The 107,464-nt window shown below is 37.6% G+C and overlaps 3 protein-coding genes and 4 long non-coding RNA genes across 7 annotated transcripts; 6 read left to right on the forward strand and 1 right to left on the reverse strand.

Annotated features, from left to right (window-relative positions):
* Positions 1 to 16,938: 16,938 nt before the first annotated feature.
* Positions 16,939 to 17,641, forward strand: LOC135434224 (uncharacterized). Its single transcript, XR_010437189.1, has 2 exons — positions 16,939 to 17,270; positions 17,336 to 17,641. It is a non-coding gene; the product is annotated as an uncharacterized LOC135434224 (long non-coding RNA).
* Positions 17,642 to 17,795: 154 nt separating this feature from the next.
* On the forward strand, positions 17,796 to 20,240 carry LOC135434223 (uncharacterized). The gene is made up of 2 exons (XR_010437188.1): positions 17,796 to 19,797; positions 19,870 to 20,240. It is a non-coding gene; the product is annotated as an uncharacterized LOC135434223 (long non-coding RNA).
* A 126-nt stretch (positions 20,241 to 20,366) lies between these two features.
* LOC135434219 (uncharacterized) lies at positions 20,367 to 21,110 on the forward strand. Its single transcript, XR_010437187.1, has 2 exons — positions 20,367 to 20,752; positions 20,811 to 21,110. It is a non-coding gene; the product is annotated as an uncharacterized LOC135434219 (long non-coding RNA).
* A 1,698-nt stretch (positions 21,111 to 22,808) lies between these two features.
* On the forward strand, positions 22,809 to 23,173 carry LOC135434246 (uncharacterized). The gene is made up of 2 exons (XR_010437199.1): positions 22,809 to 22,955; positions 23,012 to 23,173. It is a non-coding gene; the product is annotated as an uncharacterized LOC135434246 (long non-coding RNA).
* A 239-nt stretch (positions 23,174 to 23,412) lies between these two features.
* Positions 23,413 to 85,547, forward strand: rdo (reduced ocelli). The gene is made up of 15 exons (XM_064690724.1): positions 23,413 to 23,830; positions 40,599 to 40,646; positions 49,925 to 49,945; positions 72,809 to 72,941; positions 74,685 to 74,882; positions 76,847 to 76,974; positions 78,048 to 78,191; positions 78,294 to 78,398; positions 78,477 to 78,603; positions 78,691 to 78,887; positions 79,438 to 79,593; positions 80,832 to 80,978; positions 81,134 to 81,296; positions 81,762 to 81,893; positions 83,634 to 85,547. The coding sequence occupies exons 4-15, from the start codon at positions 72,809 to 72,811 to the stop codon at positions 84,260 to 84,262; spliced, it is 2,259 nt and encodes a 752-aa protein (XP_064546794.1). The 5' UTR covers positions 23,413 to 23,830; positions 40,599 to 40,646; positions 49,925 to 49,945; the 3' UTR covers positions 84,263 to 85,547.
* LOC135434211 (eukaryotic translation initiation factor eIF1-like) lies at positions 50,300 to 50,990 on the reverse strand. Its single transcript, XM_064690709.1, has one exon. The coding sequence runs from the start codon at positions 50,775 to 50,777 to the stop codon at positions 50,445 to 50,447; it is 333 nt and encodes a 110-aa protein (XP_064546779.1). The 5' UTR covers positions 50,778 to 50,990; the 3' UTR covers positions 50,300 to 50,444.
* Positions 85,548 to 96,337: 10,790 nt separating the features above from the next.
* On the forward strand, positions 96,338 to 98,675 carry Arr1 (arrestin 1). The gene is made up of 4 exons (XM_064690721.1): positions 96,338 to 96,572; positions 97,289 to 98,096; positions 98,157 to 98,286; positions 98,356 to 98,675. Exons 1-4 carry the CDS (start codon positions 96,464 to 96,466, stop codon positions 98,401 to 98,403), a joined length of 1,095 nt encoding a protein of 364 aa, XP_064546791.1. The 5' UTR covers positions 96,338 to 96,463; the 3' UTR covers positions 98,404 to 98,675.
* The last annotated feature ends 8,789 nt before the right edge of the window (positions 98,676 to 107,464 follow it).

Below are 107,464 nucleotides of genomic sequence, written 5' to 3' on the forward strand. Positions count from 1 at the left end.
TCGTTATAGATTTTAGGAATTAGGCAGCTCAAGTTCAAATAAGTATAAAGACGGAATAGATTTTATAAATTTGGCAGGTAACATTTATTTTAGTGCTCGGAAAACTCGTTTTTTTTTGCCCAAAAATCGACGTTAACTTCCAAAATACTTGTTGAGAAATATTTTCATAAATTTTAAAAACTATAAAAAAATAAAATTCAATATTTGATGAACCGACCACGTGGTATCTTCTAGTCGTGCACTGTTGTCTATAACATTCACAATTGTTTTATTTGGTTTTTTTTCTTACAGCTACCTAAATTGTATACACATACTCTGCATTTTTGTTAGTAACTATAAACATATATCTTACATAGTATAATCCAGTTTTTGTTTTCAAACATTGTAATTTTATTGCAGCTTTGCTAGAACTAAAAACATTTGGTCTTCAGTTAAGTTCTCTCTGTGTTTTACACAAGTTCTTTGTGGGCGTTTTTTCCAAGTTAAATTTGTTGTCAAATTTATTGAGCTGAAATGTTTGGCCCAAAAGGGGTTTGGCATTTGTTTTTGCGCATGTTTCCAGTTCTGACAATTGTAATTTGTATTTAAAAGCCATTTATATTGTAATAAATCCACTTTTGTCTAGGCTCTGCCATTACACAATGCTCTGTTGATCTATTACATTTGCCACTCAAATTACAAAATGCCACATATTATATAGCACAGTAGATGGGATTTTTTATTTTATGGCCTGATTGAATTTGCTCAGCATATAAATTGATTTGAACATTTGCAGCTGAAGGTGTTACGCATTTGTGTTTAAGTCAATTTCAATGTTTGCCTTTCAATTAGAAACGCGTAAATCAAATTCAATATAGCTAAAGGCGCTCAAAGTCACTTAATCATAGCGCATAAATCTTAATATTGTATGCGTTCTCTTATTTTGTCGTTGTCGCGACTCCAAAAAGTCTTAAAGTGTCGACTTTGTCAAGCCAACGGGCAGTAAACAGCAGCAGAGGAAAAAACCTTAGCATTTTTCAAAGCGCGACAGTCTTCGTGTTTTGCTTTACAATACCCTACAGCTTAGTTTAAAGGGTATATTTATTACGAATTTCGGCATGCTGTAGATATTGTTCATATATTAAATGCTTATACCAAAAAGAAAAAATATACTTCTTATGAGAAATGCGTATGGAACTTTTCGGGCAAAGTGGATTTTAGTTTCATACAATATATTTTTTGCTGCTAATTAATTTTATTATTTGTAATTAATTCATTTTAATTTTCTTATATTCAAAAAATTTCTGCAGACCATTTCAAGTTTCAATTATTAAAATGTCTTCTAGACTTGTACATTTTTTTAAACAAATATTCCACTTTGAAGGATATGTTGCTGTAAAATTTATTTATTTTAAACAATTCCTTGATTTTTTTCATTAATTTTTTATCTTTTCTATTGTTTTGTGTTTGTTGGTTTTCCAGCATTTTCCAGCATTTTTATTTGTTTTTCTTCAACATTTCTTTTATGTGCCCTCGCTAAACTGCTGGAAAATAGCAAATTTATGTTAATTTTTTTTCGTTTGGCATTATTGTAAATGATGAGCACAGAAAGGAAATTAAATGCCATAAAAAGTGAAAGTTGACAAAAGAAAAGTCGAGACTGTGCAAATGATATGCAAAAACAAGTAAAATAAAACAAATAAAATCTTGCTTGAGGCCTTTGAAAGTACAGCTAAATACATCCGTCAAATCGGAATGATATAGCTAAAGCTAAAGTCAGCTGCTTAAACAAATTTTTTTTTGCCCTGAAATACTTCCAAGTAATTCAATTTTTTTTGCAAATCTGCCTCGGGTCAGTAAAGCCAAAAGCCTTTATACAAATCTACTTAACGAAGTGATTTACAAGTGACCCAAAGGCGCACACACACAAACGCAGCAACACACACACTTACACACACATCCAATGTAGCGTAATAAGATTTTTACTACATTTTTTTTGTTGGTGTTTGAATCGAGTATTGGTCGCCCACATATCATTTCTCATGCAGTTGTCCAGCAGTCGCATTCACAGTTTTATCTTATTGTGGCACACACACACACACACACACACACACACACTTGGCCTTAGCTTGAAAATCAACATAGTATTTGATAGATGTTCCCACTGTAAAAATGTGACGCATTTACATTATTTCTATTTTATTTTTTACAGCTTTTTTTATGGTTTGGGGCAGGTCTCAAAAAGTTTGTTTGTTTATTTATACTTATTTTCACTATCCGCTGCTACTCGCTCGCTCACTGACTGTCTGTCTGTCAATTTATTTTATATAAATGGTGCCACAAACTCACTTTCCCACCTTCTGCTATCGAACTCTTCAAATTGAATTGAATGAAATGGAACGCAGTTGCCGCAGATAGAGGCGGGCGCGGGCTTTGGATGCTCGCATAAAGGAATTGCATATAAATGGCAAATATTTGTGTAGCGCCTCACATTTTTTTTATATACATTTTTTTTGTGCATGATGAAAGCCAATCATTAAATGCAGCGCAGACCAGGGGCAATCAAATATTAATAAATGACTGGCTGTTTATTCCATTGCGGTTTAAGTGACTGTAAACGAGAGCGATTAATCAGATTATAGCCTTTCATTATCTGTCACATAAGTAATCTGACTTATGGGCTATTTACAATACAGTTTATTGTGCAGCATTATTGTATGATTGGACTTTTCCTGCCCTTTCTGAGGGTACTATACGAACTTGACTACATAATGATACAGGCATTGCCGATTCAAGAAAATACATAGATGTTATTAATTTGATTGTATGTTTCGTCTGTTTAGCTTTAGCTCTTAATTCATATGTAGCATTTTTTTTCTTATTTATTAGATTCAGACTTTATCGATAACTTTTTACATTCGAAAAATACAATTTTATTCAAACAAAAAATTAACAAAAATGTAAGTTTTAAATATTTTCATAAAAATAACTTTGGATAATATTATAGATACAATTTTTATTTATTTAAGTTCAATGGCTGAGAGAGAGCATTTGAAACTTTGATAACTCACAGAAAGCTTATCGTTAATTTGCTGCCTTATTAATCACTTTGACAAATAGCTAGAGAATTTTATTTGACTGCAATAAATTTGGGTTTTCTCATTCACATGACATTGCCTTTAACATTTCGAATCGAAAAAAAATATAAAATTATTATTCCTCGACATTTAAGAAGTGCACGGGGTCGACCCCAAAATTGATTTAACTCTGGTCACACTTATGCTCGCAATGTGTTTGCTCATTTCCGTTTGGCCATTTTTTATTTTTCCGCTGTCTCTCGCCCTGACTTCCTGTTCCTCTTTGGTAAACACACAATTACCTGAGCGTGGCCGTGTCATGATTTGCATTGCACTTGAATTATTTCCGTTTGCGTTGCTTTCACTTGCCACAGCGGGCAAAAAAAGAAAAGGGACAAAAAGGAGGAGAAGGTGGCTGCGAAAGGGGGTAAGGTAACTGCACACATGCATAATTTTATGCTTAGTGCTACGTGGCGCTCGTTTTGTTTGCCTTAAATGCAGTTAGCTCTTTTTTACCCACCATTATGGCCATATCTTCTTTTAGCTGCGAAACGTGCGCCCGCGACTGAAACTATTTGGAGTAAAGACGAGCAAGGTGCAGCGGGCGTTTTGTATGCAGATTACCTGTAGTCAAACTCAGCTGCCTCTAATGAGACTAGCAGCAACTTCTTCGGTGGCAACAAGGCGCCCAGGCACATGTGTGTGTATATGTGTGTGTGTACGTGTGTGCTCCCTTGTTCCACAGCGCACGATTGACTGCACATATTGAGTCAGCTGGTGGGACGGGAGTGTAGCGCGTGCGGGACAGACAAAAGCGCATAAAACTGGATGGCAACGCCTAAGGCAGCATATCATGCGTATTGTATATGCTAAATTTATGCGCAATGAAGAGTAAAAAGCAATAAGCTCTGTTAAGTTGTGCATAAAAGGGAAATTGGCATTGACATGGGGCCAGGGCCCCTTTTTTTCCTGGTTCTGTTGTAGAAAGGGGAACAATAAGTTTATTGAATTGATGGCGGAGATGATCGCTGTAGGTCCAAGTAATCAACTGTCATAAAAGCGCGTACAAGAAAAAACTACAGAGTAAAATTGAACTTAAGTTGAAATGAAAGTTTACTTAGGCTTGTCAAAGTTCATGATAGTTAACAAGCAGTTTAGTTTGTTAAGAGGTTGAGTTGTGTTTTGTTAAAGCATGCCTTGTCAGCAAAATGCTTACATTATGCGCAAAAGTGGCAAGGCCATTTCGATAAGTTGGCAGCACTGCATCAAGAAGATGGCAGGGCCAGTCAAGAACTTTGAAAGTTCATAAGTGAAACGTAAGCTGTGTTTCTGTTTTTACATTTTCTTTAGCTTTCTTACCCTGCTGTGCAGTTCAGCAAAGTGGCAACCCTGTTAACTGAACTGCTTGTCAAATTAATTAAGTGAAAAGCTTGTAGGGAATTTCTACAGATATAAGTAAATTCATGATAAGAGATTATTAGTTCTATTAGCAGAATAACAATTATATAATACAGTACCAAAAAAGGTATAAGAAAAACGGAAATAATATTAAACTGCATGTCAAAGTAAAAGTTAACTTGATCAGCAAGCCAAACACTAGTTAAATTATTAAAATTTGAAGAATATTCCAAGTCACATAAATCGAATACTGATAAAAGCAATGTTGATTTCGTATCGAATTCGTTTTCGGGAACACAACCGATTAACGTAGATTGCGACCGCATGCTAATTGGCAGCCATGTTAAATAAACAGTTGCATTGATGCAACGTGTTGCCTACTTTTGTGCGTTTTGGACTGTCTGCATGTGCATACATATATAATCGCAACCCACCCACGCTGCACGTTGCACACGCAATTTGACGCCTCCTCATGCATTTTCAGTAGGATTCGCGAAAGGGGTGTGGTGTTTGAGTTTTAATTAGTTTTAGTTGCGCCGCGAGCAATCAGCTCAAAAGTCTCAAACGCCGTTTGCATTTGCAATGAGTCGGCGATTGAAGCGTGACCACTAGCGACGACCGCTCGGCAATTTGATTGCGGTTCTTTTGACACTTGGCTGACAAACGCGCGCTCGAGAGCGACTACTCATTAGCTGCACTGCAATCTAATTGCATGATGGCCGCGCTTTAATTAAAATTATTAAAACAAATATGCAAAGTATTCTTTTTGTATTTCGGTTGGCCAAGAAGTTTGGCCTTAATTAAATTCGAACCGCACATAACTATGCGCTTGGCGCCACGACAAAGACGCCCGAAAGTATGCTGCGAGAATGTTTCGTCTATGCATTGCGCTCTGGGGGCCATATGCTCCACACAATATGACGGAATATGCCAGATGTAGTGTGTATGTGTATGTGTATGTGTTCGTTACTCAACAATAAATAATAATAGCCGAGTGCTTTGCCGTAAAGCGCAGTGTAGCACGAAGCAAACAATTTTTAATAAATATATTATTTCTCTATTTTTGGAGCCAGTCCCTAATGCGCACATGAGAGGCGGGTGGGCGAAAGGCCGAGTGGACGCCTCTGTCCATGTTTCAAAGCATTTTACATAGCTTCATTTCGCCTGCCGGCTTTTTTGGCAAGCCCAGCAGCTCAGCCGGTTTAGCCGCAGCCTCCGTGTCTCCCTTTTTTTTAGTTTCAGTTAGACAATCCCCGTCTCTAGGCCCGATGCTCCGTTTGTCTGCTAACAGCCTTGACCCAGAAATGCGGCTGCAGACTTAGCCTTGCGGCCATAACTAGCACAACCAGAGCCCCGGCCATAAATAGCAGCCGTTGATTAGTGCCTGCATGCGAAATTTAATTGACTTTAAAAAATAAATGGAGAGCAGGCTTTGTGAGTGGCTTAGTCGTATTCAAATAACAAAATTGGATGGATAGCTATGCTTTTGCCTTTTGCAAAAAAAAAAGAGTATATTAAAATAATTGGTGTAATAAAATGTATAATATAGATAATATGAGTGCTAAACCTTTTTTCTGGAAACATTAGAAGCTTAGACTAAGGTAGGTTAACATTCGCATCGACGCGTAATCTAGTTTATTTTAGTCTTTACAATAGTCTGTTAGTGTTAGACCCTTGACTCTTCAAGTCGATGTTAAATCCAGATTCCAGATACTTGTAGAATTTGTGAGAAGTGCGCTCAGAAAAGATGACCATATAGTTTAGTTTTTATCGCTTGATTCAATACATAGATGCTGATCTTTTGAAGACTGATTCTTATGCGTCGACAACTTCCAATTATTTTAATACTTAGCAGATAGTCCTCTTAATTCTGGTGATTGTTAGTGGAAAACATGTTAAGACAAATATTTAAAAAATTTGTTCATGTTACGCAGGTTAGCTTCCCTTAATACTCGCCTGAGGCTTACAAGAAAAATGCTTGAAATTAAATCCGTTTCTCGATCTGAACATTGTGCGTGTTCTTGCAATAAATACAAGTGGCTGATGAATATTTATTTTCGCACTCATTGACCGGGCGAGCGGTCGGTCAGTCAGTCAACCCAGGGATATCCAGTGAAAACAATTACCTTGTTGCAGCAGTCACATCTGTGCGTATATGCATATATGCGTGTGCGTGTTTGTGTGTGTGCGTATGTGTGAGTCGCTGTGGCAATTATAAGTTGTTCGTGTCTGTTAATTAAATGTGTCAAGTGAAGGCATTTAATAAGCTTCAGTTATTTACAAAGAAGCGACATGGCGCATACGCAGCGTGGTACCAACTGTGAATCAGGCATATCCGTAAATAAATTAACGCTGGCCTTTAAGTCACTTGATTTTAATGCCCTTCACTTGTGGTAATCGGCAATCGAAGAAAGATCGACGAATGAGTTTATATTTAATTCTTCGATATTTGATTTTCAATATTCTAAGTAAATTTTTTTCCAAATTCATCGATTTTATTGTGACGTAAAGGCTAATCGACAGCACTATTGATAGTTTTATATTTTGATTAAATTCTGAGGCCAGTATCTATTGATAGAGCTATCGATAATTTCAAATTCCCTGATCATCCTTTTATGTTATTAATACGATTTTGACTACGTTTTAAAAATGTTAAAAAAATCAATAGTAATAAAAAAAAGGTTTATCGGCTTAACGACTATTGATAATATTAAAAGTATCGATGCTTAAGCTGACTTGGCATCAGAGTCTTTCTATCTTCCAGCTTATCTCTTACTCCACACGCTTAGTTCATTTCCAGGTCGTCATAGCCGACTTTATCCTTTTTCCGGCTGCACACATAAATGCCTTCAGAAAATATTTTACTTTGGTCGTTTTAAGTATTAATTAATTGAATCACATGCTCAAACGGACAGTGTATACACAATTTTCCGACCTTTTGTTATTTATGCAAGTGCGATATTTCACGCTATACAAAACGATGATATTTGCGCGAACTGTGTGTAAAGTGTCTCTGAAACATAAGAAACAAACAATGCTAATTAGACGGCAACTCAAAGCAGATAATGTGTGTTAATCAGCTCCAAATTGGGTGAGAGAAATCAAGGCGTTTAGTGGTCACGTCGCCCGCTCCACTGCGTTGACAAGCACCTGGATGAGTAGATGAGCTCGATGTAGTTTTGAATCTGTGGGTTCATTTGACGGTTAAGCAAGCGGCATTAATTTGCAAAGTTGTCTACACCCGACTCGCGGTTTCGAGGTGAACACGATGTGGATTGGGGTTGGGTATGGCGTAGGAAAGAGCCAGGCAACAAGAAACCAACGCACATACATGTATGCTCATGCGTGTGGCTAAGAACTAAAGTACTTCTTAACAGTCTTTACTCTACTGAATCCTATTTAGCGGCGTGTCTTTCGCACGGGTCGTTGGTAGAGTTAGTCAAATGTAGCTAAGAGAATAGCTGTAATTGCAATAAATAAATAAATATATTGATAAATATTATTTTATTTTGGCGCTTTTATGCTCTAAACACTTAACTCCATTATACTTTATTTAATATTTTTATTTAGAGAAAATTAAAAAAATATTAAAAGCTGGCAATAGTAGTTCACATCCTTTCGAAAACAACATTAAATAAAAGCATGTTGCAAAAATATTAAAAACATAGTTTTGTTCATGCTTAGTACTTCATTTTTAATATAAGTCGTAAGTTTGTTCATCTTCAGCTAAACCCAATTTAAAAATACTTTGCTCTTATTATACAAATTTTCTTCATTTTACAAATAGTGTTTTTTTCCATAATTAAAGAACATCCGGGCCAAAAACTTGGCTCATTAAATCTTAGCTTCTAATTAAGAACTATTCAATTCTAATAACGAAAACTAATTTCTAAACCTTTGTTCATTGTTTAACTGATTAAAACTCTTGAAGCGCACTTCGCACTTATGCAGCTGTTGCATTCTAAATATTTGCATAAATGTTGCAAAATTAGTTAAATAAGCATTTACCGTTGTTTTAATGTGAGTGCTGCTGCAGCAGTTGTTGCTATTCCTGTTATTGTGGTTGTTGTTGTCGGGTTTCGTTTAGGCAACATTTGTATTACTTTTAATGTTTGCCTCCCACGCGTCCGCAACTATTAACAAAAAGGTAATTTTACCTGCAAATTGACATAGAAGACAACAAGGTAAAAGTTTTCTAGTAGGTTTGCTTTTCGGTGCGACACACACACACCCAAACACACACATGCGCGAATTTATGTAAATGGAAATTGCATTGCATAAGCTGAGCCCCTGCGCTGTCGGCTGTTGTCGGGGGACAACGTTACGTATACGCAACGTGAATATGCAGCAGTAGAAAGCGAAGCGAACCCCGAAAACCATTTTGCACGTAGTATTAGCGCGTTGCTTTCATTATTTGTGCCATCTTTTAGGCAGCGCCATTACGCCAGCTGGCAGCCATATTGCCGCCTAGGCTCAACTCCAGGTCTATGGGGGCCCCATTTCGCTGAGTTCGGCGGGTTTGCTGGCTGGCTGGTTTGTGGTGAGGGCTGACACTTTGCCTTTAGTTTTCGGTATTTTCTTTATAGGTTTCCTGTGCTTTAGCGCCGTTGCAAGCGGAAGATGCTCAAGATGCTTGCCCAGAATGGTTTCTATACACCATTATGTGTGCTAGCCCGAGGCGTTAATTGGAAGGGTTTTGTCTTAGCAAAATAATTGCTATGAGCACATGGGAGACTTCATAAGCATTAAGCACATTAAATATTTTAAAACAAACATGATTCAAATCTTAATGCGGGACATCTTAATTGCATATAAAACGGGTAGAGCAGTTAGATCGGACTTGCTAACTTTGCTTTCTTGGCGTGATTTTTAATTAAAAAATTTAACACTCTTAATCGAGAAAAAAAATGTGTTGTTTGTTTTTTAAATTAGACAGCTTCTAAAAATGTCCAAGGAATTGTATATTCTAAAATTTTAATTTAAATGCATAATTAATTGAGAGGCCTTATCATGACCAAAATTCCCTCACTAAACAAAATGGTTAAATTTTGGCAAACTTATGAAAATAAGAAGCTAAGTAGGTGCATTTATCAGGGACCAGGCCCTTACAAGTCAACAATATTCGAATTTTTGGACTGATCTCAACATTTTATTGAGAAAGAAACACCTTTAGAATGTTTTTTAATGCAAACTTTTTATTTGCACCCATAAAATATTTTAATATTATATTAATTATTAAAACGTTTTAGTTTTAAAGAACCTATTGAAGCTAAGAGTCTAGAAAATGGATCTGTAAGTGTCAACAATTGAAAGGGCGGCGTGGAAAAAAGTTTTTCATGAAGTTCCTAATCCAACAATATAGTTGCGGAAGCCAGTTACTTTAACTTTCCAACGGCAAAGAAATATTTAACAACTCTTTCAGTGGTAGTTGAAGAAAAACCAATTACGAAAGTAATTCATAAAATGCGCTCAGATATGCACTGCTAATTATCAACTCATGAAGAAGATGGTGCACGAGAGGGGCGGGGTGCGGTGGTTGGTTGAGGAAATGGGGGACAGCCACTTAATAAGCTGTCGGCTGGCTGGTGACCAGTTGCAGTTGCAGTTGCAGTTTCGGCTCCCATCCAGCTATAGAGTAGTATGACAACTGTCCATGGCCGGCAGTATCAAATATACAAGTAAATTGCTTCATTTTCGAATTTCTGTCATAGCCGACGTGCTTTGTGCCTCCGTCTCACTGTCTGGCTGTCCGTCTGTCCGTTTGTCCGTCTTTCTGTCTGTCTGTCTGGCTGTTTCCTCTTTTGCTCATATGTTTGGAAATCTATTCGTGCCACGAATTTCATTTTCAACTTGGCAGCTGCAATGTTTGCTTTTGTTGCTGCGACGTGCAACGGCTGCCATGCAACTTATTAAAAATGTCTGCAGCAGCAAGTAGAGTAAAAGAAATGAGCGAAAAGAAAAAAAATAAATGTCGAGAAGAAAATTATTTGCCGCAAAACTTGCAACGAGCGAGTTGACAATGGGATGACAACGAGCAGTTTATACTTGGCCAGCAGCAGGCAGAGTGCAATGTCGTGCTTTATAATTGTTGAGAGAGGGATAGAGAAAGTACGTAGTAAAATTGCTTTGATTTTCCGACATTAAATTTTGCCACACACCAATTTAATTGTCTTGCAACATCATCATTATCATCATCGTTCCACTTGCCATTTGCCACCTGTGTGTGCGCTCTGCAGTTGCTGCTGCTCTATAATTATTTGCCATGGCTTTTGGCCTTTTGCTGTAAGCTGGCTTAAAGTGCACTCAAAAGAAGTTCATTTCGTAATCGAATGCGTTGCACCGTAAATACGATGTTGCGATGAGTCCTTTAGCCCTTTAACTTATTTACTACTGCAGCCTGATGAAAATCGTCCATTCGCCTCACAATTCAATTTACGAACAGTTGGCGTTGGCATACCCTACCAAAAAGTTATTATTGTTATGTTATATAACAACTTAAGCTCAATATTTATGCTAGATAACTATTGAAAGCCGAGTCGGCATGGACTCGTCTGCTTTTGTATAAACGTTTGTCTAGATGCTTTGTCTTTTTGCTGCAGGTAGATATTAGCCGAATCGAAGCACTATGTCATATACCTAGAATAGGGACCATCAGGTTTAAGACTAATGGCATGAAAAGCAACGAGATAAAAAGTATATTTATATATTTATTTATTAGTTTATTATTTATTATATTTTATTTATTATTTATTGTTTATTATTTATTAATTATTATATATTATTTAAAATTTATTATTTATTATTTTTTTTTTTTATTATTTAGAGAGCTTGTATAGAGCTTGCTATATAATAAATTAAAGAAATATTAATTTTATTGTGCTATTAAGATATTAGCATAACCTTATCTAAATCGAATTACTATATCACATAGTTCACAAAAAAGCATGTTGATCGGGATTCCAGTTGTTGTATGAAGTACTTTTTGCTTTGCCACATATCTTGACCAGATCTATCGATTATAATTCCAGTTATTATTCAATTTACATTTCAGACATTAATCTATATAAAATCGTTTCAGTTAAATAACATTGTTATAAATTTTCCTCTTAGCTTTTTAGCCATATTTGAATAATATCTGCTTTCTATATCAACTTGTTCTCAATATCTAACCAAAATTGAGCTATATAAAAAAGTATATCGCACATCTAAGGGCATTCAAGTTTCGACTACTGCACCCCCTTTTTGTCGTACGTTTGATTGTTGAGACCAGTGTTTCGCGCATATGTGCGTGTTTTTTGCGCTATAGTCAGCTCAGAACGTGTCTCTTTCTTTGCCCTGCGTATTCCTTTACAGCACTTATCCTCGTTATGCATTGTTGCAGTCAATTGTTCGTGTCGAGGGCTCTCCTTGGCGTCTGCTGATGAGCCAGCGATAGGGCAGGCAGCCAAGTGGCCAAAAGAGGTTTTTAATGTGGCTACTTGCAGCCGCAGCTAACAGCCGGTTTCAATGTCAGGGTTGCCTACCCAGCTAAGAGGGGAGGGCGTCCAGGTGTGGCGTAGTTTAATGAATGAAAATTATAAGTCTCGAGTAGCTACATGCGGTCTCGGCCGTATCACAGATTTACGCTTAACGACATTTGAACAGGTTATTTATTGACTTTGCGGGCAAGTCGCTCTTCCAGCCTGCTGCCAACGCAAATAACGCAAATTAAAGCATCAAATGCAGACTAAGCTGGCAAGCTTATCAAACGTCTCATGTGTCAATTCAAATATAAAAAAAATTAATAAGAAAACACAATCGAGACTACTCGATAAGTGAATGCGCTGATTAATAAATTTATTTTTTTTTAATATTTTAAAAATATATTTTGGTCTACATTTATATATTTAAGTATATATAGTTGACAAAGTCTGCGTGCTATCGATTATATTTACGATAAATCGATGAACAATAATGGAAATGGAAATTTACATACAAAAGAATCTATCTACAAAGTTTAGTTATCGGAATATCAATGAACGTTCTTATCGACTACCGATTGAGGGGGAAGTACATATGTATATAAAATATTATTTGAGTTGATTGTGGCCTTTCGATAGTTTTAAAGAGTTCGCATTATGTCGACTATCGTCTATTGATAGAGTAGATTAGTAGTGTATACCAAAAAAAGAAAGTTAATAATCTTACAGTTTAAATTATCTACAGGTATTGATTGTGCCTCAAATAATAGATTATCAATATTTTCGATAACAGTAATAATCGCTGGTTGGCGAAAAGATAACTTTTTTCGATTAACTTAGGTGTTTTTGATTATCGAATTTATCGATCAAGGCTGTAAATAGCCCCGCAGTGCAACTACAAGTAAAAGGTCCAAGTCTAATCTAATGATTAAGTTTCTGTGCAATCGAGCAGGCCTTATTTATGGCCTTCCTTGTGCTCCATTTGAAATAGCTCATGTGTAGTAAAAGCGCCATCAAGCAACAACTTAGCCTTCAGAGAAAATAAAATTCCTTGTGAATAACTCGACATTCAAAATAACTACGGAGAAAAACTTTCTGTTAGTTGTAGTACAATGACAATTACTGATGAACTGACAGACAGTTTTGTTGTCGTGCAACTTGTTTAAAACTCACATGCCGCACAACATATGTAGCGCATTAACAATGGGAAGAGCCTGCCTGACAGAAAGATAGAACACATACGCGGCGTCAAACTTGAGCAACATGTCCCGGCGACAGACAGACTTCAGGGAAAGATCTCAACAAGCAACGACCAAGGAGCAGGTGTTCCAACTTATTCATTAAAACAAAAGGAAACAGACTAGCAGACGGACAGGTAGCACCAGCAGGAGAAACCGTGAGGGGCAAGGTAGCACACCAAGACGCTGCCAGTGGCAAGCAGTCAGCTAGAACTTTTGGCTGGGTGCGTTGCTGCCTGTGCTGCTGCTTCTGCTGGTTAAGATTGTGGTCGACACGCAATTGCGGCAATTTCAACTTGAATGCGCCCTCTCCACACAGTCAGCCAGCCAGCCAGCCGATGAGACAGGCGTTGCAACAAGGCGCTTAGAAGCTGCCACAGCCGCAGCACCCCTTAGTCGCCGAGCTGACATCCGCCGCAGTCCATCCTGGCAAGAGTTGAACGCGCCAAGTGCCGCAGCGTCAATTGAAACCGAATCCGGTTTTTGGGGGGGACTCTGTGTTAACTTTCCATGCCCGGTAGCGCTGATTGCTAAGACAACGGCAGACCAATTCGTTCAATGCCAGCTGCCTCTGCCTCTGCCTCCATTCAACATTCAGGTTCTTGCTCTTAAGCCACGCCTCCTCCTTATACTTCTCGTCTCTAACCACTTGCCAGATGGTTTTTTGCATACGATTTGAGTGGCCTCTGCGGGCGATTCCAGTTCGATTTATCATGGCCAAAGTTATGATCGCTTAAGTGCTGGCATTTAGTGGTCCCAGTTTGATGGCAACTCCAATTGGCCGTAATAAATTTTTCCCATGACAACTCTAATTATGGTCGGGTTTTAAATAGTTGGGTTGTTCCCTGGCTTCAGCTAAGCTTTAGATTAATCGAAATCGTTTGCACGTTTAAAAGCTGTGATTATCCAAATATATTCTTTTTAGAATTGAGTCGAGGCCCTAACATATTCTGCTCCTTATCGCACCAACAATTTTTTATAGTAATCAAAAACATTTCGATTGATAATTGTCACCTAAAATTTTCCTTGTATAGAAACATATTTCGAAATATAATTTCCATACATCAACATAAATATGTCATCTTTATCGATGGAAGAAGATTTATAAAGACAACTTGTCCATAAAATGGTTATTTTAATAATCGCACCTCAGATTGTATCTCTACGCAGTATACATAATAAATTGATATCTTTTCTATTTATTGGCAACACATAATTGCTGGCAAATTATCATAATTTTTATAGAGATTGAGCCATCGAATTTTTATGCCAAGAACGTGGTAAACCATACCAAAAACACTCAAATTTATTGTCGTACTTTTTTTTAAATACTCTACGCCAAACAAAATTCTATTTTCATATGCCGCATACGCAATACCGAAAATAAAACCACAAAATTATGAACACAAAACAAAAAAGACAGTTGCCATATACCAGAACGGAAGTTGGCTGCACAGCAGACAGTATAGAAGCTTCGGAACGTAGTTAGAGCTCAAAAAGAGGCCATAAATATTGTTCATTTGTAAATAAATGGTTAAAAAATAGAAGAAAAAAATACAATAATGAAAAGAAACATAAATAGAAAACGCACAGCGTACAGCATATAAAACATTGTCCAGTTGCCAATGTTCATTTCCAGTATGGGCACCCGTCGTACTTGCGCTTCGGCTATTTCCTAGACAAACATGAACATGGGGCCGCACCAGAGTGTGGCCCACCAGTTGGTTGTGTGTTTGTTTTATTACAGTATCATCTTCCGGTCACTTTGTCATTTCTCCACAACATATTTCAAACAGTTACGACGAGACAAGTGGCCGCTGCGCGTGGCCAGACCGAGGCACCCAGGAACTACCCGTACAACACTATAACAAGAACTGGAATTATTAAAAAAAGTAGAAAAAAAAAGAAAGAAACTCGCTTTGCGGAGACCTAGAAACGGATGTGGTATAGACAGAGTCGATAGGTTTTTCTTTTTTCTATTTTTTTTTTTAATTTTTCTGAGCTTGTTTATTTGTTTTTGCACCAAGTGTAGTGTTGTTAAAACTCTGCAGATAGTTCTTAGGATTAATAACAATTTACTAGCTTCAAGAAAAGTTTATAAAAATGTGTAAATATATTATTAATGGGTGTATATTATGCCTTTGCATCATAAGAATTTATCTCAGTTTATGAATAATTTTTAGAAGTAATGAAAATAATAATAAAAGAATAAAAAATCGTATAATGGGCGTTATATTCCATTCACTTATTTTATTATAACTCTGAAATATCATAAATATATCATTAATCATATTAATCATATATAAAAAATATTATTTAATATTTACATATGTTATGTGTTGTATTCATTACCACATATTTTTTTATCAACAAAATTTTGATGACCTTTTTATATAAATTTTAAAGGCTTTACATATTTGGAATTCTTGGAGTTTCCTTCCATATAGGAATTGACTATGCTACAACCAAATCGTATATATTTATTGACCACAATTATTCGCTAATTCACTATACAAATCGTCCCGTTCTAACTTCTAAATTTCGCTCAGTGTATATTGCAATGTGGATTTGCTGAGTGCGCTAAAAAGACAAAGCGCCACAGCGGATCACAAGTGCCACGCCAGCCGCAACGAACTATCGACTAGGCACACACTCTTTCACACACACACTCACACATTGACAAAGTAATCCGAGCTACGAGCAGCGCCCCACAACGTGCAACGCAATGAGGCACACGCTGGCCAGTGGCCGCCACTTAAAAGCAGTGCGTGCGGTTGCACAAACTGGATAGCAGGGGGAGCTCAGACGCCTACGCTAGAGTAACTCTCTACCCCCAGTCCGCCCCTCATCCCAGTAAACCATGGTTAGCGCGGCGTGCTGTGTCGCAACGCGCTTTGAATATGAATTACACAGAGAACGCACACGACTTTGACGCTCTGCAGCAGCAGCAGCAGTAACAGAAGAAGCAGCCGCTAGTCGGGAGCTGGCCATGTCAACGTTTGATGTAGATGCCTCTGCCGATGCGGCGTTGCTTGACGTTCTTGTTGTTGTTGTTGTTGTTGTTGTTGCTGCATTCTGAACTTTGTGACTGATCAAAAATGATGACATTAACATGCATCAAGGTGCATTTTGCGGCTGGTGCTCGTCAGAATACCCTGCACTGCATACTGGAGCGTCATTATGTTGGCGTTCATTATTGGCATTGTGAACGTTTTGGTCGTCGTAGTTGATTGATTGATTAATTGACAAAAGCATTGCCGTTATGTGCCAATTATGTTTATGAAAGTATTCGAATTTGCATATCTAATGCCAGCACACATACATATATGAGTACATGTATGTATAGTGAGTGCATTCATTCAAACTCGAAGCGCATTCATTCAACTGACTCGCGTATGTAGTTCATTGTGTTAGTTATGCAAATGTTGCATTTCCGTTTCGAACAACGGGTCGAATGGGTCCCCAATGCAGCTTAATTATTCATTAATTTCAACTTAAAATTTACAGTGTGCGTGTTGTTGCCATAACGTTACCCTATACTAATGTCTGGGGCAATGAAGGGTATCCTAATATGTAATAGGCACTAGGGGCTTATTTATAGACAATATAATTAATAAGAAATCTTGATGCATACGTAAATCCTAGATAAACATTTTTTATGTTTAGAAAATTACGTAAAAGTTGTATTAAGATCACGATATCATGATTATACATCTAATTTAAAATACTTCTGATCTGTGTACAGAGTATTTTTCCTTACAGCTTAAACAATTTTTGTTGGCGGTTTCCATTTATCGGCTGGTCAGAGACTCCCGCCGGGGTGTGGCTTTGCACATCTGCAGGCTTTTGTCACCATAAATGAAGTGTTGCCCGATTATGAAATAATTATACGCATTGTCTGCACAGGGGCAGCAGGCTTCCCAAGCTTATAAAGCCATTGTGATTCGGTCAATGTGTCTGCAGTGTTTCTATTGAAAGCTGACTTTGGCAGGCTTTTAGTTTGTTTTCATTTAAGCAAACCGTCAGCCATGTAACAGGCTACAAAATGTATTTACTTTATAGTCTCAACACACAACAACACGTACAATAGAACCAACCTGCTTCAATAATCTTCAAAAGTAAGTGTTATTATTTGCAAATATATTTAAGTAGATTGCCATCAATTGCAACTTTAACCTTAAAGATTGCCTTCAAACGGGCAGTCCGCTATGCCTATCATATTTAACCCTGGCTATATTGGACCCCATCCGCCTTGTTGTGATACGGACTGTACCGATGAAAGTGAATGTCCGAATGCCGAGTGCGGGCCATGCCCAGGACCTAGAGCGCCTTGTGGCGGCTGTTCACCATCTGCAGATAACCGACAGGAATGTACAGAAGAAGATTTTGAAGCTGGTAACAATAAATCGGACCCACCATGCCCATCCTCAACTCCAACAAATACAAATTAACCATATTTAGAATAAAATAAATGTAATTTAAGTACAAATCTAACATTGAGTTTTGATTAACAGTAATGCGGAGTTAACAGTAAACTGTTAATTGTATGTTAAGCAACTATGCTGAGAATCTGTTGAAATTGCTAAAAAATGCTGTGATAAAAATTAAAAATGTAAAGAAATCTAGCTACCTTTGCCGCTTAGCTCGAGTATAGAGTATGAGAAATATTTTCTGCAGACTATAAAATTTTTAAGAGACTGGAAAGTTTTTTTGTAGCCTGAACAAAAATCATTAGAAATTGTACATTCTGGAAAATGGTTGGTCCCCGCTGTCAACGTGAAAGCATGAATCCCTTTTACCTCGGTCCATATCCCGAAAAAGCTTGTACTTCGTGTCCATTTGGCATATACTCGGGCTATGCGCAATGCGGCTGGAGCGATCGCTGCAGGGGTATGGCCGAGAGAAGAAAATGCGTGACTGATTTAGATGAAGAGAGCCAGACGGGCAGCAAGTGTTCAAAATAGTTTGAAATTTATAATTGAATTTAAGAAACCTGGCTAGAAAAAAGCAATAAAGCAAAAAATGTCCAGTTGAAATATGATGAAAACTGATTCCGATGCACAAAGTTGGCAAACTCCGAAGAGAATTGATTGATTTTGGATTTCGGTTATAGGATTACAGATTAAATTGAATTCCGAAGCGATTCTCAAGCTAGTGTATGGATATTGCATTGTCTTAGCCGGAGGCAAAAATGAAAAGTTATTTCTTGGTACAAAATAAGAACAAGATTTTAATTGCCGAATGGTTAAAAATTGCTATTTTGTTAAGCAGCAGAAGGCATTTTGTTGATCGATTCTTGATGCAACAATTCTGCTAAGCCATTCTTGATTCCGATTTTTCTGTGTTGAAAAATAGATTCTAGTTGACTCTGAACTCGGCGTCATGTCTTTAAAATGGCAAAAATAAAACAAATCAGTCAAAAAAAGAATCTTAACAAAAGTTTCAGATATGTAGGCGTGTTTGGTGCATTTGTGTTTTAAGTGTTGATAAATTAAGTCCAGCTCAGTGCCTGTTTTTATATACAAAAGACACTTGTTAAGCCATGGAAGCCCTTAAGTCGTGTACAATGGATCAAATGCTGCCAGCGGTGCGCAGTGCAATCCTAGAGGTGCATCAGTCTTTTACACAGGCTCAACGTGAAACTGGGCCTACACTGGATGCGGCATGCATGGACGAGGCTTTGATAGAGATATGCAACAGGTTTCGTTGTCTGCTCAGCGCAGTTGTAGATGTGATGGCACATTTGGGCGGTTAATCAGCAGCGCTTTGACTTGACTTTCAAAACACACGATGCGGAATTTGTTAATAAAATTTCAAGTGTGAAGCAATGCTTGGATGATAGCTCTCCGTGACTGGACCGGAAATAACGAACAAGTCCTGTTTGCTATGGAAACTGCGCACACCTGTGTTGGAGTGATTGGAGCTCTGGCATTGTTAATTACTATGACACACACGACATCTCAGGTGCTGGTTAATGCCGCGACACCATTTTGCGAACTGGTCAATCAAGGCGCTAAGGCCATCGAACGCGTTGCACCCGGTCAGCAGATTCCCTTCATTAATTGTGAGATTATCCATGGTCCCTGTTCCGTCGTCAAGAAAACAGGTCAATGCATTTATAAGATCATGGAGCTCTTTGCTAGCGCCGATGCTCAATCGTCTTAATCCAAAACATCAACCATGGCAGACTATAAATGTGCAACAGTACAGTGGCCATAAGTGGACAAGCTGCGAAAGCCCGAAAGAAAAAGGAAACTATTGATAATTTTCATCGTTTTATACTTGCTCTGTCCGCTAGATTCACTTACTGCCGTTGTACCTCCAAAGTTTATGGCAAAGACTACGGATAAATCCATGAAGTGAAACACATATACAGTCATACAAAATGCAAGTGGAGAGCTATCAAATCAAATCCAGTTCAGTCACAATGTTTTATTAATGGAAATGTTGTACAACAAAGTCGACTTTGGAAAGTGGAACTGGTCTTGCTTTGACAGCTGCGTCGTTTGTTTTGTAGTTGAGCTCATTCCTTCCCAATATTTCGGCTAGTGAACATATATAGAATGATTTAAAAAAATAACAAAAAATCAAAACTGTCTGGAACTGATATTCACATACATTTTTGGCCTAAAAAAATAATATCATGTGAGTAATACTATATATATATATATGTTTTTCTATCTTTATAATATACATTTATTTATTTCCTTCTTTCAGCTGTAGTACAATTTTAGCCAACAAGGACTTCTAGCTGCGAATTTCGGAATTTAAATATGTATATCGTTTGCAAATTTGATCCGTTCTATGTTGGACCCTGCCCTCCTGGATGTCTTGTGCCCGCTGGCGGCGGTGCCAGCTGCCGTCCCTGTGGCGGCTGCTGCGGTAACGGATGCTGCTGAGCTGGGCGATCAGCCTAGTTAGGGTGCTCAATTAAACCTACTGGTGTAATAGCCCTTAATAGCTTCTAAAATGACGCTTATGACCAAGTGGAATTTGCTCTAGCTACGGCTGAAGATATATGTGATTATATTTACCATCTACCTAATGTTCATTTCAAAATTCTCAATAAATAAAAATATTTAAAATTATGTTCACTGTTTTAAAAAGATGCCCTAATTTGAATATTTGGTTAGATTAATCTTGAATACGGACGAAATATTTTTCTTTTCGGATTTTATTTAAGGTTCCTCTTCTAGGTGGATGAGCTCCACATTGTTTTATGTGATCGCAGATATAATCATTATTGTTATTGTGAACATTAATAATATAGCTATTTTTATTGTTATCGTTATGTATATGTTATGTATTTACCAGAATACTCAATTATCCCATTTGTCCAATGATTTGGTTGAAAAGCGCATTCTCTATATCGATATTAAAACTATTGAAACATAGTCGGCAAATCGACTCGGCCAATTGTTTTCTAAAATGTAAGAAAACCTAGTAGGCTTCTATGAAGTTAATTTTCTCTAGAGGCTTTGCCTCTCCCTGGGAAGCTCATTATTTTCTAACAATTCAGGCAGTCAACAACAAAAAATGCAAAAGTAGAAAATTAATCGTATAACACATATCTTCAGCCCAAAATAGAAAAGCAAGCCAAGTAAGTATTCGACTATGAAATATAAAATACATTTTTTGTCAACCAATTGCAAGGGCAGCAGGAATATTTTATTTACCAATAAGGACTCGTTACTGCCAAACAAACATCCGTCAAAATGTATATCGTTTGCAAATTCGATCCATTCTACGTTGGACCTTGCCCACCCGGTGTTCTGGTCCCTGCTGGCCATGGTGCTAACTGCCGCAACTGTTAATCTAGCTGGTTGAGATACATTTACAGTTGCTTTCAACTACGGCTGAGGATATGTGCATCTATTCACAATGCTCAATACTGTTTAAATAAACCAAAAAAAAATTATAAAAATATAAAACTATAAATAAATGTAAATGTAAATCTATTTCCACTTGCGCTCTTCATTTTCAACTGGCCAGAAGCCTGGACATCTTTCTCCAATTACATTTTTAAGGCCGTGGGTAAATACTGTAGATAGCGTTACGTAAAAAGGGAAATGTCTGTCATAGGGAACTCTACTCTGTACTGAATTTTAGGCAACGTATATTGCAATATTAATCGCAAAATAATCTGCAGCATGCATCATTAAATCAAATGCATGAATATAATCTATTCCTAACAACTTTGCCAAGAGTAATTATTTCTAAAAAAAAAATGTACGACTAGTAGGCCTTGAATAAACTAGTTTGCTCTCGTAGTTTCGTCTGGCTCAAGAGAGCTCATTATTTTCAAAATTTTCTGTTCATAAACACCTTAAGGAAATAATAATCACACATATCTTCGGCCTAAAATTAAAAACTCGAGTGAGCAGTCATTTTTCTATAATAATTTATATTTGTATTCAAGACTAATAATCTGCATTTAGTATATATAAATTACCAGGAAGGAGACGCAGCTGTTCAAATAGGATTTAAATATGCTTATTGTTTGCAAATTTGATCCTTTCTATGTTGGACCCTGCCCTCCTGGATGTCTGGCACCAGCGAGCAAAGGCTGTAGTCCATGCTGTGGCCCGTCCTGTGGTCCATGCTGTGGCCCGTCCTGTGGTCCATGCTGTGGCCCGTCCTGTGGCCCGTCCTGTGGCCCGTCCTGTGGTCCTTGCGGTCCTTGTGGTCCGTGTGGTTCTTGCTGTGGGCCCTGCGGACCATGTGGCAGTCCCTGTTGCACTTCTTGCCCATGCGGCTGGTAAATGGCATATATACTTCGGTAAGCTCTACCAAAATATAGAAACATAAGGATCGTTTAAAGAAATATAAGTACTTCACACTTGGTGGCATTACGGCTGAAGATATGTTTGGCTATTGCCTCACACATATTTGGACAATAAAAAACAATAAATAAAATATGTAAAACTATGCATTGTTTATCGCCAAGATTGGATGCTGCAAGGACCCAGCGTTGGTTGTGTTGTCCTAGGTAAGGACTTGAGGCTCTAAACAGCTGTTCGGTTCGAGCTGCCACGGCGCAGGCGCATCTCGAACCGCGCCGCTACTTGAGTTGGGGCGGGGGATAAAAACATCGAATGTAGAGCATTGTGTCAGGTCAAAGGCTGTGGCATCCACCTGCCTGATGCCTGATGCATGATGCTGTTCGCTGGGACTTGGCCAGCTATGTTTTGTTTTGGCTTAGCGCGATTTATGGCGCGCACAAAACACACACACAGAGACACGCACACGGCGGTTATTCCTGTGTGTCGCTCTTCAAGTTAGTCCTTCTGTGTGTTGTCTGTCTCTGTGTGTGTGTGTGTGCACAGGATATTTCACTCTCATTTTGGCAGACGCGCGCGGAATTTATTGCGGCAGGTCGGAATTTTCATTGCTTTGCGTGCTTCACGTGTCGGCAGCCACAAGCTTCCTTACAATGTCTTAGTTTTTGCTGTCCTTATATATTTTTTATTTAAAATTAGACGAACAAAATCCTATAAAATATAAGCAGTTAGTAGTTCCTAGTATCCAAGTCATTTCGGCAACGAAACAATGAAGTAGGTAGACATAATGTTTAATTATTAAAATAATATATATAATAATATCCTATATATATATTAATCATGTGCTTATTTTGTTAACATGTTTGTCAGCATAATGTTGTCATTGTAGCTGCTGTCTTATATATGTTAAAATATAGTTTTAGTTGTTATCCTAAATTTATTCAGTCTACACGTAAATTGGCTGTCCGATAAAAGTTGTCCGTCCAGAAAGTCATGTCAATGTTTGGGACTTAAAGATCCGTGGTGAGATTTTGATAGCCTTTTTATTTTTTTAATTATTTATATTTTCTGTCTAGCAGCAGCATTATGTTTAATGTTTAGTCCTGACTACACTGGGCCCGACCCACCCGTCTACAATGTCTGCTAATGATGCTGTAGTATTCAAAATTCGTCAATATATTTGCCATAATCTTCTGATGGGATAGTGTTTCGCTTAGCTGTGATTAAATGTCTAAAAAGAATCTGCATTCGTTTCCTATTCGTGTTCATTGACTCGTAATGGAGCCAATGATCATAAGCAGCGATAGCCGAAGCAAAAAAACATAGAATAGGCGAAGAACTCGTCTCGGCTCGCCTCGACTCGGCTCGAAGTTGTGCAAACATGTGCGCTTGCAACTTGTTCGAACGTGCTCGAGCTTGCGTGACAGTTCTTAACTTTCATTGCATTCAATCCCGGAGTCAGTATTCGTTTTTCATTCGTTCAGTGCGGATGTCGTTCGTTCAGACGTTGGCTTCGGTTCAGTTTTGAAGTCACGTCTTCGCGAGATTTCGAAGCCTGGCAAATACTCTTGATAAAAAGTTCATCAAAGTGCAGTTCGTGTTCAAGAACTAGACCCAAGTTCAAGTGACACAAGTGTATTCTGAATTAAGAAATTAAGGCATATTTGTGCATAGTTCGTGTTATTGTTGTTGCGTGCTGTCTTGGGTCTGCAAGCCCGCCCGTAACATATTTTTCATTTATTGGCAGCCCGTAACTCATTTGAATATTTTTGCAACAACAGCCAACTAGATTAGAGTGTGTGCGTGTGTGCCATGATTAACAACAGCCTGCCGCAGGAGGCGTGATGTGAACTGACATTTTTCGTAATTTTTCGATTTACATGCCGTTGCACATTTAGGTAGGTTCAACGTAAAATTTTTGAATTTAATAGATATTTAAAATGAAGATGCAGCTACTGTTCTTTAAATAAAATGTGTTGTATACGGTTTACAAGATTAAAATGTAGCTTAAGATATTTAGCCCATTTTCTGTTTGGGAAACTTTGTAAATAAAAAATTATTCAGTCCACTTTACGCTAAAAAGTTTAATAAGTATCAAATATAATAAATTTGTATTGCACTATATTTTTTAATGCAAAACATTTTTAAATTCTTTTAAATCTAAATAAATCTACTATTTTCTACAAACTTTATTGTTAACAGCAAATATAAGTTATTATAAACTTTAATTGAACTCCTCTAAGTCTAGACAACAATGAGAAATGATTAATTACACTTGATTAAATACACATGGTTAATTAAATTTAACTTTTTGTTTTTTCACACATGAAAAGAACTGAATTAACAAAATAAAAAATTTGATCCGTTGTTTAATATGTAGGAATATGTATTTAAATATTTATGCAAAAAAAAGTGAAGTTTCTGATATAAATTGAAACCCAAATTGTGCATATTTTGAATATATTGCACGCTTTGTTTTGAAGCGCATATTTAAAGTCCTATGTTTTAAATACTTTGTCAATGTTGACGCTCAACTTGCTTTTAATTTTCGGACTTAAATTTAGACCTATTCAATTTATAGGTAATTAAGTGTGTCCTAAAATGGTTACCCCAATTAACATGCTAGTTTTAATTAGTTAATATATACATATGCCTTAGCTTTGTTATTTTAAACATTGGCCATGTTGACTCCCAACAAGCTTCCAAAGCTGGGAGCATAACCCAGACGTACTAAATTTAGAGTTAAATAAGAGATAATTACCTGAAAATAGTTGATCCAATCAATACGATAAGCACCTGTCATTTCTCATAATTTCTTCTACCTATATTTTTCTTTGGCTTACATTGAAAAGTACTCATCAATAAACCTTAAGCTCTAATCAATTGACACCTGCGCCAATGTCTCAAGTAAACCGCAAAATCAATAAGCCTATAAAACCTACGGATATATATGTGCATATATCACATGTCGGCTCTTCCGCTTTTAAAGGGCTTCCATTTATAGAACTCGTGATAAACAACCGTCAATTACAGTCAACCGCAAGTAATTCAAAGCCGACAAGTGCTTAAGAACTTGCTACATAAAGTGTGTACAATTTTTGCAAATCGATTCCTAATTCATTTCCTAAAGCACTTCGAAACGCAGCTCATAATTTGCCAACGATTTGGTCCATAAATTAGCGCTTCGAAATTCCTGTACATAAAACAAAATTTTATGGGTTTTGGACTAGCGCGCTGAATGTGGCACATAAATTGTTGACAGTTCCAATAAAGGACATTATATATTACCTATATATTAGCCAACAGGTTGGCCATAATCAACATTAAATTACTTTTGCCATATTATATGGTTAAACTTTTTGGATATTGCAGCTGGTACAGCTTTAAAATTGATATTAAAATTGGCAAACTTGAGAAACTCATTCGTCATGCTCAAGTAAACTGGGGTTAATATGATGAAAGAGCGTGTTTCTGTCAGCATGGTCAGTTAAGCAGCTGAAGCACTTGGCCGAAAGGGTTGCAAAGTAACCCCCTATTTGGGTCACTTGTGGCCGAATGTAATTAAAATATTTGGTTACTCTTTTAGTTTTTTTTGCTTTGACAAAAACCATATAAAGAACGCAGTTATGTTTATCCCTTTTTCTGCCTCAACCGAATTCCATTTGGTTTGGTGTTATGCGGCATCATTATCATCAGCATAAACATTATCAGCAACAGCCCGTCTCATCAGCATTTTCATTGCCCCGCTTTTGCATAATTTTAAACATAAACTCACATTTTGGGGGCGCATAATCCGCAGCCTTGATGACAACTAAAATGGGTAAAAATAAAAACACGGCCATAGAAAACATAGCTCGAAAGTAAGAAAAGTTGTTGCCACGCACACGCAAAGGCTTCTGTGAGTGTATGTGCGTGTGTGTGTGTGCGTTAAATGTTTAAAAAATGAAGCGCTGAAAAGTTTGGCGCCTGTATTACGTATACGCCATGTTGCGCGGGGGATTATGTCTTGGGCTCATATTGTTAATGACATGCAGCTGCTGTTTTACTTGCGGCTGTGTGTGTGTGTGTGTGAGTGCGTGAGTGTGTAAATTTCGCTTGACAAACTTATGAATTTTAAGGTGAATCGCATGTCGTCGGGCTAGGCTTAAGTTCATAACAAATGAAGAGTATGGTTGCGGGCGTGCGTCTGGAGACGGTGTGTGTTTGTCAAAAGGGTTATGCGCATCATAAATCAAATCAAAGTTGACTGCAGCCCTGCTCGTAATCAAAATCATTTTGTGGTTTTCAACATTTGCTCCGTGACGCTTCTCCAAAAGTAATTAATCATTAAAAGTAATTGGTTTTATGTTTTGATTTGACAGTTGAAAAATTGCAGCTGTGACAATTCAATTCCATTTCCTTTTTCATCCATCGTTTATTTCCGTTGTTTTTTTAGCTGCACATACGTTGCATTGCGCTCACTTAAATTGCTAAATATTTTTTTTTGCTCATATTCATATTCATACATATGGCAAATTAAATGAATATTTTGCGTTGTCGAGAAAAAAATTTGCGCAAAATGCTTCGTTTGTGAGTTGCTTGACTGGGAAATTACCTGATAAAAATTGTACAATGCAAAAGCAATTGATTAAATATACAATATTTATATACATATAAAAATAATACAAAAATACACAAATAAATATTTTGAATAAGCTAAATATCAAAGCTTTATTCCGAGCACTTGTTTAAATTGTTTTTGTTAACCTTTTAGGGATTATGATATTTTCTTTTTATTTTTCTTTTGTACAGACAACATAAATTCAATATTCAGAATTTTTGTATTTCGAATGAAAAGCAACAATAACAATAAAATTTAGGATTACGAAAAACTTTTTAGCCAATTTTAATTATTGCAGGGATTACAAACAAATATGAAAAATTGTTCAAAATAATACAATGTAGGTGTATATATGAATATGCACATGAAATCCTCTATAGAAAATCTTCACTATTATTTCACAAAGCCAAATTCAGTTTTCCGCCATAAAAATAATTCGTCAAAGAAAAATAAGTGGCTTGTTAAATTAACGAGTTCGTTATAAAGCAGCTTAATGTTTCCAATAATGTTTTTGTATAAAATTACAGTATAAATTGAAACAAAAAATTTAATTGTTTTAATTTTTAAAAGGAATATTCTGTTATTACATTAAGCAACACTCAAATTGTTATTAATATGAAGCATTATTTTATGTATATTTTCTTTCATACGAGTTTTAACATCAGCTTTATATTTCAATTTAAGATACTATGTTTTTATGCCTTTGAGTGGTTTATTTATAAATTTTTTCAAGCAAATCCAAACGCAGACTGAATTAAGAAATTAAAGTTAAGCCACGGGGCACAACAAACAAAGTTGAGGTCCCAAAGACGCGACAAAAATGTTGTCTGGCTGGCAAAACTTTTCAAAATGTTGACAATAAAAAATTATTAAAAAATGCTTTAAGGTCTTTACACAGGAATTATGCCACAGTGGCCGTCATAAACATGGCTTTGAGTTTATATCGCTTACTCAAATGCGATGGCTGAGAAATGCCGCTGCTCCAACTGGAGACTTTGCGAGACTCTCAGTGCCACTTCAAAGGGAATAAAACGGGAGCTTACTTGAAATAAACAAAAATACAAACAAAAATCACAAACAAATCCCGCAGTCTGTCGAGTCGAGCTCCATTCGTTTTTTTTTGTCCCGTCGGGTCTGGAACTGAGCCACTCGCTGGGCTTGTGGCGCCCGCTTTTGCTCAATAATAAAATTGATGTTATATTTTTCAAGTGGCCGCCGCCAACGCATGAGTTTCTTTTTTTTGCTTTGTTTTGTGTGCTGGCAAAGTTTTTATTTGAGAACGTTTTTGTTTTTGGTTTTTATTGAAGTGTATTTTGCTAGCTAATTAAATGCCATTTGGGACGTCATGAAAGTAATTCATATTAAATATTTATGCAGCATTTAATCAGAGAAACAAATAGACACGCATTCGCACTCACACTCACAGACGAGCACTCATCGCAGATCTGAGTATTCATTTCTGTTTATTTAAACATTAAATGAGCTTACATTTGATTAGCGTCGTGTGTTTATTTTCATATCAATGGAAGCTGACAGCGCTTCTAGCCTACCATTAGCCGTTGCGGAATCTTGTCCTTAATTTTGCGTTCAATGTCAAAAAAAAGCACGTCTGTCCGACTGCCCGCTACCCTGTATATCTGTTTGTTAGGGAAACATTTTGTGAGCTCTAATAATAATTCATCTGCTTGACAACATATTTGAAAATTTATTTACTTAATTTTCAAATTAAAACAATATTTAATCTGGATCACAGCACAAATCAGCACAACCATTTGCACTGTTATTTACAGGGTAAAGAAATAATGCGTTTGGGTCGCATTTTATGTATTTGCTTTTGGCTGAGTGCGCTTATTACATTTGTTGTTGCCTGCCTTTTGCTTTTATGCGGCCGGATGAATTAAAAAATATATATAAGCCCAAACACATATATATATATATCATATATATATATATATGTATATGTATATGTAACAAAAGTCCGCTAAAATCCATTTGAAAAATGCAAAAGGGCGCGCAATTTTCTTGTAAATATGTAGCATAATTTTACATTTATAAATTGATTCGTAATTAAAACCATGATGAAAGCCAGCCAAGTTTAAAAAGCTTTTGCATTGATTAAACCATTTTAAATGTATGATATTAGTAAATAATATGTATGATATAATTTGTATTATAAAAGTATTGGTAGTTACGTTAAAAAAAGAGAAATAACATTACATTTTATTCAGAAAAAATATTTAATGAATTTTTTGCACATAAGCTTGACATTATTTGTTTTATTATTAATTTTAAATACCAATTTAAGTTATTTCCTCGCTGCAGCGAATATCTATATAACATATGTTAGATATTATAAATATGCCTTACCAGTTGCTCAACTTGTCTTAAATCGCATTGCGTCCACATTTAAATGTACCTATTTCGAGTATGAAATTTGCTCTCTAAGTTTTGACCAGCTATTCAAAAAGATCATCCGCCATAGTCTCAATAAAATAAAGATTACCTGGGTATTGCATTTCCGTCAAGAGTTCCCTCATACTTAACACAGAAGCCAATTGCATAAAGGCTGCCATTTACAAGTTCGATACTCGGCAAATCGCCTGAAGGGTGACAAAACCATCCGCTGACAACTGGCAGATGCTTCAGTTTGTTGCCAACTGTCAGCTCGTTGTCCCAATGACAAATGGGCGCATTTGCCTTTTGTCAGACAACACCATAGATACGGCGGAATCGCGCCAAATGGCAGTAAAAATAAAAAGCAAATAAACCGTGCAGGGCATCAAAACAAAAACAAAAACAGAACCCCAAATACAAAGCGGCTTTTATGCCACACACGTTGCATGCCGAGCAGTAGAGAGTGAAAAATCGGGGCACATATTTATTTGTTTCAGAACGCCGCCAAAAATTGTCAACATGGATCAATATCGACTATGACGACAACAAGAACAACTTTTGGCTGCCAGTCGGGTAACATAGTCATCGTCACCGTCATCATATCTGTGATATAGCTTTGGCTGTGATGTGAGCATTAAACGACAGCGTATTGTATCTTAAAGTATCATATTTCTGCACATAAACATAATATGCGCTGTTTTTGTTGCTGCTTTTGTTGTTGTTTTGTGCGGTTGCCATTGAAAATCGTGTGAACAACAACAACAGCTTGAATCGAGCAATAACACAATTTTGCGCTTTCCACTTCATTTGCTTGGTTCAACTGCTCTCAAAATTGGTTTGCCATGAGTTGAACTTTACGTCTTGAAATAACAACGGGCTTAAATGTTTGTGCTAAAGGCTCATAACAATTACAAAGCTGATAAATAAATGATAAATAAGAAATTTAAAGCGCTCTCAGCTAATTGTTATAAATGAATAAACATGTTTTAATTTGATTGCAGACTGAAATTCAATTAATTTACAATTGAAAATGTCTTAAATCAATTCTAATCTTTTTGCCAACTCGGAAACAATTTGTTGTTTTTGTTTTTGCTTTACTCTTCAAAGGGCGAGTTTGCTTCGAGGCTTCCGACACAGTATTAAGTTTCCAGTTTTATCACACATCTCTTTTACCACTCTCTCGCAAAAATCTATATTGCTGAATATTAGATTTCCAGTTTTGGTGCCCTTAAATTCGATTTCTTTATTTTTGAATTCTTGTTAACATTATTCAAGAAGCTGATTCTCCACCTACTTATATCGCAGTCGGTAGATACCCCAGGCCTGGATTCTACATGTTGTAAGCTTGGTTGAATGTATGACTCTGAGAAAATATTTATATATATTTTAAATATATATTCAAAAATAGTCATAATAGCTTCAAATCGAACTGTGTAGATGAGTTGTCCAAAGATTCGTTGTAATTTAAAGTTAATGTAATTATATATAATAATTTGTAAGCTTTGACTAAAGCTAATAACTGAAACTGAAACTAAAGCTTATAACTGAAATATATTTACAATATTAACATTAATTCAATTACAAATTCCAAAAGAATCTCAGTTTTGATATCCAAGCTCAAACACTTGTGTCAATAACAAAAGTTGATTAGAAAAAAATCGGCTGTCCTCGCAAAATTTGTTTGTTTTCTTTTTCGCCGCGCTGACCCGCTGTTGCCTGTCTTTCCATTTTATGTTCCCGCGCGAATGTTTTATCAGCTGCTGTTTGGCACAGTGCATGCGCTGGCTGAAAATAAAATTAAACAAAACAAAAGCCAAGCCCGAAATTTGCATGAGCCCTTGTGGTGCATAAAGTTAATTCCGAAACGTGCAATAAAATCCCACAAAAAAGAAGAGGCCAGCGTATATCCCAACGCGTGCTCCATTGTGAATTAGAGTAGACACATCAAGCATACGCAGCGTGTGCGCGGAGGCAGAGCTTTGACTCTGTCTGGTCGGTCAGACGTGCTGCACTAATTGCATGACAGACAACTTAAAATTTATAAAACTCAATTTGCTAATTGCTATCAAAATAATGAAGTCTACTTGAGACTGCAGAAAGGGGGCTGAGGGGCTGCCGCTGCTGATTGCAACCATCAAGTATCATTCGAGTAATTTAAAGTGCACTCGCCCCGGCCAGAGAGAGGCTCTTCTGCGAGCAGCGGATGCTACTGCTGCTGCTGCTGCTGCAGCTGAAGTTACTGCAGCAATAAAATCAAGCAAGTAGCTGCAGCAACAACAACAATAATATGCTATAAAAACTGGCCAAAACTTTGCTGCACACGACGAGTCATACAAATAAAAGTTCAGCTTGAGCTTATGCAAGCTAAAAGTTCACCCTTTGCCATATACACTTGAGGTGTTTGCCCAGAACTTTGCTCTATGTGCCCCTCACAGCGCCCTTCCCCTTGCCTTACTTAAGTTTGCAGCTTTCGTTGCTTATGTGTATTTTTTTTCCCCCTTAGTTCGCTGCATTGTCCATTTATGTCTTGTTAAGACTTTTATATGCTTAAGTCCATATTTAGTTTCATTCCTCACAAGTTTCCTAAACTGCTTTGCTAACTAATCCCTAATCCGTTTCCTAAAACATGCTAGCTGCAAGTAATACTTTAAACGCTGCACTGCCACCGACGGTCTATTAACCCCATTGTTTGAATAATTCCTAAACTTCTAAATTTTCAATGGAAACTTTTGACGACTTTGTGCCAAATTTGGGAATAGGGATGAAAAAGTTGTGACTTGGTAAAATCAAGGGAGGGTCTTACAAATTTTACTTAAAATATGTGTCATAAAATATATTTTGAATTTATAAATGTACAATAAATATTAAATAAATTTATATTGAGTCAGGAACAACAGTCGCTTTCATACTGCCTGTCAGTTTTAATGATAAGCTTACCATTCAATTTTAAAATATTCTTTTTATCTATTATCAAATTATATATTATCAAATAATTATACTTAAATTCAGAGCGCATAAGAAGTTGGTAATAAAAATTAAATCCTAGAAATTTCAGTTTTTGCTCTAATTTGATCTAAATTCACGAACTCATTAAGTTAAAATATGCACAATGGCAATTTGATTAGGGTAATTTGCTGTTGATCCTGCACGACGCGTTGTCAATGTGACAGGCCCGCACACACACACCCACACACACACACATACCAACACAAACAACAACAACAACAATACAATGGCATTGTTGGAAATGTCTCAACATGCTGGGACATATAATCTTTGCTGTAATTTGTTGATGGCTGTGCGTCGTTTATGCCAAATTAATATGCAGCGGCAAGCCGAAGGCAAATTACGTCAATAAATTAAATGCTGACTGGAATAAAAGCACAATTTTTCGGCATCTCGAAGTTAACAAAGTTGTCTTCTCGAAATTATGAGCAATTTCCCAGGCACAAACCCACAAGAAAATACAAAAAAAAAAAAAAAACAAACAAATATATAAAAACGTTAAAGTTGCACGTTGCGAGCAGAGACTTTGCACTTTGAATAATTGCACGCACGTTTCATAGCATTTTGCGCCTATTTTGGCATAACTGCTATATTTAACTGGCAAATGGTTAGAGATGGCGAGTGCCTGGGAATGATTCGAGAGTGTGCTGGCGTTCTCACCCCTTTGCCCCCCGGCGCGTTACGTGTTTGGTTTCCTTAAAAGCTGGAATCTGTTTATGGCCCACGCAAATGTCTGGGTCGCGTTTTCCACAAGCGTCGCTAATTTTCAGCAAGTGAATTTAATTTGCCGCCCGCCAGGCAATTCAATTCTCTTAGCTTCCTTCTCTTTCTCATTGGGAGCTCTCTCTCTCTCTCTCTCTCTTTTTTTCTCTGTTGCGAGCTGCTAAGTATTTTTTTTTTGGCGCATTTTTGCATTTGGGTGCACGAACGCACCTTTGTGGCCCGATTGGGCGTGTCCTTAATTCTGTGCAAAAGTATTGTTATGCTTTGCACTTAACATATTGAGTATACTCGACTGAAATAAAATCAAGCATATCCATTTTTGAACTAAGTATGTATATTAGCATACATCTGTAACTAAGAGTCAATAAAAAATTGAGAGCAAATTTATTTTCCTAGAGTTTACTCGTATGTGCAAGATGTTAAATGTTAAAAATTAAAATAAATAAAATAACAGCACTTAAATTCTATTTATTTCGAATTATATTTGTGAACAAATTTTATTTTCTTATCTTCCTCTTTTACTTTAAGTTGCTCTTATTCTTAAGATTTTATCTACCAAATGTATAATTTCTGTGCTATTTTTTTAAGCAAGGAATTCGACGAATATTAAAAAGGTTTGGTGCATTAAAAACCAATATACCCTTAGCGATTGAATGAAAAATAGTACTCAGACTGCAGGAAAACTAACAAAAGCAACAGAGAGCAAGCGAGAGTGAGAAAGAGAGAGAGAAAGAGAAAGAGAGAGTGGGTGAGAAATAGAGAAAGAGAGAGCACCGCAATACCACGAAAAGTGGCATCCACAGCGACTGGACCAAGTGGAGCAGGTGCAATATTTGAAGCTGCCACGAGCTGCAAAACCAAACCAAATGTAACGAAACTCAGCTCAAAAGCACAATACATTTCACACAATGCCACCAAATGTACAAGTATGTGTATGACTGTGAGTGTGTGCGTGTGTGTGGTGTGCGTGTGTGTGTGTGCCTGTGTGTGTCTGGTCTTGTGAATTGTTGGTCCTCACAATGCGAACGAAATACAATTTCGGCAAAGTGTAGCGAAAATATTGTGGTAAATACTTTAAATTTAATACAAGTGCCATCCGAGTGCGCACAAGGACACTTCAGCAGGTCCTTTTGGCGCACGGGCATCGGCTGTTTGGCCACTGGCCCGGAAAGTGTTTGGCCAATATTTTCATAATTAATGGCATGTGCATTGAGTGGCATGGCATATCCGACAGCAAGAAAATAATTGCAGTCTGAGGTGCGATGGCATTGTGGTCTGCTTGAATGTAAGGAATTACACGCACACTGTCGAAAGCTGTTTAATTGTGTGCGCCTCCTTGTGCGAAACAAAGGCTTAACCGTAGTTATGTGCAAGGCGATTAAGTCGCTTGGAAGGAGAATTAATGAAGTTAAATTACGCCTTGCTATTGCATTGTCTTCGCTGTCGTCACAGAGAAAGTCAGAAATTATTTTAATTTTCCTTAAATGTGTTGGAGGTCGCAAAGAAAACAACACAAGCATTAATTATATTTAAAATACCATTTAAAGTATTTTAAAGCATTTAAAGCATATTAAAGCTTGCAGTTATATGAAGCGCAACCAAATTCCAAACTCTTCAAGCTACATGTTCTCGTAACTGCAAATTGAATTGTCCATAAGCTTTAATCAGTTGTACTGACTCGTGCTTTTGCTTATAAGAGTTTATAAAATAAGAGATCATCAACATCAAGCCAGGTGCTTTCAAGCTTTTCTGCTGACTTACAAGCTCATTTAACTGGCTACCACGAGTTTTAATGCTAAAAACAGAGTTTTTATTGCGATAAGTACATTAAAGCTTTGGGCAATTACATATAATAATTTGTAAGCTTACTTCAGCCAAAAGCTCACATAGAACGTGTGCAAAATTTAAAGTAAAATCTATTTTAATATTTTGGTATTAATCCTATATAAACTTTTTTAAACATACAAAAACTTCATCTATTAATTTTCAAATTAAAAGAATATCAAACATTAATCTGAATAAATTTATTATTCTCTAATTGCTAATAAAAGTAGCCTAATTAGATGCCATTTCAAAGTTTCAATTAAGCGTAAAATGTGCTATTTTTAATGATAAGCAATCTACCGGACTGAGCCAACTTAAAGATGGCTTTAAATAATTACACTTGAAAATTATTAAAATTTCATAATTGCCTTAAATGGCCGGCAGCGTACAAAACCCAACCTTAACCGGCGCTTACAACAAAAATAACAGTAACCACAGCAACAAAAACAACAACAGCAACGATGACGACAACGACGGCGACGTTGGCAGGCACAGGACGAAGGACATAACGGCCAACGCAGACATCGTTGTCGCTTATCTATGTGCATAAGTTATGCGCCACAGCCTACGGTCGGACGCTCCTCGTTAAAGCGTGTTCAGTGTCACGCTGAGACATGCCCGCAGCGCCAACCCGGCCAATCCTGTCCCTTGAACGCCCTCAATCCTTGACTATGCCCACGGTCAACGTTTGCCGTCAATTTGGAGGAGCATTTCACGTGGCATCGCGTCCAACAGTATAACATTTTGCATAATTTAACTCAACGAACGTTGCGAAATAAAATGTTAACTTGCAAAAGGGAATACATTAACACATCTTTACAATTAAGGACGTCAAGGAGCAACAGCAACATCAGCAGCAGGCAAGCCAGACCAAGTCCCCAATGCACTTACGTGCTTCAAGACGCAGTCGAGTCCTGTGTGCAAATGCCATTCGCCTGAAGCTGTTTCAAGCTGTGCATGGCGCAAAGCCATATAAAATTTAACATACATAGTGGGCGGCGCAAGGGCGGACCAGGATCTGTGCCCGAACCACCCGCATTATGCAGAGTCGATTTAAGTGACCACAAAACGAGCCGGCTGCACTTACGTAGCCAAGCAATGAGCCAAGCACTGAACACAGTGAAAGGACTCTGCCTGACCGCATCACCAACTGCATATATTGTAGATATACGAACCTCTAGATGCAATTTGGTGCATCGTTGCCTGTTGCCAGGGGGGGTGGGGGGGGAGGGGGATACGGGTTTTGGCATTTTTGTTGCCGGCGCACACAGGCGTTAAAAATGCAGCAAGGCATTCTGGCAAAACTCGTCCTTGCTGCTGCCGCTGCTGCTGCTGCTTATGCTCGTTACTCCATAGTTTTTCTCGCATACGCATAGTTAATTTTTTATGTCTAACGAAAATTGGATCCAAGAATTATGAGCAGATTGTTTAAGCTGTTTATACTGTGTTTCAAATTGCAGCACTTTAAGGCGAGGCATTCATAGAAGCCGCATTTTCGATAGGAAAATAAAATGTTCGACCGAAGGAATTTTTAATAAAATTAATTTATGTGTATTGAATTTAATGATAAGTTGGGCAGGGCATGAGCTTGGATTTTATAAAGAGCCTATTAATTTCCACCCAAAAAGAGATCAAAGAACCCTCGAACCACTATATTTTACACTTAATTGATTGGATAATGATGAATGATATAGATATATACTTTACAGCTCAGGTCAATCATAGATTATATTTATAGTATCGAAACCACTTCTAATAATTTGCTGTCACTTAACAGATCGTATTTTTGGTAATTTTTTAGAAACATTTTGGCTTGGCATTGCCTAGTTTGTACCAAATCGGACCACAGCAACCGCAAGTGCTAAATTGTCAAGTAAAACCTTACTCGCTTGCCAGCAAACAAATTCAATTAATGCTAAAAACGTTATGCGAGCCAAAATGTTCGTATGCAGAGACACCACAGTTTTCTACTTGTGTGGGCCGGCTGCATGGCTGCATGGATATATATCGAATGTGTCCAACATATCGGGCCAAGTTGGCTGACAGTCTGCTTGGCTGACCATTTTGGCTATCTCCGGTCAGTCTCAGTGTCTGTGTGGCGGGTGCCAGGCTATCGATTGGCATTGCCAATGGCCACAAAACTTTGTTTACCGTTGCTTGGACATTTTGCAATCAGTTTAGGGCAAAAACTTTGCAGCAATATTTATGTCCTTTACACATTTAAACTCTCTTTCTCGCTTTCTCACACTATCTCTGTTGCGCACGCATGGAACGTATATAACAGTTAGCACTTTCTAATGCATTTGTGACCTCAATATTTTCAAATTTTTGGCTCCTTTTTGTTGGCAACGCTTGGTCCAAAATCTGCATAGAGTTAAAATATTTTAACTTTGTATTAAAGTTGAATTGCGTTACACAAATTGCTTGGCTTTAATCAAGTTTGCACTATATATACTAAATGAAAGCAGCCCATCAATATTTTCCAATTCCTTAGCTGGGCAGGCCAGCTGCTTTTATAAGTGAACTAAAGATTGACATTTTTCGCTTTGATGGCAAAAACTTTGATGGATGAGTAAAAAAAAGAAGGTTAACTCACTTCTACTTCTGCTGCGACATCACTTTTCAATTAGTATTTAAATTCTTTATTAGGCAACTCTCCTACCCACTTCGCGGTTCACACTTTATAATTTTCCCCAAATTTGCCAATTTATTATTGTCGCTGCTTTTGCTGCTGGCTTGTTTGTTTATTTTCGGAAATCGAAATAAATTCAATTTTGGTCACCAGCACACACAAATGTCATTTTTTAAATAAATTTATTGAGCTTGAAAATAGACTATCGATTGACATATAAAATAAAAGTATTTTATTAATTAGCATATAATCCAATAAGCCTTGCTTCTGGTCTGATTTGAAGCGGTGACAAAAATATGTTATCAAATAAATTTAAATAATTTTGTGCATTCGAAGAAACAATAGAGCTTTTAATATATGCGTATGAGGATGGACTTGTGTCAATTTCTTTTAATAGAAATTGTTCCAGTAAAAATGTTCTGGAATATTTTGAGGAAATTAGATGACATTTTGAGAAAAACTGAGCAGCCTGCTCACAATTTTACTTGACTTTTGAGTTGCTTTTACATTTTTTGCTGAAAAAGTTATATTTGTTTAGTTAGATAGTTTCTATATGAATATAATTGAACATTCAAATTATGAGCTAAAATAATTTTTATATATATTATATATATAATTTTTGCAAAAACCAGTTGCTAATAAACTAAGAACTTTAAATGTTGCAAACTCGAATTTGATTTTTTATCCAACAACTCAAATCGATTTAAGTTTTCAGCCAATAATGCAGCATATGACGCCTTGGCAACTGAAACACAGTCAATTGCTAACATTCAACAAACTTTTCGGTTTCTTTTGCTGGTTTCAGTTTGCAAAATATTTGCACAAATACAAAAATTCCATTTCAATTTCGGGCCATTAGTGTCGCCGTTTAAATGCGGCTAGCAAAAGCAAGAAAAAAAGTTTTGTTTTCACGCTTTGGCATTAAAAGAAAACAGTCGAAGCAAAAAAAAAAGAAGAAGAAAAATACCAAAGTAGCAGCCAAGTTTTTCAGTTTGTACGCGGTATCCCCCGCAGCTGATATGCCACGCTCTAAAGCCCCAACCAAGCCCCGTGTGTTTTTTTTTTTGCGCAACCATTTTTCAACTTTGGTGCTGCTGTTTGCCAGTTGTGTTTGTTTGCACAAGAAAAATTAAAGGAAAATAACAGCCGCAATGAAAATGGAATAAACGTACATTGACACGGACCGATCAAAATTGAATTTGTCTGCGGCATTTGTCGAATTGCTTGTATGATAACTATTCAAAAAATAAATATTATCGATTTTAATATACAATTTCAAACGCATTAGGGTCATTTAAATTGTATACATATAGATATATTTATATTTAGAACTTTCAAAAGTAGAACTTCTGCTAGCCCAAAGTTCTGCCCACATAAGTATGCAACGCTTTTTGAGTTTTGCACATGTGGCATTCCCCGGGCACCGACCACAACTGGTTCCACACAATGCTTTTTAATTTAATTAAAAATATATAGACATATATATATGTATATATTTAACATTTTTCGCTTTCTTGTTCTTTGCCAAAAACTTTGGTATATAAATAAATATGACTAACGATGTGCAGAAGTGGTGCCCGCCTACGCCCCACCGCCATAGTAAAAGCTACACGCACACGCTGCAGACACGCCTACGGTAAACTCACTAAGCCAACTGCCCCCTTCCATCTGGCTCAGCTTCCATGTGCCACGTTGTTGCTTTGTTTAGCTGCAGCGGGTCATGTGGGTCAAGTGGGTGGGTCAAGTATTAGAATTGTGCGGCTACACAAAGGTCGGCTTACGGTCTCTCTGTTGTCCTGGCATGGGTTAAGTGGTTTTTAATGAAAGTTAGAAGCCGCTTTAATGCAACTTGTTGTTGCTAATTGTGTTATGGAGAGCCCACGTGACCAGCTCATCCCACCCACTCACCAACCAGCTAGCAAAGCCCTTTAAAGCATTTTCTCTTTGTTGTAAATGGTTCTCTAAAAGGAAAAGTTTGTCCGGCAAAATGTTGAAATATTGTACCGCTTAAAAGTACTTGAAGGCGACGCATCATTAATTGTTGAGCATAATAACTTTAAGCCGTTAGTGATAGCTTTATATTTAACAGAATGAAATATTAATTTATGCAGTCCGGCTATAAACTAAAAGCATTAACAATGGACAGGGTAAAAAGTCACGCATAATTTTGGGCGTTTGCTTTGTTCTGTTTAATATTCGTTTGCTTTCATTGGTATTATGCACCAGCAGACAGTTGTAAATATATATAAATATATATATATATATTTTTGCTTTCATTTTATCCAACTCACTCGCTCTCTCTCATTTTGCATTGCGCGCATTTTTGTTGCCACTTTTTCAGATGATTTCCTGACCCCTGGCTTCCTGATCGGAATTCTGTATTTCCGTTACGTCCATTACGCTTTTAAATGCGAACTCGCCTTTGTTGTTGCCTGTCCTCTTTTTTTCCCATGCAACTCCCCTTATTTATTATTGTTGCCGCTGGCACACCGAGCAGCTGGCTTTGGCTGCTCTGGAAACTCTAGAAATTCAATTTTCCTGCGGGAAGTTTCAAATTGTTTTTAACCAGCAAAAATGTTGCGTTAAATATATATAAAAATGAAAGTTAACGGAAATTATTCTTTCTTTGATTTAGTCAGTTGTTATCTTGTGATTTATTTAGTAAGTGATTCAGAAATTCTGACTGAAATTTGAATGTGGCTAAGCCGCGTTAAGCTCTTCTTGTTACAAATAGTAAAGGAAGTTCAATATCGCCTTTTAATTCATTTCTTACATTCAATATATCTCAGCTATAGAAGTGTCTATTAACGTTTGCTTAAAATCAGATTATTTTCGACTAACAAATTTAAACTTGTAATTTGAGTTTCAAAGTTCCCTAGAAAATACACGGATTGTCTAGCATCTTACCCCCTTCTTAAGGCAGGTGAGTTTCTACCAAGCTCAATTGACTTTTTTCTGTTTCATATTATTATAATACTTGGGCTTACGCTTAACTTAGCTGACAGTGTCATAATTTAGATCCAAACTAATTTACTTTACTTTTATACATCTAAACACGTTATATGGGAACACATTTATCTTCTCTCGCCCCTTCCTTGTCTTACCTTACCTAGGGCTAAGGGTTTTCATTCCCAACTGATTTCCTGCCTGTTTAATATGCTCAACGCTTGTGCTCAACGCTCAGTGATTTTAATTAACATTTCTGATTTTGTGGCTTAGCTGCCTGTCGCTGTCTCCCTGTGTTTGTGTGTGTGCCTGTGTGTGTTTTGCTCTTTATTGGCACACCTGTGCATACAGGTGACAAGGTATTAAGCCAATGTGCCGTGTCTTTAGCTTTGTCTGCGGCTGCCCCTTAAATTCTGTAATTAATTAAATTGCTGCTTGTTTAATTAGCTGTGCAAGTTTTTATGATTAAGTTTTCGTGAACCGTTAAGATCTTAATTAAACTTAATTAATGTATTTGGAATACCAAATCTTTTCGTTACAGTAATCAACATACCAAGTAGCTTGTGGTCGTAATAAACTCAACAAATAGGTAAGTTTTCGGAGAGTTAATATTCAGAAGCGGCAGTAGATGTCAGTGCTCGACTTGTGAATACCCTGTCTTACCATGAATTATAAATATTGTAGTTCTGTCCATATGCGAATATGGCTTGTAGTTTTTTTTCGCAGGGATTAAAGTGCATAACTTCACAGAATGGTCTGAAAATTAGCTCTTATCAATTTGTGGGATCGAAAGGAGCTCTGAAAAACTGAACTAAAATCTAAACTTATACCAAGTAATCCATGCCAAAGTTGGTGTGAAGTGTTTATGAACTCTAAAATCAACGTGTGTATCGTCTATATATATTCTGTTTATATTCTGTAAAGTAGAGTCGGAAATAGTTATTGGTGCAAACTCAATATTTAGGTGCCCTTACTTTTCCCTATTTTCCTTTTGTTTTTGCTTTAAAATCTTTGTTTAAAGCAAAATTGCCTATTGCTGATTAATTTCAACGTTTTCATATCATACGTTTGTGCAATCGGCTGTCTATATACATTTTCATTGCACTTCATTCAGCTGACAGATTTCATTCGCTTTGACGGCTCCATTCAAACATCAATCAAAGCATTTTCCAAAATATATTTTTTTTATTCGAATTTATTTGATAGATTTATTTATGCTTTCTCTTTTTTTTGCTGGGTGTCAATGTTATGGGCATGAAATATGCTTTGGCTTTGTGTGCAGCTTTTGTTGTTGAATAAAAGAACTTAACAGGGTTTTTTTTGTTTTATTAAATAAATATTTTCCTTTCGGTTTTAAGCTTTTGTGTTTACAAATTAAAAAATAGCTTTAAAATATATATATGCGTCTTAAATGTGGTATAATGTGCGACCCTCATGGCGTCGTATATCCTGGGCTACTTGGTCAGCAGCTAAAAAGGTTTTGCTGGAAATCATGTGAATCGAAACTTGGCTAACAATCTGCTGACCATTGCCCAAAGGCAAAAGCAGTCGACATAAACATGCGACTAGAAAAATCGAAATGGAATCCAATACAAAAGAGCACAAAACAGCTGCAGGCCAAAAGTCGGAATTGTATGTGCTTGTATATATATGTGTGTGTATGTTGATATCCTTAATCAAAGTTGTGTATGAGGAATCAAATTATGAGTGCGCACACATATAACACCAGGAGACATATGCACATAAGTATGTCACAAGAAATAAACTACAGTGCAGCGGCAGCTCCAGCCCAAGGACTAGCAGCCTGGAAGGACTTGCCTGACTGCCTGGTTGACTGCCTGGTTGTCTGCCTGGCTGCCTGCCTAACTGATGAAGTTGATAATGATAAAAAGGGCCAGATAAAATGAATGCCAAAGACGCAACGAGCCGAGCGAAGGCAGCAAAATAAATTATGAAAAGAATGTTTCACGCATGTGCATAAGAAAACAGGCGTGAAACCTTGTTCTGGCTTTATATGTATATAAAGATATATTTGTGTGTATGACGCTGCTTAATTAATTTGATTTCATTCATTCAAGTCAAGGAAATGTAAAAAACTCCAGCAAAAGGCAAGTAAATTAATTGAAAGGCAGCAAGAAACAAAAAAGATAGAAAGGAATTGCGCGATTGCAACACATTCATAATTTTTCAACAAACTGAGGCTTAAATCGGGCACAAAAAGAGTGGGCGAAATATGTGTGTGTATGGGTGTGAGTCTGTGGGTGTGTGTGTTAGCGGAAAAACTCATTGAACTTGCTGCAAACACAAAAGCAACGACTGCCATGCCGTTGTTGGACCAAACCGTGTCGACATTGGTAATAAAGCGCTCACTAGCAGTTCGTATATCCTGGCTATTCCACCTCCCCTCTGTGTGTCTGCGTGTATGTGCGTGTTTGTGTGTGTTTGTGTGTGCCTCGAACGAGGTTAAGAGCTTAATGAGTGAGAGTGCTGGCATAGCAGCCTGCAGTTGACATATGATATTTTTATGTGCCTCACAGCCTTGGGCAACAAGAGTTTGCCATTACCATGCACCCAAGCAGCGAGTGTCCTTACAAGGTAAATGCTAAGGTTTTAACTTAATTAGTGCATTTACTAAATGTGACACAATTTCAGTATTTTCAACGACTCACATTTGTAATTGACAAACTATGTTACGGCTATTTATCTGGGGAATTTCACTTAGTTGCCAGTTAGGCGACACGTTGAGTTTTATTTTTGTTCGTTTTTTGTAAGTTCCTAATTTAAACATATTGCTGTGTAAGTTAGTTTCAGTTAGTTAAGACATTTATCTTAATTAATAGTGCAAAGCCTCGTGAACATCTGATAAGATTTGACCGAGCTATGGGGTTGGGAAATTTTGACCTATATCTATATACGAATCTTACGAGGAAGATTTTGACATGAATTTCGACTAGAAATTATGTAGTCAGATTTGAATGCCATATTAATCTAGAGGGAAAAATATGTACATAAATCCAAACCTCGTGAAAATCGGATGAGATTTGACCGAGCTATGGGGGTAAGAAATTTTGACCTATGTCCATATACGAATCTTGGGAGTAAGATTTTGACATGAATTTCGACTAAAAATTACGTAGTCAGATTTGAATGCCAGATTAATCTAGAGGGAAAAATATGTACAAAAAGCCAAGCCTCGTGAAAATTGGATGAGACTTGACCGAGCTATGGGGGTAAGAAATTTTGACCTATGTCTGTATACGAATCTTATGAGTAAGATTTTGACATGAATTCCGACTAAAAATTTTGTAGTCAGATTTGAATGCCAGATTAATTTAGAGGGAAGACTATGTACAAAAAGCTAAGCCTCGTGAAAATCGGATGAGATTTGACCGAGTTATGGGGGTGGGAAACTTTGACCCATATCTACATATATACGAATCTAAGGTGTAAAATTTTGAAATGAATTTCGACTAAAACTTATGTAGTCAGATTTGAATGCTAGATTAATTAAGAGGGAAAAATATGTACAAAAAGCCAAACCTCGTGAAAATCGGATGAGATTTGACCGAGTTATGGGGGTGGGAAATTTGGACCTTTGTCTATATACGAATCTTAGAGGTAAGATTTTGACATGAATTTCGACTAAAAATTATGTAGCCAAATTTAAATGCCATATTGATCTAGAGGGAAAACTTTGTACAAAAAGCCAAACCTTGGGAAAATCGGATGAGATTTGACCGAGCTATGGGGGTAAGAAATTTTGACCTTTGTCTGTATACGAATCGTAGGAGTAAGATTTTGACATGAATTTCGACCAAAAATTATGTAGTCAGATTTAAATGCCAGACTAATCAAGAGGGAAAACTATGTACAAAAAGACAAATCTCGTGAAAATCGGATGAGATTTGACCGAGTTATGGGGTTGGGAAATTTCGGCTTATGTCAATTTGGCATATTTGAGGGTACGATTTTTCCACACATGGAAATTCCGGAAACCCCGTCTTAGCGTGTACCTTCATCAGTAACTACAGTGAAAATTCAGCTTCCTAGCTCGTCCGGTTTTGGCTGGGCGTTGATCAACAATCAGTCAGTCAGTCAGTCATGACAAAGAGTTTTATATATAGAGATGAAGCATAATCACAAAAGCTACGTGCTTAACTATCCAATGTCCCTTAGACCTAGCCTTTAATTGGTTTTAGACATACTAAAATTTATATTTTATATGTCAGCTATAAAGGTTTCCAATTTGCTAATCTATCTATATTTACACTTGTTTTCCATTTGTGTTGCCATCTACTGCTCAGCTCTTTGTCAATTAGTCAAAACAAGCCAAAAAGTTATGCACTTGGATTTGCAGTGTCCGTTGCAGCTGCAGTAGTTGCTGTTGCTGTTTGTTTATTGCCACGTCAAGAGCCAGGGAGCGTGACAAACAACATGTAAATACAGACGACAATCCCACATAGATGCACAGACACACATAAGCACACACACGTGTGCGAGTGACCGTTGAAGCATTTTGGAATCTGCAACAGTGTTTGGCATTGTTAACCGCTTCTGGCCATTGTTTAACTGGCTGCAACTGCTGCTGCCATATTTGCAGTTGCTGATGACATTAATTGTTGCATTTTGCTTTTGGTTTTTCGCATTTGGCTTGTTGTCTGCGAGCTTAACGCCACGCTAAACACGAGTGTTTGTTACCACTTAGCTGAATTTTACCATATCGCTAGATTGAATTGCAGCTGCACAGGTTGGGCTTGGCCCACTTTGGACCCCCTAGCACTTCCTGGCATATCAGTTACGTTAACACGCGCTCTTGATTTATTAGTCAGCGTCAAGGCAGACGCGGTTTAAAGCAGCAGCAGCAACAGCAGCAGTTCAACCGCTAACAGCTTTTGCTTAGTTAGACACTTTTAATTAAATTTTATTTAATTATTCAGCGGCCAGATTTTTAGAGCTTGGCAAACTGCGAGCATCATGAGCTGCCAAAAATTTATGACGAAAAGTGTGTTGCATATTGTATGGACAGCTCTTCCAAAGCGGGAGGAGTGGGGGATGCGCATGCCACGCGGTGTGGCAAGAAAACTTATTTAATGAGGATCTGAGGCTTAGTACAGAATTAAGCTGTTGCAAATGCTATTGGCTTATTTTTTAATAAAAAGTATGAAAGCCTTTTGACATTTAAAATTATATAAATTTAATTTTTATATATTTATATGAATATTTATATTTTTGACAATATAAATATATTATTTATCTTAAAACAAAACCTAATTTTAAATAAATAGTTTTTTAGTACATTTTTTATTTTGAATTGTTTTAATTATGAAAAATATGTGAGCTTCGAAGTAAATGCCTTTGGCTACATTCCAAACAAATATTTCAAACGCCGCATAAATAAATCAATTTTTATTTAAATTAAAAATCAATTATATGCTGCTTGTTAAGGCAATTATAGCTCATAATAATCAAAAATGTAACATCACAAAGAGCACTTGAATTAAATTAACTTTAACAATTAATGCCACTCGTGGTACGCTAGTTAATTAAATGCCAAATGTTCGAGTTCGAGCAAGTCAATTGCACGCATTTGCGCACATTGCGCTGCACTTGAGCAAATAAGTTGACAGGCAAACAGACAGCAACAACACTTGCAACAATATGTGGCAACATAAAGCGCAACGCACACAAGCACGCAACATCAACAAGTTCATTAAAAAAGTTAGCAAAGCAAAAAGCTCGTCTTTCTTTCTCTCTCTCTCTCAAATTCAACTCAAATGAACAGAACCCGACGAATTCAACGCTTCACTTGAACTTCGCGCAAATTGTTGTTGTTTTTTATGCCCAGCCATTTTTTTTATCTGTAAGTTGACTGCACACCTCTCCTTCCTTTTCGCATGATTTAACTACTCGCACACCTACACAATTTGCAAAAAATAACAAAAGCAGAAAAAAAATGGAAATGATGCGGCTCATTTGTGTGCGGCCACAAAAGGGGGGCTAAAGCGCTCGTAATGGACAAGAAAGTAAAAGTTTCATGTTAAAAGCCGAAGCTGATATACCCTTGAATAATTTTTGATATAAGCTCTGATGCTGGGAAAAATATGGATACAACATTAACTGTCCTAAATTTTTAATATTTCGATCAAATTCCCGCCTTTGGGTGGAAAATGGGTGAAATTTGGAATTGCTAGAGTTTGATAAAAGCTTTACAATGAAAATAAATCGATAATAAATCTAACTTACATAACTATAAGATTAGGCAAAACAAAGATTATTTGTATGTGAAGGAATTTTTGCAAATAATTCACTTTAAAACATTTTATTAGAAGTCTCTTTTTTTGCAAATCTCCAGAAGTCTTTTTTAATTTTTATTAATTATTTAGATATAAAATATTTATATATAAAACAGTGAGAATACCAACAAATCTGGCCAAATATTATATCCTTTCACACATTACGAGATTTGGATTTTTGCCTTGGCTTTTTGTAGACAATTATTTCTGGTATAAATCTCAAAGATGTCTACTTTGTTAAGGGGGGATATGCCGCTTGTAGGGTATCTGACGGAAGCGGAAGTGACGTTGCAATTGAATTGTGTGCGCATTCTATGAGCTGGAACATACTCAAACAGCACCCTTCTCCGCATTTGGTCATGTTCACGTTTTGTTGCACTTTATGGCCAGCGAAGTGTGTCGATGGTAGCGAAAGTGAAACCGCTAAAAGTTCAGCGTTGGCCCCCTTTTGTTATTGTTTTTATTCTACTTTTTTTGCCTGTGTTAAGGCACATGCATTGTTAACAACCACCAGCAGAGCACCGCTCGCAGGAGCGCAGCCAGCGCTGCCCGCGCCCTGCCGTTCACATTGCGATGCCGGAAGTTTGTGGTGGGAAATTTCATTTATGCTGACACTTGACTTGGTTTGACTCGCCCTTTGGAATATACCCTGTCCAGTATTGGGCACTGGGCCCAATGGTTGGCTTTAATTTGCAGCAAATAAATAATGGAAACAGACGTTCAGTCCTGAGCTCGATTTGTTGGCCATTTGGCCTTGATGGCAGCGCATTGCTACCAATTCTATTCAATTCGCTGGCCAACGAAGTTCGTATTATGCTCAAGTTGTGCACTTTTTCCATTTCCTCTACGACGGCCGCCAGCCGGAGCACAGTACAGAGCGGAAGTGGACGCGAACTGTGGACGAGAGCAGGGCGCTGTATAGTGAGACAAAAGGCAGCGGACAGGACTTCATTGATTTTGTTGGTCTTTTGTGGTTGTCTTGGGGCATTTTTTTTTCAGTTTTTTTTTTTTTTTGTATGCCTTGGCTTTCAGTTGTCCATCGGCCAAGTTTGCCTTCTGGCGTTAAATGTGACAATTTAATTGTTTTGTAATTGTTGGCTCTTTGAAGTGGACTCTGATTTATTGCCAAATTGAATAAGCACCAGGAGAGCACACCAGATAATTTTTAGCTTTTGAGCAGCAAATTCATTTAAGTTTTGTTTTGCTACGTTGACCAATATTCCTTTTACGTGTCAATTGGTTCCAGCTTATAAAAATTGTAAAGCTCTTTTGACCTGTACAGCACTTGCTTATCGGATTGCTAATAAAAATGCAGTGCTAACGAAGAATAGGGCTCAAAATTAATTTGCCTGATTTGTTGAACAAATTAAAGGCCGAAATATTTCCTCATCTACACTTTAGCCTTATCCCAAGTGACAGTTCAGAGAGTTGAGAAGTTTATAGTTTGAATGGATAGCTTACATTATCTGTGTTAAAAACTACGTTCATTAAAAACTTTTCCTTTTTTGTCTAAATATTGATACACTTGGGTATTGTAATAAAATAATATTAAAATATCTTGGCCAGGTATTTGAGTTGTGTTGACAACTTTTTTATTTGTTAAGCCTGTCTTAGAGCTTCTGAAATAGTTTTGCTCGAGACTGGAAATATGCTTGAGCTGGGCGAATCAATTGATTATAGAATGACGGTAAACACAAGTTTCTTGTCAGAAAGTAATGGAATTTATTTGGGGAAAAAATAATTTAACTAAAATCTTCGAAATACCACGAGGTATAAAAATAAAAAACTGTACTATAATTTATAAGGTTTAATTTTATTTGTTGCGTCTTACAATAAAATAGTATATTTTTATCAAGGCCAAGGCATAAAGTTTCCAACAAACGAGGCTTTTCTTTCTTTCTCGTTAAATTTTAAACTAATTGCGTATACGTAATGCTCTCAGGTTCAAAATTTATTCAGTTACGGTTGATATATGCAACTTTTTCCAGGTAGCAGCCGCAAGCTCTTTAGCATTAACTCTTGTTTTTTGCAGCCTGCTTTTAGGCGCAACACGAGCAGCCACCTGAATGCCGTGGCAAACGTGTCTAAGTAGTAAACAGTGGCAGCAACGGAAACTTTTTTAAATGATTGCAGTGCATGAAATTGGCTGGCATTCACTTCAAGAGTGGGCTTGCGGATGAGGAGCTGCTGCTGCTGCTGCTGGCCTGCTCTGCCCTGGCACAGGCATAAGTTTTTGGGTTTTATGCTGGCTGACTGCTTATGTTGGGGCTGAAATGAAGTTAGCAAAACTGATTAACTCTCGGCGGCAACAGCAGCAGCTCGGCATGCATTTTGCCTGCCGTCTGGCTGCAGGCTCCAGGCTGCAGGCCTTCAAAAGTTGCAGCATAATTGAATTTTGCCCGTCTCCAATGCTGCGTGCCTCATCTTTGGCCCGGCCTAATGATAGTTTGTGCTGCTCCAAAGACCGTTGGCATCGGGCATTGTGGGGGCTGCTTAATGTAATTTAAATGAAGTATTTGATGCATTTGCTGTTGCATTCAAATGCAATTACACTTTGTTAAGCAATTTCGCACCGATTCTTGAATTGCCTAACTAAACAGGCGCATAAATCTTTTAGCTAACACGCCCACTTGCCGAGTGGACTAAAAGGTTCATCAGCTGTTGGGATTTACTTGGTGCTGTTGTCGTTCCATTTAAACTGCGACTTGATGCAAACAATTTGCTTAGCTACGCCCCCTTTTGGTATGTAATGTTAGCGGAACGCCCACAGCTACAGGCTGCCAGCGCACAGTAGTTGGCTGTGCTAATTCTGGCACTGGCCATGATAAACGGCAGCCACAGAAGAATTATATAAATGCGCAAAAATGGCATACATAAAGAATCCACAGAATTTTGCAAACATATTTGTATACACTGTACACAGAATGAAAACGAGTATATGAGTTTTGTGCACCCCAGCTTCCATATTACTACTAGTGACAGTTTGAAATTCACTGCCTTTGAGTAACAGTTGGATGGATACTGTAACACTCACGAAGGCTATTATACATCTGTGTGAAAGGAGTATTGCGCTGTCGTTCACACCCGCCTGCAAGGCTCTTTCATTTCTCCTGTTCGCCGAATCTGCCATAGAAATTTATGAATTTTCATAAATTTTGTCAAAATGACCCTTTGGCACTTTACACTGTTTGCCGTCCTTTAAGCCAGCTTACTTGGCTTAAGCAGAAGGTCCTGCAATTTGTGTGGCTTTCGTTCGTTCATTTTTTGTATTCAATGCGACATTTCTGATGCACTGTCAAGGTAATTGGGTGGGCCAATGGGCGTGTCCTTTGCTACATATATTCATAGCACTTCATTTCTAAAAGTCGGCCAAGTGTCGCTCTTGGCTTTGGCTTTCACGTAAACAAACTGGCCATGAATCTTAATGCTTCAGCTTATTTCAGCTTATACACGCGCCCGCTTGTGTGAATGTGTGTATCAGTACATGTGCCTTTAATTTAAGTTAGCTAAACTTTTTTCATACGAAATTAATTAATATATAATTTCATTAATATTTCTCTTGTTTATTTTGCAGACTTGTGTCACCATAGCAAAGGTAAGTGCAAATAAATGTTTATGACTATCATAAGACGCATAGGAAAGTAATTATAAGATAAATAAATATATGAATACAAATAGACTAAGTTCATGAGCTTATACGACCTAAACATCTTGTAAAATTTCCATTGGTTTCCTTTTCTAAGGGCTCAAATCATTTGATTAATTTTAACAAGGGGTTATTAACATAGTGGAACTATATAAAAATACGTAAAGTGAAACATAGTTGGTTGAAAGCGACTAAAACCAAAAATTAATGGTAACATGAATTTGAACAAATTAAACTTCTTACTTACCACACAAGAATTAACAATGAAATTATAACTTCTTATCAAAACAAAGAAACGTGGACTTTAGCACTGCAGAACTGTAAAACTTTTAATCAGATAGTTAACTAAAAATGATGCATTATTAAACTCCTTTTGAACAATTGTTTTTTGTTGTCCTTTGTTTTACAATCCCATCGATTGATTTTTTATTTGTCCAGTGTTCCGCGCTCAGAATCCATGCACCTTGAGGCGATCGGCCTTGGCCAGCCCGACCTTAGTTAGCCACTGGCAAATATTTTCGCGTTGATCGCCCTGGAGCTGCAATACCTCACCGTATTCGGGATGCTCAATGACAGTGCCGTTGCATGCGAATTCCTTTTTGCAGGAGCGCACAATTTTCTTTAGATCGTATTCAGCTGACAAACCCTGTACGGTGGTTAGAGTCTTGCGTCCGTTGCGCTGTTGGATACGTATGTGGACGAGACCGTCCTGAATGTCATCATCTGGTCCCTTGATGGCATCGGCGAATGGATCGCGCGAGTTGAGATTCTGAATGGACATGCGAAGTGCTGTGCAGAAATCGAATACTGCAATAAATGCCAAAAGTTGCACAAAATTATAAACGAATTTTTTTTTATTTTTTTTGTTGTTTTGCTGATTTTTCTGAACGATTCAATTTTTTTTTATATTTTGTTAGCCTGTATATCGGAATTTATGACTATTGTTTTTTGTATGGCAACCAAAATATTTAAATTGACCACTGAACTAGAGATAACATTTGCTAAACCTGCTACGACTTTCAACAAAATATGATTTCCAAACAAATTATTTTGAATGCGATTTGCCCGCTTACTTAGTTTTCGTCTCATTTCATTAGCAGTCCATTGAAAACTAATGAAGCCTGTCAAATTAGCGCAGCTCTGTGAATTTTCCATCAGCGGTAATTAAAGCCAATAAGCAAGACAAATTTTCGTCCACCCTCCCTTAAAGTGCAATTATTATTCAATTTATGAAATTGAACAGACTTCTTTTATGGCTACATAAACTTCAATAAGTGCCTGCTGCTCTTACGCTCTGTGCGCGCCGCAATGCGAACAGGAAAGTACATAAATTCAATTTAGAAAATTTACCAAGAGGTATTTCAAGCGATTGCCTGCTTTTAGGCGCTGTTGCGTAAAAAAATATGTTTTTGCTTGATTAATTTTCTGCGGTTGTAAAAACCAAAGCGTAATGCTAAACAAAGCAAAAGAAAAAAAGTTGCAATAAAAACGTTAGACGGGATTGTTTTCCTAGGTGATACCCTTTGTTTGCATAAAATGAAGTATCTACAAAGTATTTTTTTGCTTAGAGTTTTTCAAACTTTTCTGCGGGCTTCAAATTTCGGCTTACGAATAAATATACCTCTTCCGCCCTCTTGATGCTTATTTTATGAGTACAGGGTATAAGAAAAAAAAACAAAATAGAGAAAAGCAATACAACGGAAAAGGTAGCAACGCAAGCACAAAACCAAATTAGAAAATTTGCATATAGTGTGAGTGAGTGCGCAGAAAAGTAGGCAACAAAAAGTTTCTGCCAAATCACATGCACACATTTGATATACGCACACACAGGAACACACCTGCTACGGTCTATTATTTTCTTTATCAAACTAAATTAAAAAGTTTTTGCCTTCTAGACCCGTGTGACTTTCGATTATAATGAGCCTGTCATGTGGCCTGATGGAGTTTTCGTTTTGTTTTTATTTCGTGAAATAATCTAGAAATTCAGCTGCCTAATGCAGAGTAACATTGGTAATTTATCAGCTGAAAAAGCAGTGGCAGCCAAACAAATTTGCATTAAATGCTGTGCACAGTTTTAATTGCTTATATCATGGCAGCAAACATAAAACTCATTTCACATGATATACGGACTGTCATCTATCTGTGTGCTTACTTGCCCCATCGGCCAAAATAAAGTTCCAACAGAAAATATGATGAATGCGCCGCGGAAACTGTGCGCTGAGCGTGTGGCAAATAATGAAAAATTACGGAAGCACACACACATACACACACTCGTACGAGCACCCCAAAAACACACTAAACAACTAAAACCGGTTACTTGCATATACAGGACTGTGGCACTGCATACATTTGGGCGCTGTAAAATATAAAATTCTATGAATTTGTACGTACATCATTTGAAAATCGTAAAACTTGCAAGTGTTGCTTGTCGAGTACAAACAAAAACACTCACACACACACACATGGAGACAGAGTCGCAGTGAATGTGTGCGAGCTGTCATAAACAGGCACAAAAAGGTAAACTCAGTTTTATTTTTATTATTCGTATTTTTTATTTTTTATTTTCTGTGTAAAAAGCGCATACACTTCTTTATATAATTATAATGCCTGGCCAAATGCTGATGCTTCTGATGAGCCTGACGATAATCATGAGGCTGCTGCTGTTGATTGTGCCAAAGCTGAAAAGCTGCTGTAGACGATTACACAATGCAATTTGCATGAATGGCGTTACTTGCCTAAGTTTATGACTGCGCAAATTGTGCCAAATTTTAACATGCTGCTGAGCCATGTGTCAGGATTCATAATTTCACTCAAGCAAATTAAATTTTAAACGAAATTTATAAGGAAAAAAAAAGGGAATTTATTAAACTAAATTTGTGGAAACCGTAAAATATTTATCTGAAATTCTAAACCAGAAATCTTTTTAAATTAAAACATAACAGGAACGAAGGCAGAATATTTTCATGAGTTCTTTAGTTTCTTAGACTTGGAAAATAATAATAGAGAGCTTTGCGAGACAGCTTAGAAAATAATAGCAATCGTACGAAGCAAAATGGGTTTAAGCTTGTTTGTTTTTTAGAAAATTAAAAAACTTAGCAAAAGTATAAGGAGCACAAGAAACTTCAAACTCAAACCACATAAGCCACAACTGTGTTGATCAATTTACTATTTGAGTTCAAGTTATTTATTTTGTAAGTAGACGGATTGCATGTGCTCTCTATCTCTCTTTGTCGCTTAAGAATGTTCCACTTCATAAACATAATCTAGAGGGTGTTGTAGAAATTTAAAAGGAAGAAAAATGATGATTAAATTTTATAATCCTTAAATAGTTTAAGTTCTGATTCCCCTACTCAACGATCATTTCCTGAGCATTGGTGTGGGCATTTATTAAATTTGGTCGTACAACTTAATCCTTAATCCCAAATCACTTCGAGTAATGCGTGTAAATGTCACACGCTTTAACACACACACACATCGATGGAGTGTCAAAATGGATGCAGCGCGAGTCAGGCCGCCAAATGGCATAATCAATAATGAGGTTAAATTGCAGGTTGACATGTGATAAACGGCACTTGGAGTGGGCAACTAATGAATGCCTTGGACATCCGTATTCGTAAACGTAGCCGAAGTCATTTCTTGTGCCATCACCTATCTGACAGGCGTTCTGTCAACGCGTCCGTCAGACAGTCATGTCATGCAAACAAACAAAATCGCTTTTATTGTAATCCACAATGTCAAAACATTGCAGCGGATGTTTAGTAAAAGCATTTTGGACAGGGACTGGCAAGCGGAATTGGCACATCAACAATACGTTGTGGCATGTGAGCCGGCAATTGAATATACATACGTACACACACGTGCTGGCATGTGCATGAGCGTGTCTCTGTGTGTGTGTGTGTGACCTACCTGCGCAGCTTTATCGCATGACACGCAGTTGTTCTGAAAATGATTTTACTATATTTTCTCGTTTTTTTTCCCCTCCTCGGGTGGCTTCCTTTAACGACACACTAAACCATAAAGTACTTACGCTGGGTAAGCTGGCTGCGAGAGAGAGAGAGGTTAAAAAAAAGGTTTGGGCCCCATTGATTTTCCATTGATAAATAGCTGACAGTTTACCGTTCTCGGCTACTTTTTGTGACACACACACGCACATACATATAGAGAGGAACACATATGGGTTAAATTGTTTAAGACTGTCTGCTACATTAAAAAACAATTTCCGTGAAATCTCTTTCAAGCGCAGCACGCATGGTAAATGGAAAATGAGCGATGAACTGACGCTGCAGAAATGAGTTAAAATGTGAATGCAAAATGTATGTAAAGCGGGTTAACGTTGGGGCTTACTTTGACAGGCAGTTCGCCTTTGGTTGAGATCCGCCCGAGGCCTATTGGCCAATTGCCTAGGCAGTGAATTGATGAATGTGCAGCGGGTGGCAAGGATATGTGGGCCGGTCTGCTAACTGATTTCCAATCATTTTATTTGTTGGCAACAACTCCATCTACTTGTAGCCAATTAGCCAGACTGTTAACAGGTTGTGTTGAAGCAATGACTTCTAAAAACATGCAGGGTAAATACTAAATTGATCGAACCCCCAAATTAATGGATTGAAAGCATTTCACAAAGCAACCCATTGATAGCTGTGTAAAACTTAAAGCGATTTCTGCGTGGGTCAATCAACTGTCGAGTGGGCGAAAATATGTCACGGGACTAAAATGCGTCCTGCGGCGTTCACATGAAAACAAAAATAAAAAAAAGGATGGAAAAAAATCTGAAAGAAATATTAATAAAAGATGAGCGACATTAGTGTCTTCTTCTTCATTTTCTTATACATTTTTTTGTGTGCGAATGTCCAACCCAAAATCGTAAAAGTAGCTAACAAAAAAAACCAAAAAGAAAAAAAGAAAGAAAACACTTTTTACTACTTCCTTTGAAACTGAATGAACACCTCCTGCACCCTGGACCCAGAGTTTTGCATTGGCTGTCATCTAACCTCGAGCGTTTTGTTGACCTTTTTTTTTCTGGCTCTGACTAGAAAAATAGATGCTGTTGGCTTTTGCTTTGGCTCTTTAAACCGTTGCCAAATGCAAAAAGAAAATGCCGTAAAAATTTGTAACACTTTCTGGGCTAGACGTTGGGATTTTGAGACGGCGTCATGGACGCAGACGCTGAGCTCGAGCTGTTTCTGTTTCTGGCTCGGCAGTTGTTGTCCCCTGCGAAGCATGACAAAACCAACAACAATAAACGTAAGGAACAGGCATCAAAACTTGGCCCCAGGCACAATTTGTCACACATACATGACACATAAATAATATATGTGCGCACACACTGTAGCCGGTCTGGCTTTGGCTGTGAGTGTGTGTGTCTGCATGTGTGTGTGTGTTTGTGTGTCTTGTCTTGGCCCTATTTGATTAATAAATTGTTTAGAGCGCGCTGAGCAATGACCGAAACTTACTGACTTGTGGCTAATAAAATATGAATGCCGCAACTTTTCAGCCGCAGCATCAAAAGGAGAGACATTAAGTATATACCCTATACATATGTATGTGTATATACACATCTGATTCACAAATTAGTCATGCGCATATATAAATTTAGCTGGTAAATTTGTGCTGCCCTGATGTATGTGCCTCAAATGGGGCGCACATTTAACCTCAGTTAACGTTTGCACTAAGACGCATATGCTTCTGCAAAACTGATTCGGAAAAAGCTCTGAGAGACATGTCTCCTAGTTTTGGAATGTAAGTTTATTTTCTGTACCGTCATATTCTCTGACTGCCTATTTGGGTTTTTTTTTGCCTATGAATTTTTTTGTCCAGTTTTTATATTCTTGTTCTTGTTTTTAGGGATAGCTCTTTTGATTACATCTCAATCAATTGGCGGCTGTTTTATGTTTGCACATTTCAACATCAACTTTCGGCTTTTGAAATGTTCATTTTTTATGATGCCTGCGGCCGTTGTGATGTTTTTTAAGGGACCCTCTCATGAAAATTTGTAAGCATTTTAAGCTGTTTCCCTTTGCTGAGACTTCTTTCGGGCTTTCCGTTTTCTATTCTTTTCATTCAGTTTTTTTTTTCTTTTTTTTTTTTTTATATATGTGTTCAAGTTGTTTATATCAAATTACAATTTTATTATATTGCCGAAATGCTAGCAAATTCCCAAAATGTATATCTTATATTCAATTCTTAGTACACGGAAAAAGATAGAAAAAAATAAAAACACAAAGTCTGGATTTTGCTCTTGTTAGAAATGGATTTAAATTTACATTAACTTTACGGCACTCGGCAAACAATTACAAAAAAAAAACAAAAAATTAAGCTAGGGATGGGCTCAATTTTCGTGATTTATATTGTATCACATCGAAATGTCTCTTACTGCCTGTTACATAAATTTGCTTTTAGTTTAGATACCTCCTTTGTTCCCTTCCAAATGAGTAAGTGCAATTAGCTGTAGCAAGGAATATATATATATATATATATATATATATTTATTTATCGTACATTCTTTGCTTCAGGACAATTGAACTGTGTGCTGTTGAGGTAAACGAAAAAGGCATACTCAATCCAGCTGCAATTCGGGTCACTCAATGTTTGTCATTGTTCCCGAGGACTGAGCACATGATGGCAACTGGCAGTTGGCCTCGCAGCTGTCTGACAATGCTCGCAGCCGGTTTTTTTTGGCAATGCTTTGTTTGGATTCCTTACTCCTTGCTTCCACATGCGCGAGCAGGGCACAGTTTCGTGGTTAACTTACCCAAACACACACACTCACACACAAATATGCTCATACTTGACTCGTATGCACAAGTGATTCGCAACACACACACACTCACATACGCTCAGCTCATTCATCAGTCATGCAAGAGCAACAACAACAAAAACAACTGAAGCAAGTATAAAAGTGAGCTCACACTTGTGCATTCAACATGTTTTTGCAATTTACAGATTTCAGCGCTAACTGTACACGACATCCGCTCTCTTTGCCTGACTTTCCTCCTCTCCTCTCCTCTCCACCCGCTCAGACAGTGCCACGTTTTGTGCTCATCAGAGCGCAATTCAAGCGGAATTTTGCGAAATTTTACTTTGACGTTTATGCATTGCGTATACGCCGCGTTGCGCGGGCGTCTTTAATTTTGTTTGTTTGAGCGCGAGGCAAGCATGTTATTTGATTAGACATTAAAAGGCAGCTAGAAAAGAAGCCATGAAAGGCGCAGAAAACTGTTTAAACAGAGCTGAAATCCTGTCACAGCGTGAGTTAAGGCAAACAGCATTTATGACATTTATATTCATAATACGGTATTTGTATTTGACACAAACAGTCAGGCAGTTAAGTAATTGAAAGTTAATATCTGTAGCCTGACAGAGCGGAAAATAATCAAACAGCTTTCGTCGTACATGGCGTATGCGTAATGTCGTACGGTTGCGCATAGATACGTATGCCGAATAATATATTCCAATACACACACAGCTGTGTAAGGCATCTGTCAGCCTAATACCTTTAATGTACTTTCACCCCGGAAACGGGACAAACGGAATTTATCAACTAAGGCAACGCAACAGTTTTTGGCCAAAAGAAAATGGACTCAAGTTGGTTACCAGGATTTGTGCACTCGCTCGCTGCTATTTTTTTTTATATGTTTTTTTTTATATGTTTTTATTTATAGATTAACAGCGTCCATCATGAGCATAACAGGGCGCACACTAAAGGGAATACGGCAACTTGCTGTTGGTCATGGCCAAATCTCAGCCTCAGTCTTTAAATGTTTCAAATTGTCGGCAAGGGATTTGGCATGGCATTTACGCTTAGATAAGCGCCTGTAGTTGGCTTATCTTGAGGAATACTCGCATTTTTATGCCCGCTGCTGTGCTTAGATTTATTACAAGCCATTTTTTCTCGTTTCTCCTCCCTTTTTTGCTGTTTTGTTGTTGTAACCTCTCCTGGACTAGGCGTAGCAATTAAAGTGCTTTGGCATGCGCTTGTCGAATAGTTGCGGCATACTTTTAACTTGGCTTCAAGTGTGGCTTACAAATATGCAAATTATTTCGCATTAATGTATGCTAAAAAGTTGCGCAAACTTTTGCTTGATTCAGTCATTAAGTAAAACTTTTTTTCTATACCCATTATACATCAAAGGGAGAGTTTACTGTAAGCCGTACATATAAAACTTAATTACGCCGAGCTGCAGATGACAAAGCAAACATATGACCAAAGAATATTTTACAAAAGCAAAGGAAAGAAAATTCGCATAATATTACAAAGGCAAGTAGTTTCATATGTGATTAAAGAGGGAAAAACTGGCAAAAAAGAAAAAGAAGAAAAGAAGAAAAAAATGAAAAACAAGAAAACTCGCGAGAACAAGCGATGCCAAAGGCAGCGGAAAAAAACTTTGCAGTTTAGTGAAGTGCGCGCCATGAGAGACATAATTATGCGATTTAACACTCTAGTGCCGGCTAAGTGGAACGACAACCGACAACCACCAGACCCAAAGCATCGCCCCATGCCCCGCCCAGTCCCAGTCCCAGTCCTCAGTCTTCGTCGCATCATCGCATCATCGTCATCGTCCTTGCGGCGTTCTCGTCGTCGAGGCGTTGAACAAAGGAAGCGTCTGCAACAAGAAAAGGAAATTTTTGCGCTAAAAGTGCACTTCCACGCAAAGTGAGATGAAAATGAAAACAAAAACAAATAAAGTTTTCCTTGCGTTACTAGTGCTCAATTATAATATACACTACAATAGACCAGGTCAGGTTATGCCAAAATATGAATGTCGCTTAAAATCTTTGGCGAAGTTGTTGTACATTTGAATCAAAATGTAGTCTTTGTACCGATTTAATCATGACTTTCAGGCGACTTTTAAGATGAGATCGCGTATACAATTTTGTCATGGAGGTCTTAAGCTTAAGATAAGGTGCTTCTAGGTACTTCAAGGACTTCTTCGACTTTAAATTGACTTAACTTTGTGCAAACTGAACTGGTTCTTATGCCTCATGACACTTAGGTCATGGTTTGACCTCTTAATTAATTCTGCATTCCAAGCTTTGAAATTTGTAAAAATAAGTTTTGCTTAGATCTATTGGCCATTAAATGATATACAACATCATGCGCTTAACTGATTGTGAATTCACAAATCTAATCATTTAAATTTCCCAGCTTTAAAAGTATTATTTGAAAAGATTAAATGAAGCTAACACGCGGTATTTCTGTAGAGCTCAAGTCAACCGTTTGATTTAATGCAACGTTTGATTGGGTGCGCTGCGGCCACGTGGAGTTTAATATGTCTAAAGAAGTCAATGCAAATGATTGCACAAAATGCCTCATTTAGCAGCAAATCAAATAGCTTAATTTCTAAGTGGATAAACACATAAATAGCTATGAATGCAGCAAGCCTGGCAAACAAAAAATAAATAGCACCATGAGCAGACCTAGGCCCTGGGCCAGAAACCTAGCCAAATGCTAAACGAATGAGCGAAATTGAATGAAAATTATGCTGCCATTCGCCTGGCTGCTTGTCGGTCTGTCCCGCTGTCGCAGCCTGTGCGTCTTTCTGCCAGATGAAATTTTATAAAATAACTTGGCCCTTTTTTTCAGATCAGTGAACTTTTTGCCGGTGCTCGGGACCAGAAAGAGCAACAAAATAAGGCATACATTTTTGTTAAGCAAAATTGAATTGTATTTTGACTGATGCTCAGCCCGAGGCCTTTTTTTTGTGTTTTGGCTAACAAATAGCCGAGGCATTCGAGCGACTCGGGTCTGAGAAGTTGTTGCGACTTGTAGTGCAGAAAAAATTGGAATACAATTCACAATTGGGTTTTACAAGAAATATTTTAGAGAGAAATGAGTATGTTTTAATTGAATTGAAATTTCTGTACATTTAGCTTTCTAAAGAAAGTTTTCTAAGATCTGTTCAGAAATGTGGGCGTAGCTATTTATAAAAGAAAATTAAATTCAACAAAACTCTTTTCAGCCACATTAAAGCCTAGTCCTACAATGTCCTATAGTCTACTTCCTGTGCCACATAAATTATTTAATTTTTAACGCCAGCAAAATTGAATTTTTAATCATCGTACAGTGCGGCTTGTATGTGTTCGTGTCAGTCATAAAATGAAATTATACGCATTTGAGCTGAAGAAATGTTAACAGCAGCGTCGAGTGAACAAAAAAAAAATCAAGAAAAAACTATGAATAGTACTTGTAGTTTTTAATTAAGACTGCGAGGGGAGCCAGGCTAATGGTCGAGCAGCCGAGCTGTTCAAAAGTGTTAACAATTTCAGTTTACGCAGCTAACAAACTCATTTCGTTGGGGACGACAGTAAGCGCTTTAAGGACCTGCACGCGTGTGTGCGTCCTCCGCCATGCCCCGTGCGGCTTGAGCATTGCAGTGCGCAAAATGAACAATGTTGGGGATTTTCATTTAAGCCCATGGCTTTAACTGAGCCCTTTGCCATATACACCCACACACACAAGCACATATGAAATCATAGATCCGAACTTTATTCGACTACCGCAGACACCACATGGCCCACATGGCGTATGAGCGATGCGTTCCCCTAACTCGTGTTATGATTTTACGCGCGCTTATCTATACAGCTGCACAACAGCTAATAAATGTGTGTTAATTAGTTAGCAAAGGCCACGGCCAAAAGCTGCTCTTAATCATGAACTCATCATAATTAATATGATAGCATTGTTACGTTTTGGTCTCATATATAAGTGCCTTCCTAAAGTTAGTCACGTGGTTGGCTTAGAACTGATTAATTAACGCTACAATTGAAGCTTAAATATAATCGCTGCCATTTTCGGTCTAGAGCTTATAGCCTAATAGTAAACTACAAAACTTTCAATAAATTCTTGAAGCTAACTAATATTTAGTGCCAATAAATACCTAAAATTAATTAAATACCAGCGGCTTTTTTAAATTCATGCACCCTTTTGGCAGCCTTTCACTTGAAAAGTTCACGCAAAAATATTATTTCAATTAAATTCATTTTTACCACAACCCTCCCAAAACGAGCCAGCCAAGTGCGAACCCCCACGGGCAGACACTCAAATGTCAAAAGCGGGCAATTAATCATTTTTCTTTTTCTTCTCCTTTTTTTTTTCAATAATTTATGCATAGCGCCAAACTTTGGGCAGTCATCAACAACAACCCTACACTGCCATCCATAAATGCCAATAAAATGTCATGAAGCTTCCGATTGCCCATTCTGTTAAATATTTTCTATCCCCCCCCATCACACTCTCTCTCTCTCTCTCTCTCTCTCTCTCTTTCTGTCTCCTTCTCTATCTCGCTGCCATTTTTGCCTGTCATTAAAACGAATTTTTCAATTCAACTCAATTGAAATGTCAAAATGCTCATTAATTTATCAATTCGTTGACGACCCTTGCACATAACTGTGTCATACTTGACGCGGGGTGTTATAAAATTAAACATCAATTTGCATACTGCTATTTTAATATATCCTGTAATCGTGAATTAGACATATAAGCTCAGTCTTCTTACAAATTAAAATATATGCAAATATTAATATGATATCATGAAAAGCGTATTAAGTATTTGTGTATTTTTTAGTTTTGTTGTTAAGTTATTAAAGAATTACGGAACGGAAATCGCGTATTTACAGGGTAACTCAGAGCGTTCTTATTTGCTTTTGCAAGTCCGCAGATCAGTTTAATCAATCAACCTGCACCGTTGTCCTGGCTTCAATGCCCTGTTCAAAGTCTGAAAGCATCTGCTGCTGATGTTTTCTATTGAAAATTGAAGAATTACAAACTGAAAATGTTTGCAGCTTTGCATTTGACCCTTGGACGCAGCTAATTTATCAATGCGAAGCGACATTGAAAATATTTTGTTTTGTAATGTAAAATAATTTTTCCTGAGGTCCCGCCCCGTGCCCTACCATGCCCTGCCCTACCCTGTCCTGTACAGGGGCAGCGAGTGGAAAGCATGCCAAGGACTGTGCTCTCGCTTCGGTTGGTTTATGTGATTGAAAGCACATTGTGTCACACTTTAATATTTATGACAAAATGCCAGTTGGCCTTTGGGGGTCGTCGGACTATATTTAACCTCTGCTGGCAACTTTTCCGAGCATATATATATTTATATTTTTCTCGTTTTTAATTACGGTTTTCATCTCCAGGATGCTGTTGTCCCTGGCATTTCCTTGGCCATATTAGAGCTCGCAAAATATTATTATGGAGTGCATAACATTTTTTACGACCCACTGGAAAAGAGAGAGAGGCATTTTTCCATTAAATTAAATTTATTTTTTGCTGCCGTTGTCACCCTTTTTGTATTGACTTTTGAACACATCAACCGCATTATATCAACCAGAAATGCCGCAGCTCATACAGACGAGCATGTAGGAAAACTCAATCAAACTGTTAATCGACTTGTGGTGCGCCCACCCACCGCCCCACACCTCTAGCCGAGCCACTCGCACCACTCGTGCGTGCCGCTGCTGCAGATTCCCTGCTCCCACGTGTTGGTCCTACCAGCTACCCTTTTCCCTCTTTTTATACCCTGAACCCATTGAAAATGGGTAAAAAGGGTATTGTGTATTTGAACAAATGTATGTAACAGGCAGAAGGAAGCATCTCCGACCCCATAAAGTATATATATTCTTGATCAGCATCAAGAGTCGAGTCCGTCCGTCCGTCTGAATGCAAGGATCTCAGAACCTATAAGAGCTAGAGACTTGAAATTTTAGCTGAAGGTCCTCCTAGTACCCGCGCGATATTCGATAACTTGCCCTGTTTCCAAGAAATCGTTAAAAATCGATTTAAAAATCCAGTTTTTTGAGCAATTTTGGTAAATAATTAGAGCTAAAATCACCAAACTTGACATGTAGCTCCTAGAATAGTATATATATACATACATATATCAAGTATCTTTCATTTTATACCTATCGCCTTTTGAAAGAAGAAAGGGTTCAGGGTATCCCCTAGTCTGGAGCTGCCGACTAGAACCTCTTACTAGTTTTTTTTTATTGTTTTTCCATGAAATTTCCAACCATAAAATGTCAATAATATGTTTGCTATTTGCGCTCTTTCAATGATATGTTTGCACTGCGTTGGCCTGTGGGCCATCAACCTGCTTAATGCCAATAGGCCATAATAAATACTGTAGTATTGGCTGGGGCGTTCGATTTGTAGACCTTGACAGATGCTTTCCAATTTCACAGGGCCATGTCTGCTGTTTAATGGATTGCTTGCATTATTTTCATTTCGCATTGTAAATAATTCGAAATATTATTTATAGAAATTTCAACAGTTTTACCAACAATTTCTATTTGTTCTCAAACTGTCTTTTGCAATCGTTAATTTAATAAAAATGGTAAAAAAAGAAAATTAAAATAATGTTGTTTGTTATTTGCAAAAATTTGCAGAGAAAAGGGTTTTTCCTTTTTTGTTGAAATTTTCAAATAGTTTGTTGCATTTTTGTGCTCTTCTGCATATGATGCCCAGAAACATAATTTAAACGTATTTATTTCAACTATGCCAAGAAGAAACTACAAGCTGATAAAAAGATTCTAAAAGTATAAAATTTAATAATTTAGGGCTTTATAAATAAAATAAATATGGGCTTGTGTTATGTTTAAATTGTATTAAGTAAGACTTAAGTCTCAGAATTTTAAGGCAGGAGGAAAATTACATATTAATTATAGAATGTCTCTTTTATATTTTTCTGTCCTTGAGCCTCCGGCTATAATTGCTTCAAATATGTCACTTAAATGCTGGCAGCTGGTGTTAAGCTCAAATGGCAAACGTGTCAAACTGAAATAGATTTGTTAATAGAGCCACAATATTGCATAATATAAATTAGATTAAGATGAGCATGCAATATGCCCCAAACAGAAATTCAATAAAATCCATATTAATAGCTTCAAAATAATTTGAAATCTTAACCCAGAGATATTCAACGTGTCTGGAGGCATTTGCTACTTCAACGCAAATTAACAACAATTAAATCTGCCCACAAAATAACAGATGTTTTTGATTTCTGTAGATGTCGTTGTTGTTGTTTTTGCTGTTGTTGCTGCCTAAGCTCAATATTATTTGAATCACAAAGTGTTGCCAGCTTTAAGCCTCGTGCTGGAATAGTTGACAGCTTTGGGTCTGAGATTTAATGAAATGCCTGGGGATCGCCGCAATTGTAGGAAAATAAGTTAAATTAAACAAGTCTAATGAAGTGAGTGTGCATGTGTGTGTGTGTGAGAGTCTTTGGCGCACAACTGAGGCTGCCATGCGGTGGAAAGATAGACGACTTAGCTGCCAGCCCAGACGCCGCACGTGCCACCGTTTGTGACCAGCACGAGCACACACAAACGATGTTGTAATTTCTGGCTACCTTCTTTCAAAATGATATAAAGCTGCCTCATGCCACCAAAAACAACGCCAACAACAACAATAACGTGGGGCAACAATGTGGTGACGGCAGCTTCTCCTTATGCCCGGCTCTCGGTCTCAGTGTGCGTGTGTGTGTATGTGTGTGTTTGTGTGGCGTTGTCGTCTGGGCTTGTTAGCTACAGAGATGCTCTACTCTATGCTGGATGAGTGCTGCCAGCCTTATATGTATATGTGTGCGGTGGAGCAGCTCTTGGCAGCCTCTGGGGCAGCAAAATGAGCAAGCGGAAACAATTAGCGTTGTAGCATTATTTGTAACATGCTGTTTGCCAGCCAGTAATTAAGTGTCTCATTAAAAAATGATAAATTTAAATGGAAATATCTTTTACAATGATGCTGCTGTAGCTGCGCCCAGACCAGACCGTCTCAAGTGTGCTTCAACGCATTCCGGCAATTTTATTTGCTACAGCAATTTAAGAGCTCGTGAAAAAGTTTGCAACCAACTCAGGCTGAGGCGAGAAAAGCCAAGATTTCAGGCTGTAAAAGTTAAGGAAAAACTATACACCACGGGATTTTCTTTTGCTGTTTTCTTTTATTTTTTTTTTTTTGTAATCTACAAATTGGCGCCTTAAACCCTTTTGTATACTTCACTTCCCCGCTCGCACTTTCTCTCTGCAGCTCTCACTGCGACTGTCAAATCGCAAACTTTTCCGGCTGGCTAAATTCAACGGCTTGTCTTTCTTGACTTTCAAACTTTAAATTGTTCAAATATAAAAACGAAAACAATTTGATGCTAAAAAGTTTCGAGTTTTTGTTTTTGGCTTTCATTGAATTTCATTCAAAGCTATCGTTAGCATTTATAAGCAGCTACAACTACATGTGCTTAGTTCTGCAAATAAGTTACGTCAAGCTATAAACAAAAATATGAAAATAATTCTTTAGTTTAACAAAAATGTACAAACTATTGTTGCGCAACGAGAAATTTGCATGATTTGGAAAACATTTACTAGACCAAAGTTAAACAAAAGCGCTTCGACTGCAACTGCAATGGCAATTGAATTAAAATAAATCCCATGTAATGTGCGTTGTCAGCTCAAGTGACATTAAAATGCATTAAATATTAAATCTCTCCCATGCACAAAGTGCATTTAAATAAATCAGTATATATAGCAAACCTGCTTCCTTTGGATTCCACGCGAAATTGTTTTAAACAGCATTAAAGCAAGCGAAATAAAAACTATTGAAATTAAACTTTCCTGGAAGCTGCCGCTTCTTTATTGTTATAATAAATATGAAATATATCTGTGGTTAATTATGATAAATTATGTAGTCATTTTGCGCGATTTATACATTTGCTGGGATAATCTATAACCGGCTGACAAAAAGTTTGCTTTTGTGTGCACAACTTTTTTGTATTTTTTTTTTTGGATATTTTAAAAAATGTGACTTTTATAAGCTATTTCATGCTTTTGATATATAAAGCTTATATCAATACTTTAGTAAAGGAAACCCTTAATTTTTTTTAATCTTGACCAATTTATTAATTGAAAGGTTTGACTTAAATACTACCAAAGTTTTCTTTCATGTACCAGAGGAGTTAAGAGCTGTGGCAGGTAATCATTGCTGTGACATTTAGATTTTAAATATATATTTTAAGAAATTTCATAAGTTGGAAAATTCGCACATATATTTTAAAAATTTAAGTTGTTCCAACATTTGTTAGTTAAATAATTTAAACTTTCAGATAATTTTTGCTGGCACTTTGCAGAAATTTTGGAGAAGTTTCCACTTGAATATTACAAGTGCAACCCGACATAACCGATTTATAGTCGCCCTCGATAGCATGCCACAAATCTTTTGCTCACTGTCTTTTGCTCCGTCTTAAATATTGCAATTTAGAATCCACACGTGTGCGCGCCGAGTAGAGCAGGCCAAACATTTTTATCAATTTCAGTAAAAAGGCAAGGGAAGCAGGCAGGCAGGCGGCACAAGCATCAGTAAGCTGCTCGGATTGAGCAAAGTGCTAGCGACGCGTGATTATGCCACGCCACAAAGTGGAACAGCAGCAGCAGCAGCCGCAGCCACAGGATGATAGACACAGCACGCCGCATGGTCACGAAGTATCCGCTGCCTCCACTTGGCCAGCTATTGGCCGGGCATAAAAGACTTGAGCGATTAGTTGCAGAACGTGCGGTGCATGCGATGCCAGTGGCTGCTGCTGCTGCTGCTACTGCTGCTGTGGGGCAAGGCAACGTGCTAGTTGCTTTGGCCACACATAAAGCCCGGCTCAGCAAACCGCCAAGGGCGGTTCCAACACTCTAGGGCCTTAAGCCGAGCTGGCCATTGGTGGGCTTGGCAAGAAAACCAAACTGTCGTCAGCAGATGCAGGGCTGGACGCCGATGGCCTTTCAATTGTTTTTTTTTTGCACAAATGTTGTAATTGCCAAAAATACATGTGTTTACTCAAAAGCGAACACGCCCGCTATTGGTGGACCATTTGGAGCACTTGTGTGTGTATTTTTGCTAGTAAAAATATTTTTTTATTTGATTTATTTGCACGCCCGGCGTGGGAATTTTGCGTGTAATTGCTTTGTGTAGACATAAGGGAAATTTATATATAAATTGTGTGGGTGTGTGTGTGTGTGGGTGGGGGTATGTGTCTATATCTCACTCTCTCTCAATCTCTGTCCAGCCCTCGCTTTGTGTGCGTGCATAGGGCTGCAGCAATTGCCGCTTATTTTTTGGGTCATTTGGTCGATGCGATTAGCTTGTGTGGCCTTGCCTTTGACTAAGGCTAAGCCTAATGTGGCTACCAACTAGCCACGCCCACCAAGGCATGTGTCTGCCTGTGTGAGAGTGTGTGTAGGCGCCCAATGCGGAAGTGGAAGTACGCAGACGACATTAAGCTGACACTGGCCAATTAAGCACGGCAAATGAACAGCAATCTTTTGACTCAATGATGCCTAAGAGGCTCCCAAAGCCTCTCAGCCACACCTTGACCACTGCTGAAGCCGCCAGCAGCAGCAGCAACAACTACATGAAAGTTCATTTGAGGCATTAAGCCTGACTGAACCAAAGTAAATAAAGTGCGCGTGTGCGTGCGTGTGTGTGTGTGTGTGTGTGTGTGTGTGTGTGCGATGTCTGCATAGCTTTAAGTTTTGCGCAGCATTTGTGTGGCAGGACCCTTCACCTATTTTCGTGGCAACTGTTTCAGATTTCACTGGCAGAACCCAAAACCCGCTGCAAGATATTCAATTTCAACTGAAATGCCGACAACGTGGACCACGTCAGAGCTCTCAATGTTATTGTCGTTATTGTTGTTGTTGTTGTTGTTTTTTGTTGTTGATCGCGGTTTTCTTAGCTGGGCAACCCGTTTCAGTGTCAGTTGCCAGCCCCGTCGCTTATTTCCTACCTGCAGCACTGGTCACGGTCGCAGGTTTCCTTTGTTGTCTTTTGATTGCATTTTTAACGCTTCACGCCAGTGCTTCCACTCACAATAGCCACGCCCCGCTGCCTGCCTGCACTCCGCATTCTCTGTAAATCTGGCAATAAATGCAGCAAAAGCATAATCGACATTCACTACTTCATCTCTTGCTGCTGCTGTTGATTTTGCTGCCTTCGGTCTTTTGCTTTAGTTTAATTGAATTGCAAATGCCGCAAAGCTGCTGAGATGCTTGCAACAAGCTGCAACTGTGGTGGCCATGCGTCAAGTGCGTGCTGCAAGCCAATTGAAATATGTCCAAGATATACTATACGGACAGTATCTAAGTAGCTCGTGAGTGGATATTTTGAGTTGATTTTAAGTTAAGTCCGAAAAAGGAAGATAGATTGAAAGATTAGCTTGTAAATATATTTTAGCTTGGCATAGATTTTTGGTTCAAGCAAGAAATATATTAAAATTGTCCGAATCATATTACAATATTATAAAGCTACAATGGAAGCTGTGGGTGAAAAACTTTTTTTTGCATTGATTATATATTTGTTTTTCAATCTATCTTAGCCAATTTCAGCTATTACCACTTCTATTCCAACATAAATACTTATTTATACTAATATACATATCATGTCAATAATAGATTCCTTTTATGGAAAAGATTTTTCGACTTTGATCATATTCGAAATGAACCCCCAAACTTTCTTGTGTTTGGGAGCAAAGGTTTATATGAATATAAAAAATAAATAAATAAAAAGAAGGTTTTGCTTAGATCAGAATATTATGTCATATATGTGTCATGCATTTAGCGCCAAGTTTATTTTTGACAACCCGTTCTTTTATATTTAATCTTTTTTAAAATATTATTTAACAACATTTATTTCATTATTCATTTTATCATATTTATTTACAACAAAATTAATTTGTTTATGATTTTTTTCTTTTAAATTCGTTACTAAATATTTTCAACAGTGTTGCAATTTCAACTTAAATTTATCAATTTTGCCAGCTTAACTTAAATTTTTCGAATTTACACAAATTCCTGCCCAATCAACATACATTTTTTGTTAATAAATTGCAACCCATTTAATGTCTGCGCATAATTGAACAATTTTTTTTTAAGCTGAGCCAACTACTCATGCAGCCAGAACACGCAGTGAAGCCATAAATAAAAGTGCAGGCCAAATTTACAAAATGCTTCGCTTTAAAATCACTTGGCTATTAAAGAAAAAGAGCTGGGCTGCAAAATACAATAACAAAACACAAATCTACAGGCCCAAAATATATTATATTGTAATATAATTTCTCGAGCGTAAATCTAATTTATCAATTTGTGTGTGCGAAAAAAAAGACGTTTGGGAAAAGCGCAAAATCGAATAAAAGGCAACAAAAAGGCCGAAGCAAAAAAAAAAAAAAACAGGATTCGGCCGCAACATTTGCTGCCAAATCAGAGAATTGGACAGAGCATTGCAAATGCGGAGGGGTCAAGGTGGAAGTGTTTGTGGGTGTGTGTGTGTGGAGTTTTAGCCAGCTTCTGCTCTCTATATAAAACGTGCCGCAGGCCTTGTGGTAATTGGCAATAAATGAGTTCATGAATTTTAATGTTGGCTCGACGGTCAGCGGAACTGGCCGCCCCCTAAACGAGGTTACCAAACCGAGCCACGCCCACGTTCAGACATAACTCATAATATTATGCCAGCTGCTTTTGCTTAATTTTCGGTTTTTGTTTTTATTTTTGTGAACGTGGCTTAGCCCTCAGCTGGAATTTAATGTAATTTGATTTTGGCCAACGCACAAATATTGAGATTTATTTCATTTTGAATTGTGTGCTAAAACAAAACATAATTTAAGCATCAAATTTAATACAATTGAGCTCTTCAAATCAAAAAGTAAATGAATACATTTGCACACAGCGTAACTCGATAGGCCAGCACTCGGAGAGAGAAGCCCAGCAAAAAGGCGAGTTCAAAAACAAGGCCAACAAACGGGGCATATCACAGCTCGACCACTTCCGACCACACTCGACATGGAGTAACTTTTCGGTTTGATTTATCATATTCAATTACAGAAGTAGCGCACGTATTAAATGGCCGCATCCGCCGGCCCTCTACTGCCCTGCTACTTGAAACTGTAACTGTCCCAAGCGGCGTATGAGTAATTTAGTTCTGCGAAGCCTAAGCCGCATGCCGCACCTCCTGGTTCTTATATCACTTGGTTAGCTGACTGCTTCCGGCATTCTGTTTGCCTTCGCATAGGCAAATGGCAAATGGCCCCAACGATTTCGCAGTGTTTAAATAGCACGAAAAGCGAATGGGCAAAATAACCAAGAAATATGCACGCTGAAAGCTGATATCAACAACTACTTTAGCCAAGTGCCCCGTGCGCCATCCGAAGCTCTTCACTCTCTCCACGCTCCTGCGCCGCTACTTTTCTCTATCCCTGCCTGTCTGCCTGCCTGGCCAATTCGCGTGCGCCATGTGCTCGACCGGCAATGCCAAGCGGCGGCCCAGAACGCAAACAAAGTTTGCCAAAGTCCAAATGGAGCGTGTAGAACGTCAGCTGGCAGCGCGGTTAGCTTCCATTTAACTAAATGTGTTCGTCTGCCTGCTTGTGTGCATCTCTCTGTGTGTGTGTGTGTATCTGTTTGTGTGTATATTCGGAGGCGTGCGGCCTGCTCACAAATCTGCAGTTCCTTTAACGAGTTTGACAGATGCTGACTTCTGGTTAGCCGCTCGAATGCGGTCCTCGACTGTATAAAGTTTTCATTTTAAGCTGATTAATTTTTGCTAAACGAATTTATTTATCTGAAGTTTGTTGTTAAGTTACAGTGAAATAGTTGTTTGATAGTTCTATTTACATAAAATCGTATTAGAAGAACTTTGCTTTAACGCTTGTACAACAGAATTTGAACACATATATTTGCTTCATCTGAACACTTGTTCAAAACGATTCTGGCAAAATGTATCAATTGGAAAAAATACAAAGTTTTTTATTTTGATTACGGTACATCAAACGCGCACACTTAAGCCTTGCCTTTCTAGGTGATTCTAATTTTGTCAAGTAACGTTTTTTGTTGTTTTGCGTTGTGCATTAAGAATTGTATTTCTCTCTTCCTCTTAATTATTTAATTATTAAAATAAAATTATGCCTTTTCTGCTAATGTAATCATATAATATACATATGTCGAAATCGAGCACTTGCACAGATTAAAAATCCAATTCCAGTGTGAATAACAAATCCCAACAGCATACTTTACCAAACTTGCCTTACTTTTAAATGCACTTTTGGAGTTATATTCTGAATCATGCCACAAGTTAAATTGAGTGTGCCGAAAAAAGCACTTGGAAATCGAGAATATGGAAAGAAGTTTTTTGGGCGCAACAGACGTAACTCAAGAAAGCTGTCCCGCTGCCATTGTTGCCGCAAGCCAGCATCGGCGTCGGCGTCGACGTCGGCATCGTCGTCGTCGTCGGCTGCTGTCGCAATTTTTCACTTTTACCGCAACAACTTTGCAGAAATATTACTCAACCCAGCACCCAGCAGCAATATCCTGACAACAAATCCAACGCGCACAATGCATAAGGTGCCGACGATGAGCCGGAAACTTGACAGTTTGCTGCCTGCCAGCCGCTTGCTGGCTCAGTAAAATGAAAAATATGCTGCACATAAATCCTGCGGCTTTCACATTTTCCGGCAATGCCTGCACAAAGCCAAGGGGCACACACACACACACACCAACAAGTAAAATAGAGAAAAATCAAAAAGGAAAATTCCTTTGAAAATTACATATGCAAGTTTCATGTTGCAGTTACAGGCGAAACGCTTACGCATATTTGGATTTCAGGCAAATTGAGTGTGTCCCAAAACACCGCGCGAGACAGAGAGAGAGGGAGAGCGAGGGGGGGAGCGAGGGGTGGAGCGAGGGGTGGAGCGAGGAGCGCATTATAATTTCGGGCTTATTTTTGAGTTCGTTTCTTTAACCGCATTGTGTGCTGCGGCTAATTTATGCAGAGCGCGCAGTGCTGCGGCAAGCGCCACGAGACCACCGCAGTTTATCGCCGAGCGCACTAGTGTCCAGAGATGGCGACCACAAATCACTGAGGTCAAACATGGCGTATACGCAACACACGCACACACACACAACTATCCAAACACTAACATGTGTATACATTTGTGTAAAGTAGAACAACAAACAGCTACAACAACTGGTCTTTACCAGTAACAACTGCAACAAAAAGTGTGTGCAACTATGTCAACATATGACACCACGTTGATTCCAAATTGAAAGTTTGTGAGTATGTGTGTCAGAGTGTGTGTGTGTTTGTGTGTGTGCGAGTGTATGAGCGTGTGGTTTTATAAATAGATTAGCAACAGCAGCAGAAATATAAAACAAGGAAGAACAGCAATCTTTTTGGGCTAGCGGACAATTTTATACAGTTGCAGAAAATTTGTATAATAGTAAAATATAATAATTTAAAAGCAATACGATATTACGTATTTTATACAAAATTAATAAAATATTATCTATATATATAAGAAAATTTCTTAATTTATTATACATTTATTTATCACTCATAATGTCTGTTACATTACATTACAATTAACTTTTAACTAACTAATTTTTCGAGGTCTATATTTCTGTAGATATATATTTATATATCATATTTTTTAGATATCTTAAATCTTTGTAATGCTATAAAAAAATTCTAATTTTAACAATTCTTAACAGAGAGTGTAAACGACATTTAAATGAATAAACTATTTAACATGGAATCAGATTAAATTATGTTTTTTAGCAATATATATAATTTTGGTGCTCAACAAAGACAAATTCCATTAGAAAGTTGCGAATACCCACAGTAAGTGTATAACAAGAGCAAACAGTGGGGGTGTTCTAAAAGTTGAATTAGTTTCGACTGTGGACAAGTGTTTAGCTGTAATTAAAAGCCCCACTAATTGCCACTCACACAGCAACAAAACCGAATGGAAAAGAAATGAAAATCTGTAAACAAGTTTTTTTTTTTTTGTATATCTATTGCAGATGCTGGTGAAGTGGCTGCTGTTCAGCCTGTGCATAATGCCGGCCATGTTCAGCAATACGAGCAGGAAGTGCCCCGTAGAATGCAGCTGTAGCATTGACGATTCGGATCGTTATCAGGCCATCTGCACAAAAGGTAAGTGGTCCAATATGCTCAAAAGGTGCTGGAATGAATGAAAAACAAAAAAATAAAAAAAAGATAGAGCAAAGCAAAATATACGCAAAAGGTGCTCGAATAAATGAAAAATAAAAAAAAAAATAGCAAAGCAAAATATACGCAAATTATGCAATATACGAACATGCACCATGTAATCCATAGTTGCGGTCATTGTGGGTGTTTCTGCAGCATCGTTAGGATAACATCATAATAACAGAGCTATACGTAGTATTCAAGGATTTGCCAGCTGCCAGTTGGTCAGTTACAAATACTCCGATTTGTAAATGCCGAGCACACTTACGGAATTAGAACTTCGAGTGGTTTTCGTTGCGCATACGAGTATTAACGAGTACTCATTTTTAAAGCTTGGCCAGTCTGGTTTTCCCCCCTTTAAATTTTCTGGCAATTTCAATTTGTTCAACTGTCATTTGCCGTCGTGTTGCGAGTGCTCTGCCATCTTCGTGCAGCCAGAGAAATCTATAATTTCAATTTAACGCTTGTTTGGTTAGCGCACACATTGTAAGTCCTTGAGTCCTTGAATGTGATGCTTTGAATGTGATGCCATTGTCGTTTTAATTTCATTTTCCAAATCTTTGGCACAATAACTACGGCACGGCAAAGCATTCGAGCTGCTGCTGCCATTGACAGTAAGACAACGAAATGAGTTTCAATTTTAAATATTATTTATCCTGAATGGGAGATATTTATTTAGGGTATTTATTTAAACTGTATTACGTTGATTATTTACTATGCTGAAGTTATTTCTATTATTTCATATTAACTAAAGGTTTTTCAAGAATGTTTTTTTTACCATAAGTATTATTGGCTAATAGTTGGCTAGTAAAAATAAAATGCAGTTGAATAAAGTTAATTTTTTTTATAAATTCTAAAATGCTTTCTCTTTTATAAAATTTTGTAAAAAAAGAGAAAAATGGAAAGTATTCTTGCAGTCTTCTATAAAACAGTTGCTAATCTTATTTCCCATTAACATTTAATAGAATATGTTAATAATAATATTAAAGAACAATTTAACTCATGCTGTTAATGAGCAGAACCATTTTCGAGTTGGACTTTCAGGTCGTCACCCCTGACCCCTTCTTTGTTGCGCTTACGAGACTGCAACAGTGCTCGTAAATGCCAACAAAATTGCAAACGCGTTAAAATGTGTTACAATCAGTGTTAATGCTATGCATTTTTTATGAAAATTCCCGCAGCGAGCTCGGGTCATATAACAAATGCTGGCCCCAACAATACAATGAGCACATAATAATGCAACAACAACCACAGACACACACACACACAAACACACATAGATACGTACAAATATAATGCAGTGCGAGAATATAATAAAAGTCGGCAACGACTGCGATTACACAATAGTATGCCATACAAATGAAGAGCGGGTTGGGGCGGTGAGACCCCAGTTGTTAAGGATAACGAAAAGCTGGTAACTGGAAACTGGAAATGGCGTGTAGTTGTTTTCGTACATTCGCATGGAAACTGCCCGACATTTTGGCTGTAACACACTAAACTGCGAACATTGTTTGCATGCAAAAGGGAAGGTTGCGCTCTGCAGTTAATGATCTTGTTGGCATTGTTAACCTTAGTTATTGTTGCCATGCTGCATAAATTTCATGTTTATCACCGTGAATAGAGCAGCGGCCAAAATTTAGTTTAAGTTACGCCTAGTTGACCTTCATTTAAATTTACATTTGCTTGCAGGCGGGCTAAGCTCTTTATCCGCCAATCAGCTGGACATTGATGTCAAGGTAATTATTATACGTGGACCACGAAACACCATAACGATTGGTCCAGCATTGCGTCAGTTTATGCAGCTGCAAGTGCTACGCATCACCGATTCGAATCTGCCGGCGATCGGGGCCGAGTCCTTTTGGGGCCTTAAATATCTGCGCATATTAGGTGAGTAATCAATTCTTTATAGCATGCTACTAAAAATCGCCATTTGTTTTACATGCGCGTAAAAGCCCGAGCAGCGATTTCAATTTAAGCAGCTGCGCATAGTTAAAACAGCGCGCAGCGATATGCAAATAATACAATCAAACGGGCGTACAGGACGCAGAGCGCAGGACGCAGGCAACCGTTGCGGTTGTCCTGCAGCCTCGTAAAAGCCAACGCAAATAAAAGTGCGCGTCGCAAAATGTTAAATGAGCGCCGTCGATGCGGTCGACAGCACCAAGTTATCCCATCGAGAGGGTATTCTTACTTTCTCGCATGTCTTGCGACAGTTAGAAGTGTTAATCAAGTCCAAATGCGCTTGAGTAATATTATGACTAGGCACTCTGCGACATTTTGAGGCGCCACCTGTCGTGACTAAGCAAAAGCTTGTCAGTGTTGTAAAAATTTTTTCATACATCATGTTGCAGTTCAGAGTCTCATCTTGTTAGAAAGTGTTGTGTAATGTTGGCAGCCAACACTTTTAAAACGTGGCTGGCATTTCCGTAGTAAATCTCCTCCGATTTATTTTTCAAATATTAAATATCACTGAAACCATAAGGGTTTAAAATAACCCAGATTTACTCTTATGAAGTGTTGTCTAACGCTTTGTACTTATCGCGGCCTAGACTTTAAAGCCTGCTCCTAAAGTTGTCGCACACTGTTCGCTATTAATAAGATGTAAGCATGTCTACCAACACTTCATAAAAAAAATATTTTCAACAGTCACAAAATCTTAACGGATTTTACCAACACTGTTTTGGCTGTCATCAACTGTAAATAATATCGAATTTGTGTCGAAGAGTATTTAAGCCTTCGCTGTAGGGAACTTCTTACTTCTTGTTTGTCAATAAAATTGAAATTGATGCGCCAAACAGCGAAAGGCAACCCAGAAATAAAATAAGATTGGGCCAAAAATCAAAAGTAAAAGTCAACCAGCAATGCGTCGATATCGCTCAGCGCTTTCCAACTTGTTTATTTGTGTTTTATGTGTGGCACTGTCTGTTTGCGGAACGGGGCAATGGGTATGGCAAACACGGTGCCGGGGCCGTCCAATTATTTACATGCCCGAATCTTTGTTTTTTACCCCAGCTGCTTGCCAAAAGCCAAAAGTCGACATACAACACACACACACACACACACACACACACACACACACAGAGATTGACTTGAACATGCAGAGTAAAAAGTTGTTGCTGCAGTTAAAAATGTTGCCTCTAGGCGGGCAACAAATGGCATTCTCTTTTTTCTTCGTCCGCCCGCCGTTTCTATTTAAATTAATTTTGGCAAATGTTTAAAATGTTTAAGTGGGCGTGGCAAGCTGCAGCCAACTCTGCAATAGCTTCCTGCTACTGCTTTGACTCCTGTTGCCGACACAATGGCAGCAACTAGAGCAAAATTCTCTCTCCTAGCATTTGGCTAAAAATGCTACTCATGTTGCCTAGACAAAGGGGCGTATGTGTAATGTGTTTTGTGCTCTGTGCTTTATCTGTGGCAACTTTTTCCTTCCATTGGGGCAATGTATACAAGTTGAAATACTTTTGTCTGCGCTGCTTTTCCTGCAGTTTGCTTAAAAGTTTCTTTTATTTTCGATATTTCCTTTTGTTTTTGGTTGTTCTGTGTTTTTTTTTTTTGTTTATTATAGTTTTATTCACTTTTTTGTGCATTGAACTCTACTTTTTTTATTTTTTCGATTGCTACAACGTAAATATTTACACAATGATAAGCAACTTAAGTCCTTTGTGGTTATTAAAATTTGCAGTTCGCCCAACAGTTGTGCAAGCTGCATACATACATCGTATAATAATGCCATTTTCCGTTTTTTCTCGCCCACAAAAAACTGTTGCACACTTTTATGCGTTCAACAACTGCTGATGAAATACAATCAATAATATACAAATATATGCGCCAACGGCTGTGGACGGGAGCAGATCTATCGAAGAATAACATAACAAACATTACGGAGAATAACTTTCGCGGTCAGGATAATCTGCATGAATTGGATTTATCAAAAAATAAAATTTTACGAATGGCCAGCTCAACGTTTCGTCATCTGATGGTGAGTAGTACCAAATATGGGGATGGTATCGTTTTTTATTTATTATTATCAGCGCAGTAAAAGAACATATATACCACAATACCTTTTTTTCGCCTGAATATTTAAAGTGAAAGTTCATTGGAACAGGAGAGCGAGCGCTGCAGTCTCAAAAAATATATATAACCTGTGTATTTTCTTTTTGATCCACTGGGCTTTAGCTGTTGCATGGTTATATATCATGGCTTATATATTTACCGCAGACATGACTTTGCCAGCTGTCATAGCTTCCCTAGACGAAACTCGCGATTAAATTAAACTTTTCAGCAATTCGTAAACCAAAAAATGTACCATCTATAAATTCTTTAGAATTACAGCAATACGAAATATGCACATCAGCACGCATTTTAGTCAGGCATATTAAATTCTATTAGTCATTTAAAGAACGACACCCTAAGTAGTTTAATGAAAAAACTGAAAAATGAAGAATTCTTAGGAGTTTTGTTTATTTCCCACTTAAGATGCTTTCAGTTCCAATGTAATATCGTTGAGACCTCCTCGGCTTGTTGGGCCGCGTGCTGTGCGTCCTCAAAGTGGGAATACTAAATCAAATATTAGCGCAGTTCTCGACTGCATAGTTGTGACTTTGCTTTGAGCCACTTTGTAATAAATATCATGGAATTTTTAATAGCCTGCACCAAATATTGTTGCCTACATTTTGGGGCAAACGAAAGTTCTACGTGCTTGAATTTAAGTTTGCTGCAGTTGCCGCTCCTTTTGCCTGGCGGAAGTGCCAGTGCACAAAAGTTGGTGCGTTTTCTTCAATTTGCTTTCGATTTTGTTTTCCCCGTTGCTGTTGACTTCCTCTCAGCCCGCAGCCAGGGCAGCTGAAACAGTATCTCTGTGTTCCTCTGCAGCGGCGTTGGAAACTTATCTTTTTCGGCAGTTTCCGGTCCGCAGCAGAGCTCTGGCAGTGTTTCTGCCCGGTCTGATTTATGAATTATTAACCATGAATTTTGCGTTGGGGTCTGATGAAATATTATTAATTTGGTGCGTGCCATAATAAACTTTGGCAATTGCATAACTCTTTGGGGCAGGATCTGCGACGTCTTAATTTGGCTGACAACTCAATTGTGGAGCTCGTGCAGCGCAACTTCTTCATGCTGACTAGACTCAAGTACCTGGACTTGAGCGGAAATCCGCTTCAGGATTTACAGCCGGATGTCTTTCGCGATGTGCCCGTAAGTAAACACAACAACTGCGAACAACAACTCGCAAATGTACGCACTTTCCTGTACTCACTTTTCTCGTTCTCTCTCTCTCTCTCTCTGCTCGGTTTCCAGGAGCTGAAAGTACTCAAATGCCGCAATTGTCAACTGAAAAAAATCAATCCGCAATTGTACAATTTATTGCCGCTTTTAAGCGAATTGGATTTGGGACGCAACGAGGTTTGTCGTCAACCCGTTTCGAAACTGTTCAACCATTTTCCAATTATTTTCCCTGTTGTTTTTTTTTTCTCTTTGCAGTTCAAATTCCTTGACAAGGATGAATTTCGCGACGTGAAGCGTCTCACAAAAGTTTTACTCGACGGCAATCAATTGTCTGTGGCCGTGGACCAACTCTTTCGCATGCAGAAAAGTCTTAATCACTTGGGTGCGCCATGGAAATTATAGTCATTTAGCTTCTAACAAACTCACTCATTTGCCCATTTCCTTTGCTTCTTTCTTTTTTGCCTTTTAGATTTATCGTACAATCGCTTGGCCAAAGTGCCAAACGATTCGTTCTTGCAGCTGACCAATCTAACATTTCTGGATCTCTCCTACAACAAGCTGGTGCGTCTGGAGCCGCAGTCCGTGCGCAGTCTGAGCAACTTGAGGGTGCTTAACATAAGCGGAAATGTTCTCATGGACTTAAGGGATATGCATGAGACATTCGCGGTGAGTTCTAAAGAGATTTTAATTGGATATCATAGTCTCATGCTTAGATTTTTTCTCTGGCAAGGTAAGCAACCACTTAAACATTATCACGCTTAAAATATTTTTAAAAATTAATTTACCTTTAAAATAATTTCCATTTGCACAAAAATCATTGATTGGTGCCGAAATAGTATCTGTTTTTAACAAGCAGATATAAATTCAAAGCTGACTTTTCTTCTAAATTGGAACATTCAGACAAAACAACCGTGTTGCCAAATATTCGAAGCATTTATTATGACAGTTAAAAGTTCAAAAGTAATTAATTCATTTTTGGTCCGACTTAGCCAACTGTGCGCTTTCGAACATTTCGTCTTAGAAAACTAAAAATAATTGAGCAGCAGCATGAAAAGAAGGAAAATTCTTGTGCTTGCCACAAACTGAACCTTTCAACTTAATCTAACTAAAGCTGATTATATTCTATGAGTCGCAAGCTCTCTCTTAGTCTGAAGACATCGTGATTGAGTGAGTGGCAATCCATCAATTAATGTTGAAATTGTATTTTCTCTTATAGCTGATACCGGAGCTAACGCATTTGGCCATTGCGGATATGGGTCAGCTGCCTGTGGGTTTGTTATCGCCTTTCCGACAATTGCGTTATTTGAATATCTCGGGTAATTCATTGGATAACATGGCATTGCAAGTTATCGATTCGTGCCGTGAGCTTGAGGTAAGTCTCCCAGTGATTGAATGCACCAAGCTGAAGTTATTGCCTGCCACAACCCCCGTGTGCAAGCCATTGTTATTTTTCTTGAAAGCTTTTGTTGTCCTTGTGTGTGCTGGCAATTGTGTATTTATTTGTCTGTTGATAACTTTTTGGCCAATTGCAAAATATTTCAACGAGCAACAGTGTCTGAATGACAAAATGACATCGCTGCCTGTTTGCAGTTTTCGTTAGCATTCACCATTCACCATTTTCCGTTGCTGTCTCTGTTTCTGTTTCTGTTTCTGCAACTGCAAATCGCACAACTCCGACAACAAGTCCCGAAAACCCCCTTAGTTTCATTTCATTTCGCAACTGTGCCTACACCAACTTGGTTGCAGTCTTTTCTGTGCTGCGTCCGTTTGTGTCCTTGTACGTGCTTCCTTCGTGTCACTTTCTATCTACATCTCTCTCTCTCTCTCTCTCTCTCTCTCTCTCTCTCTGTCTCCCTCACCGCTGTATTGTTTTCATAGTTGCGATATCATGGTTATACCCTTTACACGAAAAATGTGCTAAACGGTGTTGCACGCAAAATTGGTTAACTTGAGATCCAATAATTGTTATATTATATTGATAGATCGAACTATTTATATTCCCTGTCTAACTAATATACAGAAAGTGTCCTTCGATAATACAATAAAGGAACATACATAAAACTATTTCTATATAAACTTAACGAGAAATACATTTTTAAATATTTAACCTCATCTCAGACAATAAAAATTTAAAACAATAAATAAATAATAAAAATGTCCACCAATTATAATCGATATTTTGCGAACGATAAATTCAATTTATTAAACATAAATAAATACGTGAATTGATCAAATATATTATTTGTATCCCTACAGCAAGTATCTTCTAGTTGAGCTAACGCTCTACTCAAGCTTCTCTACATTTCTGTTGTTGTTGTCCTGTTGACTATGGCAAATTTATGGAACAACAACAACAATCAGTTGATAGCCATTAAGCTTTTCATTTTAATTGAATTTAATTGTGTACCACTTGCACACTTCAGTCAAGCCTTTGGCATTGTCCTTGTTGTTTGTTTTATTGTTTGGGGGCCAACAATTACACAATGCCACCAATGTTTGGGCAGCATTTGTAGCTAATTGCAATTTAATAAGCAAATCTCATAGAGCAGATGACAAAATAGTTTTTCAGCATTCGAAAGTACATTATATTTTTGCGCTTTGCATTCGCAGTTTTTGGACTTATCGCGAAATCAATTATACGGCATCAATGCGGACACGGCGCTGCGGATTCAGGGTATACGCAATGTGCGACTGGATAACAATCCGTTGATATGCGATGAATGTCACATGGGGAAATTAATAAATGTCGTGCGGCAAGTAAGTCAAATGCAATTGAATTAAAATCGGATAATACGCATACGACGCGTTGTCCATTCAGTTTAAATTTCAATTAGTTTTCAAAGCCCAACTGATTGATGATGTCTTATACGAAATAAATATATGTATACAATTTACAATCTGTATTTATACAGCTGCAATGGAAATGGGATACATATCCCATTTGCTTTCTGCCAAAAAGTTTACGTGGCGCTGAAATAATTAATTTGGACATTGGCGGGCTGCACACGTGTCTCGATTACATCAGCGACGAGGAACAGAATGCGGCAAGCACTTCATATAACTTTCTTGAACATGGTAAGCAAATGAAACTGTTTTAAATTACAACTCAGTGGCCAAATTGGCGAGTCAATCAGTGGCTTTTTATTGATCTTTCCTTGATACGAGTTTATATATTTGCAGCTCTTTAAAGAAAAATATAATAAAATATTTGTTGATCTGACGAATTTTTGACTTTTCATGTTTTGCTAGTAGTTTGAATAATCGTATTAATAAATATATATGGTATTTATTTTATCCTATTGTGAAACTAAACTTTAAAGAAATGTACATTTAAATTGAGTTGAGCCCAATTAATATTTAATAGATATTATAAACGCGGATGCTCCTTAATGTAAACAAATCACAATTTGGTTACTAAAGAAAATATTTGTGTATAGAACCCGACCAAATCCTTAACTATTAACTTTAAAACTTTCATATTACAAAAATTTAATTTAAATAATGATACAAATTTTCCACCTCTTTTTTTATTTCTACCAGGTGGTCTTAATACCCTTGCTATTTTGGGTGGCATCATATTTGTGCTAATTGCCGTCATAATATTATCACTTGTGGCCTGTTTCTCCAAGAATCGCGCACGCTACTATACCAGAGAGGATCACCTGAATGGCAGTAAGTATATGGATAAAACTAACCCCAAGTTACACAAAAGCAGTTCCAATTTGAGCTGCTGGTTTTAAACTGATGAAATACTTAATTCGTTTTGGGCAATGCGCCAAGTTTGAGCAAAGGCAGACCAAATGACAAGGCGTTGAAATGAAAAACTGTCTGTTTGTATTACCTGCTAAGACAGCAGGCTATTTATGTGCTCTTTAAAGGTATTTTTTAAAAAAAATGTTTCTTCTAGCTAGCACGTAAAATTTTTGTCGAAATTAAAAAGAAAGAAGCAGCCGCACTTAATTAATTACAAGTACGTGCTTCATTATGTCGAGTAGCCTTTTGCCCCGCCTCCCACCATGCCCCTTGCCTAATTGAGGAATAAATAAATTTCAAGCTGACCTACGTACCTTGGAGGCCGGCGTTAATGTTTGCGCACACACCTGCCTAACTTGGTTACCTTAGCACAAATTGGCCCTGGGGCCAGCGTGGTCGTGGCCATTCAGCAGAACGCACTCGAGGGAAACGCAGCGCCAATGGAAAACAAAGCAAACTTTGGAATTTTGCGCAATTGTTGCAGTTTTTCTTTTTCTTCTTTTTTTTTTTTTTAAGCCAACAATAAAAAATGGTCGCCAAGGCTGTCGCAACGAAAACTTTTGCAACACCGCATTCGATTCCCTCGATAAGCGAACAGCGTGGAAAGCGTAAAAAACGATTTTTGTTTAAGCACGGCTAAAAACTCTGCCATGCTCACAAATTCAAGCGTAGCAATGCCGCCGGAGTTGAGCACACTGCAAATACACCGGAGGCATCCAAAAACACGTCACTGACTGTGACTATTGACAGTTGCATGCGGCTCTGCAAGAGCTGCAGTGATGCCGGATAGCATAAAGAATATGCATAGATATAGCTAGAATGGGGCTAAATTAAACTAAAATTTTGGAAAATTGTATAACTTGTGTGCAGACAGCCACTTGTGCATTGCATATGCATAATAAGTAATTAGGCCATTAAACTTGATAAATAAATAAAAAAAATATTATATAAGCCTGTTGAACCTTGTAGTAAGATAGATATAAAATATTTTCTTTCTTTAAAGATTTTAGCAGCTGGCAAATTATGAATTTATTCTTCTCGAATTGTTTGTGCTCCGGCACTCAAAATCACAGAATCACAAATTTTACTTGTGCATTAGCTGGATGCATATTCAGAACAGAGTTTTCCATGAAATTGTTTGTGTCAGTTCAAGTTCTAGTTAAAGAAAGTAAAAATGTATGCATAACTTTGAGCTAAGCAAAAATAAAAAGGAAAACAAATATGAGAATACAGATGCAGATGCAGATGCAATATAATGCAGAAAAATGAAACATTAAATTGTTTGGTAAATATAAAAACTTTATATTGGAATTAAAGTTGATAATACGACATTATAAAAATTAAAAACTTTATTTAGGAATTAAATTGATAGTTCTATGGAAAACCTTATTTATTATTATTTATCCATCATAGAGTTCAAGCAACAACAATTTTTATTTTTTTATAGAGTTGAAGCTACTGCATTCCAAGTCAAGGCTTTATGTATTGAGTGCTATTTAAAAGTTAGGATAGATTATAAAAATTATATTTATAGTTAAGCTCCTATTTGGTCTAACAGCTATAAATGCCGCCCATCTAAATACCATGCGTTAGCTTTCAGCTCACACTGTCCCAGTTTCTATGTGTCTGGCTCATCTCTGGCTTTGTTTTCTTCCTCAGGCGATAGCAAGTGTTTGGAAAAAAATTTGGAAGCAACCACAATAACAACGCTGGGCAATGGCAGCTCACCGACAACAACAACGACACTAACGCTAGCCACGTCGCCGGCGGCAGCAACAGCAACGCCAACAACAAATGGCACAACAAATGGTCACATTCAGAGTCCGGCGAATGGCAGCACGCCGTCTCATGTGGGAGCCGCCGTACACAATGCGGATGCTGGCGGCAAGGAAATTAACTTTACCTTTCCCATTGACGATCGCGTTTGCACCATTGATGAGCTTGTATTGCCGCCAGCGCCGCCGCCGCCGGTCGTCGCCCAAATCCATCAGCATCCGAGCATGGGCAGTCTGATGTACAGCGTATCGCACTCGCCAAACAGCAGCTGTGCGACTGGAACAGCGACGGCGCGGGCTGCGGCATCGGCTGCCGCAACGGTCATTCCTCCTGGCGCGCCATCGCCGATGCCGATGCCAATGTCTGGACCCGCTGAATCTGTGGTTGTCGTGCTGCCACCACCGCCGCCGCAGCAGCAACAGCAGATGGGCAGCCTGGCCAGCCTGCGCGAGGTGCAGCAGCAGCTGGTGCATTTGAGCAGCACGCTCGAGCCGCTGGTCAGCGTTAACTGACCCAGGGGCTTGGCAGCAGCAGCAGCAGCAGCCTCGGCCTCAACCGCAGCATCAGCGGGTAAGTTTGCCAAGCAAACGATGAGCACGACACCGACGTAAGCCGCAGGAGAGTTGCCCGGTTGCATAGCCACAGCCATGGCCAGCGTGTGGCATGGTTGGCAGCTTTTGGCCGATCGGCAAACGGGTCGTATAATTAATGACAGTGCGCTGGGCATTGCTTTTTGGGGTCAAATTGAAGTAAAGTAATTAGGATTTGAGTTTGTAATTAAGTTCATTAATCATTGGCGCGCATGTGTTGCGCTCTCCCGCTCACTACCCCGGGCAAAAACAAATGCATGCCGAGTTTGACAGAGCCTTGCAACAATTTATTTAAAATAAGCATACATCAATTAAGATAATGGGAATTTAGGTAGTGTACAATTCATTTGGGCTCATTGAAATTTTCAAGCGTATTTTATCGCAAGCATTTTCATACATATATACTGCCATTTTCCGGTTAATGAAAACATTACGCATACGCAGCGTATTACCAGCGTTTCATTAAAATATTTGTAGTTTGGTTTTGATAATTATTTTTATAACATATAACTCTGCATCTGTGTGTATATAAAATTGTGGACAGCATTGTGCACACTAATAATAAAAAAAAAAACAATAAAAAATTAAATACACATTTCACATGTGATAAAATTAAATTTTGTATATATAAATTAAATAATGAAAAGAAGCTAAACGGAATTCCGTTTTAATAGAGAAAGGCAACTGAAAATAAATATTGTATATTTGGCGTAAGCGATTCAAAATTGGGAAGCCGCTGTTTTGTTAAGGTTAAAATTAAAAGAAAAATAAAAACAAAAGCTAAAATTAAATTATAATCTTAAGCCTAAGGTATATAAAATTAGCACGTAGCTAGTTCCATAGATTTTAAACACACATAAATTAAAATCATTTAAATATAAGTCATATAAAAATTAAATAATATTAATATAAAAAAAAAAAAAAACAATCATTTAAATGCTCACAACTCAAACCCAACCAGTCAACCCAAACGATTTTTTTTAATTTAACTAAACTTAAACAAAAAGAAAGCGGCAATTCTGTGCATTGTATTTAAACTTTTTTAACAGCCACTAAAATTGTATTTATGTTCAGCAACAAAACAGTTTAAGCACTAAATCAGTAATAAAGTGTGACAGTTTATGGAAAATACTAAATGGAAGAAAATAAAAATGAGATACCTTTAATTTATTGTAAAACAATTTTAACAGCTACGTGTCGCGCTTACCACAAACAAAACCCCAACGCGAATCGTTTAGAAAAATCAAATAAAAATAATATGAAAACCAAAAACCAAACCCAACAGCAGCAGCTAAACGAAGGGGACAATGCGTATCAGCGTTGCAATTTATTAAAAAAAAATGCGGCACTTGCATCGTTTTGCGGTTACTTGGGGCGTCGCCACTTGGCCGCACTTGCCGCCCATCATGCGCCATTGTGTGCATGTGAGTGTGTGTGTGTGTGTGTGTGTGTGTGTGAGTGAGAGTATGTGGCAAATAGAATTATGCTTGTAACATGTCGTGCAGCATGTGGAGATGCTGCTTCTGTTGGCAGAGCCCGCTGGTTTGTCCCAGAGTGTGAGACCACAACGGCCACCATTTAAGCTCAACGCAAATGAAAATTGCTTCCGTTTCCGTTTTGCGACACACTTCCGTCGCGGCTGGATTGCGGATTCGACATTTGGATTTGCTATTGTTGCTGATTGCGCTGTGAACGGGCTGCTTCCATATTTGGCTTTGATTTACTTGACAAGCACTCGCACTTGCACTCAAAAGATTCATTGATTCGCTTAGTTTATTGGGTATGGAAAAATGCTTTTATAACACAGCACGCAGCAAACATAAAGTTTCGCATTATGCTAGGTTGCAGCCATTTGTTTTGCCCAGCCATGAATCCAAACAGACACGATTTGCTCGCTCTCTTTCTATCTCTCTCTATCTCTCTCTCTCTCTCTCTCTCTCTGTTTATTTTCATTTCTGGCTTGTCCTGCAGCGCTCGAGTTTCTTTCTATTGCACTTGAGTGCCCGACAAGCATTTGAATTTATGCATGAATATAGAAGAAGGCATTGAATGGCGTTCAGTGTTTTGTTGCTGCATTTGCAAATGCATTCGAAATTGGTGTGGAGCATAGAGAGTTACAGGAGCAGCAGCAGCAGCAACACAAGCAGCAGCGGCAGCTACTCAAGTGCGGCTGCCTGGGACAATTCGGACGCTAGCGCATGCAAATGGAGCATGTGGCTCGAGTTCGCTTGAGATTGCACATCAATATTGGTGCACTTGACACTTGACGAGGTCCAAGCCCCGAATTGGCAGCAGTAGCCGGCATTCATTAACATGGGCTGCTTGAAAATTGCTTGGAAACTGAATTTAAAACCCAAACATAGCCCTTCAGCATCTGGAAATAACCCATACTCGGGCTGCACTTAATCTACTTACGTATGAGTACGTATAGACAAAAATTGCGCATACGCAGCGTGTTGCAGCCTGGTTTTGTGAGCACAAAATGTAAAAATTTTTACAACAGTCACTTACAAGCAATTGATGAAGACGCTGCCAACTTGTTTCCCATCTGCTGCCATCAATTGACTGGCAACTTGGAGCCAACGAGCCTTTGCCAGCAACTGCTGCTGCACCTTGTTCAGCTTTGTTCAGTGCTGTCAAGGATATAAAATCTACTCGAGCTGGCTGCTACTGTGCCAGGGATCTTTCTCTTTTTTTTTATTAGTTTTCGGTGCAACAGTTGTGGCTCGATGTGTAAATTTAATCAGTCAGCAGACTCAAGTATGCGTCAGTGCTGCAACAGAAGCTCCCACGCCATGCCCTGCCCAGCCCGCCCGCCTGCTGTATGGCTTGAATCCATGTTGGATGCACAAATTTTCAAATTTAATTAAATATATTGGCTTTCCGGTCGGTTAGGCAAGTATACTGCCAATTCACTTGAGCTACAATTTTAAATAATTGATTGTGATGCAATCTAGGATAAGGCAATGCCTTGTTGAGCGAGAATTTTAGTTTTAGAATATTATTTAAATAAACTTAAATTATTATGACTGAAGTTTCAATAGTTAGGCCGATAATGAAGTAGACTTCTCAGCTACAAATATTTAATTCAAATGTGTACAATCTTAGAATTCTGTCTGCTCTAAAAATCTTTCTGAAGGTGTGAGATAAAAAACACAAATCAGAATTTTTATTCCATCTCTTTTTTCATGTACATTTTATATTTTTTATTTTTATTCTGATCTTATATTATGTATAAGAATATTCGCAGAGTTCTATATGATAACGACTAAAATAGAGCGAGGTAGCTTAATTAGAGTTTAACTTGGTGCGAGTTTGATAAATTGGTGTTAGATGCAGCTATGTGTTTAAGATCCACTTATAAAAGTTCCTTTCAATTTGATTACAAAAAATCCTCTTAGAAACACACACATACACTTCAGTTTGTCAATCATACGATTGATTAATCGAAATATGTGTGCTAGAATTAGTTGACACAATTCATCGCTGCCTGGCTAAGATCCGTATTAGCCTTCCCTAGAACACTCAGCTGGGCAAATCAATCAAGCTGTCAACCTACTATTAACCCTTACATATTGCTGCATGACAAATCGCTTTTGACATGCCAAAAGGCATGACATACATTGTCTACACACACACTATTACAGCTACAGTCACAGCTACAGTTACAGCTACGGTTACAGCTCCTTAATGCCAGGACACGCATTTGTCAGCACTAATTGCTTTTCAAAGCATTTGCAAAACTTGCCCAACGCAAAAAAATAAGAAAACATACCAAAAAAACGAACAATGCTTGTTAGCATTTGCCTCCACAGCTAAGGAAAATATATGAAGAACTAGAAAGCAAAAATCTGCAATGCGAACCAAAAAAAAGAAGAAGAAAACAAGCAGAGTTAGGAAGTGATTTCATTTGAGCTTCGACAGATGTGGGATGCGGCATGCTGCAAGCACGCTGAGCTATGTCAAAACTTGATTTTTATTGGGACAGTCAGAAGCTGCATGCAGCTTAGGCTCCGCAAATATGAAATCAAAAATCCTTTTTGTGGCTTGCCCGCCTAGCTGGGACACGGCAAAGTGCAATGCAAAACTCTGCCACAAATATTGCGGCGCTGCACGTTGACAGTTGCCCCAAGGCGCGTCGCAGGAGGCGTCAGCCAAACTAAAGTGTGAAGAAAAAATTCGAGCTGAAAGGCTTTAGATGACTGATTGACTGTAAGCTGCCCTGTAAGCAAAAGAAATATACTAGAACACATATCTGTACTCGAACAAAAGACTATCTGTGCTTGTATCTTAAGTAAGTATTCGAATAATAGGAATGAGTCTGTATAAAGGTCTGAAACATTTGTTTACATATAATTATTAATTAATAATTCAAAGACTATCTGGCTACATTAGCCTATAATATTTTAAATCAAACAAAAAAATAGCAGAGAAAAGTTAACATGAAATCTTTTGATTTGGTATTCAATAATTTTGTATTTAATGGCAGCTCAAGCTCAATTGAACCTTTGATTAACGTACAGCATATGATCTGACATGCCCTATCAAAGCACAGATTTACGCATCTGCATTATATATACACATAAGATAACTCTTGCATACCCTTTATTGCCCATCTTTTGCAGGGTATCTTTATGGAAACCTCAAATGCCGCAGCTGCATTCAAAGCGTCTGAGGCTAAAATTTAGGCGTACATGCCTGAGCTCGACAATTGGTTAACAGTTAACAAGAAGGAGTGCTCTAGTCGGAAGTGCCCGACTAGGGGATACCCTAAACCTTCTTCAACCAATAACATTAAAAAAAAAATTTGCTTTCCTGATACCGGACTCGATCTCGCCATCCCATTCAAGCTCGTCACCGACTAACGACATAATTTCGAGAGACATATCTCCGCTGTTCTACAAACGACATACCTCCGCGCGATATTCTGTCTTTTTTAAAACCATTTTCAATGAGGCTCTGGATTTAAAAAGGGGAAGCTAAGTGCTCAAATTTCTTGATACATACACACATGCAAATGTTGGCTTTAAATTATAAATGTTGTTATTGGCTAAGTGAGCTGCTTATTTCGCTGCTAAATTGGCAGCAAAATATATATTTGTGCCGGCGCCAAAATCTCTCGCACCTAAAATGGCCCCCAGAGTGTAGTCAAAAAGTTTTCAAAATGCATAAATTTCTTCTTTTTTTTGGGCCAAGTTTTTGCGGCGGCTTTTGGTTTTCGGTTTTTCGGTTTTGGGTTTTTGGCAAACCAATTTCTGGCGACTGAAACGGTAAAAGTTTCAATCATATTTGGCCATTGTCATTTGTGTGCTAAGCTCGACACGTACCATCACGGTTATTACCTAAGCGCCGGACTAATTTGATGGCAGCTATGAAAACTTTTTGCACAACTTTCAACAATTCGGCCATAATCACAGTGCTAAAGACAATGCATAAATCTATGCAGCGGCACAGGCATAAATATCCAATATGAGGCCATATATATCAGGCAGCCAGAAGACCATGCCCAGCTTTTCCTGCGGCTGCTTAACGCCCCGGCACAGAAAAACAGCCCGGAGCATCATTTTTCGCATTTCCCGCTGCGTCTGCCTTCAGATTTATGATGAGACAAAGCCGCGCGCGTGTGTGACTCCATTAAATGTGTTAATAGGATAATGTCACCGTAGAAAAAAAATATAAAAACAACATAAATATAAATATGCCTTGCGTCTATTTTAAATATATTTTTTTGTGATGGGGCTCCCCGTGGTTAAAATGTAAATTTAAAAAGCCAAGTTAGTACCTTAAAGTTCAGCTAGTCCAAAAATATGGATTTAATGTGCAATGCAAAAACTGAAATTTATTTTGAAATTGATTTTATTTAAATTTCTTATCTTTGGCTCATGTTAACTCTAAAGGTTCTTTTTATTTTGAAAGAAATTCATAGCATAGTCGAAAGCCAAACTTAAAGCACCTTTTGAACTATCTTTTGAATAAGAGCTAAGTTATTTTGCTCTTTTAATATTTGTTTTTATTTGTTGGGCCTTAGGTCTAGTAATGTGTAATTATTTATTTAGCGTCTTAATCAGGCTTTTTTCTATATATCAATCTTAACAATCTAAAACAAATTGCAGTGTTAAAATTATTGTAGAGCGCATTGCTACGAGTCTCTATTTAATTATTATTCTTTTTTAATTATTTTTATATTCTTTTATAGTTGCAGAAGCCAGGAAATTGAGTCAATTTTAGATGGCGGTCGACAACATCGCATGTAAAAACGCATCCGGCTGCGCCCACAGCAGGCACTGGCATACAAACAAGTATGAGCCACACACCCACTCACACACACATACTAGAGTAGCAGCCAGGGGCAACCCTAAACACGTGCTGGCAGCCAAATAATGTAAGAACTTCAAGCTCCACAAATTCACATACTTACATATACATATATAGACATAACAATGAAGCACGCAGCTTTGTGTATTGAACATGTCATCGGCAAAATTGTGCCAAAAACCCGCCGCAAATACCATCAGCAGGTGAGCAGGGTAGCAGGTGAGCAGAGCTCTGGATAGAATAGGAGTGTGGGGTGAAGGCGGGAGGAGGGGCTTGGTCAATGCAGTTAGGCGGCGCACCTTGCTGCTTTTGTTGTGCATCAGCCAGTTTGACAATATTTCCGGTTATGGCCCAGCATCGTGCAACATGGCTTGCCACTTTTGGCAGTCCTTACTGCCTGACGTTAACCTTGCGCACCCCGCCCTCCCCTTTCCTGACCTACCCGCCGCCTGCTTGTCCTGGCTATACATCAATTTAACAAGCAAGCATGCACATGGGAAATTAGCTAGCTATAACAGTATTTTTGGGATGCAGCGACAAAACTGTGCTTGCAACACAACTGTGCCCCCTCTTCACACACACACACACACTGCAATAATAACGGCTAGCTTTGTGGTGTGCCCTCCACAAATTGTTGCACATAGTATCACGAACCGGTCCTTGGGCTTTGTAAGCAAAACATTTCTGCTTCTTTTAGCTAAATTTATGCAGAGTGCACGCAAAAATGTATCAAGTGCATGAAATACGAGCATGTGACAATATGTGGCATTGGGGTCAGCGATAAATTTGATATAGAGTCAACTGAGACATACGAGTCGAGTGCTTCCTAGAAAAGTCAACAAATAAAAAGGAAATCTGTCAACTATGAAAATAATAATACCATCTGCAAGGCCATCAAATACTTTAGGGAAGCCCAAAAAAATTGAATCAAATTCAAATTTTAAGATTTATATTTTTTTTGTTTATTAGTTTCACTTTGTTTTCAACATTGAACAATTAAATGATATAGATACAGAAGTTAAAATAGAAAAACTATATCTGCATTCTCTTATAATCTGCAAAGGTATTGAATCTTATATTTATTACACTTTTTCCATACATATAATATATTATTATATATTCTCAGATTATCCTCACGAAAAGTAATCCTTATAAAAGCTATAGGCTTAGGCATAAGCTATAAATATGAATGTTCTAATTTTAAGTCTTCCATTTAAATTAAGTAATTGTCAAGCTTAAAGGATTTTTCGACCCAATTTTTTGGTTCACACGCCCTATTCGCTTGTGTATGTGCAATTGAATTCGATTTGAGTATTTGCAGCTTAAAGTCAACTCATCAGCAGCGGCCACAGTCGCCGCCGCAGTCGCAGCAGAAGCAGCAGCAGCATCAGCAGCATCAGCAGCGGTTGAAGTTGCATGCATCAATGCAAATGTCAAAGCAATCATTGCATGACCATGACGCCAGCTGAAGGGCGTGGGACAGGGGGCGTGGCAGCTGCCTCAAACACCATTTGCAATCGAGTGGCGACAAGAAGAAGCCCAAGCCCAAGCCCAGGTCCAGGCCCGTGGCCATGTTGCATGACAGTAAACACCTGGCGGGCGAAGGGGATTGATTGCACGCACAAACACAGCTCCCAATACTGCATCCATGTATATTTGTATAATTGTGTGTGTGTGTGTTTTAGATATATAGAGAGATTTGTTCACCCACGATTAGTTGACGTTGGCGCACACAGTTTCCGCGCCATTTGCTGTCACTTCGCCAGTTTGCACATCGTCAGCCACGACGATGACGTCGTCGTTGCCGTCCGCCTCGTTCTTGTCCTCGTCCACGTTCTCGTCCTCGTCCTCGTCCTCGTCGTCGTCGTCGGCCATGCCAAGTTTGTTCATGCAGCACTTGAGCTTTTTTTTCTTTTTTCTAGACCCGCCTTGCCAGGAGGCTGCCTGTTTCCTTCGACTAATGGCAACTGGAAATGGAAGCGACTGCGACAACGTTGATTGCCGTTTGTTGGTGTTGCTTACCCCCCAAAATGTTGTTGTTACAAACTGTACCCATTGAAAATGGTTTAAAAAAGGAGGGTATATAGCAAATAGATAGTTGAAATGTATTTGTCAAGAGAAGGCTGCAAAACTACACATTCTTGGTAAGCATCAACAGCCGAGTCAATGTTATCAAAACTAAATGAGCTACATTCTTTAAATTTGGAATACATTTTTTCGGGCCACTATGCTGATCAAATTATCAATAACTTTTATTATGCGTAAATCGATAAAAACCTTTAATTGTTGAGCATATCTCGTTTCAAATACGAAACTTGGTACAAATTTTCTCGTATATTATAAACAAATCAGGATTATTTCCTTTTTAAATAACTTCCGTGTGCACCGCGATTTTAAGGTGATTTAAGTAGCCTTAACCCCTCATTTAGTTGCCATATTTAAGCCCAATGCCGAGCTGTTTAAAGGGTAGTTGCTTGTGGAGCACCCTTGACTAGCGCACCCCTACTTGTTCCAGTTGTTGTTGTTGCTGCCGCTGTTGACATTTGCGTTGGCGCCAATGTTGCCAATTTTTTGTTTGCCTTTCGCCTTCAATAAGACAAGAATTTCGATGTTTTTATTGTTGTTGTTGTTGTTTCGCTGCAATTTTACGTGCTGTTGGCCCTGATAATCGTAATACTATTGACAATGTTGATGTTCAATTTGGCCAACTGGCCCATAAATTTATGGCTACTTGCGCGCACGTGCTGTACATCAAGTTAACCGTTCGCTTAATGCCTGGCCTTAAACACGATGCCTCCTTGCAGCAGCTTGAGCTGCCACTATTTTAAGTTAAAAGCCGCCTAGGCTTCTATTGTTCTTGAATGCTTTGGCTAGCGCTTCAATTTGGCCGAGTAATTTTTCCAAAGACAATTGTGCTGGGGTCTCAAACCGAGCCCTGAGTTGAGGATGTGGCAATCTCATTGATTGCTCGACACAATTTGGCTTTCGCTTTTGTCTTGCAACAGGCAATTGAATTTCGCAAATTAGCAGCTGCAGTGCAAAATAGCTGTGGGTGGTTTTAATCCACTTGAGCTGCGATGCTCAGTTTCCATTTTCGGATATCCGTTGCTTAAACTGACTGGATGTGTGCAATTTAAAGGTAGCTATATAAGTCTTATATATATCTCTGATCTGTACTTAGTTAAGAACTATCTAAAAGATAGAAACGAGATATCTTTTTATTATTGTATGTACATAAATGTTTATTTCCATGTGCTCAACCAATTGCTTATTTTTCAATTACATTCCAATTCGTAATCTGACTTTTATTGAACTTTCACGCTTTCTGGCGATATCGGAACCAATCGAATTCTTTGCAAGAGGAATTCCGTTTAATAATAAAAAACAAGAAGTAAATATTTAATCAATTCAAAAACAATAATACAAAATTTACAGGTAATTCCAGCATTAGCTTTCTTCAAGGCCTTCTCCGCAACATTATCAGTGCAAGTTTCACCTGCTGACATTCCATTAACAATTTGAAACATTATGTCGCCTGTGGCGACACCCAGAAACGGATCCTGTTTGTCTCTGCTGCTGACATACGCCCCACAAGCGATTTCCTATTGTACCTAATCTAAAGCAGTATATACTATAGCATAACAGATTGGGTCCGTATTGCAGACTCGTACGAGTCAAACTAAACTCATCTTTAAGTGGCTTCTGTCTAATTTCTTAGACTCTAATATAAATACATTTAGTACAAGAACTAAAAGTTGACCGCAAATGAAGAGCTGCGCAAAGGATTGCCGGGCGAATGGAGAGAGTGGACAGTGACTCAGGCCAAGACACTTGGAGGCAGCATTTGCGCGCAAATAATTGAAGTTGGCTTTGTTGTTCCTGACGCTTTGTGGTTGTCGTTGACGGCACATGGCTTAAACTATGTGGGTACATGTACATACATATATATTTATATACGTGTGGGTATGAGTGTGTCTGCAATATTGTGAAGCAGGACTTGTGTGCCGGCTAAAAGCACTTGGGTGCGGTCTGTGGGCGCTTGGTTCTCTTAAACTTGATAGATTTTGAATGCTACCCAAAGCCGTATTGTAAACGCCTTAGCATATACGGAATAGTACTTTAAGATACTTATAGATAGCACTTATAAATCAATGGGCACTTGCCCATTATTCGTGCAGGTATTTACGCATTTCATGGCATATTGCATCAGCTGGTAATAGACAACAGCAAGACGATTATATCTGCGCCTCACTTTAGTTCAATCATATGCCAACTAAAGCATTTAAATGGGCGCTCGGACACGCCCATGTCTAACACAACCTACAAAATGTAAGTGCAAAAGTTTTGCTATTATTAAGAGCCTCATTGTCGGCTTTGTTGGACCCTGGCGACTGGGGCCCCTGCCCTACCATACATGCTAATGTTACGTGCCTGTATATAGAGGCACACACACACGCACATACACACACACCACACTACAACCACACAATAAGGCACAATATATTCAACACAACTTTGTTCATATTTTTAATGTCAGTAGAGAGCATAATAATTACGTTCATTGACTTTGCTAAGTAGCCAACTTTATGCTAATGTGATTTAGTTGCGCACAAGTTGCGAGAAAGGGAGAGAGGAGTTTGTCCAAAGTCTGGCATATTTTTACATATTTACATAATTGAGTGCAGTGGGAAATCATGTTCGAGATTCTACTTCATGTGGGCCAAAGTGTCTGTGCACATTTATGAAATGACTAAATTATTTAACAAACATAAGAGACTACAGTTTCAATTCCCTTTATGTGGTGGTTAATTGAAATAACTCAAAATGTATTTAGACTTTTTAATGTCAGCCTTTAATGTTATATTTTCTAGGACAGAATTTTAAAACTACAAACTGAATATTGGGTATTATTATTTTGTTTTATTTCTGCCGAAGACTTTGCTGAAGTCTTATAAACTTTAAGTACTATGCCAGACCATATAACAATATAATACGACTTCTGCTAGCCATTGTAATTATTGCTATTCTTTTCGGAATGCTATCTTGTTTTTTCAATAGATAAATGGACTTTAATATAAATTTACCTATTTATTTTTAAATTAAATTGAGACGTAAGTAGAATTAAAAATATTAAATACAAAAAACATTTCCGTTTTAATTGCAGGAAGATCGCAAGATTCTCTTCAAGCATTCCTTAGCTAGAAAAACCACATGACGTATTTATTTTTAATTTTGCAAATTAGCTGCCACTTGTTAACAATTTAATTAGTTCGCATTACGGCCCAGTTCCTATTTGTAATAACTGTTCCATGCGTCATGCACCATACCATAAGAAAACAAAAATAAACTAAAAATAAAACAAGAAACGCAATCAAAACAGAAGGCAACGTTGCACGCACGCTTTGTATTGATTTTGTTAAGCTAGCTATTTTTGCGTTGCTAATACGCCGTGTTGTACGCGTATTATTTCGTAGCCAGCCATCGATTGTTTTCGGGGCAGCAGCAATGTCAATATCAAAGCCAAAGCCAGCGCGGGAAGCCATATTAAAGCAGCGCCAGCAAATTGTTTAGATTGTAGAAAAGATGCAACAACGCGAGCTAATTGAATTTGCAGCGGTGCTGAGAATGCCAGGTATAAATGACGGATTGTCGCTGGCCGCTAATTGAAAACGACGCGAACAACGCAACGCGGCGTAGCTCGAAATATTTAACAACAACATTAAACTAGAACGGCTACCGCGAAGCATTAAAGTAGAATTTCATTTTTTTTTTGGATTGGATAACGAAAAGTAAAAACTCCGCAGCAAAATGGTTGTAAACTTCAAAGTTTTTAAGAAATGTGCACCGAACAACATGATCACGCTCTATATGAATAGGCGTGAATTTGTGGATTCGGTGACGCAAGTGGAGCCGATCGGTAGGTGGTCATCAACAAGGCAAATAATGGAATATTTGTGCAACGATAGTTAGGATTGTCAACATAGACTTGGAATATAGCAAGATCAGAGAATTAGTTAATAATTATTATTATCGCAAGAATAGATCAATAAATCATGTTTGGTTCCCAGTTACGCATAGATTGTTTTTTAATTATATTAATTTCTAAGGAGGCTTGGATTGAAACTTTCGGATATAAAAATGGAATATACTTGTTAATAGTCCAGTATTTGATAAATAAGTGTATTTATTATAAGCGGCAGGCACATGTTGTATAAAATAAAGAGGTACCTAATGCAATTATTAAATATTAAGAACAATCTAATTTAATCAGTATTATGATGTGATATTATGTTTAAGCCAGGGACTCTAGACGATATAAAACTTATATTATCTACCAGACTTTCCACTTTGCAGACATCGTAATAAACCGTATATATGAGACCATATATTTTGCCCCGAATGATAGCCAACTCCTTTGGTACATTCATGACATAATCAGTTGATCTGCTTGGGCTTTAATTAAATTACGCCGTAATTTATGCAATGGACAGCAGCTGTAACAGCCGCAAAGCTGCTTATTAGTTACGTGTTAAATGACCGACCGTGGAATATGGGCGAAAGACGTGTCTAGGCGTGACCGTGATTGTAACTGTGTTAAATCTGGCCCAATTAATTTCGTTCGCCAATTTGCAGATGGCATCATTGTGCTGGATGATGAGTACGTGCGTCAGAATCGCAAGATCTTCGTGCAGCTCGTGTGCAACTTTCGCTATGGACGCGAAGATGATGAAATGATTGGATTGCGTTTCCAGAAGGAGCTGACGCTTGTCTCGCAGCAGGTGTGCCCGCCGCAGAAGCAGGACATACAGCTGACAAAGATGCAGGAGCGTCTGCTTAAGAAACTGGGCTCCAATGCATTCCCCTTTGTCATGCAAATGCCCAACAGCTCACCGGCCTCGGTGGTGCTGCAGCAGAAGGCGAGCGATGAGAGCCAGCCCTGCGGTGTGCAATACTTTGTGAAGATCTTTACGGGCGAGAACGATTGCGATCGTTCGCATAGGCGCAGCACCATTAACCTGGGCATACGCAAGGTGCAGTATGCACCCACCAAGCAGGGCATGCAGCCCTGCACGGTGGTGCGCAAGGACTTTCTGTTGTCGCCCGGAGAGCTGGAGCTGGAGGTGACACTGGACAAGCAGCTGTATCATCATGGCGAGAAGATATCGGTCAACATTTGTGTGCGCAATAACTCGAACAAGGTTGTGAAGAAGGTCAAGGCAATGGTGCAGCAGGGCGTCGATGTGGTGCTCTTCCAGAATGGCCAATTCCGCAATACGATTGCCCATATGGAGACCAGCGAGGGCTGTCCACTGAACCCCGGCTCCAGCCTGCAAAAGGTCATATATCTGGTGCCCACACTGGTGGCTAATTGTGATCGGGCTGGCATTGCCGTTGAGGGCGATATCAAGCGCAAGGATACAGCACTGGCCTCGACCACGCTGTAAGTAACCCTTCCCATACCCATAAGAAAGCTGACTAAACTTAAATTTTGCTTCCACAGCATTGCCAGTCAGGATGCTCGTGATGCCTTCGGCATAATTGTTTCCTATGCGGTTAAGGTAAAGCTCTTTCTGGGCGCCCTGGGCGGCGAGCTGTGCGCTGAGCTACCCTTCATACTCATGCACCCTAAGGTATGACCCAGCCTCTTAACTAAGTCCTGATAATACTGCTAAAGCCTATTTTCTCGTCTTCTTGTACAGCCCAGCCGCAAGGCACAGTTGGAAGCTGAGGCATCCATTGAGGCCTAAACATGCAGCTACCTCAACTTAGTTGAATACAAAGTGCATATATTTATATAGAAATGTTTAATCAAAGTGTTATATAATATTAACAACAATCCAAAGCTGATGTTGCTGAAATGTTCTGAACTGCAGTCGTCGTAACTTTTCTTACCTAACAAATCTATTCGCAATATATGTGTGTATGTGTATTATAAACGCTATAAATGCAACTTATATTTTATGCTATAATTGAATTGAATATTCTTAAAAAAATAAAAAAAAATTGCCTGACAAACAAATGGCTTTAATAACACTACCAAACAATAGTTTCGATCCCAAGCAGCTAATATTTCTTTTGTTATTATAGAACAGTTAAGTATAACAGCTTTTAAAATATTGTCACTTTTACACTTAACTATTACTCAAAACTTTACCACTTAACTGATATACTGAACTGTTATACTTCAGTGTTCAACTTGTCTTTTACAAAGTAACAATTGGCTTTAATACTTAATGGTTAAACTTGACTGTTATAAAAGACAAGAACATTTGACTGTTTTACCTGACTATTATACTGCACATTACGTAAGGATCAGTACTATCAATTGGCAGTCAAGAAATTAAAATCTAAATTTTGACCCAACTCGACGAAAAAGCGTAAAAAAGTGTAACAATCACGTTTTTTCTAAAAATCGGAGTTGGTTCGAAAACCGAAACTTTTTTGATAATTTTTATTAAATTTCTCGGCTATACCTTTTTGATTTCGTAGGGATCCCTACTATCAATTGGCATTCACACATTTTCAAAATCGATGGGTTAAAAAAAGTGGTTGACCAAAAACCGATTCGTTTGTAAAGTAACCCTTTTTTGATGATTTTTTGGAATATCTCGGCCAAATAGTGTCCAATTTGGGAATTTTATACCATTTTGGACTCGTTAGGATCAGTACTATCAATTGGCATCAACCTTTTTTGATGATTTTTTGGAATATCTCGGCAAAATAATGTCCAATTTGGGAATTTTATACCATTTTGGACTCGTAAGGATCAGTACTATCGATTGGCATCAAAAAAAATAAAAATCTGAATTTTGACCAAAATCAGCAAAATGGCAAGGGGTTACATCACGTTTTTTGTCAAATTCGGGGTCGGTTCGAAAATCGTAACTTTCTGGATGATATTTTTTTAATATCTCGGTTAAATAACATCTTATTTTGAAATGTGATACCTTTCTGAATTCGTAGGGATCCCTACTATCAATTGGCATTCACACATTTTCAAAATCGATGGGTTAAAAAAAGTGGTTGACCAAAAACCGATTCGTTTGTAAAGTCAACCTTTTTTGATGATTTTTTGGAATATCTCGGCCAAATAATGTCCAATTTGGGAATTTTATACCATTTTGGACTCGTAAGGATCAGTACTATCGATTGGCATCAAAAAAATAAAAATCTGAATTTTGACCAAAATTAGCAAAATGGCAAGGGGTTACATCACGTTTTTTGTCAAATTCGGGGTCGGTTCGAAAATCTAAACTTTTTTGATGATTTTTATTGAATATCTCGGGTAAATACTGTAAGATTTTGAAATGTGATACCTTTTTGAATTCGTAGGGATCCCTACTATCAAGTGGCATTCAAGCAATTCAAAAATCGATGGGTTAAAAAAAGTGGTTGACCAAAAACCGATTTGTTTGTAAAGTCAACCTTTTTTAATGATTTTTTGGAATATCTCGGCCAAATAATGTTAGATTTGGAAATTTTATACCATTTTGGACTCGTAAGGATCAGTACTATCGATTGGCATCAAAAAAATAAAAATCTGAATTTTGACCAAAATCAGCAAAATGGCAAGGGGTTACATCACGTTTTTTGTCAAATTCGGGGTCGGTTCGAAAATCTAAACTTTTTTGATGATTTTTATTGAATATCTCGGGTAAATACTGTAAGATTTTGAAATGTGATACCTTTTTGAATTCGTAGGGATCCCTACTATCAAGTGGCATTCAAGCAATTCAAAAATCGATGGGTTAAAAAAAGTGGTTGACCAAAAACCGATTTGTTTGTAAAGTCAACCTTTTTTAATGATTTTTTGGAATATCTCGGCCAAATAATGTTAGATTTGGAAATTTTATACCATTTTGGACTCGTAAGGATCAGTACTATCGATTGGCATCAAAAAAATAAAAATCTGAATTTTGACCAAAATCAGCAAAATGGCAAGGGGTTACATCACGTTTTTTGTCAAATTCGGGGTCGGTTCGAAAATCGTAACTTTCTGGATGATATTTTTTTAATATCTCGGTTAAATAACGTCTTATTTTGAAATGTGATACCTTTCTGAATTCGTAGGGATCCCTACTATCAATTGGCATTCACACATTTTCAAAATCGATGGGTTAAAAAAAGTGGTTGACCAAAAACCGATTCGTTTGTAAAGTCAACCTTTTTTGATGATTTTTTGGAATATCTCGGCCAAATAATGTCCAATTTGGGAATTTTATACCATTTTGGACTCGTAAGGATCAGTACTATCGATTGGCATCAAAAAAATAAAAATCTGAATTTTGACCAAAATTAGCAAAATGGCAAGGGGTTACATCACGTTTTTTGTCAAATTCGGGGTCGGTTCGAAAATCGAAACTTTTTTGATGATTTTTATTGAATATCTCGGGTAAATACGTCAGATTTTGAAATGTGATACCTTTTTGAATTCGTAGGGATCCCTACTATCAATTGGCATTCAAACAATTTAAAAATCGATGGGTTAAAAAAAGTGGTTGACCAAAAACCGATTTGTTTGTAAAGTCAACCTTTTTTAATGATTTTTTGGAATATCTCGGCCAAATAATGTTCGATTTGGAAATTTTATACCATTTTGGACTCGTAAGGATCAGTACTATCGATTGGCATCAAAAAAATAAAAATCTGAATTTTGACCAAAATCAGCAAAATGGCAAGGGGTTACATCACGTTTTTTCTCAAAATCGGGGTCGGTTCGAAAATCGTAACTTTTTGGATGATATTTTTTTAATATCTCGGTTAAATAACGTCTTATTTTGAAATGTGATACCTTTTTGAATTCGTAGGGATCCCTACTATCAATTGGCATTCACACATTTTCAAAATCGATGGGTTAAAAAAAGTGGTTGACCAAAAACCGATTCGTTTGTAAAGTCAACCTTTTTTGATGATTTTTTGGAATATCTCGGCCAAATAATGTCCAATTTGGGAATTTTATACCATTTTGGACTCGTAAGGATCAGTACTATCGATTGGCATCAAAAAAATAAAAATCTGAATTTTGACCAAAATCAGCAAAATGGCAAGGGGTTACATCACGTTTTTTGTCAAATTCGGGGTCGGTTCGAAAATCGAAACTTTTTTGATGATTTTTATTGAATATCTCGGGTAAATACTGTAAGATTTTGAAATGTGATACCTTTTTGAATTCGTAGGGATCCCTACTATCAATTTGCATTCAAACATTTTAAAAATCGATGGGTTAAAAAAAGTGGTTGACCAAAAACCGATTTGTTTGTAAAGTCAACCTTTTTTAATGATTTTTTGGAATATCTCGGCCAAATAATGTTCGATTTGGAAATTTTATACCATTTTGGACTCGTAAGGATCAGTACTATCGATTGGCATCAAAAAAATAAAAATCTGAATTTTGACCAAAATCAGCAAAATGGCAAGGGGTTACATCACGTTTTTTCTCAAAATCGGGGTCGGTTCGAAAATCGTAACTTTTTGGATGATATTTTTTGAATATCTCGGTTAAATAACGTCTTATTTTGAAATGTGATACCTTTTTGAATTCGTAGGGATCCCTACTATCAATTTGCATTCAAACAATTCAAAAATCGATGGGTTAAAAAAAGTGGTTGACCAAAAACCGATTTGTTTGTAAAGTCAACCTTTTTTGATGATTTTTTGGAATATCTCGGCCAAATAATGTCCAATTTGGGAATTTTATACCATTTTGGACTCGTAAGGATCAGTACTATCGATTGGCATCAAAAAAATAAAAATCTGAATTTTGACCAAAATCAGCAAAATGGCAAGGGGTTACATCACGTTTTTTCTCAAATTCGGGGTCGGTTCGAAAATCGAAACTTTTTTGATGATTTTTATTGAATATCTCGGTTAAATACTGTAAGATTTTGAAATGTGATACCTTTTTGAATTCGTAGGGATCCCTACTATCAATTGGCATTCAAACAATTTAAAAATCGATGGGTTAAAAAAAGTGGTTGACCAAAAACCGATTTGTTTGTAAAGTCAACCTTTTTTGATGATTTTTTGGAATATCTCGGCCAAATAATGTTCGATTTGGGAATTTTATACCATTTTGGACTCGTAAGGATCAGTACTATCGATTGGCATCAAAAAAATAAAAATCTGAATTTTGACCAAAATCAGCAAAATGGCAAGGGGTTACATCACGTTTTTTCTCAAATTCGGGGTCGGTTCGAAAATCGAAACTTTTTTGATGATTTTTATTGAATATCTCGGTTAAATAACGTCTTATTTTGAAATGTGATACCTTTTTGAATTCGTAGGGATCCCTACTATCAATTGGCATTCAAACAATTCAAAAATCGATGGGTTAAAAAAAGTGGTTGACCAAAAACCGATTCGTTTGTAAAGTCAACCTTTTTTGATGATTTTTTGGAATATCTCGGCCAAATAATGTCCAATTTGGGAATTTTATACCATTTTGGACTCGTAAGGATCAGTACTATCGATTGGCATCAAAAAAATAAAAATCTGAATTTTGACCAAAATCAGCAAAATGGCAAGGGGTTACATCACGTTTTTTCTCAAAATCGGGGTCGGTTCGAAAATCGTAACTTTTTGGATGATATTTTTTGAATATCTCGGTTAAATAACGTCTTATTTTGAAATGTGATACCTTTTTGAATTCGTAGGGATCCCTACTATCAATTGGCATTCAAACAATTCAAAAATCGATGGGTTAAAAAAAGTGGTTGACCAAAAACCGATTCGTTTGTAAAGTCAACCTTTTTTGATGATTTTTTGGAATATCTCGGCCAAATAATGTCCAATTTGGGAATTTTATACCATTTTGGACTCGTAAGGATCAGTACTATCGATTGGCATCAAAAAAATAAAAATCTGAATTTTGACCAAAATCAGCAAAATGGCAAGGGGTTACATCACGTTTTTTCTCAAATTCGGGGTCGGTTCGAAAATCGAAACTTTTTTGATGATTTTTATTGAATATCTCGGGTAAATACTGTAAGATTTTGAAATGTGATACCTTTTTGAATTCGTAGGGATCCCTACTATCAATTGGCATTCAAACAATTTCAAAAATCGATGGGTTAAAAAAAGTGGTTGACCAAAAACCGATTTGTTTGTAAAGTCAACCTTTTTTGATGATTTTTTGGAATATCTCGGCCAAATAATGTTCGATTTGGGAATTTTATACCATTTTGGACTCGTAAGGATCAGTACTATCGATTGGCATCAAAAAAATAAAAATCTGAATTTTGACCAAAATCAGCAAAATGGCAAGGGGTTACATCACGTTTTTTGTCAAATTCGGGGTCGGTTCGAAAATCGAAACTTTTTTGATGATTTTTATTGAATATCTCGGGTAAATAACGTAAGATTTTGAAATGTGATACCTTTTTGAATTCGTAGGGATCCCTACTATCAATTGGCATTCAAACAATTCAAAAATCGATGGGTTAAAAAAAGTGGTTGACCAAAAACCGATTTGTTTGTAAAGTCAACCTTTTTTGATGATTTTTTGGAATATCTCGGCCAAATAATGTCCAATTTGGGAATTTTATACCATTTTGGACTCGTAAGGATCAGTACTATCGATTGGCATCAAAAAAATAAAAATCTGAATTTTGACCAAAATCAGCAAAATGGCAAGGGGTTACATCACGTTTTTTCTCAAAATCGGGGTCGGTTCGAAAATCGTAACTTTTTGGATGATATTTTTTTAATATCTCGGTTAAATAACGTCTTATTTTGAAATGTGATACCTTTTTGAATTCGTAGGGATCCCTACTATCAATTTGCATTCAAACAATTCAAAAATCGATGGGTTAAAAAAAGTGGTTGACCAAAAACCGATTTGTTTGTAAAGTCAACCTTTTTTGATGATTTTTTGGAATATCTCGGCCAAATAATGTCCAGATTTGGGAATTTTATACCATTTTGGACTCGTTAGGATCAGTACTATCAATTGGCATCAAAAAAATAAAAATCTGAATTTTGACCAAAATCAGCAAAATGGCAAGGGGTTACATCACGTTACATCAAAATCGGGGTCGGTTCGAAAATCGTAACTTTTTGGATGATATTTTTTTAATATCTCGGTTAAATAACGTCTTATTTTGAAATGTGATACCTTTTTGAATTCGTAGGGATCCCTACTATCAATTGGCATTCAAACATTTTCAAAATCGATGGGTTAAAAAAAGTGGTTGACCAAAAACCGATTCGTTTGTAAAGTCAACCTTTTTTGATGATTTTTTGGAATATCTCGGCCAAATAATGTTCGATTTGGAAATTTTATACCATTTTGGACTCGTTAGGATCAGTACTATCAATTGGCATCAAAAAAATAAAAATCTGAATTTTGACCAAAATTAGCAAAATGGCAAGGGGTTACATCACGTTTTTTCTCAAATTCGGGGTCGGTTCGAAAATCTAAACTTTTTTGATGATTTTTATTGAATATCTCTGGTAAATACTGTAAGATTTTGAAATGTGATACCTTTTTGAATTCGTAGGGATCCCTACTATCAATTGGCATTCAAACATTTTCAAAAATCGATGGGTTAAAAAAAGTGGTTGACCAAAAACCGATTTGTTTGTAAAGTCAACCTTTTTTGATGATTTTTTGGAATATCTCGGCCAAATAATGTTCGATTTGGAAATTTTATACCATTTTGGACTCGTTAGGATCAGTACTATCAATTGGCATCAAAAAAATAAAAATCTGAATTTTGACCAAAATTAGCAAAATGGCAAGGGGTTACATCACGTTTTTTCTCAAATTCGGGGTCGGTTCGAAAATCTAAACTTTTTTGATGATTTTTATTGAATATCTCTGGTAAATACTGTAAGATTTTGAAATGTGATACCTTTTTGAATTCGTAGGGATCCCTACTATCAATTGGCATTCACACATTTTCAAAATCGATGGGTTAAAAAAAGTGGTTGACCAAAAACCGATTCGTTTGTAAAGTCAACCTTTTTTGATGATTTTTTGGAATATCTCGGCCAAATAATGTCCAATTTGGGAATTTTATACCATTTTGGACTCGTAAGGATCAGTACTATCGATTGGCATCAAAAAAATAAAAATCTGAATTTTGACCAAAATCAGCAAAATGGCAAGGGGTTACATCACGTTTTTTCTCAAATTCGGGGTCGGTTCGAAAATCGTAACTTTTTTGATGATATTTTATTGAATATCTCGGGTAAATAACTTTAAGATTTTGAAATGTGATACCTTTTTGAATTCGTAGGGATCCCTACTATCAATTGGCATTCACACATTTTCAAAATCGATGGGTTAAAAAAAGTGGTTGACCAAAAACCGATTCGTTTGTAAAGTCAACCTTTTTTGATGATGTTTTGGAATATCTCGGCCAAATAATGTCCAATTTGGGAATTTTATACCATTTTGGACTCGTAAGGATCAGTACTATCGATTGGCATCAAAAAAATAAAAATCTGAATTTTGACCAAAATCAGCAAAATGGCAAGGGGTTACATCACGTTTTTTCTCAAATTCGGGGTCGGTTCGAAAATCGAAACTTTTTTGATGATATTTTATTGAATATCTCGGGTAAATACTGTAAGATTTTGAAATGTGATACCTTTTTGAATTCGTAGGGATCCCTACTATCAATTGGCATTCACACATTTTCAAAATCGATGGGTTAAAAAAAGTGGTTGACCAAAAACCGATTCGTTTGTAAAGTCAACCTTTTTTGATGATTTTTTGGAATATCTCGGCCAAATAGTGTCCAATTTGGGAATTTTATACCATTTTGGACTCGTAAGGATCAGTACTATCGATTGGCATCGAAAAAATAAAAATCTGTATTTTGACCAAAATCAGCAAAATGGCAAGGGGTTACATCACGTTTTTTCCTCAAATTCGGGGTCGGTTCGATAATCGAAACTTTTTTGATGATTTTTATTGAATATCTCGGGTAAATACTTTAAGATTTTGAAATGTGATACCTTTTTGAATTCGTAGGGATCCCTACTATCAATTGGCATTCACACATTTTCAAAATCGATGGGTTAAAAAAAGTGGTTTACCACAAACCGATTTGTTTGTAAAGTCAACCTTTTTTGATGATTTTTTGGAATATCTCGGCCAAAAAATGTTCGATTTGGAAATTTTATACCATTTTGGACTCGTTAGGATCAGTACTATCAATTGGCATCAAAAAAATTAAAATCTACATTTTGACCAAAATTAGCAAAATGGCAAGGGGTTACATCACGTTTTTTCTCAAATTCGGGGTCGGATCGAAAATCTAAACTTTTTTGATGATTTTTATTGAGTATCTCTGGTAAATACTTTAAGATTTTGAAATGTGATACCTTTTTGAATTCGTAGGGATCCCTACTATCAATTGGCATTCACACATTTTCAAAATCGATGGGTTAAAAAAAGTGGTTGACCAAAAACCGATTTGTTTGTAAAGTCAACCTTTTTTGATGATTTTTTGGAATATCTCGGCCAAATAATGTCCAATTTGGGAATTTTATACCATTTTGGACTCGTAAGGATCAGTACTATCGATTGGCATCAAAAAAATAAAAATCTGAATTTTGACCAAAATCAGCAAAATGGCAAGGGGTTACATCACGTTTTTTCTCAAAATCGGGGTCGGTTCGAAAATCGTAACTTTTTGGATGATATTTTTTAATATCTCGGTTAAATAACGTCTTATTTTGAAATGTGATACCTTTTTGAATTCGTAGGGATCCCTACTATCAATTGGCATTCAAACAATTCAAAAATCGATGGGTTAAAAAAAGTGGTTGACCAAAAACCGATTTGTTTGTAAAGTCAAC

Source organism: Drosophila montana, unplaced genomic scaffold, assembly GCF_035044405.1.
Source record: "Drosophila montana isolate Dmon_TW-CO22-7 unplaced genomic scaffold, ASM3504440v1 contig_3282_1, whole genome shotgun sequence".
In the NCBI taxonomy this organism is placed as follows: Eukaryota; Metazoa; Arthropoda; class Insecta; order Diptera; family Drosophilidae; genus Drosophila; species Drosophila montana.

What these genes read in the sequence shown, in the direction of transcription:
- rdo (XM_064690724.1), top strand. Translation starts at nt 72,809, where the DNA reads ATGCTGGTGAAGTGGCTGCTGTTCAGCCTGTGCATAATGCCGGCCATG. An exon ending in TAAATATCTGCGCATATTAG is followed by an intron (nt 74,883 to 76,846) that starts GTGAGTAATCAA and finishes GGACGGGAGCAG; the next exon opens with ATCTATCGAAGAATAACATA. An exon ending in GAAAAGTCTTAATCACTTGG is followed by an intron (nt 78,604 to 78,690) that starts GTGCGCCATGGA and finishes TTTGCCTTTTAG; the next exon opens with ATTTATCGTACAATCGCTTG.
- Arr1 (XM_064690721.1), top strand. Translation starts at nt 96,464, where the DNA reads ATGGTTGTAAACTTCAAAGTTTTTAAGAAATGTGCACCGAACAACATG. An exon ending in GACGCAAGTGGAGCCGATCG is followed by an intron (nt 96,573 to 97,288) that starts GTAGGTGGTCAT and finishes GCCAATTTGCAG; the next exon opens with ATGGCATCATTGTGCTGGAT. An exon ending in GCACTGGCCTCGACCACGCT is followed by an intron (nt 98,097 to 98,156) that starts GTAAGTAACCCT and finishes TTGCTTCCACAG; the next exon opens with CATTGCCAGTCAGGATGCTC.
- LOC135434211 (XM_064690709.1), bottom strand. Translation starts at nt 50,777, where the DNA reads ATGTCCATTCAGAATCTCAACTCGCGCGATCCATTCGCCGATGCCATC.